General features: G+C 50.8%; 4 protein-coding genes across 32 annotated transcripts; 1 reads left to right on the plus strand and 3 right to left on the minus strand.

Annotated features, from left to right (window-relative positions):
• Positions 1-7,371: 7,371 nt before the first annotated feature.
• On the minus strand, positions 7,372-23,176 carry LOC119564528 (zinc finger protein 34). Of its 4 annotated transcripts, none has more exons than XM_037886966.2 (5): positions 21,863-23,176; positions 21,053-21,141; positions 20,275-20,401; positions 9,120-9,233; positions 7,372-8,781 (listed from the first exon to the last, which is right to left on the minus strand). In XM_037886966.2, the coding sequence occupies exons 1-5, from the start codon at positions 21,903-21,905 to the stop codon at positions 7,736-7,738; spliced, it is 1,419 nt and encodes a 472-aa protein (XP_037742894.2). In that variant the 5' UTR covers positions 21,906-23,176; the 3' UTR covers positions 7,372-7,735. The 4 variants fall into 4 exon arrangements, with proteins under 4 accessions (XP_037742894.2, XP_043392950.1, XP_037742893.2 ...); XM_043537015.1 differs by having other exon boundaries at positions 7,372-8,784; positions 21,863-23,175; XM_037886965.2 differs by having other exon boundaries at positions 7,372-8,784; positions 22,395-23,174.
• Positions 23,177-31,653: 8,477 nt separating this feature from the next.
• On the minus strand, positions 31,654-57,649 carry LOC102938611 (zinc finger and SCAN domain-containing protein 2). Of its 14 annotated transcripts, none has more exons than XM_037886684.2 (8): positions 57,542-57,648; positions 53,740-53,808; positions 52,992-53,204; positions 52,349-52,371; positions 50,456-50,571; positions 50,133-50,165; positions 33,833-34,096; positions 31,654-31,913 (listed from the first exon to the last, which is right to left on the minus strand). In XM_037886684.2, the coding sequence occupies exons 1-8, from the start codon at positions 57,602-57,604 to the stop codon at positions 31,864-31,866; spliced, it is 831 nt and encodes a 276-aa protein (XP_037742612.1). In that variant the 5' UTR covers positions 57,605-57,648; the 3' UTR covers positions 31,654-31,863. The 14 variants fall into 14 exon arrangements, 11 of the variants coding, with proteins under 11 accessions (XP_037742612.1, XP_043392615.1, XP_037742614.1 ...); XM_043536680.1 differs by lacking the exon at positions 33,833-34,096 and adding an exon at positions 40,172-40,253 and having other exon boundaries at positions 57,542-57,647; XM_037886685.2 differs by lacking the exon at positions 31,654-31,913 and adding an exon at positions 40,172-40,253 and having other exon boundaries at positions 33,965-34,096; positions 57,542-57,646.
• Positions 57,650-60,769: 3,120 nt separating this feature from the next.
• On the minus strand, positions 60,770-79,345 carry LOC119564517 (zinc finger protein 3). 13 transcript variants are annotated; one of them, XR_006287645.1, is made up of 8 exons: positions 79,232-79,345; positions 76,901-76,969; positions 75,387-75,599; positions 74,755-74,777; positions 72,869-72,984; positions 72,546-72,578; positions 63,292-64,045; positions 60,770-63,247 (listed from the first exon to the last, which is right to left on the minus strand). XR_006287645.1 is itself a non-coding variant. In XM_037886691.2 (8 exons), the coding sequence occupies exons 2-8, from the start codon at positions 77,111-77,113 to the stop codon at positions 63,375-63,377; spliced, it is 1,179 nt and encodes a 392-aa protein (XP_037742619.1). In that variant the 5' UTR covers positions 77,114-77,138; positions 79,232-79,292; the 3' UTR covers positions 60,770-63,374. The 13 variants fall into 13 exon arrangements, 11 of the variants coding, with proteins under 11 accessions (XP_037742619.1, XP_037742616.1, XP_037742618.1 ...); XM_037886691.2 differs by adding an exon at positions 77,060-77,138 and having other exon boundaries at positions 60,770-64,045; positions 79,232-79,292; XM_043536689.1 differs by lacking the exon at positions 60,770-63,247 and adding an exon at positions 71,840-71,873 and having other exon boundaries at positions 63,911-64,045.
• A 4,323-nt stretch (positions 79,346-83,668) lies between these two features.
• On the plus strand, positions 83,669-104,603 carry PRR29 (proline rich 29). The gene is made up of 6 exons (XM_037887217.2): positions 83,669-85,572; positions 87,200-87,290; positions 90,789-90,904; positions 96,558-96,757; positions 98,242-98,312; positions 98,905-104,603. Exons 1-6 carry the CDS (start codon positions 85,330-85,332, stop codon positions 98,934-98,936), a joined length of 753 nt encoding a protein of 250 aa, XP_037743145.1. The 5' UTR covers positions 83,669-85,329; the 3' UTR covers positions 98,937-104,603.
• Positions 104,604-138,678: the final 34,075 nt, after the last annotated feature.

The raw sequence follows: 138,678 nt of genomic DNA on the forward strand, positions 1-138,678 counted from the left end.
TTCTTACAACTACAGTACCCACCTGCTGAAGGGAAGAAACAGATTGACAGAGCCAGAAGAATACCCAGAAGTCACCTACTACAGGACGGGCCCAACAAAGAAAGTAACAGAACGCCACTAGCTGTCACCTTCAGCCCCCAACTAAAACCTCTCTAGTGCATCAAGGATCTATAACCTATCCTGAAGGACAATCCCTCACTCAATAAAGTTACATGAATGCTTTCCCCGGCATTCCTGAACAGATACAGAACCCATCTCGTAGCCCTCAGCCCCAGCTTTGCAACTCAGAAATGCACATCTTATGCTGCTCAGGACACACACACAGAGCCCGAACAGGGTAAACTCATTAAAAGTCTAAAAAAACCAAAGAGCACTTGTGGCACCTTATTGGAGCATAAGCTTTTGTGGGCTATGAGGTGGGTTCTGTATCTGTTCAGGAATGCCGGGGAAAGCATTCATGTAACTTTGCTGAGTGTGTCTGCACATGCTAATGGCTATGTGAGCAGAGCTTGGAGAGGCTGGGCTCACTTCATCAGGGGAAGTTTGAGTCACAAGACTTGAGGTCCCCAGCTCCAGACTGAGTCACCCAGACATTGGACTATGACTAAGGCTACGTTTTAGTGATGGCTGTTTTTAGTAAAAGTCATGGACAGGTCATGTGCAGTAAAAAATTCAGCCTGTGACCTGTCCATAACTTGTACTATATACCCCTGACTAACTCTTGGGTACTCGGGGGGGGGGGAGGGAACTGTGCTGTGGGTGCTCAGGGGGGAGGGTGGCCGTGGTGCCCATGGGCTGCCTGCCACCCCTCCCCCAGAGCTGGGACTGGCAGGCTCCCTACCTGACTCCGTGGAGCCCCCACCTTCTCCCCTACCTCAGCCCTCTCCTACACCCAAACTCCTGCTGCTGGGGGGAGGGGCATGGTTGTCCGAGACTGCCCCAGCAACGGCAGGTGCAGTTGGCTTGGGGGCCACCCAAGCTGCAGAAGTCATGGAGGTCCTGGAAAGTCACAGACTGAGCAAACTATCTTCTATTTGCTTAATACTTTATTTGCTTGAAATTCTTAATTTCAAAATAAATGAAGGTATTGTTTTCTTTTACTAGGTAAATATATGGGCTGTCAATTAACTCGTGATTTAACAAAAAAATTAATTGTGATTGCAGTTTTAATCGCACTGTTAAACAATAGAATACCAATTGAAATGTATTAAATATTTTGGATGTTTTTCTACATTTTCAAATATATTGCTTTCAATTACAACACAGTACAAAGTGTACAGTGTTCACTTCATATTTTTTATTACAAATATTTGCACTGTAAAAATCACGAAAGAAATAGTATTTTTCAGATCATCACATACAAGGACCGTAGTGCAATCTCTTTATCATGAAAATGCAACTTATAAATGTAGATTTATTTATTTTTTGGTTAGGTAACTGCACTCAAAAACAAAACAATGCAAAACTGTAGGGCCTACAAGTCCACTCAGTCCTACTTCTTGTTCAGCCAATTACTAAGGCAAACAAGTTTTACATTTACAGGTGATAATGTTGCCTACTTCTTATTTACAATGTCATCAGAGAGTGATGCATGGGACTTTGGTAGCCAGCATGGCAAAGTATTTACGTGCCAGATACGCTAAACATTCGTATGCCCCTTCATACTTCGGCAACCATTCCAAAGGACATGCTTCTATGCTGATGACACTTGTTACAAAAAAATGCATTAATTAAATTTGGGACTGAACTCCTTGGTGGATAATTGTATGTCTCTGGCTCTGTTTTACCCCCATTCTGCCATACATTTCATGTTATAGCAATCTTGGATGATGACTCAGCACCCATTGTTCATTTTAAAAACACTCACTGAAGATCCGACAAAATGCAAAGAAGGTGCCAATGTGAAATTTTTAAAGATATCTACAGCACTCGACCCAAGGTTTAAGAATCTGAAGTGCCTTCCAAAATCTGAGCGGGACGAGGTGTGAAGCATGCTTTCAGATGTCTTAAAAGAGCAACACTCTGAAGCGGAAACTATGGAACCTGAACCATCAAAAAAGAAAATCAACCTTCTGCTGGTGTCATCTGACTCAGATGATGAAAATTAACGTGTCAGTTTGCACTGCTTTGGATTGTTACCAAGCAGAACCTGTCATCAGAATGGACACATGTTGTCTGGAATGGTAGATAAAGCATGGAGGGACATATGAATCTTTAGCACATCTGGCATGTAAATATCTTGTGACGCTGGCTGCAACAGTGCCATGTGAATGCCTGTTCTCGCTTTCTGGTGGTGATGTGAAGCAGGCAGCATTTTCTCCTGCAAATGTAAAGAAACTTGTTTGTCTGAGCGATTGGCTGAACAAGAAATAGGACTGAGTGGACTTGTAGGCTTTAAAGTTTTACATTGTTCTATTTTTGAATGCAGTTATTTTTTGTAACAATTCTACATTTGTTAGTTCAACTTTCATGATAGAGATTGCACTACAGTACTTGTACAGTAACTCCTCACGTAATGTTGTAGTTATGTGCTTGAAAAATGCTACTTTAAGTGAAACGATGTTAAGCAAAGCTAATTTCCCCCTAAGAATTAATGGGGGGGGGGTTGGGGGGTTAGGTTCCAGAGAAATTTTTTTTGCCAGACAAAAGACTATTTTTCATATGTATGTGTACACACACACCCGTACACACACACAGAGTATAAGTTTTAAACAAACAATTTAATACTGTATGCAGTGTGACGGGGCAAGGCCATCTGGCTATAGAAAAGTAGTGGGAGATAGATATATTAGCTCCAGGCTAAACAAATCTCTGGTACCAGAATAAGTGAAATGGCTCAGTAGACTGTGACCCTTGTCTCTAGAGAGAGAGAGAAGGGTTACAGGGAGGGTCACAGTGAGCCTCTGAGGCTAGCGAAATCCGCCAGGAAACGCTGGACCCATGGAGGCAAGGACAGAGTTTTGTCACAGCAGCAAAATGGAGGTAGGGGAGACCGCATGGCAGAGAACGAGAGTCACACACATGGTGTGTGTGAGCGAGAGATGCGCATTGCCCCTTTAAGTACGCTGACCTCGCTCTAAGTACATTGCCTTTAAGTACTTCAGCAAGTTGAGACAGCAGCTGCTGCCAGCAAGTTCCCTCCATCCTGAGCCCTGTTGTGTCCCCCCACTGCTCTGTGGAGATGGGGTAAAGGAGCAGTGGGGAGGAGGGGGACACCCTGACACTAGCACCCCTCTTTCCCCCCAAACCCCTCCAAGCAAGCAGGAGGCTCCTGGGAGCAGCTCCAAGGCAGAGGGCAGGAGCAGCACCTGGCAGTGGGGGGGAGGGACACCTGAACTGCCTGGCCATTGCCAGCCTGCTGGGTGGCTGCTGCACAGGGAACTTTACAGGAGCTGACAGGGGGGCTGCTGGCCCACCCTGGTTCCAGGCCCCCACCAGCTCCAAGGGGCTGCTCTTCCTGCAAGCAGTGGACAAAGCAGGTGGCTGCCAAACAATGTTGTAAGGGAGCATTGCGCAACTTTAAACGAGCACATTCTCTAATTGATCAACAACGTTAACCAGGATGACATTAAGGGAGGAGTAACTGTATTTGGTGAATTGAAAAATGCTATTTCTTTGGGGTTTTAGAGTGCAAATATTTGTAATTGACAATAACAATAAAGTGAGCACTGTGCCCTCTGTATTCTGTGTTGTAAGTGAAATCAGTATATTTGAAAATATAGAAAACATCCAAAAATATTTAAATAAATGGTATTCTATTGTTGGTTAATGGTGCAATTAATTAATCATGATGAATTTTTTTAATTGCTTGACAGCCCTAGTAAATATTATTACACTTGGTTTTTTTTCATCATCTTAATTATATCCTTTTGTCAGCTCTGTCCATCAGCACCTTAACTCATCCAAATCGAGCTTGTCCTGAGAGCTTTACACTGCTCTGGGATGGCCCTGGACATGAAGCGTTTTCTGATGAAAAAAAAAAATCAAAAATTGTTAGAACATATTGAGGGGGGAAAAGTAAATACCAAGACTCTTCTTTCATTCTGGTCTCCCTTCACTTGCCCTTGGGCTCCCCCTGGTGGCTGACTGATGCTATCACTGCACTTGGAGTTGATATTGTACTGGAATCAAGTAATCAATTTAGTCAAATCATCAAATCTCCTATATTACTAACAAAAAGAAAAGCTGTAACTTTCAGTTTTCCAATCTAATTTCAATGATCACATAATTAATCTTTACTCATTAACCAATAATTAACTTCATATTTAATTTCATTTCCATTGGTAACAGCAATAGGGTCAAAGATTGCACACTCTTATCATACACATTAGGTTTCCTTTAATCCCTACTTCCACCAAGTGAACCCTTGTGTAAAGCTGTAGTTTACCCCACCATAGGGGCCTGCCACTTCTGTGAGTTTCTTTGTCGCTGGGCCTTCTGCCATGAGTGTTCGCAAAAGGGGATCTCCCGCTATATGGGGAAGTTTGTATCATGAGAACAAGCACCTCTGTTCTATTTCCCCACATTTTAATCTTTCAGAGTAGCAGGAGGGGGATGAGAAGGGATGCAAATGCATAAGACACAAGAGCAAAACTAAGAAACAAAAGCCTAGAATCAGGAGTCAGCATTCAAGTAATCGGACTCAGTCTGGATCTAGAGGCTGAGACATTGATTTCCCTCATTGGTTATCAGCACTTGAATAGCATAAAAGTCTTCAGTGTCCAACAAAGCAGCCAGATTGGCATCCATGGGAAGGCATGTCCTCTGAAGGCAACAACTGCTTCTTTCTTTGCCTCTTGAAACTTTGGATCCAAATGGTAAAGGAGAATTGTTCCCAATCGAGCTATGGCATCCCTTGAGGCTGTAGTCAATGCCACTACACTGGTGAAGGATGTTTTACCTGGACCATAGTTCACCATAGCTTTCTTCTCTGGTGTGAACGCCAACAACTAGTTGCCTACTATTTTGACCTGAGTTCTTTGCCAAATCCTTGGCCTTGGTCAGGGCAAATTTACACTTCTCTGGAGTAGAATCCTTTACCAAACCACTCCAAATTTTAGCAGTGTTAGTGACAAATGGCCAAGTTTGTTTCTTTAATCTGTTGGCACAGATCGAAGTTAGGAACTAGATACAGGCCTGGATCAGAATCTCTGTAATCTACCAAAGGTGGGGGGGGGGGGGGGTTCAATTTGAAAGTAATTATTTTTCTGCAGCTATGTCACATTCAACACTGAGTTAATATGATACACATTTGCATTACAAAGGGTGAGTTCAACAAAAACACCACTTCTGTTTCCTCCACATCTACGTAGTTAGGGACAACATGTCCCAAATCATAGGATTAGTTAAGAGATCTTGTAGGTACTGGGTCTCAACTATTTGGGAACCAAATACATGGGTATTTTGCCTCCTCCTGAATCACTTACTGTGGAATTCTCTCCAGGTATTATCTGAGACAATATTGACCTAAGCAATTGAACAACACTGTGATCATATGCAGCTACTTCAGTTAGTTGCACAATTTGGGGTGTGCTGCTGTGCACCATTTCATACTGGAGCATTATAAGAATACTTCTGTTTCCGTGCTATCATGTCCAATAACTTGAAGTCTCTCCTGTTTTACTGAACTGCACTTGAACTTTCTCCATGTCATCATGGAGGGGAGCGGGGAAAAGCTAAAATAAAGTGAGAAATGAGTATTTTAGCAGCTGGTTATTTGTCTCAAAGTTCCCAATAATCTGAGCTACATTCTGTCAAACAAAACTAATGCCCAAACGGCCTTCAGGAAAGAGAGGAAAAACTCACATCACGTAAGAGGTAAAAGACACTTTCAATTTCACATAAAGTGAAATTCCAGAGAAGGTTGCATTTGATAATTCATAGAATCATAGAATATCAGGGTTGGAAGGGACCTCAGGAGGTCATCTAGTCCAACCCCCTGCTCAAAGCAGGACCGATCCCCAATTAAATCATCCCAGCCAGGGCTTTGTCAAGCCTGACCTTAAAAACTTCTGAGGGAGATTCCACCACCTCCCTAGGTAACGCATTCCAGTGTTTCACCACCCTCCTAGTGAAAAAGTTTTTCCTAATATCCAACCTAAATCTCCCCCACTGCAACTTGAGACCATTACTCCTTGTTCTGTCATCTGCTACCACTGAGAACAGTCTAGAGCCATCCTCTTTGGAACCCCCTTTCAGGTAGTTGAAAGCAGCTATCAAATCCCCCCTCATTCTTCTCTTCCGTAGACTAAATATCCCCAGTTCCCTCAGCCTCTCCTCATAAGTCATGTGTTCCAGTCGCCTAATCATTTTTGTTGCCCTCTGCTGGACTCTTTCCAATTTTTCCACATCCTTCTTGTAGTGTGGGGCCCAAAACTGGACACAGGACTCCAGATGAGGCCTCACCAGTGTCGAATAGAGGGGAACGATCATGTCCCTCGATCTGCTGGCAATGCCCCTACTTATAAATCCCAAAATGCCATTGGCCTTCTTGGCAACAAGGGCACACTGTTGACTCATATCCAGCTTCTCGTCCACTGTAACCCCTAGGTCCTTTTCTGCAGAACTGCTGCCGAGCCATTCGGTCCCTAGTCTGTAGCGGTGCATGGGATTCTTCCATCCTAAGTGCAGGACTCTGCACTTGTCCTGGTTGAACCTCATCAGATTTCTTTTGGCCCAATCCTCCAATTTGTCTAGGTCCCTCTGTATCCTATCCCTACCCTCCAGCATATCTACCTCTCCTCCCAGTTTAGTGTCACCTGCAAACTTGCTGAGGGTGCAATCCACACCATCCTCCAGATCATTTATGAAGATATTGAACAAAAACGGCCCCAGGACTGACCCTTGGGGCCCTCCACTTAATACCGGCTGCCAACGACATGGAGCCATTGATCACTACCCGTTGAGCCCGACAATCTAGCCAGCTTTCTATCCACCTTATAGTCCATTCATCCAGCCCATACTTCTTTAATTTGCTGGCAAAAATACTGTGGAAGACAGTGTCAAAAGCTTTGCTAAAGTCAAGGAACAACACGTCCACTGCTTTCCCTTCATCCACAGAACCAGTTATCTTGTCATAGAAGGCAATTAGATTAGTCAGGCATGACTTGCCCTTGGTGAATCCATGCTGACTGTTCCTGATCACTTTCCTCTCCTCTAAGTGCTTCAGAATTAATTCCTTGAGGACCTGCTCCATGATTTTTCCGGGGACTGAGGTGAGGCTGACTGGCCTGTAGTTCCCAGGATCCTCCTTCGTCCCTTTTTTAAAGATGGGCACTACATTAGCCTTTTTCCAGTCGTCCGGGACTTCCCCCGATCGCCATGAGTTTTCAAAGATAATGGCCAATGGCTCTGCAATCACATCCACCAACTCCTTTAGCACTCTCTGATGCAACGCATCCGGCCCCATGGACTTGTGCTTGTCCAGCTTTTCTAAATAGTCCCAAATCTCTTCTTTCTCCACAGAGGGCTGGTCACCTCCTCCCCATGCATCTATTATTCAAAATCAGAATAATAGATTCTCCCAACACATTCCCCTCTGATCTATTCAAACCTGCATCATTCGGTGCTGTCATAGGACAAAGGAGTTGACCGAAAGGACCACAGGATTCACCTGCAAAAGTAGGCCTTTCAGCTGGGAGGACCCGAGAGACCACGATGACAAATGGTGCAAATAGGCTTAAAGGTCAGTATGTGGGAATCAGCAAAAATATTAAAACAAATCGTTTTGTCAGCCCTAGACAAAGTTTTTATGGTTTTTATCTCCCTTGTGGATTCTCTGATGATAAATAAGAGCTGAACTCTGATGGAAGCTTTTCCCACAGTCGGAGCATCTATAGGGTCTTTCTCCTGTGTGGATCCTCTGATGTGTAATAAGATGTGAGCTCCGAGTGAAGTTCTTCCTGCATTCACAGCATTCATAGGGTCTCTCTCCTGTGTGGATCTGCTGATGTCTAATAAGGTGTGCATGTCGAGTGAAGGTTTTCCCGCACTGACAGCACTCATAGGGCCTGTCTTCTGTATGGATTCTCCGATGCGTAATAAGGTGTGAGCTCTGACTGAAGGTTTTCCCGCACTCACAGCATTCATAGGGCCTCTCTCCTGTGTGGATTCTCTGATGTGTAATGAGGCCTGAGCGGTAACTGAAGGTTTTCCCGCACTCACAGCATTCATAGGGCTTCTCTCCTGTGTGGATCCTCCGATGTCTAATAAGGTGTGAGATCACGCTGAAGTTTTTTGCGCACTCACAGCATTCATAGGGCCTGTCCTCTGTGTGGATTCTCTGATGAGTAATAAGATGTGACCGCTGACTGAAGGTTTTCCCGCACTCACAGCATCCATAAGGTCTCTCTCCTGTGTGGATTCTCTGATGTGTAATAAGCGTTGAGCCCCGAGTGAAGTTTTTCCCACACTCACAGCATTTATAGGGTCGCTCTCCTGTGTGGATCCGCTGATGAGTAATAAGGCTTGAGCGGCTACTGAAGGTTTTCCCACACTCCGTGCACATGGGGTTTCTCTCTCCTGTGGGGATTCTCTGCTTGGCTGTGGTTTCCTTGAGGTCCTCATGAGTTTCCTGACAATTCATGGATTTACCCACTTTCTGCCCCGGTTGGTTGCCCTGCTGCCTTTCTGGCCTGTGCTGACTCTCACAGGCTTTTCCCTGCTCGGAACTCCTGGGCACGTTCCCTTTGGATCTTTGCAAAAATGCCCCAGATAGTTCCACTTGCTCAGCATCTTCCTGCTGAGGCTTCTGCTCTTCATTCTCCCTCACCAGCCCATCACCTGCTGGAACAGAGAGAGAAACCTCAGAAATGGGAGTGCGAAAGGGGAGAGCAAACCAAAATAAGACCGGGAGAGACTGAAAAATATAAAAATCAGGAACTGAATTTGCCCACACTCTTTTCCATAGGAGAGAGGAGTGAATCAGTTCTGCCTCCACCTCCCAACCAAACATTCAGGGGGAAGGGAGATCAGCTACTGCCAGGGGACCATGAGCAATATCTTCCCTGAGGATATGACATCTGGGGACAATCCTAAATTCAGAGCGCTCATAAGGTCTTTGTAGGGAATCCCAGCTGTTTACTTCAGACAGTTCCTGAGTTGGTTTAGTGATTCCTCACCGGTGTAGGCACATCTTAGGATCTCTTTTTCCTCTGAGCCCGGAAGATCTGGGACCCATGGCTCTTTCCCTAGTTCCAGCTGGGAGATCACATCAGGTTTGGAAAATGGAAACCCTGCTCAGGGGAAAGAAAGCAAGTGAGATCAGGTGAATTCATTGGACATTTGTCACAACAAAGTTCCATTATTTTAACTCCAGGTCATTTTAAAGCAGTAAAATTCTGGGGCCTGCTCCCCAGTTGCTCAAAGGTGCAGAACATGCTGCTTATGAGGGTTTAACTACCCCATCTTTGCTGGGAACACACACAGCCAGTTGCTCATCATCAAAGGGTCCCCTGAAACCCAGAGAGAGTAACACCCTGGCCCAAAACTGAAGACATGTCCAGCCACAAGGGAAGTCACCCTGGAACTGCTTCTCCCCAAGAGCGAGAGGCCCAGAAACAATGGGCTGGTGGGGTTCAGCATGGAAAGGGATGTCACTGAATCCGGCATCTCAGGGACACCAAATGGCAGGAAAGCAGGTTTAGAGGAATTAGGGAATATAGCGAGTTAGGTGTAATTGAAGGGAGTATGAAAATCCCCCAGTGTGAGGAGATGGCTTGGGAATTAGATGCTACACTTCAGGAGCAAGAGACTCTTAATTCTTCTGAAAAAGGAGAATATGAAAAATAAGACTCAGGCCACATGGACTCAGGAGGGATCATCTCAGAGATCCAAAAAGCCATCAGGGAAGAGAGATTGTGTCTGCTGCTGCAGATGGAGAGCAGGGAGCGAGACCCTCCGTGTCCTCAGAAAGGTGACTACCAACCTATGACATCACCAAGGAAGCATACATTTGTGCCAGGGAAGGGGTTGTCCTGTGATGGGAGGAACGGAAGGACTCAGCAATGCTGGCTGGGCTCACAATGGGTATGGAAGAGGTGTGGGGGAAGGTAAGCCCTGACCAATGGATAGAGAGGAGTGAAAATAATAATTTGAAAAAAATAATGTAAAACAAAGTGAAACCAGACAGTAAAAAGAATAGAGTGCAGGCTTTAAATCAAGAGGGTCTGGGCAGGGATTCGTAGAACCACAGAGTTACAAGGGAGCACAAGGGTCATCTAGTCTAACCCCCCTGCCAAGATGCAAGATTTGTTGTGTCTAAACCATTCAAGACAGATGGCTCCAGCCTCCTTCTGAAAACCTCCAGTGAAGGAAGTTCCACAACCTCACTAGGCATCTGTTCCATTGTCCTACTCTTCTTACAGAGAGGAAGTTTTTCTTGAGATTTAATCTAAATTTGCTATGCTGGAGTTTGAACCCACTGCCTCTTGTCCTGCCCTCTGTAGTAAGAGAGAACAACTTTTCTCCATCTTATTTAGGGCAGCCTTTCAAGTATTTGGAGACCGCTATCATGTCCCCTCTTAATCTCCTCTTTTCCAAACTACACATACCCCGTTTCTTCAGCCTTTGCTCGTACGGCTGCATTCCACCCCTTTGATCATCTTTGTCACTCACCTCTGGATTCTTTCCAGTTTCTCCACATCCTTACTATACATTGGTAACCAAAACTGGACACAGTACTCCAGCTGAAGCCTAACCAGCACTGAGTAGAGTGGTACTATTGTGATGGGTTCCCCCCCACCCCACGGCTGCCACCTGGAACTGGGGTACCACTGAGCCCCCCGATCCACCAGTCTGGGCTCTCTCACACTGTACTGCTGTGACAAGCTGCCATGCCCTCCAAGCTCCAGCCTGCACTTCCACCATCATACATACAAGTAGGGATACACCCAGCTGCAGTTACATGCAGGCAGGCTCTCTGACCAGCCCCTGCATGGGAAGGCTCCAGCTAAGGCACCTGCCAGCTCCTCAGGCCTGCACCCCCTCTGGAGTGTAAACCGAAAATTATACCATCTTGCGCTGCACAGGGAACTGTACAGTGTAAGCTCATGAAATGCGCCTCCTCCCTCAACGTGGAGAGGAACATGCAACAGCCTTTTGCCCCGAGTTATGATTCTCATACACTAGTTTAGATAACACAAAAACAAGTTTATTAACTACAAAAGACAGATTTTAAGTGATTATAACGGATAGCAAACAGATCAAAGCAGATTACCTAGCAAATAAACAAAAAACACAAACTAAGCTTAATAAACAAAATAGATTGGATATGAATAGCAGATTCTCACCCTAGGTGATGATATAAGCAGGCTGCAGATTCTTAAGGGGCAAGCTGCACTTGCTTACAGCTTGGAAACCCCAGGTGTTCCATTCACAGGCTAAAAATCCCTTTAGCCAGGGTCCAGCACTTCCCCCCAGTTCAGTCTTTGTTCCTCGGAAAATAGAAAGGAGCATAAACTCTGGCAGGTCAAGTGTAAAAGTCTAATTAGGCAGGCTAAAAAAGAATTTGAAGAGCAAATAGCAAGACACAAAAACTAACAGCCAAAAATTTGTGAAGTACATCAGAAGCAGGAAGCCTAACAAACAATCAGTGGCCCCATTGGCCGATCAAGATGCTAAAGGAGCACTCAAGGAAGACAAGGCCATTGCAGAGAAGCTAAATGAAGTCTTCACTGCAGAGGATGTGAAGGAGATTCCCATACCTGAGCCATTCTTTTTAGGTGGCAAATCTGAGGAACTGTCCCAGATTGAGGTGTCAATAGGAGGTGGTTTTGGAACAAATAGAAAAATTAAACTGTAATAAGTCACCAGGACCAAATGGTATTCACAGAAGAATTCTGAAGGAACTCAAATATGAAATTGCACAACTACTAACTGTGGTATGTACTCTATCACTTACATCAGCTTCAGTACCAGATTACTTGAGGATAGCTAACATAAATCCAATTTTTAAAAAAGACTCCAGAGACGAGCCAGGCAACTACAGGTGAGTAAGCCTAACTGCAGTCTCAGGCAAATTGGTTGAAATTACAGCGAAGAACAGAATTATCAGACACATAAATAAACACAATATATTGGGGAAGAGTCAACATGGCTTTCGTAAAGGGAAATCATGCCTCACCAATTTACTAGAATTCTTTGAGGGGGTCAACAGGATGTGGACAAGGGTGATCAGTGGATATAGTATATTAGGACTTTCAGAAAGCCTCTGACAAGTTCCCTCACTGAAGGCTCTTAAACAAAGAAAGCACTCCTGGGATAAGAGGGAAGGTCCTCTCATGGATCAATAATTGGTTAAAAGACAGAAAACAAAGGATAGGAATAAATGGTCGGTTTTCAGAATGGAATGTGGTAAATAGCGGGGTCCCCCAAGGATCCATAATGGAACCAGTGTTGTTCAACATATTCATAAATAATCTAGAAAATGGGGTAAACAATGATGTTTTCAAAGTTTGCAGACAATACAAAACTACTCAAGGTAGTTAGGTCCAAAGCAGACTGCAAAGAGTTACAAAGGGATCTCACAAAATTGGGTGACTGGATGACAAAATGGCAGATGAAATACAATGTTGATAAGTGCAAAGTAATGCACATTGGAAAACATAATCCCAAATATATATATGCAATATGATGGGGTCTAAATTAGCTGTTACAACTCAAAAAGAAATCTTAGAGACGTCATGAGTAGTTCTGTGAAAACATTTTGCTCAATGTGCAGCAGCAGCCAAAAAAGCGAACAGAAAGTTAAGAACCATTAGCAAAGCAATAGATAATAGGACAGAAAATATCATAATGCCACCATAAAAATCAATGCTATGCCCACACCTCGAATACTGCATGCAGTTCTGGTGACCCCATTGCAAAAACGATCTATCAGAATTGGAAAAGGTGCAGAGAAGGGCAGCTAAATGATTAGGGGTAGGAAACAACTTCCATGTCAGGAGAAATTAAAAAGTGTGGGACTGTTCCGCTTAGAAGAGAGGCAACTAAGGGGGTGGGGAAGAATACGACAGAGGACTATAAAATCATAAACGATGTGCAGAGAGTGAATAAGGAAGTATTATTTACCCCTTCTCATAACACAAGGACAAGGGGTCACTGTGTCACTCTGTACCTCAAAGCAGCACCATGGAACCCCCATATTCACCACTCTCACCCCATATTTACCATGGTGATATAATTAGGATATGTTTTGTACAAACATGCCGTGTGAGGTATCATTTTAAAAATCTTGATCTGGTGAACATTAATATATTGTTGGCTGTTGGATTGTATGTGCTATCACTGTATGGGAAGTTGTGAAGTTTTGCTGCGTGCGTTACTGAAATACGTCGTGAGGTTGGGAATACCCACAACCAGCCTTTGAGGTATAACAACGGAGCAGCCAGATGCACTGATGGCCCATTAAAGGGAATCCACACTCCCAGCGACTGTCCCAGAAGATTTCTCAGAGAGAACACAGACAATGGAGCTGCTTGACCAGTAGGGGCCGGACCCCCACGTCACAAGCATAGATCTTTCCAGCAAGCTGGAATAAACTATAAAAGAGGGGAAATGACTTGGCCTTTCTCCTCCCACACCTATTCTGGAAGCACCAAGACCACTGGGAGTGCAAAGACTTAAACTGAGGAGACTGGTCCCAGGCTTAAAAGGGGAAGCCTGTGTATTAAGAACTGTAACCTCTAGTGGGGTGAGAAAACTGCTTGATCCAAATACTGCCTAGTATAATAAGGTTTAAAATGTAGACTGTGCACTTACCTTTTATTTTCTTTAGTAACTATCTCTGACCTTTTGTGCCTACCACTTACAATTACTTAAAATCAATCTTTCTGTAGTTAATAAATCTGTGTTATATTTTACATAAAACAGTACGTTTTGGTTGAAGTGCTTGGGAAATCTCACCTCAGTTTACAAACGCTAGTGTGTGTCCCCTCTCCACATCAAGGGAGGGGCAGACTGTGTAATGAACGTACACTGGTCAGGCTTCTGACCAGGGCACGATGGTACAAGTTCTGGGTTGCAAGGCTGGGGGCTTGGGAGATTTGCTGGTGTCTTTCTCTGATTTGGCTCGCTCAGGGAACATTCACACAAGTTAGCTGATTGTGGGGCTCCACATGCTGTTCTGCTAAGTGATAACAGCACCTGGAGAGGTTTGCTGCTTATCACTAGCCAAGTCTTGTGAGAGACAGCCCAGGCTGGAAAGTAAAGAGGGCACCGCACTACCCCAGTTCTAGGTTGTACCCCAGGGATCCTGTCACCCACCGAAATTAATAGGCAGCAGGTTTAAAACAAACATAAGGAAGTACTTCATCACACAACACACAGTTGGCCTGTGAAACTCATTGCCATGGGACTGTGTGAAGACCAAAAGTATAACTACATTCAAAAAAGAATTAGATAAGTTCATAGAGGATAAATTCATAAATGGCTATTAGCCAAGATGGTCAGGGACACAACCCCATGCTCTGGAGTGTTCCTGAGCCTCTGAAGCTGGGAGTGGAAGACAGGGGAGGGATCATTTAATAATTGCACTGTTCTGTTCATTCCCTCTGAAGCATTTGGCCCAGGCCACTGTCGGAAGACAGGATACTGGGCTATACTGACCTTTGGTCTGAGCCAGTATTGACGTTCTTATGCTTTTAATGGATATGACCAGGACAAGTTTCCATTTGTGAAAGCCAGAGAAAAGAATGGTTTCAGAGTAGCAGCCATGTTAGTCTGTATTCGCAAAAAGAAAAGGAGGACTTGTGGCACCTTAGAGACTAACCAATTTATTTGAGCATAAGCTTTCGTGAGCTACAGCTCACTTCATCGGATGCATAAAATGGAAAATACAGTGAGGAGATTTATATACACATAGACCATGAAAAAATACACACTGTAAGGAGAGTGATCACTTAAGATGAGCTATTACCAGCAGGAGAGTGGGGTGCGGGGAGAGAAAACCTTTTGAAGTGATGATCAAGGTGGGCCATTTCCAGCACATTTCCAGGAGTTAACAAGAACCTCTGAGGAACAGTGCGGGGGGGGGAGGAATAAACAAGGGGAAATAGTTTTACTTAGTATAATGACTCAACCACTCCCAGGCTCTATTCAAGCCTAAGTTAATTGTATCCAATTTGCAAATTAATTCCAATTCAGCAGTCTCTCATTGGAGTCTGTTTTCGAAGTTTTTTTGTTGAAGGATAGTCACTTTGGGGTCAGAAATCGAGTGACCAGAGAGATTGAAGTGTTCTCCGACTGGTTTATGAATGTTATAATTCTTGACATCTGATTTGTGTCCATTTATTCTTTTACGTGGAGACTGTCCAGTCTGCCCAATGTACATGGCAGAGGGGCATTGCTGGCACATGATGGCATATATCACATTGGTAGATGTGCAGGTGAACGAGCCTCTGATAGTGTGGCTGAGTGATTAGGCCCTGTGATGGTGTCCCCTGAATAGATATGTGGACACAGTTGGCAACAGGCTTTGTTGCAAGGATAGCTTCCTGGGTTAGTGGTTCTGTTGTGTGGTGTGTGGTTGCTGGTGAGTATTTGCTTCAGCTTGGGGGGCTGTCTGTAAACAAGGACTGGCCTGTCTCCCAAGATCTGTGAGAGTGATGGGTCGTCCTTCAGGATAGGTTGTAGATCCTTGATGATGCGTTGGAGGGGTTTTAGTTGGGGGCTGAAGGTGACGGCTAGTGGCGTTCTGTTATTTTCTTTGTTGGGCCTGTCCTGTAGTAGGTGACTTCTGGGTACTCTTCTGGCTCTGTCAATCTGTTTCTTCACTTCAGCAGGTGGGTATTGTAGTTGTAAGAATGTTTAATAGAGATCTTGTAGGTGTTTGTCTCTGTCAGAGGGATTGGAGCAAATGCGGTTGTATCGTAGAGCTTGGCTGTAGACAATGGATCGTGTGGTGTGGTCTGGATAAAAGCTGGAGGCATGTACGTAAGTGTAGCGGTCAGTAGGTTTCCGGTATAGGGTGGTGTTTATGTGACCATCGCTTATTAGCACCGTAGTGTCCAGGAAGTGGATCTCTTGTGTGGACCGGTCCAGGCTGAGGTTGATGGTGGAATGGAAATTGTTGAAATCATGGTGGAGTTCCTCAAGGGCTTCTTTTCCATGGGTCCAGATGATGAAGATGTCATCAATATAGTGCAAGTAGAGTAGGGGCATTAGGGGACGAGAGCTGAGGAAGCGTTGTTCTAAGTCAGCCATAAAAATGTTGGCATACTGTGGGGCCATGCAGGTACCCATAGCAGTGCTGCTGATTTGAAGGTCTCCATTGTCCCCAAATGTAAAATAGTTATGGGTGAGGACAAAGTCACAAAGTTCAGCCACCAGGCTAGCCGTGACATTATCGGGGATAGTGTTCCAGATGGTTTGTAGTCCATCTTTGGGTGGAATGTTGGTGTAGAGGGCTTCTACATCCATAGTGGCCAGGATGGTGTTTTCTGGAAGATCACCAAAGGATTGTAGTTTCCTCAGGAAGTCAGTGGTGTCTCAAAGGTAGCTGGGAGTGCTGGTAGCGTAGGGCCTGAGGAGGGAGTCTACATAGCCAGACAATCCTGCTGTCAGGGTGCCAATGCCTGAGATGATGGGGCGCCCAGGATTTCCAGGTTTATGGATCTTGGGTAGCAGATAGAATACCCCTGCTCGGTGTTCTAGGGGTGTGTCTGTGAGGATTTGTTCTTGTGCTTTTTCAGGGAGTTTCTTGAGCAAATGCTGTAGTTTCTTTTGGTAATTCTCAGTGGGATCAGAGGGTAATGGCTTGTAGAAAGTGGTGTTGGAGAGCTGCCTAGCAGCCTCTTGTTCATATTCCGACCTATTCATGATGACGACAGCACCTCCTTTGTCAGCCTTTTTGATTATGATGTCAGAGTTGTTTCTGAGGCTGTGGATGGCATTGGGTTCTGCACGGCTGAGGTTATGGGGTAAGTGATGCTGCTTTTCCACAATTTCAGCCCGTGCACGTCGGCGGAAGCACTCTATGTAGAAGTCCAGTCTGCTGTCTCGACCTTCAGGAGGAGTCCACCTAGAACCCTTCTTTTTGTAGTGTTGGTAGGAAGGTCTCTGTGGGTTAGTGTGCTGTTCAGAGGTGTGTTGGAAATATTCCTTGAGTCGGAGACGTCGAAAATAGGATTCTAGGTCACCACAGAACTGTATCATGTTCGTGGGGGTGGATACAATTAACTTAGGCTTGAATAGAGACTGGGAGTGGTTGAGTCATTATACTAAGTAAAACTATTTCCACTTGTTTATTCCTTCCCGTCGCCCCACTGTCCCTCAGAGGTTCTTGTTAACTCCTGGAAATGCGCTGGAAATGGCCCATCTTGATTATCACTTCAAAAGGTTTTCTCTCCCCCCACCCCACTCTCCTGCTGGTAATAGCTCATCTTAAGTGATCACTCTCCTTACAATGTGTATTTTTTCATGGTCTGTGTGTATATAAATCTCCTCACTGTATTTTCCACTTTATGCATCCGATGAAGTGAGCTGTAGCTCATGAAAGCTTATGCTCAAATAAATTGGTTAGTCTCTAAGGTGCCACAAGTACTCCTTTTCTTTTTAGAGAAAAGAATGTTACAATAACTGAGACAGGAATGATGGGAGTCTGGACAAGAGTTTTAGCTGTGTGGATGGATAGGAAGGACTGTATCTTAGCGATGTCATGCAGAAAGAAAATGCAAGATGGAGTCATAGGCTGGACATGAGGACCTAGAGAGCGGTCTGTGTGGAAGATCACGCCCACCTTACAGGCCTTAGTGACAGGCAGTTTGGTGGTGCTGACACAGTGATAGAGAAAGGAGGTGGGGGAATGGCTTGGGGGTTTATTAAGAGTCCCGTTAGCCATTTTTAGCTCTAATTGTAAGCCAAAGGCTAGATATCGGCAAGGGATGTCAGAGCCACAGTCTTAGATTTTGTTTGGACAGAGGGAGACAGGTGTGGAGCACAGAGGTAGATCTGTGTGTTGTCAGCATAGAGATGTAGCTGAATTTGTGTTTGTGGGTGAGATCACCCGGAGACAGGGTGCAGAGGAAGAAGAGAAGGGGAAGAAGGACAGAGCCCTGTGGAACCCTTACAGGAGGGGGCTGAGGAAGCTCCTCCTAAGGACACGCTGAAGGAATCATTCGAGACTTTGACAAAAATAGTCACAGTGGATTGGCCCAAATTTCTGCCTCCCTGAAAGCTTCCCTTCCCACTCCCACCAGACCCTCCCCACTCCCTACAGCAAGCACTCCTCAAGCCCTCCCTCCTCCTTCCCATTAGCCCCAGTGTTCCCCACTCCCAGGTAACCCAGATCTCCTGCCCAGTTCCTCCCCCACCAACACCACCTATATAGGGACCTCCACCCCTTTTCCCCGCAATCTCCCACTTCCCCAGCCCTCCCCACTACCAGTTCCCAGAAGCTCTTGTCTCTGACTCCCTCCCTGTCTTCCTTCCACTGTACCCGACCCTTCCTGATTCTTATCCTCCACACAGCCCTCCCCTTCCTCCCACGGCTGTCAGCCCTCTGCTTTGTAGTGCCCCAGGAGAACTGAGCTCTTATAACATTTCTTGGCACAGACCTGGAGCTCAAACTATGATTCTATTTGTTCATCAACTGATCTGGCATTTGGCTCAAGCTTGTACATGGCACCCAACTGCCTCTTTGGGGAAGCAAAATTGAAAAAGTGAACTGCAGAGTTTGGAATTTCAGATTGCCATGAGCCAAAGTGACAAGCCAAAAAGAGATTGAAATGCACATATGCATCAAGACGAAGGCTCTGGTTAACAGCTGGAGGGTTTCCAACAAGCTGCTGTCAAGAGTAATTGGTTGGCTTGAAGGAACATGCTGTGGCCATTGAATTGGAGCTATACCCATGCATTTGAGTTTGTACTCTACCACTAATCGCTTTCAGACAATGTCTGCTGCGCATTTTTATGGCATTTTGCAGGAGTTCGTCTTGGAAGTTTTGTCCTGATACCAACATTTCTGGGTTAAGAGCAATATTTTAAAGTGCCCTAAAATCTACTTGCAGATTCTGGCCTGGCCTGCACTTAGAAGTTTTGCCAGCATAGCTCTGTCATTTAGGGGTGTGAAAAATCCCATCCCTAGCCGACGTAGCTACGCTGGCAAAAGCTCTCGTGTAGACACAAAAAAGTGGCAAAAAAGTCTATTAAAAAAAAATCAAGGAAATGAAATGCCCATTAGCTACATAAACGCTGAGTTAAGGTTGCCCAGTGCTAGCTCATGCCCTTCCAGCATGTGCATGGTGGCTAAACTTAAACTTCTGAAAAGCAGGAAAGAAAGAGTTAAAGTACGTCACCCCTGCAATGCAACCTTAACTCTGCCCTCATCCCCTACCTCTGGAGCTGCCAATAGCCACAGGAAATGGTTTAGTAAACTACCAAGGGAAGTGGAGGATTTTCCATCTCTTGAAGTCAAGTCAAGATAGGATGCCTTTTTGGAAGATGATTTAGCCAAACACAATGTATTCAGTGACAGAGCAGTAACTGGAAGAAATTCTATAGCCTGTATTATGTATAATATAGGGTTATATAGATAACCCAAAAGCCCCTCCTGGCCTTCAAATCTATGATCTGTAGTAGGTGCAAAGAAGGACTAAGAGAACACGCCATTACTTGCGTTGTGTTCTACAGATTTTAATATTGGCATTTATCTGCATGTCCTCCAGCTGTGTTCACTGTGTCAGCTGTAATTGTAACTGAATAGCCGAGGGATTCATTGGAGCAGTTTGGCAGAGCTGTGAGTGAATTTAGGTGAACCGCGAGGGACCCATGTGAGAGACCAAGTATGCCTCAATTCAGTGCTATCGGTTGTTTCGATAAAGGTGCGTAAGGATGAGTTCTTGCCACGGGGATTGTCAGCACGGTGGTGACATACATGCTAGTGGTATCCAGGGCTCAGTAAGGGGGAAGCGAAGGCAGTGACTCAGAAGGAATTCTCGGGGCCAGGGTAAAGGAATGGTAACAGTTTGCACGTTTGAGATAGTGCGCAGGGAGTGGGCTCTGTATCTGAGTGCAGGCCAGGTGTGGGTAACGTCTCTTCACTATGCTGGACCTAAACCCAAGTTTTGTCTTAGCAAAGAGGAGATGTTAGACTTTGCACTGTAATGCACCTGTGCTCTGTTCCCAAAGTGCTCTGTCACAGGGAGGGCAGAGTGTGTGTGTCGTTGGCATGTTGGGGAGTTGCTGAAACAGGGCAGAGTTGAGGTTGCATTGTGTGGGTGAAGTGAACCTTTACTCGTCACTTCCCCTTCAAATAGCCAAGGGGACAGGAATCCTTACCCAGCGAGGCCACGTTCTCATAGTTCTCCTGCATGATGTCTCTGTAGAGGGCTCTCTGAGCGGGGTCCAGCAGACCCCACTCATCCTTGGTGAAATACACAGCCACCTCTGCGAAGGTCACCAGCCCCTGAAAGAGCAAGAGACTCCTGGTTTGTACCAGCGTCCGCGCTGACAACCCCACTATTCACGGGGGGCAGGGCCAATCAAATGGAAGCTCTGGGAGGCAGACAGTGAGCAAAGTCCCTTCCCACCCCACTCAGAGCAGCCAGGAGGCATCAGGGTGAGGGGAAAAAGAGGAGCCCCTCAGCACTCCCCGCAGATAAAGGGGGAAGGCAGTCTGCCATTCACCACACACCTACCAGCCAGAGGTTGATACAGGAGATGGACCCCTGGTAGGAATCCCAGACACCCTTCCCATTGCCAGCATGTCCCCTAAGCCTCACTGGTGGGTTCCCCCTTCATATTTCACAGGAGACTCTGGCTAGTGAGTTCAGGCTCCAGCACTGGGAGTCTGGTCAGTTTTCCCAGCCCAGTCCAGGAGGGTTCTTTCCAATTTCACAAATTAGGGAATTTCCACCCCCAACCTCAGGGATCTGTTCCTACAATCCAGGCTCCAAATTAAACAAGTCCCAGCAGGCTTGTCACACCTTGTCTCCCTCCCTTTCTCTACCCTGTATATTTCCTGCCCCTTCCACCTCCAGACCAAACTCCCCAGAAGCTCCCACCTCCTATATATTTACTGTCCCTCTTTGTCCAGCAACTCCTGGATAATCCCTACCTGAACTGGCTCCACTGAAACCATTTCCCTTCCTTGTCCCATGGGAGGGTGGGATGAGCTGGAGCGAAACAAGGGCTTTATTCTGCAGCCTGTCAGGGTGAGAAAGACAATTGTGGAGATTTCAGAACAGGCTTTAGTTTATTTCACATCACGCTTCCCCAGATGTTCGAGACACTGCCACGCCAAAACGACACTTGATCACTCCCTCCACCCCCCTCCACAGTGCAGACCCAGCCCCTCCCACAGGACTAAACCCACTGAGACATTTTTAAACCCTCCCTTTAACATTCTAGGAACCAAATGCTAGAAAAGAGCAGACCCAAAGGTAACCCTTTGGGGGGATTCCCCCTGACATTGTCCCTGAGGGCAGCACACTCCCCCAGCAAGGAGACTGGGGAGAGCCAGGAACTAGCTTTCCCTCTCTCTGCTCCTCACCTTGTTAACAGGAAAGTGAATCTCCCCAGCGAGTCCGCAATAAGTGTGTCTCCATAGGCTAGAGATCTGGCGACCTCCATTCCCACTTATTTCTTCCACTTCCCCCTTCAGTCTCTCTCTCCTCTACATCTCCTTTCCCCTGTCCCTCTGGACCGGGGAATTCACTCTCCCATGGCTGGATCAGCTCCTCCAGTTGCTAACGGGAGACGAGACGACTGATGAAGAATCAAAGGACTGGAAGGGACCTGGAGCGGTCGTCTAGTCCAGTCCCCTGCACTCATGGCAGGACTAAGTATGATCCTAAGAGGGGCTGTTCATGCAGAGTCGCTTTCACGCTTGTCCCCAGCAACTTTCTCGGAGGTCTCTCTCACTGACCTGGAGTTCCTCTGGGCCCCGCCCCGGTGAGGACCTTCTCCATCCGGCGCTAATCCCCAGGGCAGCCCTCGACTCAGGAGTCGATGTCGACAGGGAGCTAGTACCACATGGAGAAAGTTGTGACATTGGAGGGGCACAGAGGAAGCTTTAATTAAGGTCACTCCCCAGCACAGACCCTGGGCAAGGAGCAGCAGCTGCTCAGCCTGGGCTCGCAGATCACAATGGGGGCAGCAGCTTCCGACCCAGGAAGCTCAACCCAAATATCCTGAGCAGAGAGAGGGAGAGAGCAGCCCCCTACCCCCTCCTTCAGTAACGACTAGAGCTCCCTGGTCACAGCCACCAATGACACCACTCCCCCCAGGGACAGTGCGGATCTCATTTGCCCTCATGTGTTAATCTGAAGTCACTCCTTGTTCTTCCTTGCAGTGACCCTGGATTAACACTGGTCTCAGTGAGGCCTGAAATGTGGCTCAGGAGGGATGAGGCCAGAATCCTTTTAAACAGATCATCCCAGCTCCCTCACTCCCCACACCTGGGATAAGGATTTAGGACAACAGTTTTCCACAAGTTCCTCCAGTTCTGAAGGGGACAGAGAAGCAAAGTCTGTCGTGACTGTGACAGATGTGGCAATTTCCTGCAATACAGTAGACCCGCGCTATAATGCCCTTCCCTGGATCCCACCTCCAGCCCTGCCTGCTGCAGTGGGGAGCTGAGAGATCTTCCGGCCCTGGGCCCACGACGGGCGGGCTCAGAGCTCTGTCCCAGCCTGGGGCTGGAGGATCTGACCCCCCGCAATCTCTCACTACAACAAACCCCTGGCTATATTGAACAAATGGCTTGAATCCCCAGGGTTTCGTTATAGCGAGGGTGCACTGTATCCTCAAAAAAGCTTACTGAATTAAGTGTAAGTATCTTTGGAGTCCATTCCATTAGATACAAAAGGTCTGTACTATTTTGGGCCCCAGATGACCAAAGGACTATACTGAACAATGTGGCAGATAAGAATGGTCTTTTGGGACAATAGGTATAAGTGAATTTCCTGGGAAAGATCATGGGGAAGTGAATGTAAATTCTCCCTCCCCAGTTATGCAAAAATTCCAGGCTTTTGAAACCACACCCTCAAGACTGGGCCTTTGTCTGCTGATTACCTGGTACAAGGGGCCAAGATCAAAGGCCCAAGCTGTATAAAGGAAAGACTGAACTATTCATGGTTGTTCTGGTTCTTGAGCTAAGGCTGTTATAATAAATGTGTAACCACAGGAAAGCCCCTTGGTGAACTCTGAAGGACTGAGTCCTCCCAGAGCCCTTGTTGGACCTTAAGCTTATTCGCATGAGTGGAGATTCTTTTATTGTTTATAATATGTTTTTTCTGTAATACTTTCACCTAAAGAATCAATGGGCTTGCTTATAAATAGGTTTGGCCTGACTAGATTTTTAGTGCTAAATGTTGACTTCACTGTACACATACAAACCAATGAAAAAACATTTCCATTGATTAGACTCAAAATTTACAGGTAGGCAAAGTAAGAAAAATGCTGCTTGAAATATGGGAAGGGTTTGATTTAAGGATATTACCTGGTATATTTTAACATGGGATGTTGACAAGTCATGATTTAACAGTTCTAAAGCTTCAACTTTTCAATCTCAACTGTCATTAAATAATTGACTGACCCCGCCAAAAATTCCCACAACCGTGGAAATTTAAATCTATAAAAATCTAAAAACAACGCTTAAAGTCAACACAGTATTATCCATCAAAAAATAAAGATTTAATTCTGCCAAGCCTACTTAGAAAGGGTTGTGTGGTAACTCATAACAGTGGCAATTATACTGTTTATATCCTCTGGAGTGAAAACAAAGAGCAGGCAGTGGCCTATTTAGATAGCCTGGCTTGCTGGGAATATCACAGTGCAGGCAGGAAACAGCAGCCTGGAAAAACCCCAGTCAGGAGGGAGAGAGACATGGGTCTCCACCCAAGAAAGGTGATGGCTGGGAGCTGGAAATCTAAAAATGGACGTCCAGGATGGACCACAGAGGGGGGATACAGATGCAAGTGCCCTGAATTGTGAGTGATTTCATAGCAGTATTTGATAAATGGATAGAAAGTTACCACAACCACCTGCTGGCTATTCACACAGGCAGCAGAGAGCCCTGGGTGATGCTTTTTTAAACAGGAAAATGGAGGAGCGAAAATATTTAAGAAAATTTCCTAGCAGGGATTTCTCAAGGCAACATCTGCTCCGGAGGAGGCAGGTTCGCTCTGCCCAGGACAGCTCATCCCCGCCATGGCTAAGGGAATCTGGGCCATGCACCCAGGGAGCAGAGCCGGGAGGGGAGGGCTGGAGGGGCAGCCAAACGCCAGGTTAAGACAGAGAGGGGATCCCAGCCCTGCCCCTGTAACCAGGACAGCCACGAAACCCCTTGCCAGCCCCCTACCAGTTGAGAGATACCAACAGAGCCAGTCAATGATAACAAAACAAAGTCAGCTGCCAAGACTATCCAGCATGGCCCTGCTTTCTGTTCAGCAGCTGGGAGTGTCCTCTCGCCCGGGCAAGGTGAGCACAGGAGGCAGTAATGGGGGCAAGTCCAGCAGAGTCCCAAGGAATCGCCCAGCTACACAAGCCGGCTTCCCACTCCTTGGAGGGGATTTTGATCACTTAACAATGTTTCAGTGGCCAGTCTCAAAGATCTGTTGACAAATGTTTTTTCCTGCATCACCCTCGCCCAGAGAGCGGTGCCTGCCCTGGTCACAAACATTTTTAGCAGGGCTGTCAATTAACTGCAGTTAACTCACGCGATTAACTCAGAAAAATTCATCACAATTAATCACACTTTTAATCACACTGAAATTAATTAAATATTTTTGGGTGTTTTTCTACATTTTCATACATATTGTATTCTTTGTTGTAATTGATGTTAGGATATAGATATTCAGGCCTGTCTGTAAAGGCCTGTACTCTAAGAATTTAGGTCTATTCTTATCACTTGGCTAGTTATAGAGGTATAAAAGAGAGAATCAAAATCACTGTCTGCCAGTGTAAGGGCCTTCTCTTACTGTGACAGTCTGAGGCCCTGTTCTTAGGCTAAGGCCGCTGGCTAAGCAGCAGAGGCAGCCGTAAGCTGGGAAGCGACCGGTCACCTCCTCACATTCCAAACTAGTCACATTGAAAGACGGTGCTATTGGGCTGTTAGGATACAATCCTGTCCTGATAATGCCGATCGCCTCCAGAGAAAGGGAAGTGCCTAGAAGATGTAAAAGGAAACTTAGTTTGATAGCATCCTGTCTGGCAAGAACTCACTTATCAATAGCTGGGATGTGAAATCCTCATTTCTGTGTTGTTCTATCACTGTCGTCCCCATTTCCCCATTGTTTGTCTGTATAATCTCTGTCTGGTTCTGTGATTGTTTCTGTCTGCTGTATAATTAATTTTGCTGGGTATAAACTAATTAAGGTGGTGGGATATAATTGGTTCAATAATCATGTTACAATATGTTAGTAGCGGTTAGTTAAATTTCAAGAAAATGATTGGTTAAGGTATAACTAAGCAGAACTCAAGTTTTACTATATAGTCTGCAGTCAATCAGGAAGTGGGGGGGGGGATGGGAACAGGGGGGGGAAATTGGAATCATGTTTTGCTAAGGGGGAAAATGGGAACAGGGACACAGGTAAGGCTCTGTGGTGTCAGAGCTGGGAAGGGGGACACTAAGGAAGGAAACTGGAATCATGCTTGCTGGAAGTTCACCCCAATAAACATCAAATTGTTTGTACCTTTGGACTTCGGGTATTGTTGCTCTCTGTTCATGCGAGAAGGACCAGGGAAGTAAGTGGGTGAAGGAATAAGCCCCCTAACAATTGAAATCCCAAATATATATTATTTTTATTACAAATATTTGCACTGTAAAGTGATAAACAAAAGAAATAGTATTTTTCAATTCGCCTCATCCAAGTACAGTAGTGCAAGCTCTTTATCATGAAAATGCAACTTACAAATGTAGATTCTTTTTGTTACATAATTGCACTCAAAACAAAACAATGTAAAACTTTAGAGCCTACAAGTCCACTCAGTCCTACTTCTTGTTCAGCCAATCCCTAAGACAAACAAGTTTGTTTATATTTACAGGAGATAATGCTGCCCGCTTCTTATTTATAATGTCAAAAGAAAGTGAGAACAGATGTTCGCATGGCACTTTTGTAGCTGGCATTTCAAGGTATTTATGTGCCAGATATGCTAAACATTCGTATACCCCTTCATGCTTTGGCCACTATTCCAGAGGACGTGCTTCCATGCTGATGATGCTTGTTAAAAAATAATGTATTAATTAAATTTGTGACTGAACTCCTTGGGGGAGAATTGTATGTCCCCTGCTGTTTTACCCACATTCCGTCACACAGTTCAGGTTATAGCAGTCTCGGACGATGACCCAGCACATTTTGTTCATCTTAAGAACACTTTCACTGCAGATTTGACAAAACGCAAAGAAAGATTGTGAGATTTCGAAAGATAGCCACAGCACTTGACCTAAGGTTTAAGAATCTGAAGTGGCGTCCAAAATCTGAGAGGGACAAGGTGTGATGCATGCTTTCAGAAGTCTTAAAAGAGCAACGCTCCGATGTGGAAACGACTGAACCCGAACCACCAAAAAAGAAAATCAACCTTCTGCTGGTGGCATTTGACTCAGATGATGAAAATGAACATATGTCGGTCTGCACTGCTTTGGATTGTTTTCGAGCAGAACCCGTCATCAGCAAGGACACATGTCCTCTGGAATGGTGGTTGAAGCACGAAGGAACATATGAATCTTTAGCGCATCTGGCACGTAAATATCTTGAGATGCCGGCTACAATGGTGCCATGAGAACACCTGTTCTCACTTTCAGGTGACACTGTAAACAAGAAGCGGACAGCATTATCTCCTGCAAATGTAAAGAAACTTGTTTGTCTGAGCGATTGGCTGAACAAGAAGTAGAACTGAGTGGACTTGCAGTCTCTAAAATTTTAGATTGTTTTATCTTTGAATGCAGTTATTTTTGTCCATAATTCTGCATTTGTAAGTTCAACTTTCATGATAAAGAGATTGCACTACAGTACTTGTATTAGGTGAATTGAAATATACTATTTCTTTTGTTTTTTTACAGTGCAGACACTTGAAATCCAAAATAAATATAAAGTGAGCACGGTGCACTTTGTAGTCTGTGTTGTAATTAAAATCAATATATTGGAAAATGTAGAAAACATCCAAAAATATTTAAATACATGGTATTCTATTGTTGTTTAGCAGTGTGATTAATCACACGATTAACCCGGATTAATTTTTTTTTAATTGCTCTAGTTTTTACTAAGTAGAAGATCAAAACTTTCCCCCTGCGGGGAAACTTATCCTTTGCTCTTCCAGCCTCCCCTCCGTTATTTAGGTAAACGGCGCCAGGCTGGAGACCGAACCCCTCCTGCACCCCGCCCCCCCCAACCCCCTTCCCTGAGCCCCCTGCTGCACCCAACTCCCTGCCCTGAGCCCCCGTCCCACCCCAACCCCCTTCCCTGAGCCCCCCCCATACACTCCGCACCCCTCCTCTGCCCCAATCCCCTGCCCTGAGCCCCTTCCTGCACACTGCCCCGCCCCCCCACACCCCACCCGGCCCTGCATGCAATTTCCCCTCCCAGATGTGGCCCTGGGCCCAAAGAGTTTGCCCACCCCCGATTTATTCTGCCACCAGGAGCCCTGGTCAAAGCCTTCCGCTCATCCCCAGCCCCCTCAGGCCAAGCAAGCGCGGATGCGGGGCCTCCGGAGGACTTGCCCCCCCTAGCTCAGGGCACCCGCTCGGGGCGGCGCGGGGCGCGGGAAGAGCCCGGACCGGATTTCACGGGCGAAGGGGGTCGCGGCCGCGCGCGGGGTGCAGGTCTCCGCACGGGTCACTGGGACACGCGCCCCCCCGACCCCGCGGCTCGCTCGCTCCAGTGACAAAAATCGCTGCCTTGGCCCCCCCCCCGGAGCAGAGCCTGGGACAGACCCTGCGAGCTTCCGAGCTGGCCCCCCCGGCGGGGCTCGCATCCCCCGGGCTGCCCCCTTGTCCGGGGGGGTCCTGCCCCCGCCCCGGCTCTCTCCCGAGTACCTGCGCCCTCCCGCGCAGGCGCCGCTGCCTCCAGAGCCCGGGGCGAGCCGGGGCGAGCCCGGGCTCGGGTCCCTGCGGCAGCGGCCGGGCTCGCGGCCCCGAGCCGCGCACAGGATCTGATCTCACGGCGCTCGCGCCCCACCAGCCCCCGGGGCTCCCGCCGGCTTCCTGCGCCCCGGGATCGCGCCCGGCCCCGAGTCTCCTTGCGGGGCGGGGGGCTGGACAGGGGCGGGCGATGGCGGGTCCCCGGCGCCTGTCACGGCATCGCCCCTGGGCAGATCCCCCCGGTGCGGAGCCGGGAACAGACCCCCCGCCTGCCAGCTCGCCGGGTACCGCCCTGCGGCCGGCGCCCGCCTCAGTTTCCCGCTGCTGCCCGTGCACACGCTGCTCCGCGCGAGACCCGGTCTGTGCGGGGTGCAGAGCAGCAGCCCCCTGGTCTGTGTCCGCAGAGAGAACCGAGGACTTGCGGCACCTTAGAGACCAGCCAGTTCGTTTGAGCAGGAGGGTTTGAGCACAGGGGTTAGTGTCTGCTCCTGGGGCGGGACCGGGGCACTTTGCGGGGGGCAGCAGGGAGACCCCCCCACGGGCACTGTTCGGATAGGAGCTAAAGGCACCGGTTGCACTGGGCGGTCACTACTGGACCTTTTAGTAGCCAGGCCCGGCCTTAGGGAAATGCTGCCCTGGTTGAGCTTGTATTTTGACACCCCTGGACCCCGCTGCTTCCCCGGGCCTCCCACCCATCGCCCCATCCCCCCCCCCCGGGCTCCCACTGCTTCCCTGCACCCCCCATCACCCCTGGCCTCCACTGCCTCCCTGGGCCCCCCCCCATCCCCCCATCGCCCCTGGACCCTGCTGCCTCCCTGAGCTCCCCACCCATCCCCCCATCACCCCTGGCCTCCACTGCCTCCCTGGGCCCCCCCCATCCCCCCATCGCCCCTGGACCCTGCTGCCTCCCTGAGCTCCCCACCCATCCCCCCATCACCCCTGGCCTCCACTGCCTCCCTGAGCCCCCCACTCATGCCCCCATCGCCCCTGGACCCTGCTGCCTCCCTGAGCTCCCCACCCATCCCCCCATCACCCCGGCCTCCACTGCCTCCCTGGGCCCCCCACCCATCCCCCCATCATCCCTGGTTCCCCCTGCTTCCCTGCACCCCCCCATCACCCCTGGCTCCCACTGCTTCCCTGCACACACACCCCCCATCACCCTTGGCCTCCACTGCCTCCCTGGGCCCCCCACCCATCCCCCATCCCCCCTGGCTCCTACTGCTTCCCTGCACACACACCCCCATCACCCCTGGCCTCCACTGCCTCCTTGAGCTCCCCACCCATCCCACCATCACCCCTGGACGATGCTGCTCCCCTGGGCTCCCCGTTGTCCCAGGGCCCCGCTGCCTCCTCCCTCACTGCCCTGAGCTCCTTTCTGAAGCCTCACACCCCGGGCCAACGCCTCTCTTTTTCTCTTGACCATGGTGCCCTGCTTGGTCACCCATCTGAAAAGCCAGCCTTCATATTATCCTACTGGTACAAGGGTTGCTCCTCTGGTGAGCGCGAGATGTCCTGGGCCTTGCCAGTCAGCTTCCCAGTGGAGGAGAAATCAGTGTACAGAGTCTGTGAATTCTAAGGGTACGTCTACTGTAGGAAATTATTTCAGAATTATTTTATTCAAATTTTCGGAAGTGATTCTATACATTCGGTCTTCTGTGTCCCCACTAAAGCGCGTGAATTCGGCGGAGTGCGTCCACAGTACCGAGGCTAGCATCGAATGTTGGAGCGGTGCACTGAGGGTAGCTATCCCACAGTTCCTGCAGTCCCTGCCGCCCATTGGAATTCTGGGTTAAGCTCCCAGTGCATGATGGGGCAAAAACATTCTCGCGGGTGTTTCTGGGTGTGCGTCGTCAGTCGCTCCTCCCTCCGTGAAAGCTACGGCAGACAATCGTTTCGCGCCTTTTTGGTGCTCTCCTGCTACTATGAATCCACCTTGCATTTCCTCTCATCTTCCTATGTAATCTCTAGTACCTATTCTTTCTCTTCCTCATCGAACGCTTCCACTGCCAACTCCGCTCGGCCATCGTGACCCGAGCAGCACACGCATTATCCAGCGGTATGTGCAGTACCTGCAAAATTGGGCGAGGGAGCGACGACAGTGCGATTATACTGATGAGGATTATACTGATGAGGACATGGACACAGACATTCCTAGAAGCACGGCATGTGGCAATTGGGAGATCATGGTGGTGTTGGGCCAGGTTCATACCATGGAACGCCGATTCTGGGCCCAGGAAACAAGCACAGACAGGTGGGACCGCATAGTGTTGCAGGTCTGGGATGATTCCTAGTGGCTGCAAAACTTTCATATGCGTAGGGCCACTTTCATGGAACTTTGTGACTTGCTGTCCCCTTCCCTGAAGCACAAAGACACCAGAATGAGAGCAGCCCTCACAGTTGAGAAGCGAGTAGCCATAACCCTGTGGAAGCTTGCAATGCCTGACAGCTACCAGTCAGTCAGGAATCAGTTTGGAGTGGGCAAATCTACTGTGGGGGCTGCTGTGCTGCAAGTAGCCAACGCAGTCATTGACCAGCTGTTATCAAGGGTAGTGATTTTGGGAAATGTGCAGACCACTGTGGATGGCTTTAGTGCACTGGGGTTCCCTAACTGCGGCGGGGCGATAGACGGAATGCATATCCCTATCTTGGCCCTGGAACACAGGGGCAGCCAGTACGTAAACCACAAGGGGTACTTTTCCATGGTGCTGCAAGCACTGGTGGATCACAAGGGATGTTTCACCGACATCAATATGGGATGGCCAGGAAAGGTGCATGACGCTCACATCTTCAGGAACTCTGGTCTGTTTGAACAGCTGCAGGAAGGGACTTACTTCCCAGACCAGAAAATTACTGTTGGGGATGTTGAAATGCCTATAGTTATCCTCGGGGACCCAGCCTACCCCTTAATGCCATGGCTCATGAAGCTATATGCAGGTACCCCGGACAGTAGTAAGGAGCAGTTCAACTATAGGCTGAGCAAGTACAGAATGGTGGTAGAATGTGCCCTTGGACGTTTGAAAGTGCGCTGGCGCAGTTTACTGACTCGGTTAGATCTCAGCACAACCAGTATTCCAATTGTAATTGCTGCTTGTTGTGTGCTCCATAATATCTGTGAGACCAAGGGGGAGACATTTATGACAGGGTGGGAGGTTGAGGCAACTCGCCTGGCGGCCAATTTCACACAGCCAGACAACAGGGCGATCAGAAGAGCGCAGCAGGGCGTGCTGCACATCAGAGAAGCTTTGAAAGCCAGTTTCATGACTGGCCAGGGTACGGTGTGACAGTTGTGTTTGTTTCTCTTAAAGTTACCCACCCCCTATATATATGAAAGGAAATAAAGTCACAATTGTTTAAAAACCTTTCTTTATTATTTGTTGCACAAAACACTGAGAGAAATCAGAAGTTAGATGGGAGGTGGGGGGAATTGGGTTAGGGGGGTGGAGGAGGAGGGAAGGATAAGTCCAGAAACGAAATCAAAATTTCGGATATGCCAGCTTTCTGCTGCTTGTGCAATCCTCTGGGGTTGAGTGTGTGGGTCCCTGTAGCCTCCCCCCCACCCCGTGTTCTTGGGCGTCTGGGTGAGGAAGCTATGGAACTTGGGGAGGAGGGAGGGCGGTTATACAGGGGCTGCAGCAGCAGTCTGTGGTCTTGCTGCCTTTCCTGCATTAGATCCACCATACAGCGGAGCATGTCAGTTTGCTCCCCCATGAGCCTGACCATAGCATCCTGCCTGCTGTCATCGGGCGCGTCCCTCCTCTCTTCATATTCATGTAACACTTTACATGACTCCGGAATTATTTGCCTTCACGCATTCAGCTGGGCCCTATCAGTGCGGGAGGACTGCACTTCTAATCTGGACCAGCCTCTGGGACAGAGTAAATAGGGGCCACGTTTGCACCTGTGGGAGGAGAAAAAGGGAGGGTAGTATTTTAAAAGATACATTTTAGAGAACAAAGGGGACACTCTTTCTCAGTGAAACAGGCAATTCATAGTACACAGCACATGTTCTTTCTGTACAAGGTCACATTCTGTACAAGGTCACACTTATACTGAAGTGCCTGCCATTTTAGTATGAGTAAGCCATCGCATGTGGCCGGACAACAGAATTCAGCTTGCAGGCAGCCATGGTAAGCCTTAGGGGCAGGTGGGGTTCTGCTTCTTCTGCATTCCTTTCAATGCTTTCAAACTGCAGGGCCCCCTTTCCCATAGCAAGCAATGCCTGGTGGGTTTGCCATATAAAAGGAGGGCCTGCGGGCTCTCTGGGATGATTGCTTCACACAACACCCTCCCCCCCCCGACACTGCGTGGCTCCGATGAGGCTCTGAGCAGCGATGAGCCCTTTAAACTAAACATGAACAGCCCAGCGCAGCTGGATTCCCCCCACCCCTCACTGCATGGCTCCGATCAAGCTCTCATTCACCAGAAGTGCCTTCTCCAGCGTCATGGTCCAGGAGCCTGCCTTGGGAGTGGGGGGAGGCTATTGGCCCAAGCGTTAAGAATAGTTTCTGGCTAGGGGGGAAAACGGATTCCCCACTTGCCGCCTGTGCACTGCCCTCCTCCTCCTCCTCTTTGTCCTCCAAAAACCCATCCTCCTCACTCAGTGCTACTCTCCCCTTGCAGGTGTCCACGGACAGCGGTGGGGTAGTGGTGGCGTCACCCCCCATAATTGCATGCAGCTCACGGTAGAAGCGGCATGTATGGGGCTATGACCCAGAGCGCGCGTTCGCCTCCCTGGCTTTTTGGTACGCTTGCCTGAGCTCCTTGATTTTTGTACGACGCTGCTCTGTGTCCCCTGGAGACTTTAGCGTATGTATTTGCGTTTCTTTTTTTGGAACGTAGTTCTGCCATAGCAGATTCATCTCCCCAACATGCGATGAGATCCAGTACCTCCCGTTCGGACCATGTTGGAGCTCATCCGCAAATCTGGGACTGCGTGGTCTCTTGAGATGGTGGACTCTGCATGGTGGCCTGTGATGGTGGACTGTGCTGATGGTGACCAAACAGGAAATTCAAAAGTTCCCGGGGCTTTTACTGCCTACCTGGCTAGTGCATCAGAGTTGAGAGTGTTGTCCAGAGCAGTCACAAGGGAGCATTCTGGGATAGCTCCCGGAGGCCAATAACATCAAATTGCGTCTACAGTACCTGTAACCCGGAACTGTGATCTCAATTTTAGCGCTACTCCACTTGCCGAGGTGGAGTACAGAAATCGGAATAAAGAGTCCTTTAAATTGAAAAAACTGGTTTGGTCGTGTGGACGGAATCAGTTTTATTTCGAAGTAACTCGGCTAATTCCGAAATAACCACGTACTGTAGACCAGGCCTAAGTGTGATTTGCTTTATTAACACAAGTACAGCAATCCGGGAACAGAGGCAAACAGCACACGGGCAATCCCCTCTTCCCGAAATCTCAGCATGTACCAGTGCCTGCTTCCCAGGAAGCTACTCTGTGCCAAGAATTGCCTCCGAATACAGAAGCTGCCGTCTGCCACCGCTTCTCTCTTAGGACAACTGCATCACTGAATGCAGAACAAGATTGTCTTCCAAAGAGACTGAACAAGAACTCATCAGCCCGTGTAACAAGAAGGGCCACCTGGTGCTGCTCACCATAATAATACTTCCAGAGGGAAGAAGCCAGGAGTTCTTGGACGAGAGGGATGTTAGGCATCCAGAGCCTGTTTCGCCCGGGGCTGCCCTGCTCAGACTGTGAAGCGTATTGACAGTAAAGGGCACAATAATAAGCAAAGATCCTTCAGATGACTCTGCCAAACCATTCTCCACCATAGTACCTGTGCAGAGAGCCTGAAAACGGTTTCATACCTCTATCTGCATCAGGGGTACATAGGTTCTCCTCTTTCTTCTTCTGGAGGTCACATGCTGCCAATTTTCTTCCCCGTTTCTGCACTGCCCTCTCTGATTCTTCAGCATGCTTTGCCTGCAATACCAAACACTGACTTCTATCCAGAAAGTCTTCATTTTCTCTGATGCAACGCAGGGTTGATACTTGGGTCACTAGTCCTTTAACCTTCTCTTCAAATATGGAGACCAGCTTGCACTTCGTACAGACGAAGTCGCTTCTATCCCCTGGGAGAAAGACAAACATGGCACATGGCACAAACAGGTCACAACAGCTGATCGCTCACTATCCATATTGTCTTCCTTCTAAGAGCCTCTTCAGGTGTTGTATTTACTGCTCACAGAAGCCTGAAAGGCAAAAACTCTGTAGGAACTCCCCCCAGGCAAACTCCCTCTGTTTGTTCATCGCTCACTCAGTTCACAACTGGCAGCTTTTTTATAAGTCTGCTGGGTCAAAGCAGTTGCTCCGGCTCAAAGCCTTCCCTCCAATCAACCACTCGAGGCCCACCTGGAACACAGCACTCCCAATTCACACTTTTCAAACAAACTCACACACGGTCAAACAGTCATAGAATCATAGAATATCAGGGTTGGAAGGGACCTCAGGAGGTCGTCTAGTCCAACCCCCTGCTCAAAGCAGGACCGATCCCCAATTAAATCATCCCAGCCAGGGCTTTGTCAAGCCTGACCTTAAAAACTTCTGAGGGAGATTCCACCACCTCCCTAGGTAACGCATTCCAGTGTTTCACCATCCTCCTAGTGAAAAAGTTTTTCCTAATATCCAACCTAAATCTCCCCCACTGCAACTTTAGACCATTACTCCTTGTTCTGTCATCTGCTACCATTGAGAACAGTCTAGAGCCATCCTCTTTGGAACCCCCTTTCAGGTAGTTGAAAGCAGCTATCAAATCCCCCCTCATTCTTCTCTTCCGTAGATTAAACATCCCCAGTTCCCTCAGCCTCTCCTCATAACTCATGTGTTCCAGTCCCCTAATCCTTTTTGTTGCCCTCCGCTGGACTCTTTCCAATTTTTCCACATCCTTCTTGTAGTGTGGGGCGCAAAACTGGACACAGTACTCCAGATGAGGCCTCACCAATGTCGAATAGAGGGGAACGATCACGTCCCTCGATCTGCTGGCAATGCCCCTACAGATACATCCCAAAATGCCATTGGCCTTCTTGGCAACAAGGGCACACTGTTGACTCATATCCAGCTTCTCGTCCACTGTAACCCCTAGGTCCTTTTCTGCAGAACTGCTGCCTAGCCATTCGGTCCCTAGTCTGTAGCTGTGCATTGGATTCTTCCGTCCTAAGTGCAGGACTCTGCACTTGTCCTTGTTGAACCTCATCAGATTTCTTTTGGCCCGATCTTCCAATTTGTCTAGGTCCCTCTGTATCCTATCCCTACCCTCCAGCGTATCTACCTCTCCTCCCAATTTAATGTCATCTGCAAACTTGCTGAGGGTGCAATCCACGCCATCCTCCAGATCATTTATGAAGATATTGAACAAAATCGGCCCCAGGACCGACCCTTGGGGCACTCCACTTGATACCGGCTGCCAACTAGACATGGAGCCATTGATCACTACCCGTTGAGCCCGACAATCTAGCCAGCTTTCTATCCACCTTATAGTTGCTGCAACTAGCACCAGTCAAACAAATGGTCACAGCAGACAGACACTCGGATATTCACCCCACCATCTCACAACACAGCCCCCCCTAAGGCAGCACTCACTGTAGCTCTTCTCGGATGGTTCCCAGACAAAGTCCCTCTGTTTGCCTCTCCTGCCCCAAATCACAAAATCTCTGGGGCCTTTGAAAATCCAAAAAGCTCCAGGGCCTCAAAAAATCTGAGATATTGCAAAAACTAGGGGGACTCTGAAAATCCCCGAAATCCAGGGCCTAAAAATATACCAAAACCCCCAAAAGCTCTGGGTCCTCTGAAAATCCCCCAAACCCCAAAATCTCCATGGGCATCCAAAAATCCTAAAAGCTCCATGCCCTTTGAAAATCGCCAGAGCACTAGGACACCTAAAAATCCCAAAATCCAAAAAACTCTGGGGCCTCCAAAAATCCCCCAAATCCCAAAAACTCTCCAACCTCCAAAAATCCCTAAAATACCAAAAGCTGCAGAGGCCTCCAAAAAATGAAAAAATCCCTGAAGTCTGGGTGTGACGTTCTCCTGGTTATCTGGACCAGTGATCTGCTAGGGCACTCTAATCCTCGACTCTGGGAGCCAGCTTCACCCTGATCTGCTGTGAGAACCCCCACTCCTGGGCTGTTGACACACAGCCTCTGGCATGTAAGCTGCTCCTTGGATTGTGCAACCAAATGACAGTAGCCAATATCGCCAGTCCCAGACACAACCCTAGGAACCTCTGTCTTGCAGTATCCAGGTATGCCCACTGGACGTTGCAAGCTTATATGAGTTTGTCAATTTAACAAAAAAATTGATATGTACCAGGCTTGTTATCCCAATGGGAGTCTCTGACATGCTTAAAACCAAACGCCCTGCTTCAGGTAGAATAAACAAACAAATTTATTAACTATAAAAGATAGATTTTAAGTGATTATAAGTCAAAGCACAAGAAGTCAGGTTTGGTCAAATGAAATAAAAGCAAAACGCATTTTAAGCTGATCTTAACACTTTCAGTTCCCTTACAAACTTAGGTGCTTCTCACCATAGGCTGGCTGGTTGCCCTTCAGCCAGGCTCTCCCCTTTGATCAGTGCTTCAGTCGCTTGGTGGTGATGTCTGTAGATGGAGGTAGACGAGAGAGCCAGCATGGCAAACACTCTCCCTTTTATCACGTTCTTTCTTCCCTCTTGGATTCCGCCCCCCCCCTTCAGGGTCAGGTGAGCATTACCTCATCGTAGTCCCTGACTGACCAAGGGAAGGGGGGTGACTCACTCGAGAGTCCAACAGATCCTTTGTTGCTGCCTGGGCCAGTGTCCTTTGTTCCTGTGAAGCTGGGCTGGGTTTGTCCCACACATGCCCTGATGAGGTGTGAACTACCACTCTGCTCCTGGAGAGTTTTGCCTGGGCTTGTTTTAAGCCATGAGGACACATTTTCAGCCTCATAACTATCTACATGAAATTATAACCTATAACATCACTATAACAACAATTCTCAGTGCATCATGAGCGTTCCGAAGACACCCAACATGACAAACTTTGCATTGGATACCATACAATCATATTATAAGGATGAACATGGGGGTGCAGGGTGTTCCCCCGAGATACAGAGTGTCACACCGGGCCCTCCAAAAAGCCACCAAAATCCCAAAACATCCCAGGCCTCAAAAAATCTCAAAACTTCCAGTTCCTCCAAAAATCCAGACCACGAAAAGTCCCAAAAATATCAAAAACTTCTTGGCATCCATAAATCCCAAAATCCCCAGGGCCTAAGAAAATTCCCAAAATCTCAAGTTCCTTGCGGCTAGGAAATAAAATATAAAATAAAAATCCCAAAAGTTCCAGGGCTTCAGAAAATCCCCCAAATCCCAAAAACTTGGAATCCTCCAAAACCCCCAAAGCCCTGAGACCTTGAAATATCAAGAAAAAAATCACCAAAACTCCGTGGTCTCTGAAAATACCCCCAAATCACCAAAACTCTGGGACGTACAAAAAATGCAAAATTCCCCAAATCTCCAGGGCCTACAGAAATCCCCCAAATCCCTAAAGCTCCAGGGCCTTTGCTGCAGGGCCTGTGAAAATCCCCCAAACTCTGGGGCTTCCAAAAATCACAAAGGCTCAGGGGCCTCTGACCATCCCATCAGATAAAGGGTCTCCAAACATCCCAAAAGCTCTGGGGCTGCCGCAGAATCCCCAAATCTCAAGAAAACAATATATCGAGTTAGTTTGACAGGATCTATTCTCCATAAAGCCATGTTGACCTGTGTTAATTACATTACCCTCCTTTAATTCTTAGCTGATCAAATCTCATATCAGCTACTCCATTATCTTGCCCAGGATCGATGTCACGGTGTCAGGCCTACGAGGACCTGAGTTGTCCCATTTACCCTTTTTTAGCTTCCTTCCAACCTTCCAGAACTTCCTCAAGGCTTCAAGACTATCAATGTGCTGCTGATCTAGTGTACTATTGGCTGCTGTGAGGGGAAGGGGCATCACGGGGGGGGGGGGGGGGAAGAGGGAACATGGGTGCTGTCAGGGAGAGAGGCTGTGGGGGAGGGGTATGCTGGGTGTCACTGTGAGGAGAGGGGCTGTGAGGAGGAGAGGCTATGGAGTGTGACTGTGAGGAGGTGGCCCCATGGGGAAGTCACTGTGGAGAGGGTCTGTGAGGGGGAGGGGACGTGCGGGTGTCACTGTGAGGGGGAGGGGAGATGCATTGTTAGTGATAGGAAAAGTACAGAGAAGGGCAAGAAAAATGATGGCAGATATAGAACAACTTCCACCTGAGGACAGATTAAAAAGACTGGAACTGGTTATCTTAGAAAAGAGACAATTAAGGGGGCATGTGCTAGAGGTCTATAAAGTCAGGAATGGTGTGGAGAAAATGAACAGGGCAGTGTTATTTATGCCTCCAAATAACACAAGGACAAGGGGTCACCAAGGAAATGAATAGGTAGCAGATTTAAACCTAACATAAGCAAGTACTCCTTCACGCCACACAGTCAACCTGTGGAACTCATTGCCAAGGGATGTTGTGAAGGCCAAAAGTATCAGGGCTTGTCTACACTGCTGCTTAAGTCTATGTATATTATGTTGCTCAGGGTTGTGAAAAAGCGACGTAACTTACATCAACTTGAAGCAGTGTCTACACCAATCTATGTTGGTGGGAGACACTCTCCCGATGATACGGTTTCCACCTCTCATTGAGGTGGAGTGCTTATCCCGACGGGAAAGCGCTCTTCACCAGACACGCTGCAGCAATGCAGCTGCACGGATTTAGTGTGGTAGCATAGACTAGCCCTAAGTGCATTCAAAAAAGAATTAGAAAAGTTCATGGAGGATCTGTCCATCAATGGCTATTAGCCAAGATGGGCAGGGATGCAACCCCTGCTTTGGGTGTCCCTAAACTACAGACTGGTGCTCTATCCTGGATTCTCAGATGTCTGTGAGTGTAGAGAGAGAGAAAGAGTCACACGCACACACACATATACAAATTTGCATTTATAATCACTGGAGTCTTGGCACAATGCCCAGCTGATTACACAAAACAAAACAAACAAAAAAACCCTGTTAAAGCTGTTGAAAAATAAGAGTTGGTCTAGTTCGCACAATCCTTGCACACACAACTAATCCCACTGATTTCAAAGACTAACGTCTGAAGGATTGGGCCCAGTAGCAATGCTTTCTCCACCCAGGGCATGAAAATATGTTTGAAACATTGTTTGGATGTAACAATTTATTTGAGAATTGAACAAACCAATTTAGTTTAATACACCAGGTGCATGTTGTATTCTGAAGCAGTCTATAAAAAATAATTATTAGGTTTGTTGAAAAAAGGTAACAAAGTGAACAAATGACGAGGTAAAAATGGAGAATTGTGGTTAACAAAAAACCCTAAACAAACAAAACACGATAAAATATATTAAACATACATGTTTTCTTCCAGTACATGAAACATGCAGCACAGCACCCGGTAATACTTTTTTTCACTCAGTGGGGCTAATTTTTATTCTTATATTCAAATTCTGTTTGTAGTCCTTCTAATTCTGAAAATACACTATGCTACTGTATAAGTTAGCATACGAACACAATCATTTCACTTTTAGTGGTGCTTCTGTATTTTCTGCTGAGAAAGCTCTAACTCATCATCATACATGAAGAGGTTCTCATATTTACATATGGTCTATCACATGTTCTGTCTAGTTTAAGGAACGTGGGGAGGTGGACCCAAAATTCTTTAATCCGGACCTGCCTGGGCCACAACTGTTTTGGGAACCAAATATTTTGCCTAGTTCCAAGTCACTTACTGGGAAATTCTCTCCCCAGATCATCTGACACGATATTGACCCAACTAAATGAACAAGTGTGATCATATCCAATTACTTCAGCTCGTTGCACCATTTGTGGTGTACTGTTGTTCACCATTTCAATATGGAGATTTAAAATACACTACTAGTTCCTTGGTAGCATGCCCAATAAATTGGAGTATTCTCTCCCGGTGACTGAAATAATTTCCTCTATGTCACCGTGGAGGGATGGGAAAAAACACAAGACTATTTTAGCAAATGGTAATCTGTTTCAAAATCTGATCCACATTGTCCAACAAAATATCCAATCACGTGACCAAACGGCATTCAGGAAAGAGAAAAATCCACAATGCAGAGAAACTTACCAACAGGAGAGTGGGTTTGTGTGGGGGTGGGGAGAAAACCTGGACTTGTCCTGGAAATGGCCCAGCTTGATTATCATACACACTGTAAGGAGAGTGATCACTTTAGATAAGCTATTACCAGCAGGAGAGTGGGGTGGGGGGAGAGAAAACCTTTTGTAGTGGTAAACACCCTTTTTTTCATGGTTTGTGTGTATAAAAAGATCTTCTGTATTTTCCACATTATGCATCTGATGAAGTGAGCTGTAGCTCACAAAAGCTTATGCTCAAATAAATTGGTTAGTCTTTAAGGTGCCACAAGTACTCCTTTTCTTTTTGCGAATTCCAGTGTAATAACCTCCTCTCGAATTTCATAGTGTATATCTAATGATTCAAAAGTCAGGAGGACAAATTCTCCCACTGTGTTCTCCTATGATCCATACAAACCTGCTTTACTCAACATCACCTCATTATTATTTTCAAAAGTTTTAGCATCCTTGAAATGGGGAAAAACAGGCAGCCTTTCCATCCGCTCAGCAGGAAAAAGCCCCAAAGTCACTTTTTCAAGAACTGGAAACCGGGATTTAAGATCAGAACGATCACACTGGCTTTGGGATCCACTCAAATTTCCCCTCTACGTCTGTGACACTTTAATTTCCAGTGCTTACAAGTATGTGATTCCTAAGCACGGAGAGCGAAGAACAGTGTGTCACATGACACTTGGGAGGTGGAGGGACAGAATAAATTCTAAAGCCGGAGTGGTGAGGGAGTATCATGGTGGTGATGGGGAAGGAAAGACTCCCTCCAATTCACCCCGTCTCCTTTGTGTATCACAGGCAGAAATGACACTATTTTTTTGTCTCCCTGCGCCTTCTCTTTGTTATAAATATATTTTAAATGAGAAAAATGGTACAAAAATAACAACTTTTGTGCACTACCTGGAGAAAGTGAGAATAACAAGGAGTGAGACAATCTGTCCACAAAGGGTGAACTCAGTTACTCTGACAATCACTCTGCTAGTGGGAGAACAATAATACTCCTGGGGGAATTCTGCGCCACTGTGCAATGCAGAATTTTGCAGAAATCAATGTTTTTTGCACACAATTTCCTTTCCCCTGCAGGGAAATGGGCTGCAATGCTGCTGGCCACCAGCAGGGGCCGCTGGACCCGGCTGAGCCCTGATTGCACACAGAAGACACTGTGGGGGTGGGGAGGACGGGGAAGAGAGTAGGGAGTTTCCGGCAGCTGCAGTTCCCCGCACGCCCAAGGGAAGGAGAGGATGGTGTGCAGGAAACTCCATACAAGCCTGGGACCCAGCAACAGGCTGTTTCTCCCTGTGGATCCCTGGCCAGTAGGGGGCTGGTGTCTGGGCTGGGAGGGCCACGGCTGGGCTCTGAGTGGTAGAGGGATGGGTGCCTGGACTAGGGGGACCACGACTGGACTCTGGAGAGAGAGGGGGTGGGTGTCTGGGCTGGGAGGGCCTGCGGCTGGACTCGGGGGGAGGTGGGGGGGGTTGTGGGTGCCTGGCCCCCCCTGGCTGGGCTCTGGGAGTACGGGCAGAGAAACTGGAACCAGGTTGTCATAGGGGTTTCTTTAATTCTCTGCTCCTGGGGGAAATTTTGTGTGTGTCTGTATTGTTACAGTCATACTTGCTGACAGGTATTTTGAAATAAGTTACCAAAATAATTGAAACTGGCATGATCATGTAGTGTTATTTTGACAAATAAAATTTGCAGAATTTTCAAATATTGTGTGCAGAATTTTTATTTTTTTGGCACAGAATTCCCGCAGGAGTAAATATAAATGTGATGCTTAGGGTTGACTGAACTAGGAAGAGTGATGGAGGTTAGGTCAGCTTAAGGAGAAATGTGCTAGCTAACCCCAACCACTTTACCAGAGCTGCTAACTCCATGGAAAACCCTCATAGAGACAAGGTCCAAGTAGATTTTACCTTTATGTAGCTAGTTGAGGTCACCCCTCTCTCCCTATCTGGGACTGATGGACATTCTTGTCAGGAGGGGCACACACTCCCATGACTTACACAGTGAAGCTACATATCAAGGACTTGATAGAAAGCATGATGGGCTTCACCCCAAAGAAGGGTGAGCGGCAAAAGCAGGCAACTCACCTGTGGGAGCTGTGGGACCACAGTGAAGCAAGTGGTGCAAACAGCTTTAAAGGTCACTATTGGAAAATAGCAAATGTATTATAAAAAAAAAAAAACCTTCGGCCAGCCGTAGCCAAACTATTTATGGGGTTACTCTCCCTTGTGGATCCTCTGATGTGTAATAAGGTGCGAATTCTGATTGAAACTTTTCCCACACTTGGAGCATTTAAAGGGTCTGTCTCCCGTGTGGATTGTCTCATGTCTAATAAGGTCTGAGCTCCGAGTGAAGCTTTTCCCGCACTCCGAGCATCTGTAGGGTCTCTCCCCCACGTGGGTTCTCTGATGCTGAGTAAGGTTTGAGCTGTCAGTGAAGCTTTTCCCACAGTCAGCACAAGTAAAAGGTCTACTTCCCGTGTGGATTCTAAAATGTGTAATAAGGTTTGAGTTCCGATTGAAGCTTTTCCCGCACTCAGAACATGTAAAGGGTCTGTTTCCTGTGTGGATTGTCTGATGTGCAATAAGGTTTGAGCTCACGCTGAAACTTTTCCCACACTCGGAGCATTTAAAGGGTCTCTGTCCTGTGTGGAGTCTCCGATGTCTACTCAGGTGCGATTTCCGATTGAAGCTTTTCCCGCAATCGCAGCATCTGTAGGGTGTCTTGCCCATGTGGATTCTCTGATGTGTACTAAGAGCTGAGCAGCTACTGAAGGTTTTCCCACACTCAGTGCAGGTGTTCTTTCTCTCGCCTGTGGGGATTCTCTGCTGGGCTGCGGTTTCCTGGAGGTCCTTGCCACTTCCCCGACAATCCGCCGGCTGTTTTCCCGGCTGCCTCTCTGGCCAGTGCTGACTCTCATGCCCTTTTCTCTGCTCACGACTCCAGTGAACGTTCTTTTCAGATCTTTCTGAAAACATCCCGGGTGGTTCCCTGTGCTGTGTATCTCCCTGCTGAGGACTCTCCTCCTCGTTCTCACTCACTGCCCCATCACCTGCTGCAACAGAGAGAGAATCCAGGCCTGAGTCGTCCCCTGCTCTGGGGAAGGGGGAACAAACCAAAATAGCTGCTGGAGAGATGGAAAAAATCAGGGGCAGACTCCTCCCAAACCTTTCCCCAGAGGAGAGAGGACAGGGTCAACCTGCCTCCAGGCCGGGGGAAGGGCATCCAGGGAGGGAGCTATGCCGATGTCAGTGAGGGTGGGTGCGAAGCTGTGACTTCCTTCATGAGGATGCATCACATGCTGGGGACAACCCTAAACGCAGAGTTCACAGGGTCTTTATAGGGAATCCCAGCTCTTTTCATTACACACAAAGAAGTTTTGAGTTAGTTTAACTCATTCCCATCTGTGCAATCAGCTCCCAGGATCTCTTTGCTCTGAGCCCGGGAGAGCCAGCACCCACAGCTCTTCCCCTTGTTCCAGCTGGAAGAACACATTAGACTTGGAAACTGGAAACCCTGCTCAGGGGAAGAAAATAAGTGAGAGCAGGTGAATTTGTGGGATATTTGTGACAATGTTCTATTATTTAACGTAAACTTATTTAAAGCAGTAAAATCCCAGAGCCAGCTCCCCAGGTGCTCAGAGCTGCAGGATACTCAGCTAATGGGGAGACTTTAACTATCCACATCTCTGCTGGGAACACTCACAGCCAGACAATACAGGGGATCCTAAAATACAGAGAACACATTCCTGTGTCCCAGAAAGAAGGAACTCCAGCCAGAGGGGACACCACCCTAGATCCAGTTCTCACTGACAGTGAGGCGCCCAGTGACAATGAGTCCTACAGAAGCTGAGACCAGTGCATATGCCCAGCCTGTCCCAGACAAAGGAATGTTGTTTTCCTGAGGCACCTTAGAGACTAACAAATTTATTTGAGCATAAGCATTCGATAAAGGGAGCTGTAGCTCACGAATGCTTATGCACAAATACATTTTGTAGGAGTAGGTGCCACAAGTCCTCCTTTTCTTTTTGCGGATATAGACTTACACGGCTGCTACTCTGAAACTTGTTTTCCTGTGTCTCCAATGGAAATTGAACCAGGTAATTCCTGGGAGGACAAAGAAAAGTAATCTACATATGCCATAAATCAAACCATCAAGCTAAACCAAGTGCGTGGTGGGGTGGGGGTGGGAGGAGAGACCATTTAGCACTCATGACGGGGAATGCAGCCTGCACACCAAGGAAGCCTTCCTGGCTCTTGGCACAGAGACATCAGACTCTGGGTCACATACCCAAAGGCAGACAGCCATTCTGGCATCCATTACCTAGGGGACAAAGGGGGAGCAGCACCCTTTGAGATCATGCAAAGTGGATCTTTTGGGCCTGAAAACCCAGGGTAGCTGGAATGGACTACAGCTGAGAAACCTGCTGAGACAAAGATTGTAACTTGCTGACGTTTTAAGTTTGCGTCACTAGAAAGAGTATTTCGTTTTGTTTTACCCGTAACCGTACCCGTGTCTTCTATTCTTATTTAGTATCATTGAAATCTCTGGTCTGTTAATAAACTTATTCTTGTTTTATTACAAAACTATCTCAGTGCGTGTATTAAACTGAAGCGTGAAGTCATCAACTAAACTACCAGGCTAGCGTGGGCTATGTCTCTTTGGAGGCAGCGAACTTAACGAGGTCTGTGAGCAGACAGGTTCAGTTTTGGGGAGACCCAGGACGGAAGGGCTGTTGATGCCACCCTGCCAGGAGTAGCCAGGCTGGGGGAAGCCAGGGGGAGGCTGTCGTGCTGTGAGCAGGCCGCTGATGGCAGAGCTCTGATCCAAAGTGGCACAGCACAGAACCACCCAGGGTTCCAGGGCAGGCAGTGACAGAACCCCTACCCGTCTGGGTGAACCCCCAAAGCACCACACTGCTGTAGTAGGACAGGATTTTCACACAGCTTGCTACTTGACTGAGGTTTACACTCCAAACACAGTTTTATTATTTTCTATTTGTTTATTTCAATAGAACAAAACGAGGAATTTTAAAGTAAGCAACAGCGAAGTAACTGCAAAGTTACAACTGGCCAGATTGGAGGCTGATCACACAAGTCACAGGAGGTCTATTCGGGTCTATTTGGCACTGGTTAGGCCTCAGCTGGAGTCCTGTGTGTGTGTCCAATTTTGGTCACCGCTGTATAGAAAGTATGTAGAGAAACTAAAAAGGATCCAGAGGTGAGCAACAAAGATGATCAAAGGGATGGAATGCAGCCATACGAGCAAAGGCTGAAGGAATGGGGTATATTTAGTTTGGAAAAGAGGAGACTGAGGGGGGACATGATAGCGGTCTCCAAATACTTGAAAGGCTGCCATAAATAAGATGGAGAAAAGTTGTTCTCTCTTACCACAGAGGGCAGGACAAGAGGCAATGGGTTCAATTACAATATAGCAGGTTTAGATTAAATCTCAGGAAAAACATCCTCTCTGTAAGAACAGTAGGACAATGAAACAAATTGCCTAGGGAAGTCATGGAAGCTCCTTCAAGGGAGGTTTTCAAAAAGCAGGAGAGCCATCTGTCTTGGATGGTTTAGACACAACAAATCCTGCATGTTGGCAGGGGGTTAGATTAGATAACCCTTGTGTTCCCTTCTAACCCTATGATTCTATCATCAGAAAGATAAAGAGGGGGAAGCTACAAAAAGAGCATGTGGACACTAAAAATGGAAAGCCACAGAGTGAGACAAAGAAAGTAAACACCAAACATGGGAAACGGACCAGAGAGCCGAACACTTAAGATGGGAGTTGATGAAGGAGACAAAGAAGCCGATCAGAAAGAAGCTCAAGAAAAGGATAGAGAGAGGGTGTATAACCTGGACACAGTGAATAAGCATGGACAGATCTCAAAGCCCACAGGTACTTCCTCTTCCCAAGGAACACCCAGATGGACAAACTATGCCCTACTTACGAAGAGTCAGATTGTATTGAGGAATGCCTTACTACTTTTGGGGAAAGGTGTGGATGTTTATGACCAGTTATTCTACCTTTTTGCACATGAACATTTCATGAGAATATGCTCTGATGAAATCAGAGAAGCCATTGAGGATAAAACTTTAGGTTCTGTTCAGGAAGCAGCCAATCTGGCTGACTCCTATGTGCAAGCCAAAGCATCTAGTCAGCACAAGACACAGAAAAAAGGGCAGAAGTCCAGGGTAAATAAGGGACCCAGGTTTACCCCTGGGAAAAGGGAGGGGTTGAGAGCAATGTTCCCTCTAATTTTTTCTATCCATATGCGGAATTAATTTTGTTATGTGCACCAATATTGAGGTAAAGTTTATTACATATAAGCAATAAACAGGGCCATCAAACTCACAGGGGTGGGGTGGGGAGATTGCTAAAATGCAAATTATTCTGTTTCCCCACAAACAGCAGTGGAGGAAAGAGCATGGAGCTTCTTTCACCACCGGACTCCATGTCACCTCACAGCTTGAATAAACTTGACTTTGAGGGGTGACCCTCAGAAGAATCCATTTCAAAGGTTACTGGTCTATAAAGGTGCGGGGGGCGGGGGGGGGGGCTGGACCTAAAGTGATAAGCAATTGAATCCACTGATTGTGGATTTTTATAATACGGTAATATTGTGTACAGAGTGAGCTCTTTTCTGACAGCTAATGACACTGGTGATTAATATCTTTGTGAAATGTCTGTATTAACACTGTATGAGTAAATATGGATACTCAACGATATTATGCTTTAACATCTGTGGCCAAACAGGGAGAAGCCGATTCCCTCCGAGGCAGGAGAGAAGGCAGCTTTCTACCTGTCTCCGCTGTAAATTAAGCGTGGTAGAACCAAAACACCCTATTTACAAACAGGGGGGCGGAAAGTCCAGAGGAAGGGAATGAGGACATCCTGCCTCTTGAAACACTGAGCGCAGGAGCACACAAAAGCCAAAGTATGATAAAAATGCCTGTCGATGCGCTTTGGACGTGGGGGATTTAGTATTAGTGCGACAAAGACAAAAAGCAAACCTCCTAGGAGGAACCATATGAAGTTGTAGAACAAGAGAATGACCCCCAAAGTAATGCGGCCCCACACTACGTGTTATTCTATGTTACTAGGCTTAGAGCCTGTCACAATAGAGAAGCAATTGTGAATATGGTGTGCTGTGAGGAAGGAGGGTCTGGGGCATCCTGAATGCCAGGGTGACTCGTCACTTGGCAGGACTGAGGTATGCACAGAGCTAACACCCACTCGGAAGGCAGAGACCTTCGCTGTTCTGCAAAGCCACAAGCAAGTGTTCTCAGACATGCTCGGGATGACTCATAAAATATTCCATAGGATTGACACGGGGACCCCGGCCTGCCTCTAGCAGGGCATCCAGGTAACGTACAAAAACAAATCTCTGAAGAAGTACAAAGTGATGGATACAGGAAATTAAAGAGTCTGGCAGCTCCTGGGCCTCTCCAGTGATGTTGGTCCCTAAAAATGCTAAGCTGCGAGGTATTGTGTTGATTCTAGAAAACAGAATGGTGTCACAGTCCCTGATGCATCCCGTAGGCCAGAGATGATGAGACGTTAGACACTTTGGGTGAAGCAAAATACCGTAGCACAATTCATCTCGTCAAATGGTATTGGTAGATTCACTTGGACAACAATTGTGACAACCAGGATCCAGTCATGCCAAGGGGAGAACAGGAGATCCGAACCACAAAGAATAAGCAACTGAATCAACTGGTAGTCATGTTGATCGATCGGTCCTTCAGCGCTCATTTAGATTGCGCAGATCACAACAGTAGCTTTCCATTCTTCTCTTATCCTTCCTTCTCCAGGTGCGGCCATGTCTTTGCATGATAAAATCTTCCCATCTCTTTGGAGGTCGGCAGAGTGGTCATTTCAGTTCCCGTAGGTACCACTCAGCGACAGCTACAGTTTATCGATTCTCAGTGAGCCTTGCTATATTCCCCTGCCCATCGCATTTTACTGTACCTGCTTTCAACAACGACGTCCTGCACTCCACTCTGCTGTCTGATGATATCATTGGGGACTTGATCCCTGATTGAAATCCCCAGAATTCTTCTTTCCATCGCCCTCTCCATGACAGAGGAGTTGTTGCTCCTCTATCTCGGTAAGTGCCCATGTTTCGCTGCCGTATAACATTGCCGGCACTACTGTAGACTTGAAGAAGTTGGCGCGTGTTGCCTTGTTGATTTTTCCTTGGAGAACATCCTTGATAGAACTGAATGCACGCCAGCCAGCTTCCTTTCTTTGCGACAGTTCGCCTTCCCGATCGTGGTGCATGTTAATTTCTTGGCCCAAACAGACGTATTGCTCAACAACTTCTATTTGTTCCCCCTTGACTATTATTTGGGCTTTTGGCAAGGCCTCAAACCGCATACATTTCGATTTAGAGCGGTTCATTTTCAGTCTGACTTGGCTGCTTTCTGTGTCGAGCCCTTGCAGCATTTTCTGTCGTTTGATAGTGTTTCTGGCAATCAACACGCTATCATCCACGAATCTGAGGTGCTTTAACTGCTCTCCGTTGACGCTGATTCCACCCTTCCAGTTCATCCACCTCTTTACCATTCTGAGGCAGGCTGTACACAATGGTGTTGTGTATAAACATACGTCAAGTGAGGTATTTTAGGAAATCCTGTAACGCTCTGAATGTTATGGTCAGTAGGGTCTGTATACAGACTCTGGTTATGGCTGCTGCTGAAGCAGCCCTGGGGCCAGCCACTGCTCAGCGGCCCCCGGCAGCTGGCCCCAGGGACTACCCGAGCAGCAGCCGGTGTGGCTGGCCCCGGGACTCACCCGAGCAGTGGCCCAGGGGGTGGCCAGAGCAGCCTCTGCTCAGCGTTCCCCAGCTGCTGGCTCCCTGTGGGCTCCCCGCTAAGATTTAATCAGGGGTATTTATAGTAAAGGTCACGGACAGGTCACAGGCTGTAAATTTTTGGTTGTTGCCTGTGACCTGTCCATGACTTTTACTAAAAATACCCATGACTAAATCATAGCCTTAGTCGTGGCCCCCAGGGGGCTCAGGAAAGACAGTCATGAGGGCCAGGAAATACTGAAAGTTTTATTAGGACCTAAATAAAGAAAATCTCATTGCCTCAGGCCCTGCACACTCTTATCCCTCAAGGTCAGGGATTCTCTGTCAGCCTCTTGAAACACACACCGTGAAGGCTGAACACCTTTCCATAGGTCTGTTCTTACTTTTAGAGTAAATGTAAGAAAGTTGCAAAAATTCCTTACCTCAGAGAGGTTTCAGAGTAGCAGCCGGGTTAGTCTGTATTCGCAAAAAGAAAAGGAGGACTTGTGGCACCTTGGAGACTAACAAATTTATTTAAGCATAAGCTTTCGTGAGCTAACAAATTGATTTGAGCATAGCTCACAAAAGCTTATGCTCAAATACATTTGTTAGTCTCTAAGGTGTCACAAGCACTCCTTTTCTTTTTACCTCAGATAAAGAATCGCCAATGTGAAGCGTGAGAAACGCTGATCTCCACTAGCGAAGCCCCCTCCTCTTTCAGGATGAGCCCCTATACAACTCAGCGCTCTCTTCCCTTCCACAGCCAGTCTGTACACAGTATAGCAGCCCCATGTCTCATTCAGCATCAGTCTAGACAAGGGATAGTTTGGTTCCAGTCCCCCACTCCTGAGACTCTGCGGCTGCCCTGTGGCCTTTTTCAGTCGCTCATTAAAGCTGCAGACTGCCCCGCGTATGGATGTTTCATCCTCGTATCCCCATTTCACACCACTCAGGTTCTTGTTCCTTTCCTCAAAGGGAACTGCGCCTGTCAGCTCAGGATTCACTCTGACCCCCACCAGACATCACCGCAGGAGTGATCTGGGCAGTCACTGTTCCACCGCTTTCAGGTTATCTCGGGCTGGAGGCAGCAATCCCCTGCCGCTAACACGGTTCTTGGTCTGAAACCTCCCCATGAGAGACAGAAACGTACCTGTGTTGTTCTCCAGCTCCAGTCGCAGAGTCTCTGGGGAAGGAGAGGATGGGAGAGGTGAGAATCCAGGCCCTCACGTTCATGGGCATATTCCTATTGGTTACTAACGTGCCTGCTTTTCATTATGAGATGGTGACCCAGAGCGAGGCTGATAACTCAGGCAGAGCCAGCCCCACAGGGCTACTCGCATCGGGAAGGGCAACTCCCTGAGCTGGGGCTGTGAGACAGAGCCCAGGGTCAGCGACATCACTATAGCCCTGACTCCTCCCCAGGGCGAGGATCCCTCTAACTAGAAGGGACGCTGCTGCCAAACTCCAATTCACCTTTGAATCCCAGCAGCACCTCCTGCAGGATGGCACTTTTCAGAGAGAAATCGCTGAGTCTTTTCTCCAGCTCCACAAACCCCGGCTCTGGCTTCTGAAACGGCCCATCCTCCCTGCTGAGGAAAGCAGGAAGGGTGAGACATGGGTCCGATCTCCAATCCCAGAAGCCCCCAAACTTCGGGAAACCTGCATCTGAGCTTTATCATCAGTGATATCACCTGCCCACAGCTCTGTGCTCTCCATGGCCCCAGAGAGATGGGATGTGGGGAGCCACTGAGGCACGGAATGGAGACAGGTTCTGGTGCCCTCTCTGGGACACGCTGGGGTGCTGAGCCACCCTCCACCCTGGGTTATTTCAGTAACAAGGGGCACCAGCATTGGGATTATGTGGAAAGGGAGGAGACAGAGATGAAAGAGTGGTCGTATCCCATGTGCTCACAGTGGCCACAGACAGAGCCCAGGTCTTCCCCAGGGATTGAACCTGGACCATTTAATTCCAAAAGCCCTGAGAACTTCAGCTAAAGCAGTGACCCCAGGAGTGTCAGCCCCACTGGTGGAGAGCACTGTATCCCACTTTTTATCATTGTCCTTCGGCTAGGGCATAAACTGGGGACACCCAGGCACAAAGATCAAGGTGGGGAATCTGCCCTTTTAATTACTCTTGTTTATAAAGTCACAACTTTTTTCACTCAGAGGGAAAACACCCACTTCTGCTATTTCTACCCTGTTTCCCTGCCTTCCCCCGTCCTTGTCTTTGTGGGCTTGTCTACACTACACAGCTTTTAGCGACACGGCAGTGTCACTAGAGCCATGCCACTAAAAGTCGTGCAGTGTAGCCATTGTTTGTCGGCTCTCCTCCCGACAAAAAACTTCCACCCCCAACGAGCGGTGTTTGCATTGTCAGCAGGAGAGCGCTGCTGCCGAGAACGTGCTCTTCACACTGGCACTTGCCGCACAAAACTTTTGTCTTTCAGGCTTTTTTTTATTTTTTTAACACCTCTGAAAGACAAAAGTTTTGTTGTTCAGTTGCCAGTGTAGACATAGCTTGTGTCTCTCCTCTGATCTTCCCTCCCTAGAGCAACTCCCCATTCCTACCTCTCAAGGGCTTCACTCCCATCCCCTCCGCTCAAGAGATCAGCAGTGGAATGTTTAATGTTGACCTTCAAGTGACATCATTACAGCTGACACACCAATGAGATTCACATGGGCCAGGGGAGTTCACACATCTCTGAGCCAGGGTTTCAGGCTGTTTCACAGACTCAGGCCTGGTCTGCACTCGAATATTAGGTGGTCTTAACTACATTGCTCAGAGGTGTGGATTTTTCGCACCTCCGAGCAGTGCAGATAAGCCCACTTGAGTGCCCCGGTAGACAATGCTAAGTCTAACGAGGAAGTCTTCCATCAACCTAGCTACTGCCTGTCAGGGTGGGGGTGGATTACCTACGCCCATGGGACAACCCCTCCCGTCGCCATAGGGAGCGTCTACACTGAAACCCTGCAGCAGCGCAACTCCACCGCTTCAAGTGTAGACAAGCCCTCAGGAAGGCGGCATCGCCTCCCTTTGCATTTCGGAAGGTTTCTTTGCAACCGTGAAGGCTAGAATCCGATTTTAAAAAGACAAAAGCTGAAATTCTGGATACTGTGAACACGTGACGTAGTCACATAAATACACCAGCCAGGCTGGGTCTGGCCCACAGGCCCTATGTTTGCCAGCCCTCATTAGCTGTCAGATAGTAAGAGGCTCTTCTCCATCCTGAGGCAGCCACTAAGGAAAGACGTGATCTCAGGCATTCAGCCAGTGTGTCACAGCGGGGGAAGCGCCGTCGGCAGTGGAATTCCAATTCTAAACCATCGCTTTCCAATCGAACGCGGGAAATGGAGCCCAGGACGTACCTGCTCTCAGTGCATCCCGCACCCTGCAGAGGGGGAGAAAGAAGAGGCTGTCAGTGGGCCTGTCCCAGACTGGGGTGGCCTCCTGCTCTGCAGGGGAGTCACCACTGGAGCCCCGGGTATTTGGGGAATTTCAGACACTTGGGTTCACGTTCAGAGAACAGCTGACATCTCCCTCCCCCACAGCTGGGACATCTGCCCCCAGCAACCCCAGGAGTCCCTGCTAGGAGGTCGCCACTGGGGAAAGTCTCTCCCCAGGCACTTTACAGGAAGAGAGTATTCCCCCTAGTGCTGAGAGCTCCCCCAATCCCCTCACACCACTGAGCCCACTAACCTGGGACAACATGGGACCTTGGGCCTGACAGGGGGAGTGTGGGCTGGGAAGTTCACCCTCAAAGTGCAAATGCAGACAGACATTTACAGGGCAGGAGAGATGGTCTTGGGGTTACAGCACCCAGAACTCCCAGGTCCCATCCCTGGCTCTGACACAGACTCACTGTGTGACTGTGGGCAGGACTGTGCTCCGTCCTGTGCCTCACTTTCCCCTTTGTGCAATAGGGATAATGTCCCTGACCCCACCTTGTGAGGTGCGTTGGGGTCTAGGGCTGAGAAGCAGCGTATTACCACTGCCATAAGCCAGTCTGACCTGTGGGGATTGGCTCCTCGGCTGCTGCTGCCCCTTCCCTCCCAGAAGGGAAATCTCCCCGGACGGTCTGGAGACGCCCTCATCCCTTCTCTTGACAATGGCTCTGGCTAGCTCTTCCAGCTGGGACAGCAGGCGCTGCTCCTGCTCCTCCAGAAACCCTCGCAGCTCCTTCCACTCCGCAACGATCTTCTGCCGCTCGGCTTCAGTTTGTTTCTGCAACCCAGGGAGAGGGCAGTTTGGTAACAGGATAGAATCAGAACTGTGCCTCCCAGCAGATGGGGGAGTTATTTACCAGAACACACGGTTGATGCGGCAGGTGACGGGAGTTCAGTTAGGCCAGGAAGGGTGGAGGAAGGAAGGTGGGGTGAGCTGTCCATGGCTAACAGGAGGGGCTTTTCTCCCAAAACCTCATCAAATTGCACTAAACCAAACTCTTCATCTGCCCACCCACATTTCCTATCCTTCGCCTCCATCTCCCCTAGGCGCTAGAAAGGAACCCTGGTCACTATAATTTCTGACCAGCCCTTGGGCAGGGTCTCTCCAGGCCACAGACTGACACTCTCCTGCCCAGCAGCCTCTTGGACCCTAAACACATCATGTTGCTCCCACGTCTGACCCTGCCCTCTCCCTGGGCTCCAGTGGGGATGCTTTCCTGTCTGAGGCTGGCTGGATGGGCCCTGCGTTTGGCGTCACTCAGGGCACTCTGGTCCCAGGCAAACCTGAGGGCAAAGGGGCTCTGGGCACCTACCAGCAGCTCCTCGCTTTGCCACTCCGCCTCGGCTGTTCGCAGACAGGCCAGGTGTTTTCCCGGTGCCTCCTGGAAGAAGCGGGGTGGGATGTTACAAACTGCTCGAAAGTGCCTCAGAGCTTTCAGATTTCAGGGTCAAATCCTGCACTGCACATGCCTGTGCAGAACTCCTGGGACTCCAACTTTCTTGCCAGATACAGTTCTGCCTCCCTGAGGAAGATCTCGGGGGCAGTGAGAGCGGGACCAGGGTTTCCAAGAAAGACACAGGACACCCTGGTGAAGTGCCGAGTGCAGCCCAAACCTCCGCCCCAAATATTCCCCAGCCTCACCCACATCCCAAACAACCATAAGAACGGCCATACTAGGTCAGACCAAAGGCCCATCTAGCCCAGTATCCTGTCTTCCAACAGTGGCCAATGCCAGGTGCCCCAGAGGGAATGAACAGAACAGGTCATCATCAAGTGATCCATCCCCTGTTGCCCATTCTCAGCTTCTGGCAAACAGAGGCGAGGGACACCATCCCTGCCCATTCTAGCTAATAGCCATTGATGGATCTGTGCTCTGTGAACTTATCTAGTTCTTTTTTGAACTGTTATAGTCTTGGCCTTCACAACATCCTCTGGCAAGGAGTTCCACAGGTTGACTGTGCATTGCGTGAAAAAAATACTTCCTTTTGTTAGTTTTAAATCTGCCATCTATTAATTTCATTTGGTGAGCCCTAGTTCTTGTGTTATGAGGAGTAAATAACACTTCCTTATTTACTTTCTCCACACCAGTCATAATTTTACAGACCTCTATCCTATCCCCTCTTAGTTGTCTCTTTTCCAAACTGAAAAGTCTCAGTCGTATTAATCTTTCCTCATACAAAAGCCGTTCCATACCCCTAATCATTGAATCTTTTCCAATATATCTTTTTTGAGATGGGGCGACCACATCTGCAAGCAGTATTCAAGATGTGGGCGTACCATGGATTGATATAGAGGCAACATGATATTTTCTGTCTTATTATCTATCCCTTTCTTAATGATTCCCAACATTCTGTTTGCTTTTTTTGATTGCCGCTGCACACTGAGTGGATGATTTCAGAGAACTATCCCCAATGACCCAAGATCTCTTTTTTGAGTGGTAACAACTAATTTAGACCCCATCATTTTATATGTATAGCTGGGATTATATGTTCTAATGTGCATTACTTTGCATTTATCAACATTGAATGTCATCTGCCATTTTGTTGCCCAGTCACCCAGTTTTGAGAGATCCTTTTGTAGCTCTTCGCAGTCTGCCTGGGACTTGAATACTTTTGTATCATTTGCAAATTTTACCATCTCATTGTTTACCCCTTTTCCCAGATCATTTATGAATATGTTGAATAGTCTGCCCCGGGGGACTATTTACTTCTCTCCATTCTGAAAACTGACCATTTATTCCTTCCCTTTGGTTCCCATCTTTTAACCAGTTACCAATCCATGAGAGGACCTTCCCTCTTATCCCATGTTGCGTAAGAGCCTTTGGTGAGGGACCTTGTCAAAGGCTTTCTAAAAATCAAAGTACACTATGTCCACTGGATGCCCCTTGTCCACATGCTTGTTGACCCCCCTCAAAGAATTCTAGTAGATTGGTGAGGCATGATTTCCCTTTACAAAAACCATGTTGACTCTTCCCCAACAAATTATGTTCATCTGTGCGTCTGACAGTTCTGTTCCTTACTGTAATTTCAACCAGTTTGCCTGGTACTGAAGTCAGGTTTACTGGCCTGTAATTGCTGGGATCACCTCTGGAGCCCTTTTTAATAATTGGCGTCACATTAGCTATTCTCCAGTCATTTGGTACAGAAGCTGATTTTGGTTCAGAAGCTGATTTAACTACTACAGTTAGTAGTTCTGCCATTTCACATTTGAGGTCCTTCAGAACTTCTGGGTAAATACCACCTGGTCCTGGTGACTTATTACTGTTTAGTTTATCAGTTTATTCCAAAACCTCCTCTAATGACACCTCAATCTGGGACAGTGCCTCAGATTTGTAACCTAGAAAGAATGGCTCAGGTTTGGGAATCTCCCTCATGTTCTCAGCCGTGAAGACCAATGCAAAGAATTCATTTAGTTTCTCTGAAATGGCCTTGCCGTCCTTGAGTGCTCCTTTAGCATTAGTCCAGTGGCCCCACTGGTTGTTTAGCAGACTTCCTGCTTCTGATATATTTTTTAAAAAATTGCTATTACTTTTTGAGTCTTTGGCTAGTTGTTCTTCAAATTCTTTTTTGGCCTTCCTAGTTATATTTTTACACTTCATTTGACAGAGTTTATGCTCCTTTCTAACTTCCCCAGCTCCAACCCCAACATACCCAATGTGCCGGATCTGAACATGGACCCCCTCAAACCAAATATCCCCCCAAACCACACACACCCCAACACCCCAGCTCTGACCCCTGCACACACACTGGCACACCCCCAAGGCCCAGCTTTGAACCTCCCCCCATCACAGACCCCTCACACCAACACATCCCAAAGGCTGGCTCTGACTCCCCCCAAACCCAAGCAGCCCCACAATCCCCAGCTCCAGCTGTTCTTCCCACATAAAAACATTAGAAAGGCCATACTGGGTCAGACCAATGGTCCACCTAGCCCAGTATCCTGTCTCTGACAGGGGCCGGCGTCAGATGCTTCAGACTGAATGAGCAGAACCGGGCGATTATCATGAGATCCACTCCCTGTCATCCAGTCCCAGCTCCTGGCAGAATTTAGGGACACCTGGAGCTGGGGGAGCGCATGTCCCTGACAATCTTGGCTAACAGCCATTCACCAGCCTGTCCCCCCTGAATTTATCTAATGTCTTTGCGAACCCAGCTGTATTTTTGGCCTTCACAACATCCCATGGCAACCAGCTCCCCAGGCTGATTATGCCTTGTGTGAAGACGTACTTCCTTGTGTTTGTTTTAAACCTGCTGCCTGTTCATTTCATCGGGTGACTCCTGGTTCTTGTGTTCCATGAAGAGTAAATAGCATTTCCCTAGTCACTTTCTCCAAACCATCCATGATTTGATAGACCTCTATCATATGCCCCCCCCCCCCCCCCCCCCCCCAGTCATCTCTTTTCCAAGCTGAAAGTCTCAGGGTCTTTTAATCTCTCCCCAGCGGGAAGCTGTTCCATGCCCCTCGTCATTTGCCTTGCCTTCTCTGCACCTTTCCCAATTCTCAAACATCTTTGGAGATGGGGTGACCTGCTCTGCCTGCAGCGCTCACCAGGGACCGGCAACGTGGCCCTACATGGACACAAGCGTTGGGGGCAAAAATGTCGAGGTCCGTGGTCATTTTCAAGGAACGTTGAATGACCCGAATGACATAAACTTCCCCGTCCGTCCGTCCGTCACTGGGCAGGGTGATTTTGTCAAGTGTCCCTCGCGCAACGGGGTGGTGCCGACCCCTGGTGCTCCCGGGGTGGAGGCTCCCTGGTCTCTGTCCCGGCATCGGGGCTTCTCTGGCTCGTCCCCCGTCCCGTCCCCTGGCCCCGGACACCCCGTTACTTCCCTGGCTGCGGGGAGCGCGGGGCAGATCTGCCCCCAGAGCCCCACGGCGACCCCGGATCTGCCCCCAGAGCCCCCCCCAGCGACCCCGGATCTGCCCCCAGAGCCCCCCCGGCGACCCCGGATCTGCCCCCAAGAGCTCCCCCCAAGAGACCCCGGATCTGCCCCCAGAGCCCCCCAGAGACCCCGGATCTGCCCCCAGAGCCCCCCCGGCGACCCCGGATCTGCCCCCAGAGCCCCCCCCAGGACCCAGGATCTGCCCCCGGCCGCGCGGCCCCGGCCCACCTCGCTGCCCCGCGGCCGGCGGGGCCGGAGCAGGCGCCGCGCTGGGCCCCCGGCCCCGGCCATGGCTCCCCGGCGGAACAAAGGGCTGCGGGGGGGGCGGGAGCGGCGGCTCCGCCCCGGATTGGCCCGGCGGCGGGTGGGGCCCGCGCAGGGGGGTTCGTGACGCTCGGTGACTCCAGCTCCCGAGAGCGGAGCCCGGAGCCCGGCTCGGCGGGGCGGGGGGACCGCGGGGGTCTCGCCCCGCAGCGGGGCCGGTTCCGGCGGGGGAAAGGCCCTGCGAGGCAGCCCGGCCGGGGGCGGGGGCCGGGGGCGGGGGCCGGGGGCGGGGGCCGGGGGCCGGGGCCGGGAGAACAGAGCGAGACCGGGCAGCGGTTACAAGCCGGCTTGGCGGCGGCTGCCGTCCAGGGGATTGAGAGACCCGGGGAAGCGCTGGGGCCGGGCAGGAAAGTTCCTGGGCTTCACCGCCTCCTTCAGCCAAACCCCGGAGCCGTCAGCAGCCCCGTCGGGCACCCTGAGCTCCCTGCGTTGGCCGCCTGGCCGAGCCTTGTCCCCCGAGGCAGCAAGGCGCCCCGCCTGCAGCCTGCGCGGGGACAAAGCGGGAAAAGCCGTCGGGTTTGTTAGCTGTCTGCAGCACACAGCAGACACTCCTTGAGCTGCAGGAGGAAGTGGCTCTGCTGAGGAGCATCCCTGCCCAGGAGGAATTCCTCCAGAGTATTCATATAAATTCGTCCAAGGCTGAGGAAGCCATCCAGCTCCCGAGGACTTCTGTCACACTACGGGGGAGGAGGATCTGACTGTCACAGGGAGGACACTGGCTGCTGGTTACTTCTGGCAGCGAGCAGTGCTCCACCCCTACTCCCAACCCCCCACCCTGGTGATGGAAAACTGTTATGTTGCCCTGGCAACGAGTGATGGGGAATCACCCCCAAAGGAGGAGGAGGCAAAGCCAGGTACCCCTAAGGCTGGGAGGATCTGCTAAGCAGAGATGGGGTCCACCTATGGAGGAAGGGGAAGAGCATATTTGGATACAGACTGGCTAACCTAGTGAGGAGGGCTTTAAACTAGGTTTGAAGGGGGCAGGTGACCAAAGCCCACAAGTAAAAAACATGGAGCCCTGGGAGAAGGGTCGGCATTTGGTGGGAGAATGGGCTGGTACAGGAGGAATAAGGGAGAGACAAGACAGAACTGGGGGTGGGGAAATCAAATTAGTATCTTAGATGTCTGTATGCTAATGCGAGAAGTATGGGGAATAAGCAGGAAGAACTCAAAATGCTAGTAAATAAACACAACTATGACATAGTTGGCATCACAGAGACGTGGTGGGATAATACGCATGACTGGAATATTGGTAGAGAAGGGTACAGCTTGCTCAGGAAGGACTGGCAGGGGGAAAAGGGAGGAGGTGTTGCCTTATATATTAAAATGGATACACTTGGACTGAGGTTGAGATGGAAATAGGGGACAGACTTGCTGAAAGTCTCTGGGTAAGGATAAAAGGGGTAAAAAACAAGGGTGATGTCATGGTAGGGGTCTACTACAGACCACCTAACCAGGAAGAAGAGGTGGATGAGGCTTTCTTTAAACAACTAACAAAATCATCCAACGCCAGGACTTGGTGCTGATGGGGGACTTCAGCTACTCAAACATCTGTTGGGACAATAACACCGCAGGGCACAAGTTATCCAACAACTTCCTGGAATGTACTGGAGACAACTTTTTATTTCAGGAGGTGGAGAAAGCTACTGGGGAGAGGCTGAGGGAGTTTGCAGGCTGGAATCCTGCATCTTGCAGTCACTTCTAGTCCTATGGGTCTATGAGTCTATAACGGGGTGGGCAAACTTTTTGGCCCGAGGGCCACATCAGGTTGCGAAACTGTATGGAGGGCCAGGTAGGGAAGGCTGTGCCTCCCCAAACAGCCTGGCCCCCACCCCCTATTCGCCCCTCCCAGTTCCCGCCCCCTGACTGCCCCCCTCAGAACTCCCAACCCATTCAATCCCCCCTGCTCCTTGATGCCTGACCGCCCCCTCCCGGGACCCCAGCCCCTATCCAACCCCCCTGCTTCCTGTCCCCTGACTGCCCTGACCCCTATGCACACCCCCGTCCCCTGACAGGCCCCCCTGGGACTCCATGCCTATCACCCCCCCTCCCACCCCATTCCCCATCCCCTGCTTGCCTCCCCGCCGAACCTCCACCCCATCCAACCGTCCCCTACTCCCTATCCCCTGACTGCCCCCTTGCTTTCCATCACCAGTTTTAATGCCAAATCAGGCCCTCCAGGGCACCTGTGCAGCCCCATTGTCTTCAGCGGATCCTGCCCTGGTGGAAGAGGCTGGAACTTAGCTACCATTTCTGTGGATGATGCACCAGAAGGAGCAGACTCCAGCTCCCTCTCCCTTAGCCTCTGTGGGTGGATGGGAGTGAAGACCTGGATATTGTCCCTGTAGCAGGCAGATCTGACTCTGCGCTACAGGAGCAGGTGAGTTCGAAGGGCCCGTACTTGCAAAGAATGCCAGGATGTCTTTGGTGAATTCACCTGCACTAAAGACACACATTGCTCTAAATTAAAATTTGAAGTAACCCCACTAATTGCTCCACCCAGGAAAACGAACTAGATTGCAGGTCCTGGTTCTCATGGGAGACTTTTTATCCCAAGGGGAGTCTCTGACACACTTAAAACCAAATGCACTGCTTCAGGTAGGATAAACAAACAGATTTATTAATTACAAAAGATAGATTTTAAGTGATTATAAGTCAAAGCACAAGAAGTCAGATTTGGTCAAATGAAATAAAAGCTCTGTTCCTGGAGAGTTTTGCCTGGGCTTGTTTTAAGCCATGAGGACACATTTTCAGCCTCATAACTATATACATGAAATTACAACCTATAACATCACAATAACAACAATGCTCAGTGCATCATGAGCCTTCCAAAGACACCCGACATGACAAACTTTGCATTAGATACAATACAATCATATTATAAGGATGAACATGGGAGTGCAGCGTGTTCCCCCAAGATACAGAGTGTCACACTGGGCTCTCCAAAAAGCCACAAAATGCCAAAACATCCCGGGTCTCAAAAAAATCTCAAAACTTCCAGTTCCTCCAAAAATCCCCAAAACTTCATGGCCTCCATAAATCCCAAAATCCCCAGGGCCTCAGAAAATTCCCAAAATCTCAAGTTCCTTGCCACTAGAAAATAAAAATAAAATATAAAGTAAAAATCCCAAAACTCAGTGGGGCTAATTTTTATTCTTATATTCAAATTCTGTTTGTATTCCTTCTAATTCTGAAAATACACTATGCTACTGTATAAGTTAGCATAAGAACACAATCATTTCACTTTCAGTGGTGCTTCTGTATTTTCTGCTGAGAAAGCTCTAACAATCATCATCATAAATGAAGAGGCTCTCATATTTGCATATGGTCTATCATATGTTCTGTCTAGTTTAAGGAAGGTGGGGCGGGGCCCCCAAAATTCTTTAATCCGGATCTGCCTGGGCCACAACTGTTTTGGGAACCAAATATTTTGCCTAGTTCCAAGTCACTTACTGTGAAATTCTCTCCCCAGATCATCTGACACGATATTGACCCAACCAACTTAACAACAGTGTGATCATGTCCAATTACTTCAGCTGGTTGCATCATTTGTGGTGTACTGTTGTTCACCATTTCAATATTGAGATTTAAAATACACTACTAGTTCCTTGGTAGCATGTGCAATAAATTGGAGTATTCTCTCCCGGTGACTGAAATAATTTCCTCTGTGTCACCGTGGAGGGATGGGAAAAAAAACACAAAACTATTTTAGCAAATGGTAATCTGTTTCAAAGTCCTTAATAAATCTGATCTACATTCTGTCCAACAAAATATCCAGTTACGTGACCAAACGGCATTCAGGAAAGAGAGAAAAATCCATAATGCAAAGAAATTTAACAAGTATGGTGTAATACACTATGAAATTCCAGAGGAGGTTATATATAATGATTCAAAAGTCAGGAGGACAAATTCTCCCACTGCGTTCTCCTATGATCCATTCAAACCTGCTTCACTCAACACCACCTCATTATTATTTTCAAACGTTTTAGCATTCTTGAAATGGGGAAAAACAGGCAGCCTTTCCATCCGCTCAGCAGGAAAAAGCCCCAAAGTCACTTTTTCAAGAACTGGAAACTGGGATTTAAGATCAGAACGATCACACTGGCTTTGGGATCCACTCAAATTTCTCCTCTACGTCTGTGACACTTTAATCTCCAGTGCTTACAAGTATGTGATTCCTAAGCACAGAGAGCGAAGAATGACACTTGGGAGGTGGAGGGACAGAATAAATTCTAAAGCCGGAGTGGTGAGGGAGTATCATGGTGGTGATGGGGAAGGAAAGACTCCCTCCAATTCACCCCGTCTCCTTTGTGTATCACAGGCAGAAATGACACTATTTTTTTGTCTCCCTGCGCCTTCTCTTTGTTATAAATATATTTTAAATGAGAAAAATGGTACAAAAATAACAACTTTTGTGCACTACCTGGAGAAAGTGAGAATAACAAGGAGTGAGACAATCTGTCCACAAAGGGTGAACTCAGTTACTCTGACAATCACTCTGCTAGTGGGAGAACAATAATACTCCTGGGGGAATTCTGCGCCACTGTGCAATGTGGAATTTTGCAGAAATCAATGTTTTTTGCACACAATTACCTTTCCCCTGCAGGGAAATGGGCTGCAATACTGCTGGCCACCAGCAGGGGCCACTGGACCCGGCTGAGCCCTGCTTGCACACAGAAGACACTGTGGGGGTGGGGAGGACGGGGAAGAGAGTAGAGAGTTTCCGGCAGCTGCAGTTCCCCGCACGCCCAAGGGAAGGAGAGGATGGTGTGCAGGAAACTCCATACAAGCCTGGGACCCAGCAACAGGCTGTTCTCCCTGTGGATCCCTGGCCAGTAGGGGGCTGGTGTCTGGGCTGGGAGGGCCAGGGCTGGGCTCTGAGTGGTAGAGGGATGGGTGCCTGGACTAGGGGGACCACGACTGGACTCTGGAGAGAGAGGGGGTGGGTGTCTGGGCTGGGAGGGCCTGCGACTAGACTCGGGGTGGGGGTGGGAGGGGTTGTGGGTGCCTGGCCCCCCCTGGCTGGGCTCTGGGTAGTACTGGCAGAGAAACTGGAACCGGGTTGTCATAGGGGTTTCTTTAATTCTCTGCTCCTGGGGGAAAATTTGTGTGTGTCTGTATTGTTACAGTCATACTTGCTGACAGGTATTTTGAAATAAGTTACCAAAATAATTGAAACTGGCATGATCATGTAGTGTTATTTTGACAAATAAAATTTGCAGAATTTTCAAATATTGTGTGCAGAATTTTTAGTTTTTTGGCACAGAATTCCCGCAGGAGTAAATATAAATGTGATGCTTAGGGTTGACTGAACTAGGAAGAGTGATGGAGGTTAGGTCAGCTTAAGGAGAAATGTGCTAGCTAACCCCAACCACTTTACCAGAGCTGCTAACTCCATGGAAAACCCTCATAGAGACAAGGTCCAAGTAGATTTTACCTGTATGTAGCTAGTTGAGGTCACCCCTCTCTCCCTATCTGGGACTGATGGACATTCTTGTCAGGAGGGGCACACACTCCCATGACTTACAGAATATCAAGGAATTCACAGAAAGGACGATGGGCTTCACCCCAAAGAAGGGTGAGCAGCAAAAGCAGGCAACTCACCTGAGGGAGCTGAGGGACCACAGTGAAGCAAATGGTGCAAACAGCTTTAAAGGTCACTATGTGGAAAATAGCAAATGTATTATTAAAAAAAACCCAACCTTTTCAGCCAGCCCTAGCCAAGCTATTTATGGGGTTACTTTCCCTTGTAGATCCTCTGATGTGTAATAAGGTGCGAGTTCTGATTGAAACTTTTCCCACACGCTGCGCATTTAAAGGGTCTGTCTCCCGTGTGGATTGTCTCATGTCTAATAAGGTCTGAGCTCCGAGTGAAGCTTTTCCCGCACTCTGAGCATCTGTAGGGTCTCTCCCCCACGTGGGTTCTCTGATGCTGAGTAAGGTTTGAGCTGTCAGTGAAGCTTTTTCCACAGTCATGGCATTTAAAGGGTCTATTTCCCGTGTGGATTCTCCAATGTTTAATAAGGTTTGAACGCTGATTGAAGCTTTTCCCACACTCGGAGCATTTATACGGTCTGTTCCCTGTGTGGATTCTCCAGTGCGTAATAAGCTTTGAGCGACTATTGAAGGTTTTCCCACACTCAGTGCAGGTGTTCTTTCTCTCTCCTGTGGGGATTCTCTGCTGGGCTGCTGTTTCCTGGAGGTCCTTGCCACTTCCCCGACAATCCCCCGGCTGTTTTCCCGGCTGCCTCTCTGGCCAGTGCTGACTCTCATGACCTTTTCTCCGCTCATGACTCCAGTGAACGTTCTTTTCAGATCTTTCTGAAAACATCCCGGGTGGTTCCCTGTGCTGTGTATCTCCCTGCTGAGGACTCTCCTCCTCGTTCTCACTCACTGCCCCATCACCTGCTGCAACAGAGAGAGAATCCAGGCATGAGTCGTCCCCTGCTCTGGGGAAGGGGGAACAAACCAAAATAGCTGCTGGAGAGATGGAAAAAATCAGGGGCGGACTCCTCCTGAACCTTTCCCCAGAGGAGAGAGGACAGGGTCAACCTGCCTCCAGGCCGGGGGGAAGGGCATCCAGGGAGGGAGCTATGCCGATGTCAGTGAGGGTGGGTGCGAAGCTGTGACCTCCTTCATGAGGATGCATCACATGCTGGGGACAACCCTAAACGCAGAGTTCACAGGGTCTTTATAGGGTATCCCAGTTCTTTTCATTACACACAAAGAAGTTTTGAGTTAGTTTAACTCATTCCCATCTGTGCAATCAGCTCCCAGGATCTCTTTGCTCTGAGCCCGGGAGAGCCAGCACCCACAGCTCTTCCGCTTGTTCCAGCTGGAAGAACACATTAGACTTGGAAACTGGAAACCCTGCTCAGGGGAAGAAAATAAGTGAGAGCAGGTGAATTTGTGGGATATTTGTGACAATGTTCTATTATTTAACGTAAACTTATTTAAAGCAGTAAAATCCCAGAGCCAGCTCCCTAGGCGCTCAAAGCTGCAGGATACTCAGCTAATGGGGAGACTTTAACTATCCACATCTCTGCTGGGAACACTCACAGCCAGACAATACAGGGGATCCTAAAATACAGAGAACACATTCCTATGTCCCAGAAAGAAGGAACTCCAGCCAGAGGGGACACCACCCTAGATCCAGTTCCCACTGACAGTGCGGCGCCCAGTGACAATGCGTCCTACAGAAGCTGAGACCAGTGACCATGAGCTGGAGGGGTTTCAGCACAGTAAAGGATGGGAGGGAGTGGGGGTGTCAATGAATGCAGCAGTGCAGAGGGAACAGATGTCAGGAAATCTAGTGAGTCAGGTGCAGTGGGAGGGAGTATTAAAATTCCAGTGTGTGGAACAGGGCTGGGAAATTACAGAATATAATTCAGGAGCAACAGACTCTTATATTCTCTGCGAAAGGAGAATGTGAGAAACAAGAATCGGGCCATGTGGCCTCAGGCGGGACTGGCTCAAAGATCCAAGGAGCCTGCAGGGAAGAGAGACTGTGGCAGCTGCAGACAGGGAGGGGGACGCGACATTCTCTGAGTCCCCAGAAGTCTCTTAACCACGTTGTGACATAATCAAGGAAGTGCCCATTTGTGCTGGGGAAGGGAGTGCGAGGGGGAAATGTAAGGACTCAGAACGGTGTCTGCAGTCTCAGTGGGTAGGGAAGGGCGTCTGTGGGGGGAAGTGAGTGATGGAGAGAGGACAAGAGATAAGAATGTGTGAAAAAAATATGGAAAAGAAAATGAAAGTGGACTAAAGTAAATGGAGGGTAGGCTCCAAAGCAATGGGGCCTGGGCAGAGATTCTGTGTTAACGGGCTAGGATCCTCTGCAGCTCCAGATCCCCCAAATCTCCCCTTCCCTTTGTAGCCCATGCAGCCCTTAGCGTCCTCTGGCAGAGGGCACACCAAACCGTGACTCTCCTCAGGCTGACACCCTTTGTCCCAACACACTGTTGTCATTATCAGTACTAAAAGTTTTCATGTAAAGTATCATATGCAAACAGGTAACGTGCCAATCATTAATAGGACTGTGTGCTTTACGTACTGGTCACGTGTAAAGAATTATAGGCATGTGCTGAAAAGGTTTTTCAAATGTGTTTTATAAGCAGTAAATACACCCAGCCTGTCCCAGACAAAGGAATATTGTTTTCCTGTGGCACCTTAGAGACTAACAAATTTATTTGAGCATAAGCCTCCGATAAAGGGAGCTGTAGCTCACGAATGCTTATGCACAAATACATTTGTTAGTCTCTAAGGTGCCACGAGTCCTCCTTTTCTTTTTGCGGATACAGACTTACACGGCTGCTACTCTGAAACTTGTTTTCCTGTGTCTCCAATGGAAATTGAACCAGGTAATTCCTGGGAGGACAAAGAAAAGCAATCTACATATGCCATAAACCAAACCATCAAGCTAAACCAAGTGCGTGGTGGGGTGGGGGTGGGAGGAGAGACCATTTAGCACTCATGACGGGGAATGCAGCCTGCACACCAAGGAAGCCTTCCTGGCTCTTGGCACAGAGACAACAGACTCTGGGTCACATACCCAAAGGCAGACAGCCATTCTGGCATCCATTACCTAGGGGACAAAGGGGGAGCAGCACCCTTTGACATCATGCAAAGTGGATCTTTTGGGCCTGAAAACCCAGGGTAGCTGGAATGGACTACAGCTGAGAAACCTGCTGAGACAAAGATTGTAACTTGCTGACGTTTTAAGTTTGCGTCACTAGAAAGAGTATTTCGTTTTGTTTTACCCGTAACCGTACCCGTGTCTTCTATTCTTATTTAGTATCATTGAAATCTCTGGTCTGTTAATAAACTTATTCTTGTTTTATTACAAAACTATCTCAGTGCGTGTATTAAACTGAAGCGTGAAGTCATCAACTAAACTACCAGGCTAGCGTGGGCTGTGTCTCTTTGGAGGCAGCGAACTTAACGAGGTCTGTGAGCAGACAGGTTCAGTTTTGGGGAGACCCAGGACGGAAGGGCTGTTGGTGCCACCCTGCCAGGAGTAGCCAGGCTGGGGGAAGCCAGGGGGAGGCTGTCGTGCTGTGAGCAGGCGGCTGATGGCAGAGCTCTGATCCAAAGTGGCACAGCACAGAACCACCCAGGGTTCCAGGGCAGGCAGTGACAGAACCCCTACCCATCTGGGTGAACCCCCAAAGCACCACACTGCTGTAGCAGGACAGGATTTTCACACAGCTTGCTACTTGACTGAGGTTTACACTCCAAACACAGTTTTATTATTTTCTATTTGTTTATTTCAATAGAACAAAACGAGGAATTTTAAAGGAAGCAACAGCGAAGTAACTGCATAGTTACAACTGGCCAGATTGGAGGCTGATCACACAAGTCACAGGAGGTCTCTTCGGGTCTATATGGCACTAGTTAGGCCTCAGCTGAAGTCCTGTGTGTGTGTCCAATTTTGGTCACCGCTGTATAGAAAGGATGTAGAGAAACTAAAAAGGATCCAGAGGTGAGCAACAAAGATGATCAAAAGGATGGAATGCAGCCATATGAGCAAAGGCTGAAGGAATGGGGTATATTTAGTTTGGAAAAGAGGAGACTGAGGGGGGACATGATAGCGGTCTCCAAATACTTGAAAGGCTGCCATAAATAAGATGGAGAAAAGTTGTTCTCTCTTACCACAGAGGGCAGGACAAGAGGCAATGGGTTCAATTACAGCATAGCAGGTTTAGATTAAATCTCAGGAAAAACGTCCTCTCTGTAAGAACAGTAGGACAATGAAACAAATTGCCTAGGGAAGTCATGGAAGCTCCTTCACGGGAGGTTTTCAAAAAGCAGGAGAGCCATCTGTCTTGGATGGTTTAGACACAACAAATCCTGCATCTTCGCAGGGGGTTAGACTAGATAACCTTTCTGTTCCCTTCTAACCCTATGATTCTATCATCAGAAAGATAAAGAGGGGGAAGCTACAAAAAGAGCATGTGGACACTAAAAATGGAAAGCCACAGAGTGAGACAAAGAAAGTAAACACCAAACATGGGAAACGGACCAGAGAGCCGAACACTAGAGATGGGAGTTGACGAAGGAGACAAAGAAGCCGATCAGAAAGAAGCTCAAGAAAAGGATAGAGAGAGGGTGTATAACCTGGACACAGTGAATAAGCATGGACAGATCTCAAAGCCCACAGGTACTTCTCTTCACAAGAAACACCCAGATGGACAAACTATGCCCTGCATACGAAGAGTCAGATTGTATCGAGGAATGCCTTACTACTTTTGAAAAAGCTGAGTTCCTTAAAGTCGCAGGAAACAAGAAAGTCCCCATGCTGGTTACAAAGCTCGCGCATAAAGCATTAAATGTATTTAATGAAACACCAATTCAACAGGCTTTGAATGATGACTTTACAAAGGCTGTATTGCAGAAGCTTCAAAGTACCCGTGAAGTGTACCGGGTGATTTAGAACCCTCAAAAAAGGTGTTAACGTGAGTCATAGAGCACATGGTTATAAAATGGGTAATTTGATGAGGAAATGGGGAAAGGTGTGGAGGTTTATGACCAGTTATTCTACCTTTTTGCACATGAAGATTTCACGAGAATATGCTCTGATGAAATCAGAGAAGCCATTGAGGATAAAACTTTAGGTTCTGTTCAGGAAGCAGCCAATCTAGCTGACTCCTATGTGCAAGCCAGAGCATCTAGTGAGCACAAGACACAGAAAAAAGGGCAGAAGTCCAGGGTAAATAAGGGACCCAGGTTTACCCCTGGGAAAAGGGAGGGGTTGGGAACAATGTTCCCTCTAATTTTTTCCATCCATGTAAGGAATTAATTTTGTTATGTGCACCAATATTGAGGTAAAGTGCAGATGTGCACCGCCAGTAGTCACAAAAAACCTATATATTTTTTAAAAGTTACCATAGGGATAATTACTCCAGCCAGGACAGGTTAGACATTTTAGAACTCACTACTCAAAGACTTAAATTTAAGCATAAGAGAGAAATAAAATTATGAAATGCATAGACCAGTCAAAAAATTAAAATAACAGCACTTCGAAAGAATAAAATTACGAGAATATAGGTGCATTGCAGGAAGTACCAAGAAGTAAAAACAACAAGTATGTTTTGGGAGGTGAGTGTGAAAGTGTGTGAGAGAGAGAGAGACACGCACACACAAAGTGTGTGTGTCTCTGTGTGTGTGTGTGTGTGACAGAGACAGTGTGTGTATGTGACAGAGACAGAGTGCGTGTGTACTGGCTGCTGGGGAAGTGTATGAGAGACCGTGCGCTGTCTCTTTAAGGAGAGAGGTACTCCCCAGAAGGCTCATTCAGACCACAGCAGCTTCCTCCTGCTCCTCAGCCCTGTCCCCTACCCCACTCCGCGGAGGTGGGGTACATGCACTGAGGGGGGGCACGGGGAGGGGGACAATCTGACATCAGTGCCACTCCCTGACCCCCTCCCCCTACGGCACCGCAAACAGGAGGGTCCCGGGAGCAGCAGGCCCGGGGCTCCAAGGCAAAGGGCCGGAGCAAAGTGGCTGCAGAGCAGCAGGGGGAGGGGCACCTGAACTCATGTGCCGGATGTGCGGGACTCTGCTAATCAAGTGCGTGGCCCTTGCTTGACTCTTGGGCGGCCGCGCAGCCAGGCAGCTTAGAGGGAACTCTGGTTGTGAACTCACCTCCTCGGAGCCAACCCCCTCCTGGTAATGACACTCACACACTGCGGGCAGAACAGCCCCAGGAGGTGTTTCACGTGTCTGACCCAAAGCACCCCTGTATTCACATCTCTGTAATAATTTCTGTAAAAACAGGCCTTGTGAGGTATCCTTTGAAAATTAATAACTCGCTGATCACTAATATTCTTGCATGATGCATGGACACAGTGTGTATTAAGAGTTATTGATATATACTGGGGTTATGAAGAAAATGTGTTTAATCCAGATATGTTGGGGGAGTTGGTACACAGGTCTGCTCTAGACAAAGGAACTGCTTGCTTCTCTGAACAGCCCAACCATCAGGCAGAGACAATGAAGGTACATTTACATATAAGCAATAAACAGGGCCATCAACCTCACAGGGGTGGGGTGGGGAGATTGCTAAAATGCAAATTATTCTGTTTCCCCACAAACAGCAGAATTGAGAATGACCCCCAAAGTAATGCGGCCCCACACTACGTGTTATTCTATGTTAGTAGGCTTAGAGCCTGTCACAATAGAGAAGCAATTGTGAATATGGTGTGCTGTGAGGAAGGAGGGTCTGTGGCATCCTGAATGCCAGGGTGACTCGTCACTTGGCAGGACTGAGGTATGCACAGAGCTAACACCCACTCGGAAGGCAGAGATCTTGGCTGATCTGCAAAGCCACAAGCAAGTGTTCTCAAACATGCTCGGGATGACTCACAAAATATTCCATAGGATTGACACGGTGGGACCCCAGCCTGCCTCTAGCAAGGCATCCAGGTAATGTACAAAAACAAATCTCTGAAGAAGTACAAAGTGATGGATACAGAAAATTAAAGAGTCTGGCAGTCTCTGATGCATCCCGTAGGCCAGAGATGATGAGACGTTAGACACTTTGGGTGAAGCAAAATACCGTAGCACAATTCATCTCGTCAAATGGTATTGGTAGATTCACTTGGACAACAATTGTGACGACCAGGATCCAGTCATGCCAAGGGGAGAACAGGAGATCCGAACCACAAAGAATAAGCAACTGAATCAACTGGTAGTCATCTTGATCGATCGATCCTTCAGCGCTCATTTAGATTGCGCAGATCACAATAGTAGCTTTCCATTCTTCTCTTATCCTTCCTTCTCCAGGTGCGGCCATGTCTTTGCATGATAAAATCTTCCCATCTCTTTGGAGGTCGGCAGAGTGGTCATTTCAGTTCCCGTAGGTACCACTCAGCGACAGCTCCAGTTCATCGATTCTCAGTGAGCCTTGCTATATTCCCCTGCCCATCGCATTTTACTGTACCTGCTTTCAACAACGACATCCTGCACTCCACTCTGCTGTCTGATGATATCACTGGGGACTTGGTCCCTGATTGAAATCCCCAGAATTCTTCTTTCCATCGCCCTCTCCATGACAGAGGAGTTGTTGCTCCTCTATCTCGGTAAGTGCCCATGTTTCACTGCCGTATAACATTGCCGGCACTACTGTACACTTGAAGAAGTTGGCGCGTGTTGCCTTGTTGATTTTTCCTTGGAGAACACCCTTGATAGAACTGAATGCACGCCAGCCAGCTTCCTTTCTTTGTGACAGTTCACCTTCCCGATCGTGGTGCATGTTACTTTCTTGGCCCAAACAGACGTATTGCTCAACAACTTCTATTTGTTCCCCCTTGACTGTTATTTGGGCTTTTGGCAAGGCCTCAAACCGCATACATTTCGATTTAGAGCGGTTCATTTTCAGTCCGACTTGGCTGCTTTCTGTGTCGAGCCCTTGCAGCATTTTCTGTCGTTTGATAGTGTTTCTGGCAATCAACACGCTATCATCCACGAATCTGAGGTGCTTTAACTGCTCTCCGTTGACGCTGATTCCACCCTTCCAGTTCATCCACCTCTTTACCATTCTGAGGCAGGCTGTACACAATGGTGTTGTGTATAAACATACGTCAAGTGAGGTATTTTAAGAAAGTCTGTAATGCTCTGAATGTTATGGTCAGTAGAGTCTGTATACAGAGTCTGGTTATGGCTGCTGCTGGAGCAGCTCTGGGGCCAGCCACTGCTCAGCGGCCCCTGGCAGCTGGCCCCAGGGACTACCCGAGCAGCAGCGGGTGTGGCTGACCCTGGGACCCGCCCGAACAGTGGCCCAGGGGGTGGCCAGAGCAGCCTCTGCTCAGCGTTCCCCAGCTGCTGGCTCCCTGTGGGCTCCCCGCTAAGATTTAATCAGGGGTATTTATAGTAAAGGTCACGGACAGGTCACAGGCTGGGAATGTTTATTGCCTGTGACCTGTCCATGACTTTTACTAAAAATACCCGTGACTAAATCATAGCCTTAGTCGTGGCCCCCAGGGGGCTCAGGAAAGACCGTCATGAGGGCCAGGAAATACTGAAAGTTTTATTAGGACCTAAATAAAGAAAATCTCATTGCCTCAGGCCCTGCACACTCTTATCCCTCAAGGTCAGGGATTCTCTGTCAGCCTCTTGAAACACACACCGTGAAGGCTGAACACCCTTCCATAGGTCTGTTCTTACTTTTAGAGTAAATGTAAGAAAGTTGCAAAAATTCCTTACCTCAGAGAGGTTTCAGAGTAGCAGCCGGGTTAGTCTGTATTCGCAAAAAGAAAAGGAGGACTTGTGGCACCTTGGAGACTAACAAATTTATTTAAGCATAAGCTTTCATGAGCTAACAAATTGATTTGAGCATAGCTCACGAAAGCTTATGCTCAAATAAATTTGTTACTCTCTAAGGTGCCACAAGTCCTCCTTTTCTTTTTACCTCAGATAAAGAATCGCCAATGTGAAGCGTGAGAAACGCTGATCTCCACTAGCGAAGCCCCCTCCTCTTTCAGGATGAGCCCCTATACAACTCAGTGCTCTCTTCCCTTCCACAGCCAGTCTGTCCACAGTATAGCAGCCCCATGTCTCATTCAGCATCAGTCTAGACAAGGGATAGTTTGGTTCCAGTCCCTCACTCCTGAGACTCTGCGGCCGCCCTGTGGCCTTTTTCAGTCGCTCATTAAAGCTGCAGACTGCCCCGCGTATGGATGTTTCAGCCTCGTCTCCCCATTTCACACCACTCAGGTTCTTGTTCCTTTCCTCAAAGGGAACTGCGCCTGTCAGCTCAGGATTCACTCTGACCCCCACCAGACATCACCGCAGAGTGATCTGGGCAGTCACTGTTCCACCGCTTTCAGGTTATCTCGGGCTGGAGGCAGCAATCCCCTGCCGCTAACACGGTTCTTGGTCTGAAACCTCCCCATGAGAGACAGAAACGTACCTGTGTTGTTCTCCAGCTCCAGTCGCAGAGTCTCTGGGGAAGGAGAGGATGGGAGAGGTGAGAATCCAGGCCCTCACGTTCATGGGCATATTCCTATTGGTTACTAACGTGCCTGCTTTTCATTATGAGATGGTGACCCAGAGCGAGGCTGATAACTCAGGCAGAGCCAGCCCCACAGGGCTGCTCGCATCGGGAAGGGCAACTCCCTGAGCTGGGGCTGTGAGACAGAGCCCAGGGTCAGCGACATCACTATAGCCCTGACTCCTCCCCAGGGCGAGGATCCCTCTAACTAGAAGGGACGCTGCTGCCAAACTCCAATTCACCTTTGAATCCCAGCAGCACCTCCTGCAGGATGGCACTTTTCAGAGAGAAATCGCTGAGTCTCTTCTCCAGCTCCGCAAACCCCGGCTCTGGCTTCTGAAACGGCCCATCCTCCCTGCTGAGGAAAGCAGGAAGGGTCAGACATGGGTCCGATCTCCAATCCCAGAAGCCCCCAAACTCCAGGAAACCTACATCTGAGCTTTATCATCAGTGATATCACCTGCCCACAGCTCTGTGCTCTCCATGGCCCCAGAGAGATGGGATGTGGGGAGCCACTGAGGCACGGAATGGAGACATGTTCTGGTGCCCTCTCTGGGACACGCTGGGGTGCTGAGCCACCCTCCACCCTGGGTTATTTCAGTAACAAGGGGCACCACCATTGGGATTATGTGGAAAGGGAGGAGACAGAGATGAAAGAGTGGTCGTATCCCATGTGCTCACAGTGGCCACAGACAGAGCCCAGGTCTTCCCCAGGGATTGAACCTGGACCATTTAATTCCAAAAGCCCTGAGAACTTCAGCCAAAGCAGTGACCCCAGGAGTGTCAGCCCCACTGGTGGAGAGCACTGTATCCCACTTTTTATCATTGTCCTTCGGCTAAGGCATAAACTGGGGACACCCAGGCACAAAGATCAAGGTGGGGAATCTGCCCTTTTAATTACTCGTTTATAAAGTCACAACTTTTTTCACTCAGAGAGAAAACACCCACTTCTGCTATTTCTACCCTGTTTCCCTGCCTTCCCCAGTCCTTGTCTTTGTGGGCTTGTCTACACTACACAGCTTTTAGCGACACGGCAGTGTCACTAGAGCCATGCCACTAAAAGTCGCGCAGTGTAGCCATTGTTTGTTGGCTCTCCTCCCGACAAAAAACTTCCACCCCCAACGAGCGGTGTTTGCATTGTCAGCAGGAGAGCGCTCCTGGCAAGAACGTGCTCTTCACACTGGCACTTGCCGCACAAACCTTTTGTCTTTCAGGCTTTTTTTTTTTTAACACCTCTGAAAGACAAAAGTTTTGTTGTTCAGTTGCCAGTGTAGACATAGCTTGTGTCTCTCCTCTGATCTTCCCTCCCTAGAGCAACTCCCCATTCCTACCTCTCAAGGGCTTCACTCCCATCCCCTCCGCTCAAGAGATCAGCAGTGGAATGTTTAATGTTGACCTTCAAGTGACATCATTACAGCTGACACACCAATGAGATTCACATGGGCCAGGGGAGTTCACACATCTCTGAGCCAGGGTTTCAGGCTGTTTCACAGACTCAGGCCTGGTCTGCACTCGAATATTAGGTGGTCTTAACTACATTGCTCAGAGGTGTGGATTTTTCGCACCTCCGAGCAGTGCAGATAAGCCCACTTGAGTGCCCCGGTAGACAATGCTAAGTCTAATGAGGAAGTCTTCCATCAACCTAGCTACTGCCTGTCGGGGTGGGGGTGGATTACCTACGCCCATGGGACAACCCTCCCGTCGCCACAGGGAGCGTCTACACTGAAACCCTGCAGCAGCGCAGCTCCACCGTTTCAAGTATAGACAAGCCCTCAGGAAGGCGGCATCGCCTCCCTTTGCATTTCGGAAGGTTTCTTTGCAACCGTGAAGGCTAGAATCCGATTTTCAAAAGACAAAAGCTGAGATTCTGCACACTGTGAACACGTGACATGGCCACATAAATACACCAGCCAGGCTGGGTCTGGCCCATAGGCCCTATGTTTGCCAGCCCTCATTCGCTGTCAGATAGTAAGAGGCTCTTCTCCGTCCTGAGGCAGCCACTAAGGAAAGACGTGATCTCAGGCATTCAGCCAGTGTGTCACAGCGGGGGAAGCACCGTCGGCAGTGGAATTCCAATTCTAAACCATCGCTTTCCAATCGAACGTGGGAAATGGAGCCCAGGACGTACCTGCTCTCAGTGCATCCCGCACCCTGCAGAGGGGGAGAAAGAAGAGACTGTCAATGGGCCTGTCCCAGACTGGGGTGGCCTCCTGCTCTGCAGGGGAGTCACCACTGGAGCCCCGGGTATTTGGGGAATTTCAGACACTTGGGTTCACGTTCAGAGAACAGCTGGGACATCTCCCTCCCCCACAGCTGGGACATCTGCCCCCAGTAACCCCAGAAGTCCCTGCTAGGAGGTCACTGTTGGGGAAAGTCTCTCCCCAGGCACTTTACAGGAAGAGAATATTCCCTCTAGTGCTGAGAGCTCCCCCAAGTTCCCTCGCACCACTGAGCCCACTAACCTGGGACGACATGGGACCTTGGGTCTAGCGGGGCGGGGAATGGGAAGTTCACCCTCAAAGTGCAAATGCAGACAGACATTTACAGGGCAGGAGAGATGGTCTTGGGGTTACAGCACCCAGAACTCCCAGGTCCCATCCCTGGCTCTGACACAGACTCACTGTGTGACTGTGGGCTCCATCCTGTGCTTCGCTTTCCCCTTTGTGCAATAGGGATAATGTCCCTGACCCCACCTTGTGAGGTGCGTTGGGGTCTAGGGCTGAGAAGCAGCGTATTACCACTGCCATAAGCCAGTCTGACCTGTGGGGATTGGCTCCTCGGCTGCTGCTGCCCCTTCCCTCCCAGAAGGGAAATCTCCCCGGACGGTCTGGAGACGCCCTCATCCCTTCTCTTGACAATGGCTCTGGCTAGCTCTTCCAGCTGGGACAGCAGGCGCTGCTCCTGCTCCTCCAGAAACCCTCGCAGCTCCTTCCACTCCGCAACCACCTTCTGCCGCTCAGCTTCAGTCTGTTTCTGCAACCCAGGGAGAGGGCAGCTTGGTAACAGGATAGAATCAGAACTGTGCCACCCAGCAGATGGGGGAGTTATTTACCAGAACACACTGTTGATGCGGCGGGTGACGGGAGTTCAATTAGGCCAGGAAGGGTGGAGGAGGGAGGGCGGGGTGAGCTGTCCATGGCTAACAGGAGGGGCTTTTCTCCCAAAACCTCACCAAATTGCACTCAACCAAACTCTTCATCTTCCCACCCACATTTCCTCTCCTTCTCCCCCGTCTCCTCTTGGCGCTAGAAAGGAACCCTGGTCACTATAATATCTGACCAGCCTTTGGGCAGGGTCTCTCCAGGCCACAGACTGACACTCTCCTACACAGCAGCCTCTTGGACCCTAAACACATCATGTTGCTCCCACGTCTGACCCTGCCCTCTCCCTGGGATCCAGGGGGATGCTTTCCTGGCTGAAGCTGGCAGGATGGGCCCTGTGTTTGCTGCGTCATAGAATCATAGAAGATTAGGGTTGGAAGAGACCTCAGGAGGTCATCTAGTCCAACCCCCTGCTCAAAGCAACTAAATCATCCCAGCCAGGGCTTTGTCAAGCCAGGCCTTAAAAACCTCTAAGAATGGAGATTCCACCACCTCCCTAGATAACCCATTCCAGTGCTTCACCACCCTCCTAGTAAAATAGTTTTTCCTAATATCCAACCTAGACCTCCCCCACTGCAACTTCACACCATTGCTCCTTGTTCTGTCATCTGCCACCACTGAGAACAGCAGAGCTCCATCCTCTTTGGAACACTCCTTCAGGTAGTTGAAGGCTGCTATCAAATCCCCCCTCACTCTTCTCTTCTGCAGACTAAATAACCCCAGTTCCTTCAGTCTCTCCTTATAAGTCATGTGCCCCAGCCCCCTGATCATTTTCATTGCCCTCCGCTGGACTCTCTCCAATTTGTCCACATCCTCTTGGTAGTGGGGGGCCCAAATCTGAACACAATACTCCAGATGTGGCCTCGCTGAATAGAGGGGAATAATCACTTTCCTCCATCTGCTAGCAGTGCTCCTACTAATGCAGCCCAATGTGCCGTTGGCTGTCTTGGCAACAAGGGCACACTGTTGACTCATAGCCAGCTTCTCGTCCACTGTTATCCCCAGGTCCTTTTCTGCCACTTAGCCAGTCAGTCCCCAGCCTGTAGCGGTGCGTGGGATTCTTCCATCCTAAGTGCAGGCCTCTGCACTTGTCCTTGTTGAACCTCATCAGCTGCCACTCAGGGCACTCTGGTCCCAGGCAAACCTGAGGCGAAAGGGGCTCTGGGCACCTACCAGCAGCTCCGCGCTTTGCCGCTCCTCCTCGGCTTTTTGTAGACAGGCCAGATGCTCTCCCAGTGCCTCCTGCAAGAAGTGGGGAGGGGGATGTTACAAACTGCTCCAAAGGGCCTCACAGCTTCCAGATTTCAGGGCCCAAACCTGCCCTGTACATGCCTGTGCAAAGCCCCTGGGACTCCGACTTTCTTGCCAGATACAGTTCAGCCTCATGTTTCAGAGTAACAGCCGTGTTAGTCTGTATTCGCAAAAAAAAAAGAAGGACTTGTGGCACCTTACAAATTAACCAATTTATTTGCGCATAAGCTTTCGTGAGCTACAGCTCACTTCATCGGATGCATACTGTGGAAAGTGCAGAAGATCTTTTTATATACACAGAAAGCATGAAAAAATACCTCCTCCCACCCCACTCTCCTGCTGGTAATAGCTTATCTAAAGTGATCACTCTCCTTACAATGTGTAGCATAATCAAGTTGGGCCATTTCCAGCACAGATCCAGGTTTTCTCACCCCCCCCCCCCCCCCCCCCCCCCCCCCCACAAACCCACTCTCCTGCTGGTAATAGCTTATCTAAAGTGACCACTCTCCTTACAGTCTGTATGATAATCAAGGTGGGCCATTTCCAGCACAAATCCAGGGTTTAACAAGAACGTCTTGGGGGGGGGGGGGGGGGGTAGGAAAAAACAAGGGGAAATAGGCTACCTTGCATAATGACTTAGTCACTCCCAGTCTCTATTCAAGCCTAAGTTAATTGTATCAAATTTGCAAATGAATTCCAATTCAACAGTTTCTCGCTGGAGTCTGGATTTGAAGTTTTTTTGTTGTAATATCACAACTTTCATGTCTGTAATCGCGTGACCAGAGAGATTGAAGTGTCCTCTGACTGGTTTATGAATGTTATAATTCTTGACATCTGATTTGTGTCCATTTATTCTTTTACGTAGAGACTGTCCAGTTTGACCAACGTACATGGCATTGCTTGCACATGATGGCATATATCACATTGGTGGATGTGCAGGTGAACGAGCCTCTGATAGCGTGGCTGATGTTATTAGGCCCTGTGATGGTGTCCCCTGAATAGATATGTGGGCACAGTTGGCAACGGGCTTTGTTGCAAGGATAGGTTCCTGGGTTAGTGGTTCTGTTGTGTGGTGTGTGGTTGCTGGTGAGTATTTGCTTCAGGTTGGGGGGCTGTCTGTAGGCAAGGACTGGCCTGTCTCCCAAGATTTGTGAGTGTGTTGGGTCAGCCTCAGTGAGGAAGATCTCACGGGGGCAGAGAGAGCAGGACCAGGTTTTCCAAGGAAGACACAGGACACCCTGGTGAAGTGCCGGGTGCAGCCCAAACCTCAGCCCCAAACATTCCCCAGCCCCATCCACATCCCAAACAACTAACTTCAGACGTTCCCCCAACTTCCCCAGCTCCATCCCCAACATACCCAAAGTGCCGGATCTGAACATGGACCCCCTCAAACCAAATATCCCCCCAAACCACCCCCCCAACACCCCAGCTCTGACCCCGGCACACACACACTGGCACACCCCCAGGCCCAGCTTTAAACCTGCCCCCCGTCTGCAGCGCCCTCACACCAACACACCCCAAAGTCTGGCTCTGACTCCCCCACGGACACACCCCAGAGCCCAGCTCCAAGCAGCCCCCCGATCCCATCAGAAGGGCCACACTGGCTCAGACCAGTGGCCCCCCAGCCCGGTCTCGTATCTCGGACAGTGGCAGGTGTCAGACGCTTCCAGCCCCGACTGCGGGCAGAGTCTGGGGACACCCGGAGCTGGGGGCGGGAGGGAAGCAGAGGGTGTCCCGGGCTATCCTGGCTAAGAGCCATTCTCCCGCCGGGTCCGCGCCCCCTGCTCCCGGGGTGGAGGCTCCCTGGTCTCTGTCCCGGCATCGGGGCTTGTCTGGCTCGTTCCCCGTCCCGTCCCCTGGCCCCGGACACCCCGTTACTTCCCCGGCTGCGGGGAGCGCGGGGCAGATCTGCCCCCAGAGCCCCCCAGCAACTCCGGATCTGCCCCCAGAGCCCCCCCCAAGAGACCCCGGATCTGCCCCCAGAGCCCCCCCGGCGACCCCGGATCTGCCCCCAAGAGACGCCGGATCAGTCCCCAGAGCCCCCCCCAGAGACTCCGGATCTGCCCCCACAGCCCCCCAGAGACCCCGGATCTGCCCCCAGAGCCCCCTCGGCGACCCCGGATCTGCCCCCAGAGCCCCCCCCCCAAGAGACCCCGGATCTGCCCCTAGAGCCCCCCAGCAACCCCGGATCTGCCCCCAGAGCCCCCCCCCCAGGACCCCGGATCTGCCCCCGGCCGCGCGGCCCCGGCCCACCTCGCTGCCCCGCGGCCGGCGGGGCCGGAGCAGGCGCCGCGCTGGGCCCCCGGCCCCGGCCATGGCTCCCCGGCGGAACAAAGGGCTGCGGGGGGGGCGGGAGCGGCGGCTCCGCCCCGGATTGGCCCGGCGGCGGGTGGGGCCCGCGCAGGGGGGTTCGTGACGCTCGGTGACTCCGGCTCCCGAGAGCGGAGCCCGGAGCCCGGAGCCCGGCTCGGCGGGGCGGGGGGACCGCGGGGGTCTCGCCCCGCAGCGGGGCCGGTTCCGGCGGGGGAAGGGCCCTGCGAGGCAGCCCGGCCGGGGGCGGGGGCCGGGGCCGGGAGAACAGAGCGGAGACCGGGCAGCGGTTACAAGCCGGCTTGGCGGCGGCTGCCGTCCAGGGGATTGAGAGACCCGGGGAAGCGCTGGGGCCGGGCAGGAAAGTTCCTGGGCTTCACCGCCTCCTTCAGCCAAACCCCGGAGCCGTCAGCAGCCCCGTCGGGCACCCTGAGCTCCCTGCGTTGGCCGCCTGGCCGAGCCTTGTCCCCCGAGGCAGCAAGGCGCCCCGCCTGCAGCCTGCGCGGGGACAAAGCGCGAAAAGCCGTGGGGTTTGTTAGCTGTCTGCAGCACACAGCAGACACTCCTTGAGCTGCAGGAGGAAGTGGCTCTGCTGAGGAGCATCCGTGCCCAGGAGGAATTCCTCCAGAGTATTCATGTGAAGACGTCCAAGGCTGAGGAAGCCATCCAGCTCCCGAGGACTTCTGTCACACTACGGGGGAGGAGGATCTGACTGTCACAGGGAGGACACTGGCTGCTGGTTACTTCTGGCAGCGAGCAGTGCTCCACCCCTACTCCCAACCCCCCACCCTGGTGATGGAAAACTGTTATGTTGCCCTGGCAACGAGCAATGGGGAATCACCCCCTGAGGAGAAGGAGGCGAAGCCATGTACCCCCAAGGCTGGGAGGATCGCAGCCACTATTCCCAGGAGGAAACACAGGGTAGTGGTGGTTGATGACTCTCTTCTGAGGGGGACGGAGGCACCTGTCTGTTGCCCAGACATGGCGTCCTGGGAGGTATGCTGCCTGCCAGGGGCCCGTATCTGAGACATATGGAGGGATTGTTGAGGATCATCCAGCCCTCTGACTATTACCCCGGCTACTCATCGATGTGGGCACTAATGATACTGCGAGGTCTGACCCTCAGCAGACAGAAGGGACTACAGGGCTCTGGGATAAGGGTGAAGGAGTTGGGAGTTCTGGTGGCGTTCTCTTCAATCCTTCTGGTCAAGGGTAGGAGCCCAGACAGAGACAGACACATCCTGGAGGTGAATGTCTGGCTGCGAGGATGGTGTCGCCAGGAGGGCTTTGGCTTCCTTGACCATGGGATGCTATTCCAGGAAGAAGGACTGCTTAGCAGAGATGGGGTCCATCTATCAAGGAAGGGGAATAACATATGTGGATACAGACTAGCTAACCTAGTGAGGAGGGCTTTAAACTAGGTTTGAAGGGGGCAGGTGACCAAAGCCCACAAGTAAGTCAAAAACATGGAGACCTGGGAGAAGGGTTGGAATTTGGGGGGAGAATGGGCTGGTATAGCAGGGATAAGGGAGAGACAAGACAGAACTAGGTGGGGAATCAAATCAGTATCTTATGTCTGCGTACTAATGCAAGAAGTATGGGGAATAAGCAGGAAGAACTCAAAATGCTAGTAAATAAACACAACTATGACATAGTTGGCATCACAGAGACTTAGTGGGATAATACACATGACTGGAATATTGGTAGAGAAGGGTACAGCTTGCTCAGGAAGGACTGGCAGGGGGAAAAGGGAGGAGGTGTTGCCTTATATATTAAAATGGATACACTTGGACTGAGGTTGAGATGGAAATAGGGGACAGACTTGTTGAAAGTCTCTGGGTAAGGATAAAAGGGGTAAAAAACAAGGGTGATGTCATGGTAGGGGTCTACTACAGACCACCTAACCAGGAAGAAGAGGTGGATGAGGCTTTCTTTAAACAACTAACAAAATCATCCAAAACCAGGACTTGGTGGTGATGGGGGATTTCAACTACTCAGACATCTGTTGGGACAATAATGCCGCAGGGCACAGATTATCCAACAACTTCCTGGAATGTATTGGAGACAACTTTTTATTTCAGAAGATGGAGAAAGCTACTAGCAGGAGGCTGGTCTAGATTTGATTTTGACAAATAGGGAGGATCTGGTTGAGAATTTGAAAGTGGACGGTAGCTTGAGTGAAAGTGATCATGAAATGATAGAGTTCATGATTGTAAAGAATGGTAGGAGAGAGAACAGCAAAATAAACACAGTGGGTTTCAAGAAGGCAGACTTTAGCAAACTCGGGGATTTGGTAGGTAAGATCCCATGGGAAGCAAGTCTAAGGGGAAAACAATTGAAGGCAGTTGACAGTTTTTCAAAGAGATATTACTAAGGGCACAAGAGGAAACTATCCCACTGCATAGGAAAGATAGCAAATATGGCCAGAGATCACCCTAGCTTACCCAGGAGATCTTCAATGATCTAAAACTCAAAAAAAGAGTCCTTCAAAAAATGGAAACTGGGTCAAATTACAAAGGATGCATATAAACAAATAACACACGTGTGTAGGGACAAAATTAAAAAGGCCAAGGCACAAAACAAGATCAAACTTGCTAGAGACATAAAGGGTAACAAGAAAACATTCTACAAATACATTAGAAGCAACAGGAAGACCAAGGACAGGGTAGGACCGTTACTCAGTGGGGGGTGGGGGGAGTGTGTGGAAACAATAACAGAAAATGTGGAAATGGCAGAGGTGCTTACTGACTTCTTTGTTTCGGTTTTCACCAAGAAGGTTAGTGGTGATTGGATGTCTAACATAGTGAATGCCAGTGAAAATGAGATAGGATCAGAGGCTAAAATAGGGAAAGAACAAGTTAAAAATTACTTAGACAAGTTAGAGGTCTTCAAGTCACCAGGGCCTGATAAAATGCATCCTAGAATATTCAAGGAGCTGACTGAGGATATATCTGAGCCATTCGCGATTATCTTTGAAAAGTCATGGAAGACGGGAGAGATTCCAGAAGACTGGCAGTATATTTGCCCTTTTCCAATCTATAAAAAGGGAAATAAGGACAATCCCAGGAATTACAGACCAGTCAGCCTAACTTCTGTACCCGGAAAGATAATGGAGCAAATAATGAAGCAGTCAATTTGCAAACATCTAGAAGATAGTAAAGCGATGAGTAACAGTCAGCATGGATGAGGCGCCTATGAGGGCTGGCAAGAAGACCTGAGGAAGAGCTCTGTGAATCTAGACAGCTTGTCCCTTCCACCCACAGAAGTTGGTCCAATAAAAGACATTCCCTCCCCCACCTTGTCTCTCTAATATCCTGGGACTGACCCGGCTACAACATCACTGCAAACATCTTTGCTTGTGAGCCAATACCCAGTGTCACAGCTTATTGCCAAAGCCGCATTGAGGAGGTTCGCTTTCATACACACATTCCTGGTGGGCATCTCATCAAACTTCCAGCAAGTACTTTTCTCCTAAGAGTCGTGGCTACCATGTCATCATAGGTGACTCGAATTAGCTCTCTCTTGACTGCCTCCAGTGCCTCTACCAGAATGTTTCATTACCATGCAAATGGAAGCAAACCTTTCTGCAGGCAAATTGTTACTCCAGAGTAAAGCATATTAACCACCAAGATTTATATAGCAGGCTCAGGTTGGGCTCTGCCGGATACAGGGCGTGATCAGCCTGGTAATTAAATGTGAAAATATACTCAATTGGGAGTTATAGCTAAAGCCAGCGAGGGCAGAGAAATAATCCAGAAGGGCCTGGAGAAATTAGAAACATGGAGAGAAAATTTAATCTAGCAGGGGGAAAAAAAAGCAGAATGAGATTCAATGGCTGGAAGATGAAGCTCGACAATTTCAGAATCGAAATAAGTTGTACATTTTTCACAGGGAGGGTATTTACCCATTGGAACAGCTTACCCAGGAACATTGGGTATTCTCCATTACTTGCCATCTTTAAGTCAAGACTCAGAGATTCATAGACTTGAAGGCCAGAAGGGACCATCATAAGCCGGTGTCTCTTTCAAAAAGATACTCTCAAGCTCAACCAGAAGTTATGGACTTGATTCAGGAATGCCTGGGTGAGGTTTTCAGGCCTGTGCTACACAGAACAGCAGCCTGGATGATCACAGTGGTTCCTTCTAGCTTTAAAAATCTATGAGAATAGTAACAAAAGGCAAATTTGCTTGGAAAAATACAGCTAATAGACCAGCGTCCTGGCTGGAAGCATTGTGCAGGGAAAGGCCAGGTGGAGCTCTCACCTCCGAGAAGCACAGAGAATAGATGTGCCGTAGACTCCGACTGCAGGGAGCTGACGCTGCCCATGTGGGGAGGGGATCCCTGGACTGTACTTTATGCAAGGTATGTGGCCAGATCCCCATTACAGAAGGAGTGGACAGCTGGTGCTTCCCACCCCAGAAGGCCGGAGAGAGGCTGCCTCTTTAGTACGGGGCCTCAGGTCAGATTGGGGTCAAGGAACCAACTGGAGAAGACCCTCCCCCCTCCCTCCTTTCCAACCCCCTGCTCCCCAGTTGGGAAGGGTGCAGCAGGCCTGACACAATGAAGTGCGGCTGCCCAGGGGAGGAGCTGCATGGATGCCAATGGAATTACACCCGTGCACAGCCCCAGGGCGTGACTGAATCCCTAGGGGCAGGTTCCCCAGGCCAGTGCTATGAAGCTGGAATGCATGAGTGTGCAAGGAGCTTTCACACGCTCAGTTCCTCCCACCAGGTCAGTCGCAGCTCACTGCTCCCTTCCCCGAACGCTTTGCACCTGGAAGTGCGGCACTTGAAAGGGCTTCCATTAGCTCACTATTATCCCAGGCCTCGTGAAAGCCTCTCTTTGTAAGGAGAGAGCAACACCCTTAGAGCCTTTGATCCTTGGGCGGGCTCCAGTCAAGCGGGGGGCTAAGTGGGAGGGGCAGAGGCTCCCACTCTAAAGGGAAAGAGACAGATCCAGATATGAAAGGCCCTGACAAAATCATCCTCTTGAGAAATCGCTTAACTGACTTCCCTTGTCCCAGCTGCGGTAGATCCCCAGCCTGGGCTTACCAACACCTTCCACTCCACCCAGCCTTCCGCCTTTCCTAGCAGGGTGTCAGCTGCTCTGTCTGACCCCTTTTCACTCCTGGGCAGCTTCGTGGCTTTGCAGACACCTCTCCTTTCCTTTGTGCCTTATAGGAGCTCCCCAAGGCAAAGTGTCCTAGAATGAGAGTGACAGGATGGCCCAGTGGTTAGAGCACTAACTAGGACTTGACAGACTCTGTCTTTGCTGGTCCCTTGTAAGCCAATGACTTGTTTGACCGTGACTCTGTCTTAGGTCCTTATCTAGCCCCCTTCACTACAGCAACTGACCATCCCAATCTTGAATGTATTTACTCTCCCAACCCCCCTGTTGGGCAGGGCTAGGAGACCCCTGGGAGCAGAGAACCAGAGATGCCCATGGTCACATGGGAAGTGTGTAGCACAGCTGGGAACTGAACCCAGGTCTCACAAGGCCTAGTGCACTAACCACTGGACCATGCTGCCTTTCTGTCTTAGTAGCCCAGGAGCTTTGGAAAATCCCACCAAGTGCATCTTCAGTGCCTGGTACCTTTACAAATCTGACCCTCCTTTGATACTAGGAGGTTCTGGTCCCTGGAACACAGTGGGAGCTGGGCGATTGTTCTGCTTTAGTCTTAGCTCGGCCTCTGAAATCTTTCTTTTCGGTCACTTTTTGGGTTTGCTGATACATGGCCTGGCTTTTGAGCCTTTCTTCCCAAAGTTCAGGGTGATGGCACCATTGCTGGCGCGTGGCTAACCTTGCGGGCGCAGGGATGTGACCCGGAGCCAGAATGTGAACCCCTGCCTCATGCTGGTGAGTGTTTCCTCGTATCAGGATCACCCTCCGGCCCTAGCAGGATGATGGGGCTACATGCTTGTGCCCTCTAAGGCTAGGAATGCCAGAGTGAAGGCTGCACCCTTAACTCAGCCCCGTGAGTGTGCCTGCTTCATTTCAGTGTAGGGGTTCTCCAGAGCCAGGGCCTGTGTTTCTGGGGCACAATGCACTGGGAGAGCCCTGCTGAGACGCCTTCTCGGCCTCTGGAGCGGGTTTGTTTGCACACGGCATCTATAGCAACGAGCTGTGCTGGCCAGCTACTGCTTTCCTGCTTCCTGGAGGGTTGCTCCCATCCAGCCCTCACTGGCAAGCTCCTTCCAGACGGGGGCTGCATCTTCACCATGCATTTGGGGGCAGCTGAGGCCTGGGGGGAGACTCCACCACGGGTGCAGATCATCCAACAGCCGGTAGGTAAATCCTGGAGATCGAGCCGCAGATTAAGGTCTTGCTGAGTTGCTTATGCATGGCTGGCACTGCCTGGCCCCAGGGACGGGGCAGCTATGGGGCAGCCAGGTCTTGATTTCTTGGGCTGGGCTTCCCTTTGCCACGGTGAGAGATGGTCAGAGCACTGCGTTTCTGGCTGTTCCTCCACCCCTCTGCCAGGACTGCTCGTGACAGCGTCCGCCCCCAGGAGACCTAGTGTCCTGGGCTCTCTGACGGGGCCAGGGCTGGGGAGGAGACTAGGGTGAGACAGGGTAATCGGGGGAGGGACTGGGTTCAGGTGCGGGGGTTGGTGAGTTGGGATGGGAGTGAGCGGGATGGGGGAGCCCAGGTCAGGAGTGGGAGGGCGCTGGAGTGAGGTGAGGGTGGGAGTAGAGTACCACCTTTGAAATGCACAAACACTGGCACCCACCCCCACAAAGCAACTCCGCAACCCCCCCACCCCCAAGCCACTTTGTAGTGTCTAGTGAGAGAACATACATAGAGAAGATGGGTGACCTCGCAGGTCTCCTCACTCTTGTGACTCAAACCCTCTCTCGCACACCTGCGGTGCACTTGTATGTTGGTGGGCAGACAGTGGCTGTATCTTCAGTACTTTTGATCTGTTATTGCTTAAACTGTGGCAGTGGGAACCCTGCAGCATCTCTCGCCGGCCACAGACACTTTGAGCATTAGCTCGCCCAGTGCGGTGTGACAATAACGCAACTCTTTAGACCCACGTGAAAAAACCCCAGCAGATTAAATTATTTTTCTGTCAACTGCAAATCCATAAAAAAACAGCTAGGCCAGTCAAATACCAGCCAGGTGGTAACCCCAGGTAGGAATGCGGGGTTGGGGTGAGGGGCGGTTGGGATTGGGGTGAGGGGGGATGAGGCTGGGAGTTGGGGGGGGGGTGAGGTGGGATGAGGGGGGTTGAGGTGAGGCTGGAAGTTGTGTGGGATTGGGGTGAGGGGAGGTTGGGGTGAGGTGGGATGAGGGGGGTTGGGGTGAGGGGAGGCTGGAAGTTGGGTGGGGTTGGGGTGAGGGGGGTTGGGGTGAGGGGAGGCTGGAAGTTGGGTGGGATTGGGGTGGGATGAGGGGGGATGGGGTGAGGTGAGGCTGGGAGTTGTGTGGGATGGGGCGAGGGAGTTTGGGGTGAGGGGAGGTTGGGGTGAGGTGGGATGAGGGGGGGTTGGGGTGAGGGGAGGCTGGGAGTTGGGTGGGATTGGGGCGAGGAAGGTTGGGGTGAGGTGGGATGAGGAGGGTTAGGGTGGCGGTTTGGGCTAGGACTAGGCCTCCTTGTGAGATTCCCCCCCGACTGCTCCTGGCTCTGCCGGGTGCGAGGCCCTGTCCGGAGCCCTCGCCCGTGAGGGCAGAGGGTCATCGAGGGCTGCCCCGTGCTGAGACCTCCCAGACATGCCTGTGCTGGCGGGCTGCAGCAGGCCGGCTCTGCACCCCACATGTGGCTCGCCCTCCAGAGGGGTGGGGTGTGGCCCCTTCACCCCCACAGCTGCCTCTCCCCAATTCCCCCCTGCTCCCAGTCCTTTCTCCCCGCAATGGCCCCCTCCACCCCACAGCCCTCTCAGATTAGTTGCTCTCTGCATTGTTTTCTAGATTCCCCAACAGCCAATGACAGTATTTCAGCAGATCCCTGGGATCCTGTCTCCTTTCACTCAGCCCGTAAGGCCAGGACACGTCCGAGAAGGTAGGAGACTGTAAAACACAAAACCTTCCCTGCAAGTTCAGCAACGCTAACAAATACTCCGGCTGAAACTCTCATGCTAAAAACCAATCAGAACAATGGTTTAAATGGATATCTTTATCAATTCGAAAGAAACCAAACAGGGCACATCATCCCTTTTAAAGCAGGTACTCGTGACCCAGAGCCCACTTGGTGCCAACCTGTAGCAGGCACAGAGGGTACCTAGAGGTTTACAGGGATCCCTTGGGTCTAATGCCTACACATCAGTGCGGCAAAGCATGGCACGGAAGTCTCTACCAACAGCCAGTAAAGCACTGGTCGTCCTAGTCACTGGGAGATGTAGGTATGGGTGATATTTAAGGAGTTATGTCGCCATACTGAAAACTATGCTCTGAAATTGTGTAAGTTCAGACAGGTCACTTGAAGGTGATAAACAGATTCGGTTCAGGCAGGGGGTAGGAGAGGCTTCTCTCTCTCCCTGGCTGATCATTGGGTGTCTTACAATGTAAGTCGATCCGTATACGGTGCCACGAGCTAATCAAGGTTGTCTAGTCAAGGAGAGATCTGCAGAAAGGAACACACTGCAGGGGGTTGTCCTGTTTATGACTAAGATCAAAGAATTCGGCCTGGTCTACGCTAAACAATTAAGTCGTCTTAACTCTGTCACTCAGGGGTGTGAAAACTCCACACCCCGAGTGGTGTAGGTAAGCCAACCTAATGCCCCAGTGTAGGCAGTTCTAGGTTGATGGAAGAATTCTTCTCTTGACCTAGGCCTTGTCTACACTACACAGTTTTGTCGACAAAAGTCAGGTTTCATCGACAAAACAGTGGAGGCGTACACACTGCACTGGTCCTTCCGACAGAACTCTCCTGCTTTGCCGACAAAATAAAACCACCTTGATGAGAAGCATAGAGCTTTTTGCAGCACAGTGTGTTAGTGTGTAGACACCGCGCTTGGCTATGTCACTGTACATGGCCTCCAGGAGGTGTCCCACAATGCCCATCCTGACAGCTCTGGTCAGCAGTTCAAACTCCACTGCCCTGCACCCAGGTAGCAGGCATTCACCTCTCCCCCTTTAAAGGTCCGAGAATTCTGGAAATTCCACTTCCTGTTTGCTCGGTGAGGACAGCTCACCTCGCGTCTTCCCAGCGAGTAGGGGGCGAGTAGCACAGTGGGATAGCTACCCACAGTGCACTGTTCTCTCTGTCGATGCTAGAGCACCAACTGTGGACATGCTCCGCCGACAGAAGGAGCCCCGTGCGAACATGCACAAGCGATGTCATTACACCGTTTTTTGATTGTCGGCGTAACTTGCGTTGACGAAACAGTGTAGTGTAGACAAGGCCCTAGTGGCCATCTCTTGGGGCGGTGGCTCCCCTATGCCAACAGGAGACCTCCTCCCATCGCTGCAGGTAGTGTCTACACCAGACCACTAGAGGCGGAGCTGTGCCGCTGTAGCATTTCAAGTGTAGACAAGCCCTTAGTCTGGTATCTCTGGAGAATGAAGAGAGACACCCGGTACCTACCTAGCGGACAAGCAGCCAGCATGCTTGTCTTCAGAATGGAGGGCCAGGGCCAGCCTGTCTGTTAAACTCTGGGAGGAAGAGTCTGGTTGAGCTAATCTGTATGAGACAGGGGAATGGCTTGCTAGGTAAGTCTAAGCTCTAGAAGGCATGGTATGACTTTTTTTAAAAGTTGGAACCAGTTGTTTCCAAAACTTCTACCCGGGGGTGAGCTGGAGCCAGTTCGCACTGGTTCGCTGGAACCGGTTGTTAAATTTAGAAGCCCTTTTAGAACCGGTTCTAAAAAGGCTTCTAAATTTAACAACCAGCCAAAAGTGGTGTCTTAGGCACTGACTCCATGGGTGCTCCAGGGCTGGAGCACCCACAGGGAAAATTTAGTGGGTGCAGAGCACCCACCAGCAGCTCCCCTCCCCGTCCCTGTCCTCGTCCCCGTCCCCAACTCGCCTCCGCCCCTGAGTTCCGCTCTGCCCCACTCTGCTTCTCCGCCCTCCCCCAGCTTCCCGCAAATCAGCTGTTCATGCCGGAAGCCTGGGAGGGCTGAGAATCAAGCGGCGGCTTTGCACTCAGGCCCAGAGAGGCGGAGGCAGAGTGGAGGTGAGTTGGGGTGGGGGGACACGAGGAGGGCCGCCCGCGCTGCAGCAGGTAGCCTGGGGGGCGGGGGCGCGCAGGGGAACCGCTCACCACCCCAGCTCACCTCCGCCTCCCTGGGCCTGAGCGGGAAGCCGCTGCTTGCTTCTCAGCCCGCCCAGGCTTCCTGCGTGAACAGCTGATTCGCGGGAAGCCGGGGGGAGGGTGGGGAGGGTGTTCAGTGGAGGAGACGGAGTGGAGGTGAGCTGGGGCCGGCCGCGGGGCGGGGAGCTGCCAGTGGGTGCTCTGCACCCACAAAATTTTCCCCTTGAGTGCTCCAGCCCCGGAGCACCCATGGAGTTGGCTCCTAAGGTGCCATTTTTGATGTGATCAGTGCGGGGAGCAGCTGCTCCCCCTGCTACCCCCCTAACTTTGCTACCCCACCCCTAGGAGCCAGAGGGACCTGCCGGATGCTTCCTGGGAGCCGCCTCAGGTAAGCACCGCTGGGACTTCCCACCTTGCCCCCCGGCAGGTCCCTCTGGCTCTTAGGGGCGGGGCGGGGTGAACACCCCTACGATGGCCCACGAGACCCTCCTGCCCGGTTCTAGGGGCAGTCAAGAGATAGGGGAGGGGGGTGGATGGGGCAGGGGTCCCGGCGGGGGCCACGACCCCCTCGTGGGGTAAGGAGGGAACCGGTTGTTAAGATTTTGGCAGCTCATCACTGCTTCTACCCACTTACTATTACTTGAATCTCTGTTCAGTAAGCTTACACTTGGTTTCACCATGAATCAGTGCTGTGAACTGAGCGGAGCGGTGGTCCTGTGGTGTCTCTGGTAATCCGGGGTGCTGGTCCTTTGGGAACAGCAGATCTGGGAATTTTGCAAGTGGCCAGTGAAACGGGGGCTGGACACTCCAGGGGGATGCTCGGGGCTGGGCGTGTGCCTGTTGCTAACCAGCAGAGTGGGCAGGCTGAGAGAAAAGGGCTTGTGTTGCCCATTGCTGGTGGAGGTGGGGAGCTGACCCCTGGGAGGCACAGACAAGCCTCATGCTAGGAGCAGGTGGTAGCGAGGTGCCTCCCAACCCTGGTCATCCCCAGGAAGCATCACACAGCCGGGTTAACTGTTTCCAAGCATCTTGCTTCATGCTCTTATGAGATCACAGCTGACATCAGCTCACACTGCTCCAATTCTTGAAACCAGCTACAGGAATTCCTGACACAGCAAAGCAATGGCCGTGTCCCCTAAGATACGATTAACAGCCTCTAATCGATCTTCTCGGAGCTCCGTGCACAACAGCCAGCAAATAGCTTGGCATTAGTCAGTCGAACTGACTGTTACTCTGAGCTGAATGGCTTTGCTCGCTCATTCTCACCCAGCTCTATAGTGAGGGGTTGTTCTTTCCCCCTGGCAGATCTGATAGAGCTCATGATGATACAAAACGCCCAGATGCATCAGGTGATCATGAACAACATGACGATGGCCGCACTGACATCCTTTGGATTCAGCCCAACTCCCGCTGCTGCCCAGGTATGTGTGTCTGCCTGAGGACGGGACTGTCACACTGTCTGGAGTAGCCCACCACCGTGAGTGCCTGCCTCAGGGCAGACTGTCACAAACCAGCGCAGACGCCCCCAGCTGGTGGTGTGGTTTCTAATTAGATTTCACCAAGCCAGTAACAAATGTGTACTCCTGGATCACTATCCCAGTCTGACCATGGAGTCACAGATAGTCCCCTTGGATTCTCCAGTCTATCTTGCCACCCCGACAAACTGGACTTTGGGATAAATGGTCACTTACACCAAACATCACACCACGTTCAGGTTGCTTCCAGTCCCGAGAGCCCAGTCACTTACCTCAGATCAATTGGTACCCTAGATCTTACACCAAAGACAATGCCTGTAGCCAATTCTATAGTAAAGTAACTAAAGGTTTATTAGCTAAGAGAAAGGAATGAGAGTTATTGAGAGGTTAAAGCAGGTACAATATATGTACAGGTGAGTCACAGTCTGTAATTCCAAATGGTAGCAAAGATGTAGTAGTCTGCTAGTTTCCCAAAAGTCTCTCAGGGCTACACAGAATAACTCTGGGGATTTCTGTCTTCTCGTTCAGTTATTCTGCCCTGTTAGGATCCAGACAGTCCAGAGATGAAGGATTCCCTGTGAATCCACACTTATAGCTTCTTCTCACAGAAAGCAGGCTGCCAGGGTCACTACCCATTTGGGCTTTTCCTTTGAGGACGGAGACTGAGGAATGCATTTAGAGTCTTTGACCTCCAATCATCACACACGCAATGACCACTTGCTTTGAAATTAGCACTTTCCTGTTAAAGTTCGTCATTTGCATGCCACAAGGCTTCTGTCTCGTTTGGTGTGTTATTTAGTTACGGGGTAACACAATGTGAATGTTTGCTACATTATAACAGGCTAAAGAGTAGTAAAAACCATGCATGTAACATCCCATTAGTTTTCGTGAAGTTTAAACACTCTTCTACATTTAACAACCACTTTGATCTACACTAATACACAAGGGAATTGGCCTGGCTTCCAGCCATGCATTTGTAAGCATTCAGTGAGGCCTGGGGCTTTGGCAAGAGCTGGCCCCTAATCTGTCAGCGTCACAGAAATATTGACTAGAACTTGACCTGAGTTCACTGCCTGAGCCACTGACCTAGGTGCAGAAGGTGAGTAAGCCCCTGTCCTAGCAGCGGAATGTAAATAAGATTTTAAAATTCTTTCCCTGGAATAATCTAAGGGCATGGCTACACTTGGGAGTTAGAGTGCATTAAAGCAGCCCCGGGCGCCCTAACTCATGATGCGTGCACACTGACAAGGCACGTAGAGCACCTGGACTCTGCATCTGGAGCGCTCCTGGTAATAATCCACCTCGACGAGAAGCATAACGCTTGATGCTCCCCGGCTGGAGTGCCGTGACACCAGTGTGGACACCCTGGTCTGTTAGTGAGCTCTGATCAGCCTCCAGAAGTGTCCCACAATGCCTGTTCTGGCCACTCTGGTCATCACTTTGAACTCTACTGCCCTGCCCTCAGGTGACCAACCGTCAGACACGCCCTTTAAATTCTCTGGGAATTTTGAAAATCCCCTTCCTGTTTGCTCAGCCAGGCGTGGAGTGCTCTCAGCGAATCTTTCCAGGTGACCGTGCCTCCACGTGCCAGGCGATCCCCAGTATGGAGCAATGGTGAGGTGCAGGACCTCATCAGTGTTTGTGGGGAGGAAGCTGTCCAGTCCCAGCTGCGCTCCAGCTGTAGGAATTACGATACCTTTGGGCAGATATCAAGGGACACGATGGAAAGGGGCCATGACCGGGATGCACAGCAGTGCAGGGTTAAAGTGAAGGAGCTGCAGAATGCCTACCGCAAAGCCTGCAAGGCAAACTGCCGCTCCGGTGCTGCCCCCGCGACCTGCCGTTTCTACAAAGAGCTGGATGCAATACTTGGGGGCGACCCCACCTCCACTCCGAGTACCACCATGGACATTTCAGAGCCCAGTTCAACAAGGCAGGAGGAGGATGAAAGCGGGAGCGAGGATGCTGAGGAGGAGGGGGACAGCCCAGCATCCCTAGGTGCATGCAGTCAGGAGCTGTTCTCAAGCCAGGAGGAAGGTAGCCAGTCGCAGCGGCCGGTGCTTGGGGAAGGACAAACACCAGAGGACATGCCCGGTAAGCGGCTTTTATTTTGGGAAGCAAGTTGTTCAGTGTGGGCTCTTGGGGCAAGGGGGGTTAGGGCTGCATGCATGCCTAGATGCAGAATAGGGCGTTGATGTGCTCAGTAATCGGCCTCAGTGATCTCTTCAAAGGCCTCATGCAGAAGCTGGGCAATCCACTTGCGCAGGTTCCTTAGGAGCGCTACTGTACTCCTTGTCCCAGTCAGGCTAACATGTCCATGCCACCATTTTGGGGCTCCCGTGGGTTATGTGTGCTCGCTTTGGGATGGGCAATTTCTGCTATTGTGTAGAGTGTGCTTGTCTAGTTTAAGTATGGCTGAATCATTGCTCTGTCTGGTGTGAACAATGCTGCCTCTGTTAAGTGTTGCATTTTGGCTTTACAGATGCAACCTTGCGATCTCAGCCGTCCTTGTTCTCAACAGCCGAAAGACTCCAAAGAATTAGGAAGCGGCCACGTAGAAGAAAAGAGGACATGCTGCATGAAGTAATGCAGCAATCCCTTAATGAAAATCGAAAAGCACAGGAGTGGCAGGAGAGTGAAAGGAGGGTCCGCCAGCAGAATGCGGATCGCCAGCACCAAAGCACAGAGCGGCTGCTAAGCATCATGGAGCACCAAGCAGACTCGATCCAGGTGCTCGTAGCAAAGCAGGCGGAGGACTACCATACCCCCCGCACACAGCCCTTGTCCCAAAACTCTTTCCCTGGGGCCCCCATATCACCTCCAACCCACTTTCCCCAACATCGGGGTTCTTACCGCCACCAGCTGCTTCCAACACCTGGAGCTTCACCACCCAGCCCTGAAAACTACGACCCTTACCCTCTGCACTCACCCCCCATCACCACGCAGTAGAGCCAGCACTCATTGCACAGTACTCCAGACAGGAAGGCCGAGTATGAGAACAGGACATACGCAAATCTGTGATTGAACCATTCCCCACCCCACCCCCTTGCCTTTTCTGTTTCCCAAGCAGTTGTGTTTCTTTTCAATAAATGAATTTTTTCTTTTCAATAAATGGATATTTTGGCTTTGAAAACATTCTTTATTATTGCATTAAGTAAAAGATACCTTAGCCCAGGAAAGCAACAGGCACTGCAAGTCAGTGTAGCAAACACAGATTCCTACTAACATTGGAAGCACTGCACTTCACTCCCGTGCAGGGCACCAGACATTACTGGTGGCTTTCAGCCTCAAATTGCTCCCTTGAGGCATCCCTAATCGTTGCAGCCCTGCGCTGGGCCCCTCTAATAACCCTGCTCTCTGGCTGCTCAATTTCAGCCTCCAGGTGTTAAAACTCCAAGGTCCATGCCCGAGTGAATCTTTCACCCTTCCCTTAACAAGTGCTATGGAGGGTACAGCACGCGGATATAACCGTGGGGATGTTGTCATCGGCCAGGTCTAGCTTCCCATACAGACAGTGCCAGCAGCCCTTTAAACGGCCAAAAGCACACTCCACAGTCATTGTGCACCCAATTCTGCAGACTCAGCCTGTTGTTGAACCGCTCCTTGCTGCTGTCAAGGCTCCCTGTATAGGGTTTCGTAAGCCACAGCATTAAAGGGTAAGTGGGGTCTCCAAGGATCACAACGGGCATTTCGACTTCCCCCATGGTGATCTTCTGGTCTGGGAAGAACAGGCCAGTGTTCTGAAAGATGTGTGTGTCATGCACCTTTCCAGGCCAGCCTGCATTAATGTCAGTGAAATGCCCACGGTGATCCACAAGCACCTGGAGAACCATAGAGAAATACCCCTTCCGATTAATGTACTCGGGGGCTAGGTGGGCTGGTGCCAGAATTGGAATATGCGTCCCATCTATCACCCCCTCTGCAGTTAGGTAAACCCATTTGTGGAAAGCCAGCCACAATGTCATGCACGTTACATAGAGTCACGGTTCTTCTGAGCAGGATGCGATTAATGGCCCTGCAAACTGGCATCAACATGATTCCAGCGGTCGACTTTCACACTTGGAACTGGTCAGCAACCCATTGGTAGCTGTCTGGAGTTGCCAACTTCCAGATTGCAATAGCCACCCGCTTCTCCCCCGTCAGGGCAGCTCTCAATCTCGTGTCCTTGCGCCGCAGGGCGGGGCCGAGCTCCTCACACAGTCCCATGAAAGTGACTTTTCTCGTCCGAAAGTTCTGCAGCCGCTGCTCGTCATCCCAGACTTGCCTGACGATGTGATCCCACCACTCAGTGCTTCTTTCCCGAGCCCAAAAGCGGCGTTCCACTGCGGTGAGCATGTCCGTGAAGGCCACAGGCAATCTCGTGTCACACGCATTATGCGAGTCGACATCATCATCGGACTCCTCACTGTCAGTTTGTAGCTTAAGGAGTAACTCGACTGCCAGACGTGACGTGCTGGCGAGACTCATCAGCAGACTCCTCCGCCGTTCGGGCTCCGTTCCCGCAGACCGAAAGGGAAGGCAGCGTGCGCAGTACAAAAAACATTGAAAGATGGCACCAAATGTGGATGGAAGCCCAGGGTTTGCTGGGATGCGAAGTGATGCATCACGGGGTGTTGGGACAGGACCCAGAATGCCCCGCACTCCCTGCCCCCTTCCCACAAGCCACAGCGCCAGAATGGGAAGAGGTGCTCTGTGGGATAGCTGCCCATAATGCACCGCTCCCAATGCCGCTGAAAGTGCCGCAATTGTGGCCACACCAGTGCGCTTGTTCCTGTCAGTGTGAACACACGGCAGCGCTCTCCGAGGGCTGGTTTAACTCACAGAGCTCTAATCTGCAAGTGTAGCCATGCCCCTAGTCTTCGGAAGAGAAGAGTGAGGGGGGATTTGATAGCAGCCTTCAACTACCAGAATCATAGAATATCAGCGTTGGAAGGGACTTCAGGAGGTCATCTAGTCCAACCCCTTGCTCAAAGCAGGACCAATCCCCAATTTTTGCCCCGATCCCTAAATGGCCCCCTCAAGGATTGAACTCACAACCCTGGGTTTAGCAGGCCAATGCTCAAACCACTGAGCTAGAGGGTTCCAGAGAGGATGCAGCTCAGCTGTTCTCAGTGGTGGCAGATGACAGAACAAGGAGTAATGGTCTCAAGTTGCAGTGGGGGAGGTCTATGCTGGATATTAGGAAACGCTATTTCACTGGGAGGGTGGTGAAGCACTGGGGTTACCTAGGGAGGTGGTGGAATCTCCTTCCTTAGAAGTTTTTAAGGTCAGGCTTGACAAAGCCATGGCTGGGATGATTTAGTTGGGGTTGGTCGTGCTTTGAGCAGTGGGTTGGACCTGATGACTTACTGAGGTCTCTTTCAACCCTAATCTTCTATGATCCTATGATTCTATGATCAGGGTCACCAGCCGTAAGCTGTAAGAGCAGCCGGCAAGCCCAGCTGTGAGCTGCAGAGCCTGTGAGCGTGGGGGTGTCTTGCTGGGCTTAGGAATCAATTCTCTAAACACAGTTACCGAGGGTCAGGTAAAGCTCCAGGGGTAGCGGTCATGGCCAAGGGCAAGGAGACGCCCCACGGTGCCTTTTATTCCTTCCCTGCAGGTGAACCTGGTCCCTCTGCACACTGAAGATGAAGAAGCAGATGTGGTATTTCACCACCATTACGCACCATGCCCCAGCACCACTCCCAGCCCCCCATGGCAGCCCCTGGCACAGCCTCCAGCATGGGCACAGGAGCCCCCTAGCATACGCCATGTCGGCCTGGACCCGCACCCAGCCCCAACAGGCAGGACTCGGGAGGAGTGAGTAATGAGAATGCACCGTCACTGGGGAGCCAGCCACAGGAGGCGTAGGGAGCCGGATGCTGAGCGCTGGGGAGGTGGGCCCAGGCCAGCAGAGGGAGGAGATGCTGGTGCATGGGCAGAGAAGGGGGGTGATGGGTTTATCAAACGAGCAGGGAAGGTGGGAAACGTCCTGGTCCCAGCCGCATCAGAGTGGGAGATGGGCGGAGCCAGCTGCAGGGAATCCAAGAATTCCAGTAAATTCTCCCATTTAATTAACTACGTCCCCTCCGACCGGGTTAGAATCCCATGGACCGCACTCACCAGCTCCTCCGCCTCCTCCCACTCAGACCCCGGGCCAGTCCCTTCCGTGGAGGCAGGGAGCGGTGCAGGTGGGTGACAGGACTGGGGTGGGGGGGGCCATTCCAAGGTACATATTAAAATCCCAGCCTGGGCACTAGCAGGGGGCCTCTCTGGAGAGAGGGGTGCATGAGAGCTCCCGCACATTGCAGGAGATGTAGCCCGGCCCATAGAAGGGAATGGGGGCATGTGGAAACCAAACTGCAGCTCCCATGAGGCACTGCAGTGGGACAGACAAAGAGAAATGTTTGGTTTGGGGACATTCTGTTTTTTTACAAAAATGTGAAGTTTCCCAGGGAGCGCCATGAACACAGTCATTGGGGCAGAAACCCAATTTTCAGGCTTCCTGTTTACATGAGCAGTTTTCACCCAGCCCTTGCCACGAGGGGTGACGAAGAGCAGCCAGGGAACCCGGACAGTGGGACCTGGGGCCTCAGGGGGCAGCTAATTTTATAAGATGTAATTAACCAGACCCGCACCTTCGACATTTATGTCCTTGTGGCTAGGCACTGGGCTAGGACTCAGGAGATCCAGGTTCGATCCCTGGCCCTGACACAGACTCCCTGGGTCATGCTGGGGTAGTCACTTCATCTCTGTGCCTCGGTTCCCCAGCTGTAACGTAGGGATGGAACGTTCCCCTCTCCTGCCCGTCGCCTTCTCTGTTCACACTGTGAGCTCTTTAGGGCGGGGAGCGGCTCTCACTCTGTGTGTGTGCATGTGTGTGCGTGTGTGTGTGTGTGTGAGCAGCACTTGGCACAACTCTGTGTGTGTGTGTGCAGCACCCTGACACAACAGTGTCTGTGTGTGTGTGTGCACGCGCACAGCTCTGGGCACAACAGGGCTCCTTGCCTAGCTGGGCCCCTGGGTGCTAACTAGCACTCTGGGTGACAGGTGAAGCATCACTGGGAGATGGGCTATGCCGTGGGAGAGGGGGAGATTTAGGAGCGGGTGGGAGTGCCAGACAGGGCCTTCCTACTGTGTGAGCTCGAGGGTCTTCTCTGCCCGGGCTCTCTGCCTCCAGGACTCCCGAACTGTTCCCTCCACTAGCCCCTGCAGGCCGCGGTGGTTTGGCTTGTTTCAAGGGATGGGGAGCTCCCTCCTGCCCCCTTCGCTGCTGACTCCCTGCCCTCGCTTTGTTTCCACAGCAAAGTGGTCCCTCCGCCCCCGCCGCCCAGCGCCACGGGGACAGTGGGAGCTGACGTCCCACCAGCCACTGGTAAGGACGCCCTTCCCCACCCAAGCCTGCCCTTGGCACAGCTCCTACCTGCAGAGGTGGCCATCTCTCCCCTCCAGCTGCAGACACACCCCTTCCCCTTACGACTCCCGCCAGCCTGACGGGGATTGTGAGGGGCCCAGCCCATCTCCCCCTTCATCCTCAGTAGCACTGTCCCTGCTACCACCCTGGCTGCTAGCACAGGCCTTAACCCTCCCAGGTCCCGTGCCATTGGGCCAGCCCATGTACACAGCGCTCGCCTTCCCCTGTTGAAGGGCCAAGCCCTGGGTCAGGGATCCGAAAAGCAACAGCCCCAAGGCCCAGGAGCGGGGTCGGTAAATGCAGATTAGCTCCAGCCTGCAGCACAACCCTGTAGGGCGGGAGCCTTCCTGCTGGTGTCCCTGCCGGCTCCCCTTGGGTTCTGCTCCCACGGCCCACATGGCCAGGCCAAATCCCTCCCAGCCCTCGCTGGGTGGCTCCGGGCCCAGCGTTGGGGTCCCTCTGGCCTTGCATCCCTCTGACATCCGGGAGGGCAGGGCAGGGCCACGGGCTGCCCCCTCGCTGCACTGCCACCACCTCCCCTTTCTCTCCGCAGAGTATTACGACTACACCCAGGGCAAGCTGTGAGCCTGGCTCTGTGCCTCCTGGGAGCTCTTCTCTTCGCCTGCACCCGTGTCCCTGCCTGGCTCCAGGGATCCCTGCTGCAGCAGGTGTCCCCCCAGCCCAGCGAAGCTGGTGCGTTGGGCCCTGACCGACCGCTCTGTCCTTTGTCCCCCCACATTAATTGGACTAGCTCCAGCAGCGACGGGCTGCCATCTGATGCGTCCTCTCCCTTCTGCTGCTGCCATGGAAGGGACCTCGAGGTTCCCGGGGAAGTGGACAGTCCTGGTGTCCTGGGCCTGGGTCTCCCAGGATGGGCAGGGCTGGTGCCTGGTTGTCAGCTATGTCTGAGTGCCACCTTGGCCTGCACCATCCTTATGTGACAGCCATGCTCTTGGCCCACACACCGGGGATTGAACTGGCGCCCTCCCAAGCTAGCCGTGAGTGCCTGGAGCTGGGAGCCATGGCAGCTGTGGACAGGCCTGAGGGGGAGCTGACATACCGCTCACCAGTGGGTTACACACGCACCACTGGTATCTCCAGGGTATGAGGGAGCGAGCCAACTGCTGCCCTCTGGATCGCATTGAGATGAGCAGGAAGGCACAGGGCAGCGTCTGGCCAGCAGAGGGGCAGGTGTCACGGACTCAAAGGACCCGTGCTCTCTCCCGGCTCTGTACAGTCCCTGGGAGGAACCCCCTTTGGTGTGACAGCCCTTCTTGGGGGTCCACTCTCTCTCGGGGGTCAAGCCATAGGCCCTTCTGCCTCCTGGAACGACACCTCTCTGAGCCTTAGCACGCCTGTCTGCCATGGGCCCCCCAGGGAGTCCACTCGCTCTGGACCCTTGGGGCCTCCACGCCCAGAGGGAATAATGCAACCCTGTTCTCTAGACCGGAGTGACTCTCAGCCAGCATTAAACAGGAGGGTTTATTGAGCATCTGAACACAGCACAGGAAACTCTCAGGGCCTCAGGCCTAGCTTCCCTCAGCACAGGACATCTAGGTTTCTGCAGCCTCCAGATGGGCTCTGCTTGCTCTCCCCTCCCAGCCCAAAGACCCGCTGCTTCCAGCTGGGCATCCGATATCACTGTCCCCCAAGTCCAGCCTCTGTCCTTTGTTTTCTGTCCCAGGTAAACAGGCCTCCCTAGGCCTCCTCTCATCCATCCTTTGTTTCCCCTCTGGCTGGAACCAGCTGGTCAGGTCACCAGGGTCCTCTCTTCACAGCCAATTGTCCTCCCACTGGCCAGAAATGGCTGCGACTCCTGAGCTGGGCATCCCGGTCACCAGGTCACCAGTTGCTGGGGTACCCATTCTCCAGGCCGGTCACCAGGTCACCAGTCACTGGGGTACCCATTCTCCAGGCTGGTCACCAGTCACTGGGGTATCCATTCTCCAGGCCGTTCGCTCGCCCTCTGTAACAACAAACTCCCTCTCCCACCACCTTGTTAAACCAGTAACACCCAGGGAAACTGAGTCCCATGCCCTCCACATGCAAACCGTTGAACACCACAGAAACCTCCCTGCTTCGTCACAGCAGGCTGTGACCCAGAGTGAGCAGAAGGAGACAGGAGAGAGGAGACAGGAGAGAGAGGGCAGGGTGGAGGCTGCGGCTGGCCGAGCCCAGCAGAGCGGTGGCCAGGAGGAGCAGCCCTTGGGGGCTGGGAGCAGAACAGGAGGCAGAGCAGCCCAGTGAGGATCATAGAATCATAGAATATCAGGCTTGGAAGGGACCTCAGGAGGTCATCTAGTCCAACCCCCTGCTCAAAGCAGGCACAATCCCCAACTAAATCATCCCAGCCAGGGCTTTGTCAAGCCTGACCTTAAAAACTTCTAAGGAAGGAGATTCCACCACCTCCCTAGGTAACGCATTCCAGTGCTTCACCACCCTCCTAGTGAAAAAGTTTTTCCTAATATCCAACTTAAACCTGCCCCACTGCAACTTGAGACCATTACTCCTCATTCTGTCATCTGCTACCACTGAGAACAGTCTAGATCCATCCTCTTTGGAACCCCCTTTCGGGTAGCTGAAAGCAGCTATCAAATCCCACCTCATTCTTCTCTTCCGCAGACTAAACAATCCCAGTTCCCTCAGCCTCTCCTCATAAGTCATGTGTTCCAGTCCCCTAATCATTTTTGTTGCCCTCTGCTGGACGTTTTCCAATTTTTCCACATCCTTCTTGTAGTGTGGGGCCCAAAACTAGACACAGTACTCCAGATGAGGCCTCACCAATGTCGAATAGAGGGGAACGATCACGTCCCTCGATCAGCTGGCAATGCCCCTACATATACATCCCAAAATGCCATTGGCCTTCTTGGCAACAAGGGCACACTGTTGACTCATATCCAGCTTCTCGTCCACTGTAACCCCTAGGTCCTTTTCAGCAGAACTGCTGCCTAGCCATTCGGTCCCTAGTCCGTAGCTGTGCATTGGGTTCTTCCGTCCTAAGTGCAGGACTCTGCACTTGTCCTTGTTGAACCTCATCAGATTTCTTTTGGCCCAATCCTCCAATTTGTCTAGGTCCCTCTGTATCCTATCCCTACCCTCCAGCATATCTACCTCTCCTCCCAGTTTAGTGTCATCAACAAATTTGCTGAGGGTGCAATCCACACCATCCTCCAGATCATTAATGAAGATATTGAACAAAACCGGCCACAGGACCGACCCTTGGGGCACTCCACTTGATACCGGCTGCCAACTAGACATGGAGCCATTGATCACTACCCGTTGAGCCCGACAATCTAGCCAGCTTTCTATCCACCTTATAGTCCATTCATCCAGCCCATACTTCTTTAACTTGCTGGCAAGAATACTGTGGGAGACCGTGTCAAAAGCTTTGCTAAAGTCAAGGAATAACACGTCCACCGCTTTTCCCTCATCCACTGAGCCAGTTGTCTCGTCATAGAAGGCAATTAGATTAGTCAGGCATGACTTGCCCTTGGTGAATCCATGCTGACTGTTCCTGATCACTTTCCTCTCTTCTAAGTGCTTCAGAATTGATTCCTTGAGGACCTGCTCCATGATTTTTCCAGGGACTGAGGTGAGGCTGACTGGCCTGTAGTTCCCAGGATCCTCCTTCTTCCCTTTTTTAAAGCTGGGCACTACATTAGCCTTTTTCCAGTCATCCGGGACCTCCCCCGATCGCCATGAGGATGGTGCGGTGCTGCTGGGAGAGTCCTAGGGGAGCAGGCGCAGCGACCCATAGTGCTGGGGGAGGCAGCGGGGCCTCAGGGACAGTAGGATGGGGCTGGGGAGAGCGGTCTGAGCAGAGGCCAGGGCTGACTGGCCCTTGAGGAGGCAGGAGCTCGGAGGCCAGCTGTTGGGGGGGTCCCCAGTGGAGAGGGGGCTGGCCCAGCCCTCTAGGCCCAAGGGGCCATGTGGGGAGAGCTGTCTGCAGGGAGGGGACATGGGATCCCTGCTAGGGTGCTATGGGGCCGTGCCAACCCAGACACTGGCAGCAGAGCTGAGCCCAGACCTAAGACACACTCAAGAGGGGATGGGCATGAGGGACATGGACAACCAGGAACCCTCCTATCGAACTGTCCCTAGGGGCTCAGGGAGGAATTCCCCTCTCCTGGGCTAGTTACACCCCTGTTCTGCCAGCCCAAGGGGTGGCTCCGCCTTCATGGTGAGCCGTGGCTTCATAGCAGCTGGCCCGTGTTCTGAAACATACCCAGGGCTGGCCTGTGGGTCCGTGCTGCACCAGGCCGCTCCCTGCCATGGGGTGCTGTGCGGCTGCACCAGGCACAAAGGGGGTCCCGGCAGTAGGGTGAGGGCTGGGGGACTGTAGATGAGGCACGTGGGGCAGCCCAGGGTAAGGGCTGGCCAGGCTGCATGGCCCATGCAGGACGGCTGAGGGCCAGGCTGCCCATATCATCCTGTCCTGGGAACTTCTCTGAGGCTCCCGGAGCTGCCCCCACTCCAGCGTGGCAGGGACCTGCTGGCCACCACAGCAGGAAACCCTCAGGGAGTAAAAGGCCCAGCCAAAGGAGAGGAGCCGGGTCACTGCAGACTCCGCCCCATCCCACGGTTCATCGGGGCCTCTCCAAACAGCCCAGCCACCTGTAGGAACTGGGCTGCTGACCGAGATCACCCTGAGAGAGGGGCCCTAGGAAGGGGAAGGAGCCTTTCCTCCTGCACCTGGCAGCCAGCTCCGCTCCCAGAGACTGTGGGGGGCGGTGGGGGTGGGATGGGGGGGAATGGCCATCAGAGAGAGGGTTTGGGATGATCACATCCCCACCACCCCCAGCTGGGGGCAGGGGGTGAGGAGCAAAGTGATGGCCTCAGCTGGGAAGTTAATCCATCCAGGCCCTCTGCGATGGATCAAAGGATGGGGCACAATGGTGACTAAACTCTGTGATAAGCCCCTGGCTCCCACCCGGCAGACTCAGAGTGCGAGAGCTGGGTTTCTTTAAGGAGAAGAACACGGAGCTTAGCATGGCTCAGCTACTTCCAGAGAGCCCGTTGTGAGGAACCCAAATAACCCCCAGCCCATTGTCCCTTGTGATGGCCCATCTGGAGGAAGGGCTCCCAGGACTGGCAAGTTATCATCTCAACTGGGACAATCTGGAGGTCACAAGGTGGCAAAACAAATGAGGCTTTTGCCTCCCACACCTTGTCTAGCCTGAAAGCCCCTCCCTCCTCTAGCTGCCATGGGATCTCTACTGCATGCTCTGAGCCTGCTCCTTCTCCTGAGCCCACCACATCCCTTCCCTACATCTCCGCAGGTCACCTCAGCCTTAGGTCGCCCGCTGTGGAAAGGTCACCTGATCGGCAGGGGCGCTGTGCCATTTCTCTAGCTCTGGGATTCTCCAGTGCCTGTGTCATGAATATAGAGGGAAGGGTAGCAACCTTTATGTATGCAGTAGCATAAAATCCCTCCTTGGCAGCTGTTCTGAATCGCCTTACCTGTAAGGGGTTAAGAAGCTCAAATAACCTAGTTGGCACCTGACCAGAAGGACCATGAGGAAAGAAGATACTTTCAAATCTCGGGGGGAAGGATTTGTTTGCTGTTCTCTTTTGTTGTTCCCTCTCCAGACAGAGGGAGAAGCCAAGCAGGTACATCATTTCCTGAAAATATACCTGGAATAATCCACCTAGAACCACAGAAATTGTAAGTAGGGCAAGGAAATGCGTTAGGTTATCTTTTGTTTTGGCTTGTGAATTTTCCTATGCTGCAAAGGTAGTTCTATTCCCGTTTTTGTAACTGTGAAGCTGAGCCCAGAGGGGAATCCTCTGTGTTTTAAATCTTTTTATTACCCTGTAAAGTGACCTTCCATCCTGATTTTGCAGGTGTGATTCTTTTACTTTTTTCTTTATAATAAAATTCTTCTTTTAAGAACCTGACTGATTTCAGCGTCCTGAAGACAAAGGGTCTGGCAGGGCTGGCTCTAGGCCCCAGCTAAGGAAGCAGGAGCCTGGGGCGACCACCCGGTAGGGGCGACCCTCCGGCTGTTCTTGGGACGGCGCTCGGACTTTTTTATTTTCCTTCTTCAGCGGCACTTTGGCGGCAGCTTTTTTATTTTTTCTTCTTTGCTTCTCCGCTTGGGGCGGCAAAAAGGTAGAGCCTGCCCTGGAGTCTGGTCTGGGCTCACATTGTTAAGGCAATTGGTTGGTAGATTATTCTCAAGCGTCCCCAGGAAAGGGGGTGAAGGGGCTTGGGGGGATATTTTGGGGGGATAGGGATTCCAAGTGACCCTTCCCTAAATTTTTGTGTAAATCACTTGGTGGTGGCAGCCATACTGTCCAAGGACAAGGAAAGGAATTTGTGCCTTGGGGAAGTTTTAACCTAAACTGGTAGAATATAATCTTAGGGGGTCTTTCATGAAGGTCCCCACACCTGTACCCCAGAGTTCAGAGTGGGGAGAGGGGAACCTTGACAGCCTGGGCCAGCTCTCCATAGAATTGCATGTGCATTTGCATGCTTGACTTGTACATCTAGTCACAGCAACTGGGCACATGCAGCCAGCTGGTCACCAGTGCACATGGTCCCTGTGTGCTTGGTTGCCCTCCAGGACACCCAACTTTCCACATGCAATGGGGCCCAGAGAGATACGGTCTCAAGAAACCACCTTGTCTCACAGCTGGGAGCCAGCATGTCCCTGGGCTGAGCCCTGTCTGGCCTGGCCTACTGCCAGCATTGTGCTCTCCAGCCAGAACAAGCTGTCTGCTATACAGTGGCATGTCCTGCATCAGCAACGCACCCGCTCAGACGTGCCTGGAGAAAGGTGTGCCAGGGTCTCTGGCACCAGCCCAGCAGGCTGCACGGCCAGCCTCCTGTCGAATGGAACCAAGCCTGCAGCCAGCCACCACAGACGAATGACTCACAAACAGGACAGACCGTCAAAACAGACAATTACCTTGACAGGTGACATAATACTCCAGAGTGTGTCAAAAATAACAATGAGGTGGCAGGAGCTGCTTAATGAAAGATTCACACTTCCCTGGAAGGAGCTGGTGGTGTACCGCCACACTGACAGCTGGGCCACCAATGGGGGGATTGAACCTGGGACCTCAGGATTTTAAAGTGCAACCTGTTGCCTGAGCTAAAGCCCTGCTCTGCTAGCCAAGCCTGTGATGGTTTAGTGACTGCCATGTGGCACCACTACCAGTAGAGGGGGACAGAGAGCCCTACGTTGTGGGCGTGGCCTTGGTCTGAATCAATTTAGGAACCAGCTTCCTGATTTTACGGGAACTTCTCAAAACCAGCCGATAGTCAGGTCTGGGACGGGCGAGGCCCTGTCTCCAACACCTCAGAGGGTGAGGCTGGGGGAGATGGGGCCCTGTTGTTCCCTGTAAAGGAGCCAGATCCTGAGAGGGCACTTGAGGGGCAGCAGCTCCCTGTGCGTAAGAAAATGAAGGGCAACCAGACGCAGGGTTGCAAGGTGGCATCAGTGTAAATGACATTTACAAAGGGGGTTGAGTTACTAAAGGCAGGAGAGAGGCAGCGGGGTTGGAGGGAGGAACATTAGAATGGCCACACTGGGTCAGACCAATGGTCCATCTAGCCTAGTATCCTGTCTGCCGACAGTGCCTGGTGCCCCAGAGGGAATGAACAGAACAGACAACCACGGAGTGATCCATCCCCTGTTGTCCACTCCCAGCTTCTGGCAAACAGAGACCAGGGACACTCAGAACATGGGGTTGCATCCCTGACCATCCTGGCTAATAGCCATTGATGAACCTGTCCTCCATGAACTTATCTAGTTCTTTTTGAACCCTGTTATAGTTTTGGCCTTCACAACATCCCGTGGTAACGAGTTCCACAGATTGACTGTGCGTTCTGTGAAGAAATACTTCCTTTTGTCTGTTTTAAACTTGATGTCTATTAACTTCATTGGGTGACCCCGAGTTCTTGTGTGATGTGAAGGAGTAAATAACACTTCCTCATTCCCTTTCTCCGCACCAGTCAAGATTTTATAGCCCTCTATCATATCCCCTCTTCATCACTGATTTTCCAAGCTGTAAGGTCCCAGTCTTTTTAATCTCTCCTGATACAGAAGCCGTTCCTCCCCCTAATCTTTTTGTTGCCCTTCTCTGAACCTTTTCCAATTCTAACATATCTTTTTTGAGATGGGGCGACCATATCTGCATGCAGTAATTAAGATGTGGGTGTACCATGGATATAGAGGCAATATGATTTTTTGTCTTATTTTCTATCCCTTTCCTAATGGTTCCTAACATTCTGTTAGCTTTTTTGACTGCCGCTGTACATTGTTGTGTTCTGAGAGGGGATGTTTTCTGAGAACTATCCACGATGACTCCAAGATCTGTTTATTGAGTGGGAGCAGATAATTTAGACCCCATCATTTTGTATGAATATTTGGGATTATGTTTTCCAAAGTGCATCACTTTGCATTTATCAACTCTGAATTTCATCTGCCATTTTGTTGCCTAGTCACCCAGTTTGATGAGATCCCTTTGTATCTCTTCAGAGTCTGCTTTGGACTTAACTATCTTGAGTAGTTTTGTATCATCTGCAAATTTTACCACCTCACTGTTTACCCCTTTTTCCAGATCATTTATGCACTGGTCCCAGTACAGACCTGGGGGATACCACTTTACCTCTCTCAATTCTGAAAACTGACCATTTATTCCTACCCTTCGTTTCCTATCTTGTAACCAGTTACTGAGCCATGAGAGCACCTTCCCTCTTGTCCCACAACTGCTTATTTTGCTTAAGAGCCTTTGTTGAGGGACCTTGTCAAAGGCTTTCTGAAAGACTAAGTATGTTATATCCACTGGATCACCCTTGTCCACATGCTTGTTGACCCCCCCCCAAAGAATTCTAATAGATTAATGAGGCATGATTTTCCTTTACAAAAACCAAGGTGACTCTTCCCTAACAAATTGTGTTCATCTATGTGTCTGATAATTCTGTTCTTTGCTATAGTTTTTTTACCAATTTGCCTGGTACTGAAGTGGGGTTTACTGGCCTGTAATTATACTGGGATCGTCTCTGGAGCCTTTTTTTTAAAAAAAAAAAAGCATTGTATTAGCTACCCTACAGTCATCTGGTGCAGAAGCTGATTTAAATGATAGGTTACAAACCACAGTTAGGTTTCAGAGTAGCACCTGCGTTAGTCTGCATTCATAAAAAGAAAAGGAACACTTGTGGCACCTTAGAGACTAACAAATTTATTTGAGCATAAGCTTTCGTGAGCTACAGCTCACTTCATCGGATGAATGCACGAAAGCTTATGCTCAAATAAATTTGTTAGTCTCTAAGGTGCCACAAGTACTCCTTTTCTTTAAACCACAGTTATAGTTCTCCAATTTCACATCTATGTTCCTTCAGAACTCTTGGGTGAATCCCATCTGCGCCTGGTGATTTATTTCTGTTTAGTTTATCAATTTATTCCCGAAACCTCCCCTGGGGGCTGAGTGGTGTGAGGAGCTGCTTCCACAGGGACCTGCCCAGGGCTGTCAGTCTCAGGCGAGAATGATTCTGTAGCCTGATGGTCAGGGTAGTCATCTTAGTGCTTATTTCATCCCAGCTACAAAGAGAGGCAGGGGAGCCCACACTCTGCTACCCCCTTTAGTGTGGCCCTGGATGGCACCCGAGGGTGCATGGTTCTGGGGGAATGAGCCCCTGGCACAGAGATGATCACCACCACTGGGGTGCCATTGTTGTCTGCTAAAGACTTGGGCCCTCCAGCTCTAGGAAAGAGGTCTGTCTGTAGCAGAGTCCTGCATAAGCTCAAGGGGCAGGCATGGGGGCATCTCATCAGGGGATGATGGAAATAAATCAGCTGGCAGGAAGAATTTAATTGGACAAATGTGGATGCTAATTGGGAATAATTTAAGTGCATTTTACTGTATGCCCATAAAGCCACAATCCCACACATAAGGAAGACAGCCTTAAAGGTGAAAAAAAATTATCTGGTTTAGAGGGGAAGTGAAGGCAGCTATAAAAATAATAAATATATAATAAATGGGAGAAAGGGGAAATTTATAGTAATGAATATAAATCAGAAGCTAGGAATTGTAGAAAATTGATAAGGGAAGCAAACAGACACAAGGAGAACTCTATGGCCATCAGAATTCATGACAATAAGAAGGAGTTTTGTAAGTATATTAGGAACAAAAAGAATACTGACAATGGTATTGGTCCTTTACTAGCTGGAAATGGTAGAATTATCAATAATAATGCAGAAAAGACAGAAGTATTCAATAAACATTTCTATTCTGTATTTGGGGGAAAACATGATATAGTCTCATCATATCCACTGCATGCATCCAATGAAGTGAGCTGTAGCTCATGAAAGCTTATGCTCAAATAAATTTGTTAGTCTCTAAGGTGCCACAAGTACGCCTTTTCTTTTTCGGATACAGACTAACACGGCTGCTACTCTCATCATAGGGTGATACTAACACTCTTTCCATTCCACTAGTATCACTGGAGGATGTAAAGCAGAAGCTGCTAAAGTCAGACATTTTAAAACCAGCATGTCCAGATAACTTTGAAGAGCTAGTTGAGGAGTTGGCTGGACCATTAACGTTGATTTTCAGTAAGTCTTGGAGCACTGGGGAAGTTCCAGAAAACTGGAAGAAAGCTAATGTTGTGTCAATATTTAAAAAGGGTGAACAGGATGACCTAGGTAATTATAGGCTTGTAAGCCTGACATCATTCCTGGGCAAGAAAATGGAGTGACTGATATGGGACTTGATTAATAAAGAATTAAAGAAGAGTAATGTAATTAATGCAAATCAACGTACGTTTATGGAAAATAGATCTTGCCAAGCTAACTTGGTATCTTTTCTGATGAGATTAAAAGTTTGGTGGATAAAGGTAATAGTGTTGATGTAATACACTTAGACTTCTGTAAGGTGTTTGACTCTGTACTGCACCTTTTGATTAATAACTAGAATGATGTAAAATGAACCTGGCACACATTAAATGGATTAAAAACTGGCTAACTAATAGATCTCGAAATGTAACTGTAAATGGAGAATCATCATTGATCAAGTGTGTTTCCAGTGGGGTCCCACAGGAATCGGTTCTGGGTTCTTCCCTATGTAACATAAAGTCATCACTGATCACATTTGCAGATGACACAAAAATTGGGGGAGTGGTAGATAATGAAGTTATTTATTATTTACAGGTCACTGATAGAGAGCAATCTGAATCTCTTGGTAAACTGGGCGCAAACAAACAATATGTATTTTAATACCGCTAAATGTAAATATACATATCTAGGAATGAAGACTGTCGGCCATACTTACAGGATGGGGGACTCTATCCTGGGAAGCAGCGACTCTGAAACAGATTTGGGGGTGGGGGTGAATAATCAGCTGACTATGAACTCTCAGTGTGATGCTGTGGCCAAAAAAGCTAATGTGATCCTGGGATGCATAAACAGAGAAATCTGGAGTAGGAGCAGAGAGGTGATTTTATCTCTGTCTTTGGCACTGGTGAGACCACTGCTGGAAAACTGCCCGGGCAGTGCAAATCGGAGGCTAAGCCTCCCCCAGAAAGGCTGGCCATGCAGAAGGGCAAATGCCCCAGATGTGAGGCGGGTCACCTCCCTTGGAGGCACTCCAGCACACCACCTTTGGAGTGTCGGAAGTGAAGCTCCCTAGAAGTGGGGGGGGGGGGCACTGGTGCCTGCACCTTGGCTCCACCCATGCTTTGCCCTGAGGCGCCATCCTCGCTCCACTTCTTCCCCTGGGACTATTGCTCACTCCTCTCTGCGGCGGAGAGAAGCAAGCAAGGGTGGGCTTTGGGGGAAGAGGCAGAGAGGAGTGAGCAGCAGGCAGCCTCACGGGAGGAGGCAGAGAGGAGCAGGAGGGATTCGGGGGAGGGGGCAAAGCAGGGGCAGGAAGAGGAGGGGTGAGGGCAGGGCCTTAGTGGAAGGGTGGCCATGGGGCCATGGTCAAAGCACCAGTGCCGCCCCCCTCCCCCACTACTTCTAGGGAGCTTCCAGTGCCCACGTGAAAGCCTCCCCAGACGGAAGACTCATGCGCCGTGTATGGAATCCTGGGCATAGGCACCAACTTTCCTTGGCATTGGGGGGCACTTGCACCCCCCCACCCCCACCGCCAGCCCCGCCCCAACTCTGCCCCCTCCCTGCCCCATTGGACCCCTCCCCAAATCCTCACCCCGGCTCCGCCTCTTCCCCGAGCGCGTTGTGTTCCTCCTCCTCCCCCCTCCCTCCCAGTGCTTACCGCGCAAAACAGCTGTTTCGCAGCTCAAGCACTGGGAGGGAGGGGGGAGAAGCAGGACACGGCGGCGCACTCAGGGGAGGAGGCGGAGCAGAGGTGAGCTGGGGCAGGGGGTCAGGGTGGGGAGCTGCCGGTGGGTGCAGAGCACCCACCAATTTTTCCCAGTGGGTGCTCCAGCCCCGGAGCACCCATGGAGTTGGCGCCTATGATCTTGGGTCCAGTTTGGTGCCCACAATTCAAGAAGGATGTTGATAAATTGGAGAGGGTTCAAAGAAGAGCCCCGAGAATGTTTAAAGGTTTAGAAAACCTGCCCTCTAGTGCTGAATGCAGGGAGCTCAATCTATGTAGCTTAACAAAGAGACGGTTCAGGGGTGGCTTGATCACAGTCTGTAAGTACCTACATGGGGAACAAATACTTAATATGGGCTCTTCCGTCTAGCAGAGACAGGTCCAACACAAGCCAATGGCTGGAAGTGGAAGCTTGGCAAATGCAGCCTAGAAATAAGGGGCACATTTTTGACAGGGAGGGTAATTAACCACTGGAACAATTTCTCAAGGGCCGTGGTGGATTCTCCATCTTTGGCAGCTTTTAAATCAAGACTGGATGTTTTTCTAACAGATCTGCTCTGGGAATTATCTGGTGGCAGGTCTCTGGCCTGTGCTCTATAGGGGCTCAGACTCGAGTGGTCCCTTTTAACCTTGGAATCTGTGAATCTAAGATAAAGCAGCAGGTGCGCCCAGGGCTTGGATCTCTGCCAGGGCAGGGGTAGCACAGTTCTCAACCTGGGGCTCGACCACCCTGCCTTTCCCATGCTGTTACATGGGAGGGGGGATTCGGGGGTGGGGGGTTAAGAACCACTGGTTTATGTCCAGCATGGAGCAAGAACATGGGAGTGAGGATTTCTGTTCCTGCTGCCACTGACTCTGTGTGTGACCTTGGATGAGTCACTTCCCCTCTGACCTTATGGTTCCTGTCATAAATATAAAGGGAAGGGTAAACCCCTTTAAAATCCCTCCTGGCCAGAGGAAAAATCCTCTCACCTGTAAAGGGTTAAGAAGCTAAAGGTAACCTCGCTGGCACCTGACCAAAATGACCAACGAGGAGACAAGATACTTTCAAAAGCTGGGAGGAGGGAAAAAAAACAAAGGTTCTGTGTCTGTCTGTATGCTGCTTTTGCCGGGGACAGAACAGGAATGGAGTCTTAGAACTTTTAGTAAGTAATCTAGCTAGGTATGTGTTAGATTATGATTTCTTTAAATGGGTGAGAAAAGAACTGTGCTGAATAGAATGACTATTCCTGTCTGTGTATCTTTTTTGTAACTTAAGGTTTTGCCTAGAGGGATTCTCTATGTTTTGAATCTAATTACCCTGTAAGGTATTCACCATCCTGATTTTACAGAGGTGATTCTTTTCTTTTTACCTCTATTAAAAGTCTCTTTGTAAGGAAACTGAATGCTTTTTCATTGTTCTAAGATCCAAGGGTTTGGGTCTGTGGTCACCTATGCAAATTGGTGAGGATTTTTACCAAAGCTTCCCCAGGAAGGGGGTGAAAGGGTTGGGAGGATTCTGGGGGGAAAGACGTGTCCAAACTACATTTCCCAGTAAACTCAGATAAAGTTTGGTGGTGGCAGTGGAAATCCAAGGGTAAAATTAATTTGTACCTCGGGGAAGTTTTAACCTAAGCTGGTAAAAGTAAGCTTAGGAGGTTTTCATGCAGGTCCCCACATCTGTACCCTAGAGTTCAGAGTGGGGAAAGAACCTTGACAGTTCCCCTCTAAAATGGGGATACAGACAAGGTGGGCCAGGGGCTAACTGATTTCGGCGGGGCTGGCTAGTTTGTCATGGTACCAGTTGAGCTTGCCCCTGAATTGGAGGCTCTGGGCTCTGTGTACGCTGCCCCCCCACGCCTGGCAGCTCCAGGGCTGGGAGTGCTGAGCTGCAGTGGAAGCTGCGTCCGGCGCTCAGCCCTGCTCTGATCTCCCCGCCCGCCCGGCTGTTCTGTCCTGTGCAGGTTCTTCCGCGGCCCTCAGCACCGTGTGTCCGCGCGGCCTAGCTGGCGGGATGCAGAGCTGAGGGCTCCTGGTTGGTCAGCGTTACGGAGCTGCTGCGGCCGGCCAGTGCGGGAGCAGCTTGCTGGGGAGTCCCAGAGAACAGCACTGCCTGGACACTTGGCGTTCGTAGCTTGGCAGGGTCAGATTGTGCCCACCCAGATGCGTGCTGGATCCTCTGTGTCTGCTTGGACCTGGGGGGGACAGGTTCCTCTCAGCCCTCGTCCCACACAGGGCAGTCTCCCCACCCTGGGGCAGCGGAAAAGGGGGCGCCAGACAAGGGTTCTTGCTGCACCTCGGGAGCACCCTGTGCTGCGGAAGGACGTGGCGCGAAGAGCGAGACTTGCCCAGCGCAGGGCCTCAGCTCGTTCGGGCATCAAGGCGCCGGAACCAGCCCACCCTGCCTGGAGCAGAGGTGCCACTTAGGGCTGCAATCGGGCAACGCAGCTCAGCTGCTGCCAGGCCTGGCGACCTGGGGGAAAGGTGCCTGAGCCCCCAGCAGCACCCCACCCCCCTTCCCGTCAGCCCCGCCAGGCCTGGCTGGACCTGGTAGCGACTGCCTTGTGACCGGCCCGTCCACGCCTGTTCTCAGGGCGACGTGGTTCCTGTCGGGGGCCAGGAAGGGTGGACACGTTATCACGGCTCAGGCAGCATCTGCAGCACTGAGCTGCCCTGGGTCACTCTCATTCCGGCCAAGGGGCTTGTGCTGCCCCCAGGTGGGGCTCAGCTCAGGCCGAGCTCCCCCCCGCAGAGCGGATGATGCTGATCACCACGGCCTGCCTCCCCCTCCGCTCACCCCCGCGTCACACAGTGAATCAGCTGACAGTGCTGCCGTCTAAAGTACCATCTCTGGCCTCTGACCCCACCCCCCCCGAACCACCCCTCCAGGCCCACCCCCCAAGAAAGCACCCCAGTGCCCGATGCCCAGTTTCCGGGCTGGCAGCTTTCGCCTGGCCAAGGTGCTGTGCCTTCCATGATAGCCGGGCACTGTGACCCCCACCCCCGCAGAGAAACCAGGGCAGAGCAAGAGCAGGTGTCGCAGGCACACGCCTTCTGCCTCCTTTGCCCATGGTGGAAGCAGCCAGGGACTGTGCCCGAAGTGCCGCCGAGCAGTGCGGGGATGAAGGGCGGGGGGACAGGTGCTGGCCGACGGCGTGTCCAAGCGCCAGGGTCTCTGGAGAGGTTGGGGGAGCTGAGTCCCTGCCAGGGATGGTGAGGTCACTGGGGGTGAAGGCCGTTTGGGGGGGTCTGGTGTGATGGATCTGCAGAGCACGGTCTCCATTGCCCATCAGCCCCTTTCCCCACTGCACTTCCCCTGCCTCAGGTCAGGTTCCAGGAGGTGGCCAGGCTCTGTTTGGGGGTGGGAGCCACGTGGCAGCAGGGAGCTGGAGAGAGGCCCAGGAACAGGCTGTGACCACCAGCCAATGAAGGAGGCGGCGAGTTTCACCTTCTCCCTGGAGCAGGATTTCCCTGTGAAGAATCTCAGAGCAGCCCCAGTGAGACTGTACGATTACTATGAGCTGGGTGAGTCCCGCCCTGGTAGAGCCGCTCCCGCGGGCCCCATGGTGCAGTCTGTGGCTGCAGAGGGTATGTCCTGTCCTGGCTCCAGCCTTGCTATGGCTGCTCCCGTTATTAGGGTGGGGTGGGGTCACTGTAATCTCCCCTGAAGCCCAAGTGACCCATGTTCATGGCTCATTTATCACCCCTGCCCAAGCCTCTCCATACCGGAGCTCTGATGGGCTCATTTCTCAAATTATGAATATATATGACTCCACCCACTATGGAAAGTTACTCTCCAGCTCATGAGCCAACCATTTAAGGTTGTCTTGTTTAGTAAAAATACATTTGGTATGCTGTTTTGGGTGCTTAATGAAATTCCGGTTACTGTCCTAATGCAGCTTGACAAAGTCATGAGCAAAAAGTTAATTCTCTAGTAAATAAGCAATATCTCATTCCCCATTTGCAGCATACTAGAAATGTACAATACATAAGAATCTGAAATTATTAAGCTATAGAATTGCTTAAATAAATGTATATTTATAGCATACCCTCCCAGCTAGCAACGATATGTACCAAATCTAGTGTAAAGGCTCTATTTATCTGCACATCACCATGTTTGAATGGTTTTAACACCCAGTGGAAACGCATCTTTCTTTAGAAGATATCTGAAGTACAAATGGAAAAGCTGATTAAAATTGATTTAAACGGAGACTTTCCACTTGGTGATTTAAGTCCTTATTTAAATCACTGAATTAAATCACCTTGATTTAAATCAATTCACCCCAGTTATTTCACACGTTTTTGTGACTTTGTCATCTGTTCTTTCGTTGCTGTACTACATGGTGAGTTTATTTATCTGTAATGATGGAGTGTATTTCTCTCCTGCTGTTCCATACAATGTACAATGCTCATTTTTGCCTAAGACACTTGCTCCTGAGATATTCCTCTGCACCCTCTGCAGCTAAGTCAGAAAGCAGGAGTTAAAGTTCTTTAATACGTATATCTGTAACTCACCAACCCCCAAAATAAGGTAAGTTCTGTGTACAAGTGTGAATCATGATGCACTAATTTGGTCAGTGGTTCACAAACTATTTACCATCCAGCCTTTCTTTTATCAAAGAAAATAACCTAGGAGAGGAAAGGCAGGAGAGTAACAGGGGCTGGCTGGTGGTTCCCTTCTCCATCTGAGCAGCCAGGAAGCAGCATGCATTTGTGTGTGCATTGAAGGGTGGCTTTTAACCTTGAAATTCTCCCATGTGTGTTGGCAGAGGACTGGGGGGGAGTTAAAAAGTCAAAAGCCAAATTAAAACCATGATCTGATGGAGTTCTAAATCTCATGGTTTTTGAGGGTCTGACTCATGAGTTGGCAATGCTGTGGCAGAGCCTGTTCAGATACCGAGCGCGGGCACGAAGCCTGTGCCCACTGAGAGTGGGCACTGGGGACAGGTGATGGCCTCAAACGACGGCCTTCCTTAGCCGCTGGGGATGTTACTTTGATCTGCAGAAGGCAGGTGTGTGTGTGCTTGGGGAGTGACAGGAGCACCCACCTGCCAGACACCCGACACGGGCGCCTCCAGCTCGGTCCTTCAAAGCCAGCTCCTAGGACTCTCACCGGGGCTGCTCTGCTCTGGCTTGTGGCTGCTCTTTCTTTGCTGTGCTAAATCCATTTGTTTTTTAACAATGCAGGAAAATGGCTTCTAAAGCCCGACAAAGTTCAGCATGCTGCCAGGCCAGATGCCGTGCTGCAGATGCGCTAGGACGCCCTTGTAAGTTGTTATGATCTTACATGCGCTAGTTAATGCCTTGTAAACACCTGGTGAAATCAGACACTCAGCTGCCATCTGGGAGAACCATGGGCTTCCCCTGGATTGTAAAGCAAGGAAGTGACCAGCCTGCACAGGGAGATTTTGTCTCAGATTTTCCCCAGCAGTTCGGACACTGCAGCCAAGGCCAGGGCCTGGGAACCTGAAAGGGAAAGGAGCTAGGCAGGGAGCATAAGCAGAAGGGAAACGTAACTGGCTGGTTCCCATAGCCTGCATGGGGAGAGATGCACAAAGGAGACAGAAAGAAAACGTTTCAGTCTTTGCCATGTTACTAACCAAAGGGGGTGTTAGTAGATGAGCTGGGAGATCCATTTACTCCTCATTAGTAATTAGCTGCTGCCCCCATCCTCGCTCACCAGCTCTGCCTTTCGCAGACCTACTAGTTTCCCTTTTGCGTGGCTCTACCCGCGGCCCTGACTTTTCACCTGCAGGCCTGACCTGCCGACTATTCCAGCCCTGGTCTCCACTCGTGCGTGTGGGGCAGAATTGCAGTGGGGACACCTTTGTGTTCTCGGTATTCTGGGCACCTTTGTTGGCTGGAAATAAGGGGAAACCACATGAAAAACAAGGCACCACGTGTTATTTTAAGGACATTTTAGGGACACACAATTTCCTGTAGCACAGCAAGGCTTTTTCTCTCAAGTGGGCATTTCCAGTGCCCTTGAGTGCACAATGCACTTACCATAAGCTGCAATTTAATATTTAAAATGGTACTTATCAGTTTGAATAAATCCCAGTGTGTTTCAACTCATAAAACTTATATGTACAACTGAAATCAACTTCACTTTGAAGCCCAGCCTTAAGAGAATCAATATGCAGCAGGCTTCTGCAATTTGTCCAGGTCTGTTTACACAAGGAGAATATTCTTCCACTGCTGCATGTGAGGTAGGAATGGATTTAATGAATGCCACAAGGGAGAAGAAGAAGCTGGCTAGCGTGGTTCAAAGCCCCAGCCCTTCCCCTGCATGCTCGGTTACCAGATTCAGCAATTCTGAAGTCAATAGCTGTGCAGGATTAAATGCCCAATCCCTGGGACATGCGTGGCATAGAGGGGAACTCCACTTTGGAGTGAGCAGCTTTCTTTGGAAGGTGGGGAGATGTGGGTCAGGGAGGGTTTCTCCCTGCAATGGGGCCATCTGTCCTCCCCAGCTGGGGTGGGAAGGACTGTGCATTCAGCAAATCCCCCATGCAGCTATAGGTGGGAATCTTCTCACACCTTTTAGCTGCTCCTCATTATAAGGCACAGCACTGCTCTATAATGAGGAGCCCTGTCATAAATATAAAGGGAAGGGCAAACACCTTTAAAATCCCTCCTGGCCAGAGGAAAAACCCTCTCACCTGTAAAGGGTTAAGAAGCTAGGATAACCTCGCTGGCACCTGACCAAAATGACCAATGAGGAGACAAGATAGTTTCAAAGCTGGAGGGGGAGAAACAAAGGCTCTGTGTGTGTCTGTGTGATGCTTTTGCCGGGAACAGAAAGGAATGGAGTCTTAGAACTTAGTAAGTAATCTAGCTAGAGATGCGTTAGATTCTGTTTGTTTAAATGGCTGCTAAAATAAGTTGTGCTGAATGGAATGTAGATTCCTATTTTTGTGTCTTTTTGTAACTTAAGGTTTTGCCTAGAGGGATTCTCTGTTTTGAATCTGATTACCCTGTAAGGTATTTACCATCCTGATTTTACAGAGGTGATTTTTTTACTTCTATTAAAATTCTTCTTTTAAGAACCTGATTGCTTTTTCCTTGTTCTCAAGATCCAAGGGTTTGGGTCTGTGTTCACCTGTGCAAATTGGTGAGGATTTTTATCAAGACTTCCCCAGGAAAGGGGGTGTAGGGAGCTTTTTTGGAGGAAAAGATGTTTCCAGGTGGGCTCTTTCCCTGTCATATATCTGTTAGGTGCTTGGTGATGGCAGCAATAAAGTCCAAGGAAAATAGTTTGTACCTTGGGTAAGTTTTAATCTAAGCTGGTAAAAATAAGCATAGGAGGTTTTCATGCAGGTCCCCACCTCCGTACCCTCGAGTTCAGAGTGGGGGAGGAACCTTGACAGGCCCCCTTGCTGAATCCAGCCAATGAGGATTCCGTTTTCTTTGAGAGCCCTGATACAACATGCAACCTCTTGTTCAAATCAGTCGCTGCCCCGAAGTGCTGGGGAGTAGCCAGGTGGCACCTGTCTTTATTAAAAGGCCCTGGGGCAAACCTGGGAATGCACCCCAGCAAGCCCCATTGTGCAGTAGCTGGTACATGGTCATGGCCTGACACAGTGATATGGGTACAAAGCCTGAGTGTGGCCAGACCCAGCCCAATGACCATAGGATGTCCCACTTCGAAGGGAATAAAGAGACTTCCCAGCAGAACCACTCTGCTCCACTACAGAGCCATCCTATTTGTGTTCTTCCCACTGCTGATACAGCACTGACCCCCCAGAGAGACCTGGTGCCCCATTGCGCTGGGCGCTGCTCAGCCAGACAAAGAGGCAGCCTGCCACTCCAAACAGACCAAACTCGATTGACATGAATAGACCATGCCACTCTGCAGAGCGTTTTAACCCCTCATGTCCCAGCGTCCGGACCCAGCTGAGCGCACTGACCCGAGGGTGCCCCCATCACAGCAGTCCCCTGGTGTCCGGGGGAGGCAGGGGGGGTGTTACTGGGCATTCAGCATCAAAGCAAACGAGGAGAACCCAGGAGATCTGGGGTTTACCGGGCGTCCACTAACTGCCTTCTCTGGCTGTTTGCTCTCACCCCAGTCCCCAGCGGGGCAGGGGTCACAGCAGTTTCAGCGCGAGGGTCTGAGGCCAGGGGTTTCAGCTGAAAGGATGTAGGTGCTTTTGAAAAATCACACCCTTAAATCCCAGCTGAGGCTCTGATCCCCCAAGGCAGCTCCTGGGGCACTGGAGGGGTAGGGTTGCCAACTTTCTAATTGCACAAAACCAAACACCCCTGCCTCGCCCCTGCCTGGACCCTTCTCTGAGGCGCTGCCCTCTCTCACTCTAGCCCTCCTCCCTCCATCGCTCGCTCTCCCCCACCCTCACTCACTTTCACGGGGCTGGGGCAGGGGGTTGGGGTGCAGGAGGGTGTAGGGTGAGGGCTCTGGCTGGGGGTGTGAGCTCTGGGGTGGGGCCAGGGATGAGGGGATTGGAGTGTGAGAGGGGGCTCTGGGCTGGGGCAGGGGGTTGGGGTGCAGGAGGGTGTAGGGTGAGGGCTCTGGCTGGGGGTGTGAGCTCTGGGGTGGGGCCAGGGATGAGGGGATTGGAGTGTGAGAGGGGGCTCTGGGCTGGGGCAGGGGGTTGGGGTGCAGGAGGGTGTAGGGTGAGGGCTCTGGCTGGGGGTGTGAGCTCTGGGGTGGGGCCAGGGATGAGGGGATTGGAGTGTGAGAGGGGGCTCTGGGCTGGGGCAGGGGGTTGGGGTGCAGGAGGGTGTAGGGTGAGGGCTCTGGCTGGGGGTGTGAGCTCTGGGGTGGGGCCAGGGATGAGGGGATTGGAGTGTGAGAGGGGGCTCAGCGCTGGGGCAGAGGGTTGGGGTGTAGGCTCCGGGACAAAGTTTGGGTGCGGGAGGCGGCTTAGGGCTGGGGCAGGGTGTGGGGTCTGGGAGGGAGTTAGGGTGAGGGAGGGGGGATCCAACCTGGGGCAGGAGGCTTGGGGTGCGGGCTCTGGCCGGGTGGCACTTACCTCCAGAGGCTCACAGTGGGCAGCACAGCAGGGCTAAGGCAGGCTCCCTGCCTGCCCTGTCTCCGCGCCGCTTCCAGAAGCGGCTGGCATGTCCGGCCCCTAGGCGGAAGTGCAGCCAGGTGCTTCTGCACAGTGCATGCTGCCCATACCCGCAGGCACTGCCCCTGCACTGCAGCTCCCATTGGTTGCATTTCCCGGCCAACGGGAGCTGCAGAGGCGGCGCTCGGGGTGGGGGCAGTGCGGGGAGCTTCCCTGATCACCCCTGCTCCTAGGGGCTGCAGGGACATGGAGGCTGCTTCCGGGAACTGCATGGAGCCAGGGCAGGCAGGGAACCTGCCTTAGCCCTGCTGTACCACTGACCAGACTTTTAACGGCCTGGTCGATGGTGCTGACCAGAGCTGCCAGGGTCCCTTTTCAACGGGGCGTTCTGGTCAAAAAGTGGATGCCTGGCAACCCTATGGAGGGGTGAGGACAGCAGGGAGGATCCCTGCTTACAGTGTCCCTTGCTCTTACACAGGACCCCGGATAAATGAGGGGAGGGGAGCCTGCAGCGCTGAGGGGTTCCTCTTCCCCTCCTAGTCTTGGCCTTGCATCAGGCCTGGCCAAGGGAGATGGGGACAGGTCTCCCGAGGGTGCTGGGCCTGCACTGACTTGCCTCCCTCCAGCCTCTGTGGGAGAGGAGCCATGGGCAGAGAGGGGGGTCTCCACTCGACAAGTGCCCACCTCCACTGCAGTGAGGCACTGAGGGCCCAGGATGTGGGCAGTGTGAGGAGCTGGGCAGGGGGGGCACCATGACAAGGCCCCTCCTTGCCCCGCCCCTTGCCTGCTTGGCAGGAGGCCGTGATGTTACCAGATTTGCTCCTTACTTTGGGATACACGCATTTATTAGGGTTACTCTTCGGGGGGGGGGGGGGGGGGGTGTTCTGCAATTCTATTAATGTCCTGCTTGTGTCACTTGTGTTCTCATACGGAGCTCGACTTCTCCCTCCTGCAAGTCCCCTCCCAATGGAGCTGTCCTGCCGGACCTCGGTTCCCCCGGGCTGGGTTCCTCCAGCCCCAGAACTGGATGAACACGCGCGCGCGCACACACACACACACACACACACACACGCGCACACACACAAATTAACAGAGCGAGTCTGAATGCACCGGGTCAATCAGCACTTTCAAGCTGCCACCCTTATGTGCCCCAGGTGCTGCACCAGAACAGAGTAACTCTGAGCAGGCGGGGTCGAGCTGCACTTCCAGGCTGCCGCCCTCGTATGTCCCAGGTTCAGCACGTCCCTATCCCCACGTTCACGTTACAGCTGTACTGCCAGTAACCCACTGGATGAGCAAACCCCACAGTATTTTGGGGCACTCCAGGGACCTTTAGCTTAGGTAAAAGAAGCGTTGCTGCAGAGTAAATGGGGAGGCTAAAGACACAAAAGAGTAAAGCTCACAGAGAGAGAGAGAGAGAGAGAGAGGGAAGAAACCAGCTTAACCATAAAAGTTATTTATTGAATAATAGTGATACCCGCACAAGGAGAGCCTAAACCAACATAACAGTTACATTATGAAAGGTTAATACCTGAGTTAGAAAAGAACACAGAGAGAGAGGGCGGGATCTCCACCGCTCCAGGAAGCTGGAACTGGTCGGGGTTCCCAGGTGATGGTGGTAGCTCAGGGTCCTGAGTGCTGGAGACAGGCAGAGCCCCCAGCACGATCAGTCAGGAGAAGATGAAATCCCAGTGGAACTGATGCAGAGTTTGGATCCAGGCATCAGAACACTGACTGGAGTGCGGGTAGGTTTTTTTGTATGGAAACAACAGTGGTTCAAGGGAGAACACTAGATTTGTTTATGGGTAAACTGATGACTCAAGGGGTTTCTTTAGGCTAGACAATAGGAGCTGATCACTCTTGGCGATGGGTGGTGTTCCTTCCAGGGAGCTCACAGTGCAGCTAGGCTGCTTCAGTATTTTGGATATCAGTCAAGGATTTATTACTAGAATTGGTCTGATAACTGCTGAGCTGGGTGTGTGCAGGTGTAGGTTCATTAACATCCAGGATGCAGTGCGTCCCTGCTCTTCTGGGCCCAGAGTTCAGTGCGGTTCTTTCCTTGGAATCTCTGTTCTCCATTCCATGTGCTAGTGGAAATGCCTCCCTGTCCCATCTTTGATGCAGATGAGGCTGGGGGAGTTGCCTTAATCTTGTCACCCTTGTCAGGAGGGGTCTAGGTGTGTCTCCCACCGCCCTTCACTGCTCTCTGCAAGTCTTTTCTCGGATCGGTTTTGGTTAAAGCAGAGGCTGGGGCAGGGGTGTCTTTTGTGAGTCAGACAGCCTGGATACTGCGCCCTGGTTCCCCAAGAACACAGAGCTGACTGGTATCAGTGACCAGCTGTGTGTCGCACTCAGGTGGAGCGTGAGGATGAGCTGGACGTGGCCAAAGCCCCATCAGCACATGGGACCATTCAGGAGAGTCACACCCCCATCCCCACTAGACCCCAGCGCCCCAAGGCCTGGCGCCTCAGCTGCACAATGACCCTCGCTCCACTGACAAGCCATCGATGTGCCCTGCTGCCCCGGCTCCCAGAACAGGGACCCTCCTGCCCCTCCGGTGCAGTACGAGCTCAGAGCCCTGTGCTCTGCTACCTTGCCAGGTACCCGCCCCCAAGCTGGTCAGGGATCCCTTCACTTTTCTAGCCTGGCGGTGGCTGTTCCCCCAGCCTGCTCCCTCCAGCAGCCGCAGCCACCACGGGTGCTTTCCCCCAAGCTGTGCAGCCTTCATCCAGCACCGTCCCTGCGTGAGCCGAGTGGCCCGGAACAAACCAGGTGGCCTGACCCAGTCCTGTCCCTGTCGGGGCACCACTGAGCTGCTCTGGGCTGGCATTCCACTCTGCCAATGGGATGGGGGTTGGCAGAAGGAGATCAGGGGTGGCATTTCCCACCACCCCTAATCTAGCCATCCAAGACTCTGGGGCCAGCTCCCCAATTAATCAGGACTCATGGCCAGTCGGGCTGCCCCTTTCACGTGGTATCCATGTGGAGTGGAACTGGGTATGAGTTTAGGCACTCAGGCTGGGATTTCCAAGGGAGTCCAAGGGAGTTAGGCATGCACCAATTCAGTGAAAATCTAAGGCTACAGCAATAAACTGGGCTGGCTTCAGCGTCTCCGCACAGCCTGCTCTCTAGAGGAGCAGCTACCGATGCCTCCATAGTATAGACAAGCCCAGAGCAAACCAACAGAGACCCTGGAAAGCCCCAGCAGGGCAGGGCTCTGCATGGCCCCCACGGGCTCAGGTCCTACCAGTCATGACTTCCCTTTGTTCTCTGGATCCTCGGCACCGATCCTGGGTCCGCACTGGATCCCCCGTGGGTTTCTGGAGTCTCTTCAGTTGTGTGTGTAGAGAGGGGGGCACGCGGGGATGCAGCCACATCCTTCCTTAGACAGGGGCTGGCCAGAATTGATGTGGTGAAGCCGAGATATGGCTTGGCACAAGGTGCCCTGTGCGGAGAAAGCGCTGGTATAAACAGGACACTGCACTGACCGGGGACAGGGCCGGGTCTGGAGGGGCAGGACGAGCTGTCCCCAGTCGCTCGGTCTCAGGTCTGATTTCTGGGGGGCAAATGCTGCTCTTCGAGATGCTCCCGCAGCTGTGCCCAGACCACACTGGGGCTGTGTAGCCTGTTTGGGTCATTGGCTGGGGCTGTCTCGGGATGCCCAGCTGTGACCAAGGGTAGAATTGGGCTCTGTGATGCCAGGACTGGCCGTGACAGAGACCTGAGCCGTTCCATGGACACCGATCTAAGGGATACGGGCCCCAGGCCTGATGCCTGACGCTCACCCCCTTCCTGAATCACTCTCCCCTGGACAGGGGCCTCTCGCCCCACCCCCAGCTTCCCCAGCCCCAAGGGGCCCTGTCTGCCTGTTGGTGCTGAAATCCCTGTTACCTTTGAACGGTCCCTGAGGACAGGTAAATATTTGAGGGTAAACCAGCAAGGGGCAGTGACCTGGGGTCAGATCTCTGCATCCCTGGAGCTGACAGCAAGCCAGGGCAAGCAGGCTGCAGCCTCACTGTGGAGGTGTCTGCAGTGGTGGGGGAGGGAGGGTGACTTCAGTTGAACACCTCCTCTTGACCACTTACCAGCTTGCTGAGAGAGCATCCCTCCAGAGCTTGACCAGAGTCAGGCCTTGCCCCTGTCTTAGGGCCGCTGGGCACAGGCTCGAGGTGCAGATCTCCCGAGAGCTGACACCATGCAGTGCCTAGAACCAGCTGGCCCGTCAAACTCACGCCGGAGCTGAGATGCACCCTGTCCCAGCGCTCTGCCCGATGGGGTGTGCTGCCGGTGCCTGGCTTCAAGGGGGTTGGTGCAGCATAGACCTCGCACAGACCCTTTGCAGGGGTGTCTAGTACGGTAGTGTTCTTTCCTTAATACACAGGTCTGTACAAAACCAGTGAACCCTAGGTGCATTTCCCTGCCTCGCTTTCCTCACTGCTCCAGAGCATTCTCTGGGCAGGGCTCAGGGTTGTCCTGGATGGCCCTGGGTCTTCTGTTACAGTCCACGGCCTGTGATCCGAAACCTGGAGCTTCTCCCGCAGATCGCCTACTCTGACCTCGGCTATCTCCTGCCCAGACATCCTGTGTGGCTCTTCCCCTTTTGAATCCTTTTATACAGGCCTGCTTTGTCCCCTGTCTCCTTGTCCAGTCTGGGGAATCTCCACTCGGCTTCCCTCCTCGCTTTAGACAAGGGGAGAAAGTAGCTTCTCCTAGAATATCAAGGTTGGAAGGGACCTCAGGAGGTCATCTAGGCCAACCCCCTGCTCAAAGCAGGACCAATCCCCAATTTTTGTCCCAGATCCCTAAATGGCCCCCTCAAGGATTGAACTCACAACCCTGGGTTTAGCAGGCCAATGCTCAAACCACTAAGCTATCCCTCCCCCTCCTAGACTCCAGCAAACCCATGGGCACAAGGTGCTTCACCCTGAATAGGTGGTTGTTGAGTTCTGAGGACCTACGATTGTCCCTGATCTGCGAGGGACATGCTTAAAGCTTCGTCAGCAATGGTGGATACACAGAAACAGAAGGGCATTTATGACACAGCAATTTTCAGGGCAACAACTTCATAATAACTCCATAATACCAACCAGAAACATAGGTTCCCCAAATCGTCACACTGACCAACCCTCTCCCCATACCCTCTCCTCAAACCTAACCCTTCCTTTGGACAGTCAGGGTTCGCGTCTCCAGGTTGCTCTGCAGGACTCATCCGGTCCCAGTGGAACCTCCAGCCCCCAACTGACCCCTGCATTGGATGGGGGAGTGAAAGAGACAATGCACCCCCACATGGGTGAAGGTGAGATGGGGAAGTGGGTGTTTTGGTTACCCAACCTGTTTGCCCATCACTCCAGGGAGAGGGTGTGACATTATTGACATGAACTGGGACCGTATAGATCATTGTTGCAACCAAGATCCTGTACCAAATCTTGTACAAAGAAGGTAAAGTAAGGTATCTATGAGGAAGTTATGACTTGCTGGTGTGACGATGTGAAGCAGCAGGGAGGGGGGAGTGTTGACCTGGGAATGTGCCCTGGGGACGGGAGACCTGAGAGCCTGTCACCTGAGCCAGGAGGGGGAGGGGGAGGTAACACCTCTGCCCAGGAATGTGGACGGAGGCTGGAGCAGGGAACCTGCTGGGTAGGTTTAGTTTTCAGTTTGGGGCTGGGAGGAGGAACACAGGGAACCCCAGGGCTGGGGTCTAAGCTCCCTGCTCCCCCAGAAGGACTTCACTGAGGGGTCCTGGGTGTACCCACAAGCTCTGTTTTGGACTGTGTTCCTGTTGTCCAATAAACCTGCTGTTTTACTGGCTGGCTGAGAGTCTCAGTGAATCCCAGGAAGAGGGGTGCAGGGCCTGGACTCCCCCACACTCCGTGACAACTGGTGGCAGCGGTGGGATCTACTGCACCCCGTGAACGGCGCCTCCTGCAGTAAGTGACTGGGGAACAGTAAAACGAAGGGGGATTGACGGGGACCAGGTGTGCTGAAGATTCAGAGAGAGACGGTTCCAGGGGGCGGTTAACCCCTGGGAGTGTGTGACCAGAGAGAAGGACTTTTGCAGTAACAGGGTCCCCCGGGGGATTGCAGCAAGCGGTCCCAGGGGCGGAGGAGTCTGCAGCTCGACCCTGGCAAAGAGGTGGTGACCTCAAGAAGGACTGGCACACGAGGGGTTTTTCCTGGAAACCGTGGAAAGCTGCCCGGCCTGCGAGTGGCCAGCAGGGAGATGTACGCTAAACGCCTTAAGAGCGACCTGGTGGAGCTGTGCAGGCAGAGGGGGCTGCGCATTGGGAGGTCCACCAAGGAACAGCTGATTGCCCAGCTGGAGGAGAGGGATCGCTTGGATGACCCGATCCCTGTCCCGGAGGGAAGCCGCCCGGGGGACGCAGCGTGGGCCCTCGGGCCTGACCAGGCTGGGAGGGGTCAGACTGCTGCCCAGGACACCCCGAGACCCTTCCTACCTATGCCTGGGGGAGGGGTTGGGGGAAGCCCAGCGAATACCGAGGGCACCCTGACCCCAGCAGCCAGCAGGGGATCCTCCCGGCGGAGCTCCCCATCCCTGGAGCGGATGCGGCTGGAATGGGAGAGGGAGAGGAAAATGAGGGAGCTGGAGGATCATGAAAAACAACGTCAACATGAGGAGAAACAACGTCAACATGAGCAGGAGGAGAAGGAGAGGGAGCGTCAGGAGAAGGAGAAACAAAGACAGCATGAACTGGAGCTGGCCAGGCTGAGGAGCAGTGGGGCCCCGGCTGCGGTGAGTGAGGGGGGACCCAAGACTGCAAGGGGCTTTGATAAGTGCTTCCTGGCCCAGCGGAAGGAGGGGGAGGACATAGATAGCTTCCTGACGGCCTTTGAGAATGCCTGCGAGATGCACAGGGTTGACCCTGCAGACAGGCTCCAGTTCCTCACCCCCTTACTGGACCCCAAAGCCGTGGAGGTGTACAGCCGGATGACAGGGGCGGAGGCAGGGGACTATGAACTGTTCAAACAGGCCCTGCTCCGTGAGTTTGGGCTGACCCCCGAGATGTACCGGAGAAGGTTCCAGAGTCAGCGTAAAACGCCTGAGGCCACCTACCTACAACTGGTCAACAGGATGCAGGGATATGCCCGCAAGTGGACTGCGGGGGCCCAAACTAAAGAGGACCTGCTTGACCTAATCGTACTGGAGCAGCTGTATGAACAGTGCCCTTCCGACCTGAGGCTGTGGCTGGTGGACAAAAAGTTCGCGAACCCACAGCACGCAGGGCAGCTGGCCGACGAGTTTGTGAACAGTCGGTCAGGGGGTAGCAGGGAGGAGTCCCAAAAGAACAGGCCCCCCCCGATGCAGAGAGAGAGTCACCATGGGGCCTCCCAGCGGGGAAATAGGGAGAACCCCCTCCAAAGGGGAGCGCCTGGTGTCGGGCCCCTCCGACCCGCTCGAGGGGACCAACGTGACCTGAGCTGCTATCACTGTGGCCAGAGAGGCCACGTACGGGCCCAGTGCCCCGGGCTCAGGGATAAACTGAGCAGACCCAACCTACCCAGGGTTAACTGGGTAGGGACTCAGCTGGACGAGGGGCAGACGACCCAGGAAAGGGGGGCTACCAGTTTACCACCTGCTCAGGAGGGAAGAGTACCCCCGGCCAGCCCCGCCAGAGGGCTGGGTGCTCTGGACTCAGGGTGCTCAGTTTACAGGGTGGGCGCGGGGCTGTCCCTCCGGAGAGAGTGCCTTGTTCCCCTGAAGGTGGATGGGAGGAAGGTCAATGGATACTGGGATACGGGGGCGGAGGTGACGCTGGCCCGGCCCGAGGTGGTGGCCCCAGATCGGGTGGTGCCCAACACCTACCTGACCCTGACGGGGGTGGGTGGGACCCCATTTAAGGTGCCCGTGGCAAGAGTACACCTGAAATGGGGGGCCAAGGAGGGCCCCAAGGATGTGGGGGTACACCACCATTTGCCCACTGAAGTTTTGATGGGGGGAGACCTAGAGGACTGGCCAAGCGACCCCCAGACCGCTCTGGTTGTGACCCGTAGCCAGAGCCGGCGAGGGGCACTGCGACCTGACCCTGGGGAGGGTACCACACCGGAGGCTCAAGACCCTACTCGGGTGGGGAGGGGGCGCCAAGGGGCACGGCTCAGAGAGGCTGAGGCCTTAGACCTGACCACTGAGGGGGAACTGGGCCCCATCCCTTCCCCAACCACTGAGTTCCAGGCCGAGTTGAGGAAAGATCCCTCCTTGCGGAAGCTCAGGGACCTGGCCGACCTCAGTGTGGGACGGACCATGAGGAGAGGCTGCCAGGAGAGGTTCCTGTGGGAGAAGGGGTTCCTGTACCGAGAATGGGCTCCCCCAGGAGAAGGGGAGTCCGGTGGGATCAGGAGGCAGCTGGTGGTCCCCCAGAAGTATCGCCGCAAGCTCCTGTACCTGGCCCATGACATCCCCCTCGCAGGGCACCAGGGAATCCGGCGCACCCGGCAGAGGTTGCTACAGAACTTTTACGGGCCCGGGGTCTTTACCACGGTCCGGCAGTATTGCCGATCCTGTGACCCCTGTCAGAGGGTGGGGAAGGCCCGGGACAAGGGGAAAGCGGCCTTGAGACCTTTGCCCATCATAGAGGAGCCTTTCCAGAAGGTGGCCATGGACATCGTGGGGCCTCTCAGCAAGACGACCCGGTCGGGGAAGAAATACATTCTGGTGGTGGTAGATTTCGCCACCCGCTACCCCGAGGCAGTGCCCTTAGCTTCCATTGAAGCAGACACCGTGGCAGATGCGCTCCTGACCATTTTCAGCCGAGTGGGGTTCCCCAGGGAAGTCTTGACAGACCAAGGCTCCAACTTCATGTCGGCCCTGCTCCGGTGCTTGTGGGAGAAATGTGGGGTCCGGCACGACTGGGCCTCAGCGTATCACCCCCAGTCCAATGGGCTGGTGGAGAGGTTTAACGGGACGCTAAAGATGATGCTGAAAACCTTTATGAACCAGCACCCGCAGGATTGGGACAAGTACTTACCTCACCTGCTGTTCGCGTACAGGGAGGTGCCCCAGGAGTCTACCGGATTTTCGCCTTTCGAACTGTTATATGGAAGGAGGGTAAGGGGCCCCCTGGACCTGATGAGAGACGAGTGGGAGGGGAAGGCCACTCCCGATGGAGAGTCAGTGGTGGAGTATGTCCTGATCTTCCGAGAGAGACTGGCTGAACTCATGGGCCTGGCCAGGGAGAATCTGGCCAGAGCCCAGAGGAAGCAGAAGGTCTGGTATGACCGCACGGCGCGGGCCCGGGCCTACGCCACCGGGGATCTGGTGATGGTTCTCATCCCCGTGAGAAAGAACAAACTACAGGCCGCCTGGGAGGGCCCTTTCAAGGTCGTCAAGCAGCTCAATGAGGTAAACTATGTGGTGGAGCTGTCTAACCGGGCGCACCACCGCCGGGTGTACCATGTGAATATGATGAAGCCATATTATGCCAGGGGGAATGTGGTGTTAGCTGTGTGTGGACATTGGGAGGAGCAGGGAGATGACCCTTTAGTAGATCTATTCCCTGGGACCAGAGCTGGTTCCCCCCTGGAAACAATTCCCCTCTCGGATCAGCTCACCCCTGCCCAGCAAGCTGAGGTCAGGGGGGTGCTGCATCCGTACCGACAGCTGTTTTCCAACCAGCCTGGACGCACTAATCTGACTGTCCACCGGGTGCAGACAGGGTCGCACCCGCCGATAAGATGCTCCCCCTTCCGAGTCACCGGGAAAACTGCTCAGGACCTGGAAAGAGAGGTCCGGGACATGCTGGCTTTGGGGGTGATCCAGCCATCGGCCAGCCCTTGGGCCTCGCCGGTGGTGCTGGTCCCCAAAAAGGACGGGTCGGTCCGGTTCTGTGTGGACTATCGGAAGCTCAATGCCATCACTGTATCTGATGCCTACCCCATGCCCAGGCCGGACGAGCTCCTAGACAAGCTGGGAGGAGCTCGGTACCTTACCACCATGGACCTTACAAAGGGCTACTGGCAAGTGCCGCTGGATGCAGATGCCCGGCTGAAATCGGCCTTTATCACCCCTCTGGGGCTCTATGAGTTCCTGACCCTGCCTTTCGGCCTCAAGGGAGCGCCGGCCACCTTCCAGCGCCTGGTGGACCAGCTCCTGAGGGGGATGGAGAGTTTTGCCGTGGCGTATATTGACGACATCTGTGTCTTTAGCCAGACCTGGGAGGACCACGTGTCCCAGGTTAGACAAGTGCTGGACCGACTCCAGGGGGCTGGGCTGACTGTAAAAGCGGAGAAGTGCAAGGTGGGGATGGCTGAAGTATCTTACCTGGGCCATCGGGTGGGGAGCGGCCGCCTAAAGCCGGAACCGGCCAAGGTGGAGGTGATCAGAGACTGGCCCGCTCCCCACACCAAAAAGCAGGTCCAAGCCTTTATTGGGATGGCAGGATACTACCGAAGATTTGTGCCCCACTTTAGCGCCATAGCGACCCCCATCACTGAGCTATGCAAGAAGGGGAAGCCAGACAAGGTGGTCTGGACCAAGCAGTGCCAGGAGGCTTTCCGGGCGCTGAAGGAGGCTCTGGTCAGTGGCCCAGTTCTGGCAAACCCAGACTTTGACAAGCCCTTTGTGGTGTTCACCGACGCCTCCGACACGGGACTGGGGGCGGTGTTAATGCAGGAGGATGAAAAGGGGGAGAGACACCCCATCGTGTACCTGAGCAAGAAGTTGCTACCCCGGGAGCAACACTATGTGGCCATCGAGAAGGAGTGCCTGGCCATGGTGTGGGCCCTCAAGAAACTAGAGCCCTATCTCTTCGGGCGACACTTCACCGTGTACACGGACCACTCTCCCCTGACCTGGCTGCACCAGATGAAAGGAGCCAATGCCAAACTCCTGAGATGGAGCCTGCTCCTGCAGGATTACGACATGGACGTGGTCCACGTGAAGGGAAGTGCCAACCTGATAGCGGATGCGCTGTCCCGGAGAGGGGGCCCCGAACTTCCCCAGGTCACTGGTCACAGTGACCCCGCTCAGTTCAGTCTCGAAGGGGGGAGAGATGTGACGATGTGAAGCAGCAGGGAGGGGGGAGTGTTGACCTGGGAATGTGCCCTGGGGACGGGAGACCTGAGAGCCTGTCACCTGAGCCAGGAGGGGGAGGGGGAGGTAACACCTCTGCCCAGGAATGTGGACGGAGGCTGGAGCAGGGAACCTGCTGGGTGGGTTTAGTTTTCAGTTTGGGGCTGGGAGGAGGAACACAGGGAACCCCAGGGCTGGGGTCTAAGCTCCCTGCTCCCCCAGAAGGACTTCACTGAGGGGTCCTGGGTGTACCCACAAGCTCTGTTTTGGACTGTGTTCCTGTTGTCCAATAAACCTGCTGTTTTACTGGGGAGTGTTGACCTGGGAATGTGCCCTGGGGACGGGAGACCTGAGAGCCTGTCACCTGAGCCAGGAGGGGGAGGGGGAGGTAACACCTCTGCCCAGGAATGTGGACGGAGGCTGGAGCAGGGAACCTGCTGGGTGGGTTTAGTTTTCAGTTTGGGGCTGGGAGGAGGAACACAGGGAACCCCAGGGCTGGGGTCTAAGCTCCCTGCTCCCCCAGAAGGACTTCACTGAGGGGTCCTGGGTGTACCCACAAGCTCTGTTTTGGACTGTGTTCCTGGTGTCCAATAAACCTGCTGTTTTACTGGCTGGCTGAGAGTCTCAGTGAATCCCAGGAAGAGGGGTGCAGGGCCTGGACTCCCCCACACTCCGTGACAGCTGGTTATGATTATGCTATCTGTATGCGTGTATCATTTTTGTATTTAAAGTTATAAGTATTGGCTCTGTACTGTCTGTATTTCAAACTTGTGCTGTGCTTCTGGGTGACACCCCAGACAATGTGGCATCAGCACTGCCTAGGCTGCTTGATGGCCCATTAAGGACCATCAGCTCTACAGCTGACCCATTGAGAGACGGCAGATACACCTTGGGACTCAGCAAGGCATGCAGAGACCTGCCTATGGACAGAACTCTAAGGTTTTTCCATGCCATGTGCTGGACAGCTTGTCTTTGGAACAAAGAAAGCAGAGGCCACATGGCAAGAGACTATAAGAGGCAGCTGCATCTCCTCCATCTTGTCTTCAGTCCTGCTTCTTACTTCTGGAGGAACCTTGCTACAAACTGAAGATCTGAACAAAGGAATGAATGACCCATCCCAGCTGTGGATGTTCTCCAGAAACTTGATTTGAACCTGCAGTTTATTCCATCACTACTACAAGCCTGAACCAAGAACTTTGCCATTCCTGTATGTCATTGATTCCATTTAACCAATTTTAGCTCTCATCTGTATCTTTTTCCTGTTATGGATAAACCTTTAGATTTTAGATTCTAAAGGATTGGCAACAGCGTGATTTGTGGGTAAGATCTGACTTGTATATTGACCTGGGTCTAGGGCTTGGTCCTTTGGGATCGAGAGAATCTTTTTTCTTTTACTGGGGTATTGGTTTTCATAACCATTCGTCCCCATAACGAGTGGCACTGGGGGTGATACTGGGAAACTGGAGTGTCTAAGGGAATTGCTTGTATTGTAAGGATTTTTATTGCTGGAGGCCGATCTGATCAGAAGATCTCAGGGAGCCTTACAGTTTACCTCGGGCTGAGTCCCCCTGTTAAGCCCATCTATCAGAGCTGGATTCCCATAAACCAACACACACACCAAATGTAAAAGTAAACAGCAACACTTTATTTAACTAAGGGAAGAGGAAGGGAGGAAAGGGGAATGGATTAACAATACTGGAGATTTGGTTCGACACTTACACTCACGCATACACTCAATGGCACTAAGATGTTCTTCTACCTTTCCATACGTCCACGATGAAGATTGCAGGATCCAGATGACCGAAGCCAGCGATGGACTGACGGACACCGACCGTGAATGGCAGATGGAATGGACAGGTATGTGTCCCTATCTTAACTCCCGCCCTAACCCGCTTTGCGTCGTCTGGGTGTGTGAGACTGATCTAACTATTCGGACTAAGTCCGCGTATGCAAGTCTGCTTTCCCCAAATAAAAGAATAAACAAACCCAAACTAATTAGTAAGCAGCTATTGCAGGCCAATAGCTAGTGCCAAGATGGTATCACACCAGGAGAGAGAACTGGACACTTGAACCTCTGACAACGCGAAAGCTCCCGAGACCAAGAGCCCCTGGCTTCTCCCCTCACACACTTTTATAGGGAGCTGTTGCCGGGCAAACCTAGTTTCCCACCTCTGAGATTTCCTGCCTTTTCTTGGTACCAAGGAACAAGAACCTGACACAAGGTGGAGGTTACCTTGTCCTTTTACCAAAACAAAATGCCCTTCTGAGTTACAGAACTTATCTTAACTTTATACATATATTTCAATAATTTGGCAGAAGTAAACGGGGTTTAAAACCAAAATTAACAGTATGACTTCTGGTTAGCCAGTGGGGTGAGACCGAAGTCCTCTCTGTTTGGCTGGTCTGGTGAGCCTTAGAGGTGGAGAACCACCAGCCTTGGGCTGTAACTGCCCTGCTCTAAGCAAGTTGTCCTGAATTGATACTCTCATTTGTGTCCCACCAAAGCCCACATTGTTACAGAGGGGTCTCTATGCAGCAGGGCTGGGGCTGCAAGGGGAGCCATGTGTATGTGCTGAAGCCCAAAACAGAGCAAACATGGAAACTGAATTTGCCCACCCCAGCATGGGGCTGGGGCTCTACTGGGGGAGTTTTGTGTGTGCGCCTATGAGTGTGTGTGTGCATATAAATGTGGACTCAGCCAGCAGGTAGATTACTGCACCCAATATAATAATTACACACTTAAAACCTAGGTGAAAAACATTATTACAGTTGCAAAGTCTAGCACTTGAAAGTTAGGAAATGCCAGAATGAAGGAACAAGTAGCATGTGATAATGTATATGTGAAAGGGCTGAATGAGCGGCACGAGGACAATCTTAGTTCTGGCATTTCCTAACTACTGACTACTAGGCTTTGCAACCTTAATGTTCTTTTCATGTATTTTTTCCTATGTGATTTCCTGGGGTTTGGTGGGCGGTGGACAGGGTTATAAAGGAAAAAAGAAAACAGAAATATTAGTATATGCACTCAAACAACCCCTTTAACAACAGGATTCAATCCCTGGACCTTCAGCATTGCTGCACAAACCTTTACCCCTTCATCTAATGGAGCAACTTTGTTATGTAATGAGCCATATAGACTAGCAGTCACACATTTAACAGATGCAGGGTTTAATTTGTGCCAGGCCTTGCCAGGGCTGATCCCTGGCACCTCTGGGCTCGGCCGTCCAGAGCCCCGGCACCTCTGGGCTCGGCCGTCCAGAGCCCCGGCACCTCTGGGCTCGGCAGTCCAGAGCCCCGGCACCTCTGGGCTCGGCCGTCCAGAGCCCCGGCACCTCTGGGCTCGGCCGTCCAGAGCCCCGGCACCTCTGGGCTCGGCCGTCCAGAGCCCCGGCACCTCTGGGCTCGGCCGTCCAGAGCCCCGGCACCTCTGGGCTTGGCACTTCAGAGCCCCAGCACCTCTGGGCTTGGCACTTCAGAGCCCCAGCACCTCTGGGCTTGGCACTTCAGAGCCCCGGCACCTCTGGGCTTGGCACTTCAGAGCCCCGGCACCTCGGGGCTTGGCACTTCAGAGCCCCGGCACCTCGGGGCTTGGCCGTTCAGAGCCCCGGCACCTCTGGGCTTGGCATTTCAGAGCCCCGGCACCTCGGGGCTTGGCAGTTCATGTCCCCGGCATCTCTGGGCTTGGCAGTTCATAGCCCCGGCACCTTGGGGCTTGGCAGTTCATGTCCCCGGCACCTCTGGGCTTGGCAGTTCATGTCCCCGGCACCTCGGGGCTTGGCAGTTCATGTCCCCGGCACCTCTGGGCTTGGCAGTTCCTGTCCCCGGCATCTCTGGGCTTGGCAGTTCATAGCCCCGGCACCTCTGGGCTTGGCAGTTCATAGCCCCGGCACCTCGGGGCTTGGCAGTTCAGAGCCCCGGCACCTCGGGGCTTGGCAGTTCAGAGCCCCGGCACTTCTGGGCTTGGCAGTTCAGAGCCCCGGCACCTCTGGACTTGCTGCATCAGTTTGGAAAGTAAAAATATTGCTTGAGCCCCAGCATCTCTTTCATTACAAATTAAGCACTGCACAGACAGCTTCGCCAAGCACCTGGATTTGGTAGATTCTTTATGGGAGGCCATGTAGCTAAGTTTGGGGTTTGCCATATCAGAGACCTGGGATCATTTCCAAAGGTGGCCTTGTAAAATCTCTGAGATACTCTGGTTAAACTGGTGGGATGGACACTTGCCTCTCATCTAAGGTAATGTACAAGGGCTGGCTCATTAATAACAGCTGTAGAGTGCAAAGAATTGTTAACACCAGTCAGTAGAAGACAGGAGCTCATGGTTTCCTGCCTTGCAACATAGGGCACCTTCCCCAAGGCCACGGCATATTTTGATGGGAATAACTAAGAGGATCCATTTTGTGTGTGTCCTGTCCCATCCAGAGGGCTTCTGGGGCTGGCTCCGTGCGGTAGAAGAGCAGGGTGAGTGCACATGGGTCTGTGGGGCGAGGAACAGGCTCAGTGCTGATGCAGGGCAGTGGGTCTGTAGAACATGTTCAGTTCAGGGCTGGAGCAGGAGCAGCGCAGATGGAGTGTAGGGAGACTTGAGCAGCAAAGATTCACAGAGTGATAGATCCCAAGGCCAGAAGGGACCCTTGTGATCATCCAGTCTAACTCCCTGTGTAACCCAGGCCAGGCCAGAGAACGCCCCCAAAATAATTCCTAGAGCATGTTTTAGAGAAACATGCAACCTAGATTTAAAAATCGCCAGTTAGGGAGGATCCACCTCGATGCCTGGGAAATTGTTCCAATGGTTAATTACCCTCACATTTAAAAGTGTATGCCTTATTCACTGCCTGAATTTGTCTAGCTTCAACTTCCAGCCATTGAATCATGTTAGACCTTTCTCTGTTAACTAAAGAGTACGCTTTAGAATATTTGTTCCCTGTGTAGGTACTTATAGACTGTAATCAAATCACCTCTTAGCCATCTCTGTGTTAAGCAAATAAAGTGAGCTCTTGAGGATATCATGGTGAAATTCCGTAATTCCATAATTCCCAAGTGTTGGCATACTGTGGGGTCATGCGGGTACCCATAGCAGTGCTGCTGACTTGAAGGCATACATTGTCCCAAAATGTGAAATAGTTGTGGGTGCCAACATTTTTATGGCTGACTTAGAACAACGCTTCCTCAGCTCTCGTTCCCTAACGTCCCTACTCTACTTGCGCTATATTGATGACAGCTTCATCATCTGGACCCATGGAAAAGAAGCCCTTGAGGAATTTCACCAAGATTTCAACAATTTCCATCCCAACATCAACCTCAGCCTGGACCAGTCCACACAAGAGATCCACTTCCTGGACACTACAGTGCTAATAAGTGATGGTCACATAAACACCACCCTATACCGGAAACCTACTGACCGCTATACTTACCTACATGCCTCCAGCTTTCATCCAGACCACATCACACGATCCATTGTCTACAGCCAAGCTCTACGGTACAACTGCATTTGCTCCAATCCCTCAGACAGAGACAAACACCTACAGGATCTCTATCAAGTGTTCTTAAAACTACAATACCCACCTGCTGAAGTGAAGAAACGGATTGACAGAGCCAGAAGAGTACCCAGAAGTCAGGCCCAACAAAGAAAGTAACAGAACACCACTAGCCGTCACCTTCAGCCCACAACTAAAACCTCTCCAGCGCATCATCAAGGATCTACAACCTATCCTGAAGGACGACCCATCACTCTCACAGATCTTGGGAGACAGGCCAGTCCTTGCTTACAGACAGCCCCCCAACCTGAAGCAAATACTCACCAGCAACCACACAACAAAAACACTAACCCAGGAACCTATCCTTGCAACAAAGTCCGTTGCCAACTCTGTCCACATATTTGTTCAAGGGACACCATCGTAGGACCTAATCACATCAGCCACACTATCAGAGGCTCGTTCACCTGCATATCTACCAATGTGATATATGCCATCATGTGCCAGCAATGCCCCTCTGCCATGTACATTGGCCAAACCAGACAGTCTCTATGCAAAAGAATAAATGGACACAAATCAGACCTCAAGAATTATAATATTCAAAAACCAGTCAGAGAACACTTCAACCTCCCTGGACTCTCAATTACAGACCTAAAAGTCACAATTCTTCAACAAAAGAACTTCAAAAACAGACTCCAATGAGAAACTGCAGAACTGGAATTATTTGCAAACTGGGCACCATTAAACAGAGAGAGGGATAGCTCAGTGGTTTGAGCATTGGCCTGCTAAACCCAGGGTTGTGAGTTCAATCCTTGAGGAAGCCATTTAGGGATCTGGGGCAAAAATTGGGGATTGGCCCTGCTTTGAGCAGGGGTTTGGACTAGATGATCTCCAAAAAGGTCCCATCTAACCCTGATATTCTATGAAATTAGGCTTGAATAAAGACTGGGAGTGGATGAGTCATTACACAAAGTCAAAACTTTTCCCCCCTACTTCCCTTGCATCCGACAAAGTGGGTATTCACCCACGAAAGCTTATGCTTCAATACATCCATTAGTCTATAAGGTGCCACAGGACTCTTTGCCACTTTTCCCCTACTGTTACTCGCACCTTCTTGTCAACTGTTTGAAATGGGCCATCCTGATTATCACTACAAGTTTTTTTTTCTCCTGCTGATAATAGGCCACCTTAATTGATTAGTCTCATTAGAGTTGGTATGGCAACACCTATTTTTTCATGTTCTCTGTGTATATATATATATATATATATATATATCTTCCTACTGTATTTTCATAGAATATCAGGGTTGGAAGGGACCTCAGGAGGTCATCTAGTCAAAGCAGGACCAATCCCCAACTAATCATCCAAATTCCCCCCCCTTTTTGCCCCAGATCCCTAAATGGCCCCCTCAAGGATTGAACTCTGGGTTTAGCAGGCCAATACTCAAACCACTGAGCTATCCCTCCCCTGCATGCATCTGATGAAGTGGGTTTTAGCCCATGAAAGCTTATGCCCAAATAAATTTGTTAGTTTCTAAGGTGCCACAAGTACTCCTCATTTTTTCTCCCCACTTACAGTTACATTTTGAGACCTATCAGTTAGCCACTTTTTAATCCATTTAATGTGTGCTGTGTTAATTTTTTATTAGTCTAGTTTTTTAATCAAAATGCCTTGACATGTGGCGTCAAGTCAAATGTTTTACAGAAATCTCAGTATAGTACATTGACACTATTACCTTTATCAGCCAAACTTGTAATCTCATAAAAAAAAGATATCAAATTAGTTTGACAAGCCCATGCTAATTGGCATTGATCATATCACACTCTTTTAATTCTTTATTAATCAAGTCCCTTATCAGGCACTCCATTATAGTGCTAGGGATCAATGTCAGACGGACAGGCCTATAATTACCCAGGTCATTCCATTTACCCTTTTAAAGTTTTGGCATAACAATAGCTTTCTTTCAGTCTTCTGGAACTTCCCCAGTGTTCAGCTTACTGAAAACCACCATTAATGGTCCAGCGAGTTCTTCAGCCAGCTCTTTTAAAGCTCTTGGATGCAAGATATGTGGACCTGATGTTTTAAAAATGTCTAACTTTGATAGCTGTTGTTTAACATTCTCCCCAGATACAAGTAGAATAGAAAGAGTGTTATCATGTTCCTATGGTATGATGACATCATTTGTTTTTTCCCAAATGCAGAACAGAAATATGTATTGAACACTTCATCATTTTCTGCATTATTATTGATAATTCTACTACTTCATCTAATAATGGATCAATATCATTGTTAGGATTCATATTTTTCCTAATCTACTTTAAAAATTCCTTCTTATTGTGCTTAGCTTGACTTGTCATAGATTTTTTCTTGTATCCCTTTGCTTCCCTTATCAATTTTCTACAATTCCTAGCTTCTGATTTATATTCATTACTGTCAACATCTCCTTTCTTCCATTTGTTATACATCATTTTTTATACGTTATAGTTGCCTTTATGTGGTCTCTAAGTCAGGTCAGTTTTTAACCAGTATTGCTGCTT

Source organism: Chelonia mydas, chromosome 27 (genome assembly GCF_015237465.2).
Source record: "Chelonia mydas isolate rCheMyd1 chromosome 27, rCheMyd1.pri.v2, whole genome shotgun sequence".
NCBI lineage: Eukaryota > Metazoa > Chordata > Testudines > Cheloniidae > Chelonia > Chelonia mydas.

Coding starts and splice junctions, on each gene's coding strand:
- LOC119564517 (XM_037886687.1), bottom strand. CDS start 79,294: ATGGCCGGGGCCGGGGGCCCAGCGCGGCGCCTGCTCCGGCCCCGCCGG. Junction 74,778..75,386: donor CGAGGAGCCAATCCCCACAG/GTCAGACTGGCT, acceptor CCCCCTCTGCAG/GGTGCGGGATGCACTGAGAG. Junction 72,985..74,754: donor GCGGGATGCACTGAGAGCAG/GTACGTCCTGGG, acceptor TGCTTTCCTCAG/CAGGGAGGATGGGCCGTTTC.
- LOC102938611 (XM_037886680.2), bottom strand. CDS start 57,604: ATGGCCGGGGCCGGGGGCCCAGCGCGGCGCCTGCTCCGGCCCCGCCGG. Junction 53,809..57,541: donor GCCGGCCGCGGGGCAGCGAG/GTGGGCCGGGGC, acceptor CGCTTCTTCCAG/GAGGCACCGGGAAAACACCT. Junction 43,244..50,132: donor GGAGCTGGAGAACAACACAG/GTACGTTTCTGT, acceptor TCTCTGTTGCAG/CAGGTGATGGGGCAGTGAGT.
- PRR29 (XM_037887217.2), top strand. CDS start 85,330: ATGCACTGGGAGAGCCCTGCTGAGACGCCTTCTCGGCCTCTGGAGCGG. Junction 87,291..90,788: donor GCCAGGACACGTCCGAGAAG/GTAGGAGACTGT, acceptor TCCCCCTGGCAG/ATCTGATAGAGCTCATGATG. Junction 98,313..98,904: donor TGACGTCCCACCAGCCACTG/GTAAGGACGCCC, acceptor TTCTCTCCGCAG/AGTATTACGACTACACCCAG.
- LOC119564528 (XM_043537015.1), bottom strand. CDS start 21,905: ATGGAGAAGGTCCTCACCGGGGCGGGGCCCAGAGGAACTCCAG. Junction 20,402..21,052: donor TTTCAGTGGAGCCAGTTCAG/GTAGGGATTATC, acceptor TTGCTCTTTCAG/GGGCTGGTGACCTTCGCAGA. Junction 9,234..20,274: donor TGAGAACGTGGCCTCGCTGG/GTAAGGATTCCT, acceptor TCCCCTGAGCAG/GGTTTCCATTTTCCAAACCT.